This window comes from Ascidiella aspersa, chromosome 4 (assembly GCF_963924565.1).
Source record: "Ascidiella aspersa chromosome 4, kaAscAspe10.2, whole genome shotgun sequence".
Classification (NCBI taxonomy): Eukaryota; Metazoa; Chordata; class Ascidiacea; order Phlebobranchia; family Ascidiidae; genus Ascidiella; species Ascidiella aspersa.
In genome coordinates this window covers 20,086,512-20,230,690 of record NC_139450.1, presented here as the reverse complement: position 1 = coordinate 20,230,690, position 144,179 = coordinate 20,086,512, and the positions used below count along the sequence as shown (strand labels likewise).

Here is a 144,179-nt window from a genome sequence, read left to right as displayed (position 1 = left end):
TTTAATCAAAAATACACCAAAAAATTTGGAACTTTAATCAATATCTAATAGTTTATAATAACTTTATTGAAGCTTTTGGACTCGACAATTGTTTAATGCCCATATCCATAACATAACCTAAATCAGGGGTTCTTAACCTTTTTTGTATGGTTTACCCTTTTAAACGAAAGTAGCAAACTATATCAGTTGTGACGTAACAATGAAGTAACTAAGAAATAAGGATGTTGCCAATTAACTAACATAGCTATCAATTCGGCTGACCTAAATCCATGTGTTTTAAATGTTCTGGCCCATAAACCCTTTGGGGCAGTGGTTCTTAACCAGGGTTCAATCAAACACCTGGGGTTCGACGAGAACAGCCTCTGAAACATTACCACACTGTTTACTTAGCTCCGCGGGACCTTCAAACCTATTTTCTCTCTTATTTGTATATTTTAAGGAATCTATTAATGCTAATGTCATGTTTCTCCGCATGACTCATAAAAAATGTTTCATAGGCAAACATATGTCGAGTGGAAATTGGGTTTAACAATGCTTGCAGAGTAACACAGGGCTCGACAGGGTATCAAAGGTTAAGAACCTCTGCTTTAGGGTTCAACAAATGTCCTTAAAATGGAATTGTGCACAGGGAAACTGTAAACCTGCGTATGTGTTGTAATGCTATACACACTTAAATTATATTATATCCAACCTAAAATGTCCTTTGTCACTCACATTTCAGGGCTAATTTTTATAAATCTGTTGTTTTCTGAATAGTACAATATGTTTCTTTATATGGGCTGTAGCATTTCTTAAACTTTTCCAATTCTGTTAACCCCTGTGTCAGAATTCTGCATTCCATTCACTCTTATTTAAAACATAATGCAAAGCCATATATTCTACTGAAGATTGTGAACAGGTCTGTGTTTAGTGTTCCTACATATAGACTATTTTTTGCATTTTATGTAAAAATATATGGTATATTTGAGGAAAGCCCTAAATATTTGCCGACTAGGGATGCTTTTTTGTTTTGCAGTGTAGTATTTGTTACAAATGTGTAGCCTGTTGTTCGTGTATATTGTATTTTTAGAATTTTGGCCGCCGTGACTTTACATTGGTTCACATTTTTTAAGAAATTTATCTTTTTCTTTTAAGAATTAAAACAAAACTATGCCCAGTGAAAATTATTTACTAATTTGAATATTGGGTTTAGTTTATATTGCTAAATATTTGTTATGTTTGTCTTGTTTTCAACCTCTTTTAGGCCTTTTAGATGGTTATCTATTTCTTGTGACCTTTTTCTTAAACCGTGTTTTGAATATGCTTATTTCCAAAAATAACGAAACAATACAACTGTATTTGATAACTTAATCTATTTATACTGTCTTTACGAAACATTTTTTCTTGTTTAACTTGTGAATTTTCAAGTTTACAATTGATTAGTTTCTAATGAGTTTGTTTTTGCACTATAATATGTAATAAACAAAAAAAGATTTTATTGAAAGGTGGTGATAGTGTTTTTGCAATATTGTAAAAAGTTAACAAAATGCTTTACATTATAAAAATCATGTAAACAACGCAATGTTATCAATAAAAAAGTTGATAAAACACTAATGACTAAGCTAAGCCAAGTCATTTAAAGCAAAACTTTAATGCACCCATAAAGTCATTGAATTACGGTACTAAAGCACGGATGCGTTTTACGTATATTGTGTCAAATAAAGGGGGAGGGGCTGTTTAGGAAAGAAATTGTTATATGGAATGTTGCGTTCCAGTTGTCTGGACGACGTTGAGTTGTTCTAGCCAAGTTAAAAAAAAAATTTTTAAATGGCTAAACGTATTTTGTTAAATAGAATCGGGTTTATTCGCCATCCTTCCAACACTATAGTGTGAAATACAAAACAAGTTGTTGGCTGCTTATCTATTTGCTGTCCTCTGAGCATCCGTAGCTCAACTTATAGAGCGAAGTTGTGGGGACGAGGTCAAAAGTTCGAAACTCGCCGCAGGCTACATTTTTCTAATCTTGCCTTGCCTGCATAATTAATAGACTGATTTGGTTAGTCACTTGAAGGTTCCTGGTTTGCTATTAGGTTATCTCTGATCAAAAGACGGCTTCAGAAGGGATCGCAGTGGTTGTAATGTACACGTATGTCGTATGTGTGTGTTTATTGAAAATATGAAAACATTTTGACCGATGAGTGTCTTCATCATTGGACATTCTGACTACTAATTGTATATCTGCTCCTGTATTTGCCTTTTGTTTTCGATTGATACTGTCCTCACCAAACTTTCTACGTTTTACCTTAATTCATCAGCTATTAGCTTCTTTAGGATCCACATGATCGCTTTGTCTTGCGTAATGTTAAAAGTTAAACAAAAAACAATTAATATTGGAAGACGGTGTTAGTTGTTGATACATATTTTGTATCAAACCACGGTTATGCCACGTTTAAAAATAATAACTAACCTTAGGTTTGGTAAAATGTGATGTGGTGGTCCAGTGACCAGAGTAAAGACATGTAACTTGCCCTAGAAATTTGTTAATAACGACTTTGCAATTTTGAAGAATACTAGCGCCACCTTGCGGGTATGCTTCAAAGTAAAGGTATACAAAATGCTTCAATCACAATGTTAAGTCTAAGCATTATAACTAATAAACAGAAATAATCAGAAAGGTGGTACAACTAACAAGCTATTAAGTTAGCAGTCGAGATCCTTGCGAGACGAGAATTTTGAGGCCAAAATATACACTTTAGTCTTACCTCATTCACATTACATTCGACATGTTGATTTGTAATATCAATAATTACAATTTAAATCAAAATACAAATTTTTAGTTTAATTTTAATTTATTTCCCAACCGAAACGAAACATATGATTACCTTGAGACACAGATTTCAGTTCGAACAGGGTGATCTAAAGTTGACAGCATCGCGGGCAACAATATTTCATGCATATTCATTGTGGACCACAAACATAAGGTCACAGGAGCGGATCAACGATTTTGTTTGATCGGGGCAAGAAATGTTAAAAAATGACGTCACAAAGCACCGTCAAAGACTTAAAAGTTCCAGAAGTATGCTGCATTAGTCCGACTTGTGCGCAAATGAAACGGAGTATTATTGATACTGGGAAAAATGGTGCGCGAAGCGCGAAAAATTTGCGTATTTGACAAAACTTTCAATTTAGAAGACTGCTTTTTATAAGCTTGGAATGTTCGCGGAAACCGTATGAATCTTAGTAAAGTTTAAAGAGCGATGCTGCATAGGCTTCTAATCGCTAAATTACAAAGACGTTATCATTCCGCGCAAAAATGTATTAACCAGATAAATTTGGGTAAAATTGCATCTTAGAAAGGGACGCGTTAGCCCAAAGTCACATGAAAACCTTTAAAACAATGCTTTTCAGCAGCGTGATATATTTTTTAATTTTCATTAATAATAATTTATATAGGGTGATACTTTTTATTTAATCTTCATATCAAAAAAACGACAAACAAAGCGCAAATATATCTTATAAGTTTGCAAAACATCCATTTTACAAAGTTACATATTATAGGACGCACTGCGGCTTTTCCTAAACCGGTCATACAAAATGTAAGCATTCTTGCCACCCCTTGGGTCTGAATTTTGTGAGCGATGAGAAACTGGTTTATTTAACGATATGACAGAAAAATGTAATCCATACACAAACAATTGCAGTATGCTTACTGTTCGTTGCTCGACGCATAGTTTTCAGGTTCGAAGAAAGATTTCGAGATCGACTTATTACGTTCGCGATCGAGATGGATTTCAGTTAGAATTATTTACTTCATAAACTGTACGAACATTTTAGATTGACGCATAACTTTTATGTTCGAAGTAAAGATTTGAGATCGACTTATTACGTTCGCGATCGAGATATGAATTTCGAGTTCGAATTATTTACTTCATAAACTGTACGAACAATTTAGATCGACGCATAACTTTCATGTTCGAACTAAAGATTTCGAGTTGGACTTATTACGTTCGCGATTGAGATATGGATTTCGAGTTCGAATTATTTACTTCACAAACTGTACGAACAGTTTAGATCGACGCATAACTTTTATGTTCGAAGTAAAGATTTGAGATCGACTTATTACGTTCGCGATCGAGATATGGATTTCGAGTTCGAATTATTTACTTCACAAACTGTACGAACAGTTTAGATCGACGCATAACTTTCATGTTCGAAGTAAAGATTTCGAGATCGACTTATTACGTTCGCGATCGAGATATGGATTTCGAGTTCGAATTATTTACTTCACAAACTGTACGAACATTTTAGATCGACGCATAGCTTTCATGCTCGAAGTAAAGATTTCGAGATCGACTGGTTACGTTCGCGATCGAGATATGGATTTCGAGTTCGAATTATTTACTTCACAAACTGTACGAACAGTTTAGATCGACGCATAACTTTTATTTTCGAAGTAAAGATTTGAGATCGACTTATTACGTTCGCGATCGAGATATGGATTTCGAGTTCGAATTATTTACTTCACAAACTGTACGAACATTTTAGGTCGACGCATAGCTTTCATGCTCGAAGTAAAGATTTCGAGATCGACTTATTACGTTCGCGATCGAGATATGGATTTCGAGTTCGAATTATTTACTTCACAAACTGTACGAACAGGTTAGATCGACGCATAACTTTCATGTTCGAAGTAAAGATTCCGAGATCGACTTATTACGTTCGCGATTGAGATATGGATTTCGAGTTCGAATTATTTACTTCACAAACTGTACGAACAGTTTAGATCGACGCATAACTTTTATGTTCGAAGTAAAAATTTGAGATCGACTTATTACGTTCGCGATCGAGATATGGATTTCGAGTTCGAATTATTTACTTCACAAACTGTACGAACATTTTAGGTCGACGCATAGCTTTCATGCTCGAAGTAAAGATTTCGAGATCGACTTATTACGTTCGCGATCGAGATATGAATTTCGAGTTCGAATTATTTACTTCACAAACTGTACGAACAGGTTAGATCGACGCATAACTTTCATGTTCGAAGTAAAGATTTCGAGATCGACTTATTACGTTGGCGATTGAGATATGGATTTTGAGTTCGAATTATTTACTTCACATACAGACGAACATTTTAGATTGATGTGCGTAGGTCGCAGTAAATATTTAATGTCAAATTGTAAACTTTTTTCTGTTAAAACTGTTAAAAATGTAACAAAACACATCAAATATTACTTAAACACTTATTAACACATAACCTAGAGAAGAAGCTTTCGCTAAAACTTGCTTTTTAATATTTTCTTTTGTGTTAAAGGAAGTTTTTGGCATATTTAACACTAAACGTTATAACTCTTAGTTGAATACTAATCCTGGCATTAAGCGACAGTGAAGTGCGCTGTAAGCCTGTGCTGAATATATTTACGTGTTATAATCTTTAGTCACAAAAATATTTTAACTAAATTTAATTTACAGCAGAATTGTCATACCCGCTAGGTGGCGCTAGAACCTATTAATATAACAAAGTCGTTTTTAATAAATAAGAAAGGTAAATTAAACGTCTTCGCTCAGGTTATTGAACCACCATGGCAAATCAGCATGATTTGAAAACAAATATGTATTAATTACTAGTACCGTATTCCATTATTACTTGTTGTTTCGCTTAACATTACGCAAGTTAGAAAGTCTTTTGCAACCCGATACCGATAGAAAACAAATTTTACTAGAAAATACTTATTTTTCGTATTGGCAGTATCCATCGAAAACGTTTGCGTAAACACAGCAGAATGTTTAGGACGTGTCGTATATGTTAAGTGATCAGTTGGAAATGACCTACCATCTACTATACGTTCAATAATACGTGAATTGCTGCATTTAAAACAACGTTTTGTGAAAACGACCTGATTCATTAATAATTATTTACGATTTTTTTTTAATTAAGTATGTTAGTCAACGAAGTTATGAAACACGTTTTAAACTTGGCTCGAACCACTTAAGTGTCGTCCATTGTACAACTTACTCTTTACTATTTGTTAAACCTTAAAACTTTGGGTTGCCTCAAAATTGCACTTAAACTTTTGCCTAAAATGATTTCACATTAAGTATTTTGAAAAAATGATTTGTCTTAAACTTGATGTTTTAGTTGAATACATTTTTAGCAAAGGAGCATTATTCTCTTGTTTAAAGCAGTTTTCTTAACTTAAATTGGACTTGGGAAACTTTCTAAATGACTTGCTTGCCTTGACAACACTGTAAACACAACATCACCGCCTTTTAATAATAACTGATTTGTTTATTATCACTATGTCGCAAAAAATAACTCTTTTGAAACTCTTAATGTTATAAATAAAAAATACCAATCTTACAATTGATAAAGTTACCAAATATGGTTGTATTGTTTTGTTTTTTAGAGAGGAACATACTCAAACCATTGTTAACAAGAAGGTCAACTGATTACGTTTGTGGCACTATTCTAAATAGAACGACAGGAAAAAGACAAACGCGAGAAATTTTCACAAATAGACGAAAAGTATTTTCCAAAGCAACACAAAATAAATCCAATATTCAAATTTGCAAATAATAACTAGGCATAGTTTTATTTCTAATTGTAGATGCAAAATATGCACTTATTTTATAAGTGAGAAACAATTTAGTCAAAATAACAAACGTCCAAAATTCTGTTATACCAATGATAGATACCTGCTAATTTTATAACGTTATACATACAAAGTGGAAACAACGTCACCAGTGTGACAAAGCAGTAAAAATACGTTTTCATAAAAAACATATTCAATGACGGAGTAGGCCGTGACCAGCAGAAATACCCAAGCTCAAAATAAAAACAAAGAAGAATTATAAGAGCCACTGAATATGACAATTGCGCACGGAACTGTTTGTCATTTAGAACAGATCCAATGTTTTAGAAAAAACATGGGTTATGTCACTGGTTTTGAACCTTTTATGAGCTGTGGTTTCCTTCCATAAAATCACAACAACTTGTGACCTTTACGCTTACATTTCAGTGTTTCGGAAACAAATATTTTAAATATAAAATGACCGACACTTCCCAAAGACTGTTCTTACAGCCACTCTACACAACAAATAAGTCAATGCGTTTGGGCAGAAAAACGATGGAGGTTGTAGTTAGATTTATACAGAAGTAGGTAGGAAATGATGAATCTTTAAAATAATCTTTACTAATTTTTAAACATTGAAAGGAGTTGTCTTCGTGGCGTTGACAATGGAATCTGTAAAGTTGTTCAGTATATATAAAAGTTGTTAATATGTATATGAAGTGACAAACATGCCAATATTCATAGATTAACACTGAAATAGAAACAAAAGTGCTATCACGTTGTGAAAAAATCGATTATGTCTCTATTAGGGTCAAAGCTTAAGATAAAGCAGTTCGAAAATACAATTAGTTATTTTTAGACACTCTAATTTTTATCCTGAAACTATGTTTTAAGGAAATAATAAAATTTAGACCATTGTTATTTCATAATACCTGTTTTTACTGATCAATCTTTTTTAAACGATTCCATAGTCATCGACTCATCTCATTTGGTTTTTAAATTATCATGTTTATTTCTTACTTTCAGTATTTCATATAAACATTAAATATACTATTGCTATTTCTGAAAAACAAATTAGAGAAATAATCATGTGTAATTAAAAAACATTGTTAAACCTTCTTAAACTGGGGTTTTAGAGGTGATTTGCAGGATTTGTTATGTAGACAATTTTGAAAAATTATATGTTTTTAGAGAGAAGGTGGTATTTACGTCACATTTAGAAATTTGGTACACTAGAGACTAGACCGGTACACCAAAATATGCATGGGGTGCACCAGTATGAAAAGGTATACACTGGTGCATCACAAAATTTTAATGAACTATTAATACCACAATTTTTTTGATAAAACAGTCATTGAATAGCTTCTTTGCTATTTTTTCAAGTTTGTTGGAATGCTGTTTTATGACATTTAATAGTACTCGCAAGCAGCCTACAGGCAAGCTCTCACCAAGAGTGTATAGGACTTCGGCAGATTTGCTCAGTTTAATTGACATAATGTCAATTTATATTGATATGCATAATGATTTTTCATACTATTTTTTTACCTTAGTTTAACTTTTAAGTAAACAGGGTGCATGAGTTCGTCATAACAACTTTAGGGGTCACCAAATCAAAAAAGGTTGAAGAGCACTGCACTAGACCACAAAGAAGGAAAACTGGGAAAATAAATTAAATGAGATAACTTTAGGTAACTATCCTAATACATAAAATGGTCTCTGTTCGCATGTATTGGTTGATTCACACTTTTATGTGTTAATATTCACAAAAATGAAAAACTGGAATACCATATCTTACTATATTTTTTAACCTATCTTATCTTTAATTTTTTTAACCTCCCATAATATTTAACCTACCTGAACCCAACCAGAATATTGTGCATTGATATAATAAACTATTTAAACCAGGGCTGCGAAGTCGGTCAAAAATACCCCAAATCCAACCTGGTCAATTGTGCGATTTCGTTGAGCCCCAAGTCCGGCCCTAACTCTACATGGTTTGGAAAATATTCCACCTTTACAATTTCCAGTTAGGGCCATATCAGTTTCAATATTTGGTTCTGCGCATGCGCATGTCGGATTCGGGGCTCTGGTCGTTTTACGTGGTTTTACTCCTCTTGAGTCCGACTCCAGCAAAACAAACAGAGTCCTCAAATCCAGAGTCCTAGTCTGACTCTGATTTAAACACTGGAAAAATGCTCGAGTAGACATAATTGTATTCAGACATTGTTACTTAACACACTGATATTTTAGGTACAGGGGTATTAATCAAGAGAAAAATCAAATTAAGGAATATTTAGCCGGACAACATTCAAACTGAAACATCTGCAAATTAGCTCTGACTAAACTGCAATCAAAAGCAAATATTGTGAGGCATTATAAAAAACAATAAATGTTGGTTGAAGTCCATTTAATCAGTGGATGCGGTGTTTGTTTCACGGTATTTTTAATCCCATGATAAGATCTTGACAAATTATAGAAAAGAATGAATGCAAGTTATTGAAATAGAAAAATACCTGTGCTTTAGATATGGCAAAAAGTACTATACATTCAGTAGTTCCATAAACCAGGAGTCTACGAATAGTTAGATTGAAATTTAGGTCACAAGTAAGTTTGGGTTGCGCCAAAAAGTATTTGCGGACCCCTGGCGTAAACAATTGGGGTTGATTACATTGACAACATTTAAGTCACCGTTTCTCAACCGGTGCGCCGCGAGAAAATGGGGAAAAAATGTTACAAAAATTCTGTATTAGGCCTATTTGTAGAATTTGCGAATACTTTTAGAATAAACTCTAGTCACTATTTTCTGTGAATAAACACTGAGCAATATGACTGGATTCGTAGCCCTTATTGAAATCCCAATGGTTGATGTTGGCTCTTCGCTAACAAAGAAAGAGTAACTATTGCAATCTAGTGGGGCTTCCGCCTTAAGACCACAATTAAAACAACAGCAACTTCGGCATAAAAAACAGTTCGGAGTAAGACCGAAATAGGACTAATACCTAATACTCGTAATAGCGTTTAAATCAAAATAAGACCTAAATTCGTCCGAATAAGGCCTAAATGGCAAGAATAAGGCTTTTGCTACCTTTTACTTAACCCCAAACCCCACCCATAACTTCAACACAAACTCCCCTAATAATTTTTACCATAACCCAAATTCTAATTCTACCCATTACTCGCGCCTAACCCTAAACAGAGGCAAACAATCCTGTGCCAAAACACTATGGCACCCAACCGACGACACCAAAAGGCCGATGCCAAGAATATGTCCTTTAATTCTCTTTAGGCATGTCTTATTGAGCACATCGTATTTTATAGCAGGTCTGTGGAGTCGGGAGTCATATTTGAGACTCGGCGTACCGTAATCGATTTATTTTGCTGAAATCGGACTGATGGAGTCCCGAGTCTGACGTGCGCAGTACCAATTTAAAAACTAATAATCCCGCCAAATCCAAATTAAAAAGGCGAAATAGCATATGGTGGATATTTTCCAGCAATGTATTGTGGTTGGATGAGATATATGACACCCCTATGAGGGGATTGTTGAAAATCCACCTTAATTTAGATACGTAAATGGGAAAATTAAACGCTGTAGGATTGCAGACGATTCGGACTCGGGAGTTGGAGTCGGGTTATTTTTAACCGACTCCGCAAGCTGCTTAATAGATAATAGAATTGGGAGCCTGATGTAATAAAAATTGCCAGCAAAAAACAAAGTTAGCAGTCGACTCGCGCGTCAGGTGCGCCACCACGTTTTGAAAGGTTTACAGGTGCGTCCCGGGGTGAAAAAGGTCGAGAAACACTGATCTAAGTAAACTCTCCGAAATACAAGGCAGGTTAAACCATTGCTCAAACAATGGCATAGAATGTAAACTTGCAGATGACAGACTGATATTTTTGGCATGTGGCATTTTGTCCAGGTGGGTACTGATTTGTTTGCATTTACCAGACTGACAGGGCTGCGGAGTTGGTTAAAAACAACCCGAATCCGACTCCCGACTTCGACTCCAGTCAAAAGAGCGATTTTGTCAAGTACCGAGCCTGGCCCGGACTCTACAGTCTGTATTTCACCAAATTGCGTAACTCTTATAACGTGGATATTTAGCAATCCACCTATAGGGGTATCAAATAATTCATTCACTCACAATACATGGTTGGAAAATATTACACCATTACAATTTCCATTTGGCGGCCATATCAGTCTACTTGGGTAGATTTACAAGGTCTTACACGAGTCCAGAGTCCGACTCCAACCAAAACAAATCGACTCCCCGAGTCCGACTCCGCAGCCCTGCTGGCGAGTGAAAATTTAACTTCAAAATCAACCCTGGATCACTTTGTAATTTTGCAGATCCGTGGACAGTATTGCAAATTTCAAAATTTGATGCCAAGAAAACACAACTTTCAATAGTATTAAGAGCACTTATTTGTTGTATGTTATGCAATAAATTTAGGAATTTGAAAAAATGAATCTAACAGACCAAGAGCCATAACAAAATGATTGATTCTACAAAAGTACACATGCCTTTAGAAAGGCTTCTAAAAATTGGGGACTCTTTTAATTTGGTACATCAAAAAAGGCAAACAAATACAAAAAGGTACGGTCTACAAATACCCCATACTGCAACGCACATTATTTGAGTTAGCGTTTGGGTTAGTGTTAGCCAAGCATTATTATTAATAGTAAATAAAAAATGTGTGAACTTTTGAAACCCCAACCTGCAGGGTAACCCAAACAATGTGTATTGCAGTGTTTGCAGACCATTTTTCTTTGCGTTACTGTTTACTTACCAAATTGAAAAAAATTGGTGCCCCAAAATCAGTTAGCTTAATCAGGATTTGCATGCAAGCAAGGCTTGAAAATAGCTTTTCTTTGCTTGCACTAAAATCCTGATCCAACTAATTTCAGTAAGCCTTCCCGAAGGCATGATGCATGGTATATAATGTGTGGAAATATCATTGGTCAGCACTAGGGAGAATTAATTAAATGCTTGGAGCTAAAATAAAATAGTTTTAAACATCATAAGGATGAAATTGGGCACAAATATATTCGTCAGGATTTTCATTTTTCAATCCTGTTTCTCAGGAGTGAAAAAATCTGGGGAAAAGAGGAACTTTAGTCAGCACAGTTCCAGAAGGGCTTGGTCACAAATTGTAAATTGTTTTATTTGTTGTATATGGGCTGTTGATCCTCTTCAAATAAAGTTGTATTTACCAACAAAATGCAGCAGGCGTCTGTGTTAATTGTCATGTTTCAAACAGCTCCCACTGAGCCTGTGCAGGTCAGTTATAAAACGACCACAAATTTTAGACGTAGCTTTATTTTAGCACTGCAATAACCAGAGTTTCCAACTTCTAAATTGGTATACTGTACACTTAAATATTGGTAGGATTTCCAACACAAGGTGTGTAAAAACATAATTGCACACCTTAAAAGTTGTTTCTGTATGCCAGAGATCTCGACGTAAAGTGCAATGAAATTCAAACAGCAGACTGGTGCTTATGTACTGCATGGTAGCTAATGGGTAAACAAGACATTTGCTACTTCCCCTAAACGTTGCTAAGTTTGTATAGCAAGCTACCATTTTGTACGCTTAACGGCACCTTTCCATGAGAAAACATATAAAGCTACAATGTTAAAAGAGCTTCCCTGTTGTTTGTTGAGAGGGCAGCCAATTACATAAACTACAGAAACCCTGCATATGCCCTTTCTGTGCCAATTTATTACATTTCATTATAACTATAACCTATACTACAAGTACAAGAAGTTACTGGCGCTGGTCTAGAATCCTACCAAAACGCACATTATTTGGGTTAGGGTGGGTCAAGTATAATAATTAAATAATGAATATAACAACACAAAACTCACCCATACGCACGCCCAAACGCTAACACGCACGCTCAGGTTCGAAGTAAGGCCAGTTTCCCGCTCATAGCCGCGCATTCCATGTAAAATCAACGTATAATGCGGCCAGCCACTAAAAATCGCTCAAACGCGCAAAACTTTCGTCGCGATAACGGTTTTCAGTCTTGTACTCCATTATCAGTCGCGCTAAATTTACAAATAACGTTATTACAGGAATTAAAGCCGCGCAATTTCAAGCTGCAAAATCGTGGTAGGATTCTAGACCAGCGCCAAATTACTTTTCCAGGCTATTTTGCTTTTGTCTGTTTTATTAGTTTATAAAATTATGTTGCTTGAAAAAAGCGCCTTTTAGCCTAGATTCGCGTTTTCCCGCGTTTCAGTCGCAAAAAGGTAAAGGGAAGTCCCCATCCAACGGGAATCAGACATTTCTCTTTCTATGCTAACAGGCGTGATCCTGGAATCAGGAAATCATATTCATTTGGCTTATCTTTGCGACAAAAATGCAGTATGCTGTGGCATGGCTAAGCCAAACTTGCCGACGAATCGGGTGAAATATCACGATTTACCACTACAAAAATGTGTGCTCAATTTGCGTTTTGATTTACTGCGTTGTGCGGTGGATATATTGCTTGATTTTTAATCGTCAATCATAAAACAAGGAACGTCCCAGCACGCACATAATTTGAATGTAGTAATTAATAAAATTATTTATTTTAATACACTGTTCGGCCTCTTTTTTTAATACGAAGGACGAAACGCAAAATGCGTAAAAATCAGCTAACAAAAATACTGTTATTTGTGAGTGGACTTAGTTTTTGCAGTCAACCAACACTGGAACACATAACCGTTGTTTTTTATTTTATTAAACTCACATTTAAAGCACTAATAGCTAAAAACAAGGCACAAAAACATAATCAGAGTGTACTAAAGCAGGAAACTATTTATATGTTTTTCCAAAATTATAAATGTAGCACACGTAGTCCATAAAATCTTTCAATAAACTATCGCATTCCGGGTATTTTAAACGGCCTGTTAGGAACTATAACTCAATCAATGGGCCATTTTGGATATGATTTTCCAAATCTGTTTATTATACCATGTGCAGTTTTAAGCGGCGATCACGAACGATTGTGTGAAATGATGCGGGGTAAATATACAGTAACCACCGGTCTAGAATAATTACACATTTAAATGTTTGTCCTCTTCTTCATCACTGTATGATTTTTTGCAGATAGGCGCCATGAGTTCATCGCTAGTTGTTTCTCCTTGTTAGATGATTGGACTCCCTTGTCGGCACTAGACAATACTAAAAATGTTAGATATACATATATTTCTCCAGAACTACTTGCATGTTTATATTAAATAGGCCTTGCATATTGGTTACATATTAAAATAACTGTGGACTAAATTAGCCAAGCCGCTATAAAAGATTATTGAAAAAACATTTTCGAGTTTGGTACCTGAAAACCATCGGCCACGGGTTAGGAAGTGCTGGTAAACATTAATGTTTTGGAATGTACAACACATAAAATGGAAATTACCTTTTCTCTAACTTCCGTGCACAAAGGTTTGTCAGTGGGGATGGAAACTGAAGCTGTTTCTTTGTCAAATGGGTGTAGACTTGATGCAGAGAGCTTTTCCAATGATTTAAAGGTTACTTAACACTTTCAGAGACATCTTTTTACTTGCACTTTCACCTTACAAAGTCCTTAATTTTTGGGGTTGACTGAAATATTACATCTAGGAATTATATAAAATGCTATTTCGGGAAATAAAAACATTTTTAATAATGAAAAACAAAAATATAAATTACTTTGGCCAGGCATGATAATATTTAATTAAATTATGTAATATTAAACTTAAAGCAGACTATAGATAATAAACAACTTAAGTTCAAAATTTTATTTAAAATCATGACTTGTACATGACCTTAATGGAAAAAGTTAAGAATGCAAAAATGTTAAAAAGTAAGTTCAATTAAGGTAGTGAAACATGAAACATATAAGTTAAATTTATCAGGCACTATTCCCTGCAACTTCTCAACCTTATGCAGCAGCTATTTTTTTATCAACTTGAGATCACTACAACACTTTTACAACTAATAATATTTATGAGTTTTTATTAGTTTGGTTGTATGCCTTCAGACCACCATGAACAGAAGGAAGTAACATATTTTCGGACCTTAAGATTTATATGCCACAAATTTGAAATTCACACTAAAATGTGGTTCAAAGAAGGAGCGATGCACAGATATCTGACGTACATCACCAAATTTCCAGATGTGCAGACATTTTGGCATAACTGAAGTTTGAAATCCTACCACAACACAACCTTTTCTGAAGTGTGCAATTTATTTATTGAGGTGTGCACACAAATTGCTTTCAAAATATTTGTTTGGTATTCATCTGCCACAGAATGCAAACTAGATGCAATATGCACCATAACAATAGCCAATTGTTAAAGTTAAATTTAACACCAAAATATGGGCTTTAGTTTCAATTTATAATATTTTAAACATGTATACTACCTAGGACTTGCTTTACATTATAATGGTGACCAAATTTTAGAAAATAAGTTGCAAAACAAAGGTCATCTTATCTCTCCTTGGCATATATTTTGCTAACTAAGTTTATTATAATGAAGTAAATCAGCTACAACTAATATTTTCTAGCATTGTAAATGTAAATAATATTGTCTTTTAACTAATAAAACTTTGGAATGAAAGTCAATAGCCAGAAACAGCATTATTAACTTTATCAACAATAAAAGTATTGGCGCTGGTCTTTAATCCTACCACAGCGTTGAAATAATAATTACAGCAACGTACAATATTTGGGTCAGGGTGTTGGTTACTGTTTGGGTGGGGGCCACTGTGGAAAGTATGGCAAGTGCACCCAGAAAAAAATCTGAAATGCAGCCTAAACATGTAAAACGTTCGTGCACCCTATTTATATGTTTACAGTGCAATGTATGCAATACAGAGTGCATGAGAAAATCATAACGTGGAAGTCTGGAAATTTGAAAGCAGACCAGAGATGCACTTTTTTCGTGCTGGTCTAACGTCCTACCACAACGCACATTATTTTGGTTAGGGTTAAAAATGAATATAATAATACTTGACCCACCCACACCCAAACACTAACTCTCGCCGCCCCTAACCCTAATATTGTGCGTTGATTTAATAATGTGGTAGGATTCTAGACCACCGCCGCCTATTTAAGCGTAGTGTTTTAGAACAGGATACAGGCGAACGGCGAATGCGCCGACTAATCGTGCATAACGAAACGTTGCCAAGCGATGCAGACTACAGATTTTTTTTCTTGTATACGGTTTCGGATATTAGAAATGCAAAAATGTTTATAACTGTACCAAGTTAATGCGATGTTTATAATTTTACCCAGTAAATAGCAGGTTAAAAGCTTGGCGCTCGTCTAGATTCAATGATTATTAAGCAATGCATAATATGTGGGTTAGGGTGTCGGTTAGTGTTTGGGTGTGGGTAGGTCAAGTAATATTGTTTAACACTATTACTGGACTCACCCAAACCCAAACGCTAACCGGCACCCTAACCCAAATAATGTTCGTTGTGGTAGGATTCTAGACGAGCGCCAAATAGGCTTGCCATACGTCCCGGTTTGACTGATTTCCCGCAGAACCGCTCAGCTGAGCCCTCGTGATGTCACAAAATTTCAGCCAATAGGAAGCTTTCCTATATCGCTTGCGATTTGGCACCTTACAATGCAGGTTTAAGTATCTACCCCTTGTCCCGGTGTCCCGGCCGGTTAACACATTTGTCCCGGATTTTTAATTTGAGATTTACAAACAAAATTTATAAAATGTAAAAAGTTATGAGTTAGCCATTTTAGTCTCAAACTATGTAAATACTTTTTTTATCAAAACTATGTAATACTTTTTACTTTTTATTTTTGGTTGGTTAGGCTGCCAAGCTGCCTTTTTAACATAAATTAATTATTTTTCAGCGGCTGTTAAGAAATATTTTTCTGGGGGTAAGGTTGCTGGGGCTAGCTTCTTTTTTGTGTGTGGTGAGTAAATTTTTTTTCACGTATGACACATTTGGTGCCAGTATTATTTGCTTGAATATTAGGCAAGTCTAAACAAATGCTGTTACAACTTAAAGTTTAACGTTTGTCAATAATCCTGGATCGATATGTCGCGAGTTTTCAGCATTACCAATCAAATTAAAGTCATAACATACAGGCGCAGATCTAGGATTTCAGTTTGGGGGGTCCATGAATTTTTTTCAGATATGACGTCACAATTTTTTCAGATATGACGTCACAAAAGTATACCATTGCCTGACGTCATAATTCAGGTAAAAATAACATCGGCTGGCCGAATAAACTAACTGCAAAAAAACGCGAAAAACAGACCTTTTAAAAGCACGAAAAAGTAATAAGGTTAGCCTCTACAGTGGGCCGGTTTCCTAGTTTGACCCGGTATGAAGAAGCAACCGCACATGCCACCGAAAAAGCGCTGAGGCCACGTCGCAATAAAACCATAGCGTTGTCTGCTGCGGCCGGCGATTTTTTTAGTATACCGGTATTTCTTTTAATTTCTTGTTTTTGTTACATTTAAAAAAAAATGGTTAAAAAATATTTGTCGATTATGTTTGAATACGTTTTCCGTTTTTCCGCGACGCACTTGACAGCCTCCACGGCGCAACAGTAAAGAAGCGCTGATCTAGTTCAAAAAGAGCATCAAAACGTAAACACACTGGATGCATAAAGATCATTAGCGCGAAGCGCGAAAATTTTTCGCATTTACACACATAAAATAGTCAAAAAGTATTTAAAATGGACTCAAAAAAAAAAAAAAAAATGGTGTCTAAAAAAAAAAAAAAAAAAAAAAATGGTGTCTAATTTGTCAAAGAGGCGGCGGGCCGGATGAAATATATTAGCAGGCTGGTTCTGATACAGATGTGCATTAACAACAAAAAAGCTTTTAATTGTACTTGGATTTAAGTTAGATATTACATAGTCGAGGTCAGCGTACGGTCACTTAAGCCGTCGCTGCAAATCTGAAAAACGCCGCTTTGCGCGAGTGCGCGAAACGAATTTTACCATTTTTTTTAAAAATATTCATTATATGGCGCTATAAGCTCGTACACCACTACAAAGCTTAAAAATATGTCTTATTTTGGCGAAAATAGGCCATACTACCTAGGAAACCGCGAAAATAAGCTGCCTATTAAGTAAAAAAAATGTACATCTTTTTTAGTTTGGGGGGGGCCACGGCCATATCGCCCCCCCCCTAGATCCGCCCCTGATAACATACTGATTGCCTTCGTAGAAATAAGTTTTAATGTTTCCAACTTAGGACTTATATGTTTAAAAACTTCTTGATGTCTGTTACCGCGAAATTATTAGCAATTTTAGTTTGCGAAGACGAACAATTAAATGTTTCACAGTCACGCAGATAAATGCGATAATTTAACACGCCTCTTGATTAAATGCTGCTTCCACACAGGTTAAAGAATGTGACTCCATTTGAAGCCAGAATACTACGCTATTCGTAACATTACTTTCTAGTAACATGATAAATTACTTTTAAATCATCGGCAATAACACGCGGCTCAAGCAAATGATCATTAATATGTAACAGTTTTAAGAGGCCATCTTGATGGAATCTTCCATTTTGTTTAACCTATGCTTGAGAATGATTTGGTCCGGGGAATACGAATTTGTTATGGATACAGCGCCTTTGCCAACAAATTTCTTAGACAAATTACCCTTAATGAGGACCTAAAAATTACCCCCTGACAAAATATAAAACAACCACAACCCCGTTAAGTTAATTAGTTCCATTAAATTCTTTTGTATTAGGTCTACATTAAGTTTATTTGCAGATTTTAATATGCGTCCCGGATTTACGTTTCCAAAAAATGGCAAGCCTACGCTTAAAGCGTCTAATTTTTAACACATGTTCTAACACAGACGTTTCAAAGCCCCGAATTATCCTAATACGAACGCTACAAGCGTTGAAAACAAATCAAATCGGGTGAAATATTAAACAATTAAAAATTTTTTTTTTTAACTCAAAATAAAAAAAAACACACCAAACCCTGAAAATATACCCCCTGACAAAATATACAACAAACACACACGCGTCTAGTTATATGGGCCGAAAATTTATTTTTGGGACATATCTTGTTTTTGCCGCTATTTATATGGGCCGAAAATTTATTTTCGGGAAATATCTTGTTTTTGCCGTTGTTTTTTTTGGTTTCATATGGTTTGCTATGCTATGGCATGTTTTAGACATTATATTATTATACACAACTTATAATTGTGTGTTGATATGTTGAATTGAAGTAACATACGAAACAGGTGCAAATAGCAAATATTCTCGATTTTTTCAAATATTCTTCAAATCGTATTTCATCGTATTGTCGCGGTAATACAAAAAGAGGTAAGGCCGTGAATAAAGTATCACCCACCGTCCAATTAACGCAGGGAAGCATTGCGAGTAGGGATGTTCAAGGCAAAATATCGGCGACACATTTATAATGCTTGCTTTAAATGCAGCGTCAGCATTTTTTCGGGCGACCAATGGGATGGTTTCCACCACTAGGGGTCGCGCGGACCGACTCAGATGAAGTCGCGTTGTTTTACAATGGCGGTAGGTCTGAGACTGGCACTATTTTGTCGATAATTCAGTTATTAGGGCCGTTTGCGACATTTTGACCGGTTTAACTGATAAGTTTATCCCTGTAGTCACTATCAGACCATCTTTTTATTTTTATCGCAAAGACAAGTATGTGAATATTGCTTTTTCCAGTCATCAAACTGTCCTGGCAATAAGTTGTTGTACTTTTACGCCTTTTCCATTCCCCGAATCAAAGACTGGATTGTTATTTAAGTTAGTTCACGATTTTAGCTTGTTGTCACACTCAGAAAATCTTTCACGAGAAATTTGTTTGGCAAGGTGGCTGTGGTATGTTTTGGGGTAAGCTTCTAGTTATTCAGTTATTGATCCATATCAGTCAGCGACAGAAAGCCCCAATTCGATGCTATTGTAAGACCTAAAGTCTAAAACAGGGGTCGGCAACCTACGGCCCGCGGGCCGGATGCGCCCCGCCAATGTAATTCATTCGGCCCGCCGCCTCTTTGACAAACTAGATACGCGTCCATTTAAAATACTTTTTGACTATTTTAACTACGTAAGTGCGAAAAATTTCGATGTGCTTGCGCTTCGTTACCGTTAATGAAAAACGCATTAAAAAATGTTGGACATATATTTTTTAACATTTTGTATTTTCGGTAATGTAAATTGCAAGAAATTTATAAGAAATGCCGGTATACCTAAAAAAATCGCGCTCGCTTTGCTCGCCACGTGCGCCCTGACATACAAACGTTAACAAACACTAGACAACATTAACTATTAAACTTGTCGCGTTTACATAAATAAAGCACCATTAAAATTAAAACGTGTCCAATATGTTTACTATTCGTATTTGGTGGATCATCATGTTGTCAGGTTTGGTTGTGGTGGATCATGGCAGAAATCATTTGAACACCCCTGGTATAGGCTGTGTCTGTGTGTATATATACTAATTACGGTCTGTAATACTTAGTTTTTAGTTAGCTAGTTGTACCAAAGACTTATTTAGTTCAGAGTTGTCCAACTCAAACGTGCCGGCGTGCCAAATTTTATCTTATAACTTCTTCCTGTGCCAAAGTTTCGTAACTAATTCTATTTAATCTTAAAAGCGTATTTTTACAATAAATAAAAACATTCATTTACACATCAAAATCATTTGTTTATTTAATCAAGCAAATTATTCATAATTGACCAAACTGCTTTGCAAACGTTTGTTTTCAGCCAAACTCTGAAGATTGGTGAGCTGACTTTTGCTTCTTGACATCAAGCTATACAATTATGTGAATGCTAGCTTCCACTAAATGATATTGGTATAATATCAGAAGTATTTGTTAGTTGTCGTGATTTTGTATATTGTGAATAAAATATGGCAATTGGCTGTACAACAAATTTACTATTTTTCATTAGGTCGCGTGCCGCTTGTTGGACACCCCTGCTTTAGTTCATATTTATTTCAGTGGCATATACAGTGTCACTATGATAATTGTTTAGGCCCACAGTTATTTATTTACTTCAGTGCATTTAGTGTCAGAGATGTAATAACATTTTTTTAATTCTTAGTTATAGTCATGTCAGGTAGAAAAAGAAGTGGAGCTAAATGTCGCAAAAGAAAAAAGGAAGACGAAATAGCATTCAAAACAAAACATGTTGGAAACTTTCTTGCGCTGGTCAATCTCGTTGCTCAGTATGACCAGCTATTGGCAAAACACGTCCAACACAAAATCCGGGATCAGTTTCCTATTTGTCACCCGAAACTCAGAATGAATTTATTCATATACTTGTATCAACTGTAAAGAGCAAGTTGTTAAGTGATGTTAGAAAAAAACAATACTACTAAATCTTACTCGACTCAACTCCTGATTTAGGACATCGTGAACAACTTTCTCAGATCATAAGATTTGTGGATGTGGATTTTCAAACTAAAAAAGTAACTATCAAAGAATTATTTTTAGGTTATATCGAGATACATTCAAAAAATGCAGCAAGCCTAGAGAAAGTCATCGTCGAAAGACTCAAATCTGATGAGACACCTCTAGCCGACTGTCGAGTACAATGTTATGACAATGCTGCTGTGATGTCCGGGCATATATCTGGCTTTCAACAACGAATATGTGACAGAAATCACAGAGCACTGTTTGTCAACTGCGATAACCACAGCCTAAATTTAGCAGGAATACACTCAGCTAAGCAAGATCCAGTTGTCGTTACATTTTTTACGACATTTTAAAGTATATATTCATTTTCTCACATTTAACAATTCGTTGGAAATTAAAAAGAGCTCTTCCGATAACAGTAAAACGAGAGTCTGAAACACGATGGAGTGCACTATTAGAAGCTGTTAAAGCTATCCATGCAGGCCTGGATGAACTAGTAAAACTGCTAGAAAAATCATCGGAAAACTCAACTATGACACCTGAAACTAGAAGTGGTGCACAGCAGTTACAGGCCTGCGTATTAAATTTTAATTTCATAGTTTTATTACAATTCTGGAATGCCATTACTGGGAAAATCGACCGCGTACAGAAGCGCTTACAGGATTCTACAATGAATTTCAAGGAAACCGCAACTGATATTAAATCTTTGGAGCACGAATTTGTCACGCTTCGTGATGGTTGAGCCAATCTGCTGTAAAACAGGCCACAATAAAATGCTCTATCTGGGAGATTGAGGTGGACAGAAGAATCAGGCGACGTAAGGCAATGCCTTGAGGACTGGCAATAGATGGAGGTCTTTCATCAGAAGAAGGGAATCGTGCGTTATGAAAAATGTATTTCATCGGCTTTAACATGAGATGTCAACACGTTTTTCACGATTAAAAAACCTGAACAATAAATTCGGATTTTTGCTGGACGTTAAGACTCTTCTATCTGCCACACACGAGGATGCAATGCGTCGAAATTGTGCAAATTTCGCAAATTTCTGCGACACGGACATCAATGGCAACGAACTTTTCAACGAAATTGGTAATTGCCGAATGCTGCTCAGTAACCGAACTGAAGCGCTATCAAAAACTCCTTTGGAGTTTCTTGGTTTTATTGTGTTTTATGGAGATGGCGTATTTCCGAATCTGCGAATTTCACTACAAATTCTGTTAACAATAGCAGTTTCAATTGCAAGCTGTGAGCGGTCGTTCAGCAAATTGAAACTTATTTTATCGTATCTTCGTGCATCAATGGGACAGGATCGTCTCAGTGATATTGCTATTCTTAGCGTTAAAAGAGAAACATTGGAAACAACAGATTTCGATGACGTGACTAACTAGTTTGCGACAGTGAAATCAAGAAAAATAAATCTATTTGGGTCACATGCTGTAATTTGCAGCCTATCCCTCTTCTTCATTAAATACAATGTTCTATAAAAAATTGAATTGTTTTCGGTGTAAGTTATAAGGTATATTATGTTAATTTAATTAAAAATGTGATTAAACATGAAGGGGCGCCAATTTTATAGTTTGCCCCCGGGCGCAAAATACCCTGGCTACGCCTCTGAGAAGGAGTCACAGTAGTGTGGTCTGGTGATTTTCGACAAACCTTGCCAATTATTCCAAAGGAAACACCAAGGCTGACCAAATCCGCGCCTAAAATCATATTGTTTGTGGACAAATGTTGAAATCTTCAACCTTTCTACATAGTGAGAACCTTGGTTATTAATGCATTTGGTTATTTTTAACGAGACGGTAAAGCTAAAACAACTGTCCACAATTGTTTCAAATTAAAAGAAATATTCCAGTTTAGGTTTCCAAGCTCCGATTGTTACGCCCTACCGCGACTTGTGCATCGGGCCTGGCGCCTAACCCTATACAGTTGCCCGGAAGGGCGCAACGGCGAGTGAGTCTATTGGTTGGCGAAGGTTTCTGGCTAGATATGCTAACTGTCCAAACCACAACTAAAATACCCATCAAAAGTATATTGTTACAAATGTGAATTAAAAGGTTGTCAAATAGCATTAATGAAAAAAAAGTTACTGTGACAGGTAACTTTTTCAAAGTTACTGTGACAGGCCACCGCCTATCGCGGCCACTGTGGGCTCAAGACTGCGCGAAAATACAGCTGAGCACGGCATAAAAAACGAGAAAGGTACACGTCATATTTGGCTATTTGAGGCTGGCCGGAAGTTTGTAAAAATGGCTGGGCAGTCTTTTAAGATTACGGCTGGTCAAGGCCAATTTGCGGACACAGTAATTAAGGCGCCAGCTTGGAGGCTTGCTTTGCAAACCGTGATTATCGCCGCCCGCAAGACTGACATGTTTATAGATTAAGAGATTAAAGGTTAAATGACAGGTTTCAAACGAGGCGAGCGGACGCACAAAAACTCAGGAATTTTGCAATTAAATCGACAAAATTACTTAACCGGCACAACAATACGGAAAACATCACATCATGAAATATTATATTATGCAACCAATAAAACATATGATTATGCGAAAGCTAGAACGCGCTAATCTAAAACCCTATTTATCAGTTTATAATATAACTTAATGATAAAAAAGGACTATAAGATTTGGCTTATGGCAATTAATTAATTTAGGTGTTTAATGTGTTAGTGAACACGTAACGCCGATATTTCCTATGAATGTAGGTATTCGTCTGGATTAACAAAGAAGAAAACCTGAACGATTGAGAGTCCCTTTGACGCGGGGTTTACTAAGACTGCCTGGCAAAACCTACGTTTTATTGACGCAACACTGCTGAATATTTCCTGCAACCCGTTATGAACACTTCTTTATCGTACATTGTTGTTAAAGAAAATCGTTTTAAGGCTACATAGTAATGGAGGTAAAACCCAACAAAACCTGGACAATGCCGGGCATTTCATCTAGTTTCTATATAAACGAGGGGGGTTGTGTATCAGTGAGTGGGTTTGCATGCTCGCTTCTGGTGCGCTTCAGCGGGCGGCTTGCCCTGGGGTAGTAAATTGTTGCAGAACAATAGGAGCGGCGACGTCAAACTGCGCACTCGCCTCCAAAGGGCGTGCGTGCGACTTTTCGCAAAACCTTTTGATTTAAAAGGGTAAAACGTTTTTAAACATTTATAGCGCAATAACCTGCGTGACAGTAAAAATCAAGTCAAGTACATTGCCTTGGTAAAAATAAAATTTAATGTTGTACATTTAAGACTTTTATGTTTAATGGATTCTTGCAGTATGTTTACCTACGCAAAAGATAGTCTGGGGTCGCAAAATATTGCGTTTTTTCCAGCGTTTTCCTCAACATTCATTTATTAGCTATCAAGACACTCACACAGACAACGTACAACAAACCTAACCGAGAAAAATTGTTGTTATTTAGCCAAAGCCAAATGGCTTCTTTACAGTCTGTTTACCTACGCAAAATTTAGGCTGATTTTGGTGCCGCTGTTTTAACCCCGGACTGTTTGTCCCTGTTTCGGGTTAGTGGGGGGCAAGAATTTATGAGAAATTAAAATGCAAAAATGTATGCGAATTTACGGAGACAAAGAATTAGAATCTTTTCAGTCACGTAAAAAAGTGAGATAATTTACAACACGTCTTTTCATGCCGCTTTACCACAAACCACAGGCTGTAAATAAAGCATTCCTCTGATTGTGGGGAAGCATTAAGTTACGGTATTCCATTTCAGACAGAATAGGAACGACCAGCGTGTTTGCTTTTTACAGTGCCATCCTAACTAACGCCTTTCGATCACCGCGTGAAGCATAAAAACACATCACTTGATTTACAATTTTTATTTAGGGAAACGTAGTGCAAATGTTAGGCATAAGTAAAATGTTATGCTATTTGAAAAAGTATTTTCGCATTATTTATCCTTCTGACAAAGATCTTTGGTGATATAAGGTGCGCGTTAAATCATTTGGCGTGCGCTGAAAAATAATCTCGCCTCCCACTTTTGGCACGCGTACCAGGGGTTGCCGACCCCTGACCTAGTAGAAAAAAACTAGGCATGGGTGGTTAATTGCGCAAGCTCGCGTATACCATACCGTATAGCTCTAATGAAGAAAACTCAATTCAGTTAAATAATTATATTGAATATAACTCAAAACTATTTTTTTCGATAAAATTTAAACTGAACGACAATTTCAAAAATTTTACTATATTTTTTTAATTTTGTAAACGATTATTGTGCATTTTTAATCGATTTTGACCTAACGTGTAAATTTTGTCTTTTTTTTACAAGTCAAAAAATAGTCGCCCTAGTAATAACATGAGCCCATGTTGATGGACATCACAGGATTGTAAATACGAAGTAACTGCTAAGGAAATATATTTGTTTTCCTGAAAGTAGAAACAAAATATTGCATTTACTACAAAGCTGCTACGGCAACCAAGAATTGTGAACCACTGCAAATGTCTAAATTACCTAAAAGTCCATGGAAAGAATTCAGGTCAGATTTCTGCAGTTCATTTAGCACAGGGGAATATCTGTTTGTTTTAAGTCTTATAATGTTCACTCAAGATACCCAATTGTTGAAGTTATCAAAGCAACAACAGTAAATCAGTATTATAACAAACATTTCCATTCTTTGGAATACCAGACATCTTAAAGACATATAATGGATCCCCTTTCAACAGTAATGAATTCAAGAAACTTGCAAAACAACTTGGATTTCATCATCGTAAAATTACTCCGCATTCGCCGTCGAAGGCAAATTATGAAGCAGAAAGATTCATGAAAACCCTTAATAAAGCTATAAGAATCATGAATACTGAAACCAACTCATGAAAAACTAATTTAGGATAATAGGGCTACGGACATATGATATTTCCATTAGGGCAGGGATGTCCAACCCGGGGCACACCACTTATTATCACTTTCAGTACGGTAGCCGTTATTAAAAACATTTGTTTCGACTTATATTAAAACATCTAGAACGCGCAGTATTTGATGTAGGCATAATCTTATATTTTTTCTGAGATTATAATCGCGTCTAATGTCACATTTCAACATCGAAACGCTTGTGCACCCATCATTGTTAAGCAAAATGTGTGTTTTTGCGGACCGTTTTAAGGAAATATATCAACCCAAAGATGTCGTACCATGGTATGATGCGGCATGTAAACTAAATTTTTCGCGCTTCGCGCGGTGGGGCCGATAATTATATGGGCCGAAAATTTATTTTCGGGACATATTTTATTTTTGCCGTTATTATATGGGCCGAAAATTTATTTTCGGGACATAACTTGTTTTTGCCGTTATTCTTTTTTTGGTTTCCTATGGTTTCCTATGGCATGTTTCAGACCGATTTTTGTCCGAAGCTTTATAGAAAAAGTAGACATCGTAGAACCTTCAAATTTTCAGACATGGCGTAGGGTATGTAGGTGCTTTGTAGAAGTTTATGAGGCTGCACCCCCAGGGGCCTTTGCTTGGGGAGCAAAAACCTGAAATATTGCGTTTTAGCTCTTTGTAGCTAACGACTGCCATCTAGCAGCAGAAAAACTTTCATACAGAATTCGTTCATATTCGCTTGCTTTGTCCAGCTTGTGAAGTGACGAAGCTACTGACCGCCTGCTGCGCTTTATTGTCCGCGCGTGAGACTTTCATTGTGCGAAGTGGCACGTCCAAAACTGGGCTCGTGCGACTTGCATTTTAAAAAGAGGCTTCCCTTTAGGAAAATTACTTAATGCTCTTAAGAAACAACTTATTTTACCGCCGCAAATTTAAATGCGAAATCTGGTGGAAACTCTAATCCAACATATCAACACCAGGCCTACACAACTTAAAATTGTGTGTTGATATGTTGGATTGGAATCGTATTTCATCGTATTGTCACGGTAATACACAAAGAGCTAAGGCCGTGAATAAAGTTTCACCCACCGTACAATTAACGCAGGGAAGCATTTCGAGTAGGATGTTCAAGGCAGAATATCGGCGACACATTTATAATGCTTGCTTTAAATGCGGCGTCAGCATTTTTTGGGGCGACCAATTACTTTGCGATAAGTTTCGCCTAATAATGAAGTGTCAATAGGGTGTATTTACCGCCGCAAATTTAAATGCGAAATCTTAAGGCAGTGTACGCCTCTCTGTTAGCACTTGTTGTGCATGTTGCTCCAACCAACATACCAATATCAGGCCTAAACAACTAGCAAAACTTTCGATTTAATAGTTTGCGTATTAGGCACATAATAGTGTGTTTCATATTGTTTGAAACTACAGATTTAAAGTCTGTTTTAACAGTGATTGCTCTCGGACCAAGCCATGGTAAAAATTTACCGAGTGAAAGTTTGCAAAAGTATTGCAAACCATAGGCGTTAAACCATTTTAAGTCTTTAGGAGAATGATAATATTTGCTTTTCAAACACGTAAGCTGGCCAAAATGTAATAAAATGGCCATACACATTATCTACGTAAATTCTATTTATCAAATATATGTTTCGATCATTTCCCCAAATACTACGCCATAGCCTACTTTCGCATCAAAGTGGGGAAGTTTTCGGCCCATATCTGTTTTTGCTTGCAGAAACAAGTTAAGGAAAATGAAAAACAAAATATGAAATATATAATATAAAATACACAATACAAAATACAAAATATTAAAAAAAAAAGTATAAAATGAAAAAAAAAAAAATAAAAAAAAAAAATGAATATGAAAAACAAAAATTGAAAAAAAATAAAATAAAAAAATAAAATCAATTTAAAAAAAAAAATTAAAAAAAAAAAAAATAAACACTAAGCCCTGAAAATATACCCCCTGACAAAATATACAACAACCGCACCCCCGTCTAGTTACTACTATATTTGCGCACGAGTTCACACTCGAAGAGCGGGGTTTTATAAGTTAAGTTGTTTTGTGACGTAAATTATGACGTCCCCCCTTCAATTGAATAAGTTTTGCTGCCCATCAAAAAAAAGTGGCAAAGCGGCCCATTCTGCTGAAAGGTTGGTCATCCCTACATTAGAGTAAATGCAATGCAAATTGTGTGGCGTGCCAAAGCTAACTCAACAGGATCTCAGTGGGCTGTAGTATATTTTCCACTACTTGGTTGGTAAAACTAACGGTTTTAAGAATAGGCAAGTGGTAAAAATGGGCGGACGTAAGTTTTTTTGAAATTGAAAGTCGGTCAAATTTCATTTAAAAGTACGCGGTTTCAAAATTAGAGTCCGCGCCATACTCGGTCGCAATCAAATGGTGCACCAAAAATACAAAACGCGATGAATTTATTCTTTAATCTAGTTTCTGGCTTAACTTGAAAAGGACAGTTACTTTCGACGTTAGGTATGTTTATATTTGAAAGATGCATCAAAATACATTCAGAGCCTCTAAGTTAGCTAAACTTTTATTGTTGCTAGTTTTTAGGTAGTAAGTAGTGCTCTTTTCGGCCCAAAAATGTTTTCCGCAAACTATCAAAATGCGAGACGTAGCCTACGATTCGAAATGTGTGCATTTACATAGTTAAATAGCAAAAAAATATCGGGAAAGCCTTGTGCTCAGTTTGGAAAACAGACGGTAAAGGCGGCCGGATCCAATGTAATTAAGCCAATGGTTCTCAAACTTTTTTTAAAAATGACCCAACGGTCCCCTAGCAATTTTTTAAATTGCTTGCGATCCCCTTAAAAATACAAACACAAAATAACACGTTGTTTTAAATTTAATGGTATCAATGAGACGGGTGCACTTGCTTCTTTGCTATCAGCTCGGCTGTGTTTGGTTCTGTTTTGGACAATGCAACCCTCATATTGTGAATCGCATCCAACTGGTTTCTAGCTTTTGGCTTGACAGAAAGTATAGTGCTGAAAATGCACATTAACACTCATATGTTGTTGGGAATGGAATTACTACTTTCAAGGCCAGTATTAACACAGCGCAACATTATGACGCCACAATACTCATTTCAACTCGAAGCATGCAATCACGTGAATGAATAACTAATTGTAGCTTGTGATAACGAGCGCCAACACGTTGGAATTTTGTCCCATTATATTAGGCCTATGTACGGCATAGTTAGTATTTTTGTGTTTGTTAAGCATGGTTTGGAAAAGTAAGTTGCCTGAAAATGTTATTGCACAAAACAATTTCTTCTTCAGTAGCGTCGTGTTGATTTTTTGTTGGGTGCTTCGCGGTCCCAGAAATTTGTCTCGCGGAGCCCAGTTTGAAAACCACTGATAAAAGCCTATGGCCTAGCCCGCGCGCCGTATATTGCCAACCTCTGCATTAGATAACCGACCATTTTATGGCAGCTACCTGCTACCTTTTTAATTGGTTATACTTGTAGACGTATGGTTCTATGAAAAAAGTGTGCCGCGAATTTGTTTCTAACCACTGCTTTTAATGCCGTACTTATATTACAGAAGTTGAAACCCCTGCAAAAACAACATTACAATTATTAAACCATATATGCGGTGTCAATTGTCAGCGAGTAATTAAAGATACACAGTACGGTAAAGGTTAACGATATGTTAGTCATCAATCTCCACATTTGTCCTTGCAAACTACATGCAAGTATCTGGTTTTGGCAACAGTGGCGTAGCCAGCCGAAATTTTTTTGGGGGGGCCTAAAAGTTGGAATTTTTTGTTTAGCCTTTGTCATTGTATTTACTGCCGTAACGAACACAAATACCAATGCTAGCAACCAGTTTCGAGCAGCAACTGACTGAGTGTTAACGTAATACACAAAAACCACTCAGAGCAAAAACTGAATGAAGTACTAAACTACATTATTGTACAGCAAACGTTATATTAACCACATCGTTTGTGACGTAACAATGCATGACAATTGAAGGTGTGGCATGCCCTTGATCGACTTTTGTGGTACTGCTCATAAATGCTACAAAACAAATTATTAAGAATAAAATATTTGTAAATTTTGGGGGGGCCATGGCCCCTAAGCCCCCCTGGCTACGTATATTTCATGCTATCCGTTTAGATTTAGACGGCGTATATCCGGATATCGAATGAGATGTCACACGCAGCGATGCGCCTTTGTTAAAGCAACTGTTTAAAAGCCTTCAAACGATTTTTTATTACTTCAAGAAAATAACATGAAAATAAGTTTCCGCTTTATCCATCTTGCAAATTAAAAAATAACGAACATGTAACGTTTCGTTAAGTTTTAGAGGTGACAACTTGTTTTTTCTTCCATTAAGAAAAATAAATAAACTGAATTTAAAAACGTAAATAAGAAAACAAAGTAAAACAGTAAAAACAGAGTCGACCCAACTGCAACAGACTTCTTTGTAGGCGTAATCCTTTTAATATTAAAGGACGACCTTTAATTAAAATAAGCGAACATGGGCTTTTATTAGCGAAACTCACTTGGCAACATAGGCTACTTACCATGTGTGAGAAATAAAAACGAAGAGTGTTCGGCAAAAATTGTTATCCAACAAATACATTGCCCTCGAAATCAAAATCATTAGGTTTGAAAAAAACTTCTTTCGCCAATATGATATATTAAAAAAATTAAAACTATGCCAAAGCTTCTCCGTATGTAGCAATCCGAAGCTGCGGGCCAAGGTCCAATAGTTGGCAAAAATAGTAGCTTTGTCGTCATATAAACAGGTGAAAAGCTACTGCCGTTCCGCCATACAAGGTTAATTTAACTTTCACATTTCATGAGGAGCACCATCACCTCGAGGTTAAGCAAAATGTTAGATCTGGCGTGTCGTCAGATTAGGAAATTCAGTATTACAATCTTGCAGCTCGAGCGTCGCAGATGTATTCATTAAAATAAAACAGCTTTTTGAACGAGTCGAATAGTATGATAAAACTGATCACGAGCGACGAACCGTTTATTATCAACTATTTGAGTTAAAGAAAAGACGTTTGAGAACCATTGCATTTAACCACTTCTCGAAATAAACTGTCAACATCATACTAATATTTAAAGGGCAGCAAATCACTGCAAATCATGAAAAAATATTGCATCTAAACACGTCACTAAATTGCCCCCAAAGTAGGACAGATGATATAACACGAGGCACATCAAGCGAATAAAAAAAATAAAACATTCATAAAAACGATAAGCTTGGTTGAATAATAATTAATCAGAACACAAAATAGTTTAGAAGTAAAAAAATCACGAATTTTCTACACAGTTTATAAAATCACTTTCATGGACATGCTTATAAGGAGTAAGAAAATTAGATTTTAAACTAACAATTTTAAGTATTGGTAGAACCTATTTAAAGCAACAGAAAGTTTATGGGCTGATAAAGTTAAATGAATTTTGCATTAACGGAGTTTTAGGCATTCGGTAAGCGTCGTCTGTGGTTACTCCAGCACGATTAAGACATCCAGGATCAGATTGACTTCGACAAATGCGTGGTAGTGCGTGATATATTTCATCAAGTTCAGCCCATATCTATAAAATATATTTTTATAATGTTAATCTAGACAAAATACCCGGCGTTGCTCAGGTTAAATAGGATATTTATCACCTCAAAACCTGGTATAAAATTTTTGTCAACTTGACCTCCCGGTAATGTAAAATAATGACCGTTGCAATTCGCGCGATTAAAATAAAAAAGTAGGAAAGCGATCAAGAAGTGTCCTTTTAATTGCTATTAAATAATATATTGTACTAACCACGTGCAAATTTGTAAAAGCCACGTATTATAAGCCAATAATTAAAACAACACAAAGCCATCGACCCCGTGGTGTTCCTTGCTGAATCTGACTGAAGTGTCACGAATCGACTTCGCTATAAAGCCCAAAATTTTGTAAGTTCAAATGGTTACAAAATGCCCAAAAATTCGTTTACAAGATTAACACAAAACGGCAGTGTTTTTTTGAAATTATCGCTCAGTATCAATTTTATTAAAACTTAGTTTTGAAAACACCCAACAACATTTTAATTGGAATATGTCTTCTTTGGAGCAATATAAGGTATACGCGAGCCGGCAAAATTAACCACACAGGCCTGGTTTATCGCATGGGGTTCAGCTCGAACTTTCTTTTTGCTTTAATCTCTTATTTGGACAAATTTATTGAGCAATACTTGATATGTCTTTCTGTATGCCAAAACTACGTAGCATTTTCAAGAGTTGTGCACAAACCCAAAATAACTGACTTGCGTTCCACCATCAGTTGTCAGTAAAAAACAAACAAACAAGTGGCTGACGATGCCATGACACTTACTGCAGTATAAATTTGTCAAGATTTTATTTTTATAGATAAAAAAAAATCACCTTACTTAAAAAGAATAACAAGACAAAACACGATTTATGCTAAATTTATAGGTTTATAACTGAAAGAAAAAGTATGCTACAACAAACATACAAATTCATATGACTCGTCATAATTTACAAATAGGAAAGACGCGAGAGTGCGCAATCAAATTATGAATCCAACTAAACCACCGCGGTATTTCCAGGACAAAGTATTCTAAGCCGACAGACCTTAACAAGTTGGGGCCTGCTTAATCAAAACGAAAGAAAGTCATTAAGTGTAGTATTTAATATGTAATAGTCTAATTTGACGTCACTATATACATGACCGGAGTCCACTGACGCGTGACCTTGCGCCGAACTAGGTGTTTTCAGCGTTCGCAATTAATTCTATATAATACGTCTTACCGACTATAGCGGCCTGAATCCCCGCTTTACCTTATCGTGGGCACTTCTGAGGTTTGTGATTATATACTCAACGGGCAATATCTACTGAGTGAAGTGACTTTGTATAAAGTTCAAGAAGCTAAGGACAGATAATTTAGCTGCCTGCTTCTTTGGAGTCAGATACAAGGACGTGCTCGGCTCTCGTCTTAAGAGCCAGCGCCTTATTACCCGTTACTACGGCCCTCCCATTCGTTGAATCATGTTTTGGCTATAGTTATCATTACACATTATATTGTACTATTGTTGTGTAATTGAAATAAATTTTGAACTTGTCTCTTCACAGCTGTAAAGTGGATTACAGCCAATGCGAACATAAAAATTGTTACAAGCGATTTTTAAATGCTCTTTTAAATGTATCTCTAAATATTTTTGGCACATTTTGTCCGCTAAACGGACGGCATTTCGTTCGTATATCATTAGTGTAAGGAAAGCGACCAGCCTCGCAATACTCCAAATAGAAAGAAAGTTTTTTGGCCCAGACAGTAATAAGAACGGATTATGGGAATTTCCCTTGGTAGGATGTGTGCCGGGCTTAGCCAAGTGCGGCGTGGTATAGCCGCCTAATGGTCAAAGCAATTTCACTTCCAAAACGGTCATAGGTTGTATTGCGATGCAGGCCGATATAACACGCGGCTTCAGCAAACAGGGATGGTACAATACGTATTAGAAAAGAAACCTAAAAAAATAAAATGTGCACACTCGTTTCTTCCCTGTTTACATACATTATTTTTGCATTGTATCCTATTTTAATAAACCAACTTTTCAGACACAATCGGTGGACCGACAACTAGCACCTTTGCTGTTTTACGATGTACGCTAAATGTTTTACGATCAGAGCGAAATTAAATGTTACAACTAGGAAGGTCCGATACATTTTATTCCAGTACCGATATATGTTTTAAACCCAAGTATTTCGATGTGATCCGATTCGATCCAAAATCAAATGAAGTCATAACTATGCTCAAAAATGCAAATTAGGTAAATCAAAGGTGTTTTTAGGTTTTAACTAACGAGTTAAATTGTACGGAATACCGCAGATCATGGCTCAAATTCCTATATTAACTTTGGTGTCAGATCTGCACCGATACCACCCTAGTATCGGGCGTGTTCCGAACTACCGTTTTGTCACGGCTATCGGCGTGATCCGACGTTATCAGACAAACCCTAGTAACGAAGCAATATGCAAATATGATGGACAGCTAGGGATGCTCAAAGTAGCATCCCAAGATATTCTAGAATAATAGGTTTCGAATCTAGAATAACGAATCCAGAATAGCGAATCCTAGTATATTTTTATTAAATTATTTAACCTCGATTTTGTTTGGGGTAGGGATTAATCTTAATGTACCCTACAGGACCCACAATCACAGCAATAAATCGCCCAAATAATTTTCTAACATGTGTACATAATAATAAAAAAATCTCCCATATGTTCAACATTCTTAACAAAGTTCTGTCATTTGAAGCAGTTGTGTAAACTGTAATATGTCAACTGTCCAGGTTGTTGCCTAAACTTATATTTTTGCCAATAGTGAGTACAATGCAACACTGCACACAGAAGTCTTAAGCAATTCGGTCCTGTTTTTTCAAGCATTGTTGGGTCTTGGGGCTTATTTTTTACTAACGTGATCTGTTATGCAGTCAAATAATGCACTGCAAAGAATACAAAGTTACTATTGATTTAACGAATTTTTGACAATTAAACTGCGCATAACTGCACAACCTCGCTGAATATTGGCCTAAAGTTGACCTTAAGTAACCCTATAGCGCATTTTGTGGACGGCCAGCACGTTTTACACCGTAATGTTACTTTTGCAACTTAACGCATTTAGGGAAATTGCGAACTCCACACCAGACATTACTCGTTGATCGCTCGTCCAATAACGCTTGATTGACACTTAATTATTACACGAACGTTATCGCGAGACGCGGTAATTGGTCGCCCGAAAAAACGCTGACATTGCACTACCAGGTTACATTTAAAGCAAGCACTGTAAATTGGTCGCCGCAGCGAGAGGCCAAATTACCGCACGCGTTTGTGCAATTAGGCGCAACAATCCGCGGTAAAACATTAAATTATATCGGTTCCAATTACCCGAAATAAACGGCAGAATTGGATTCGAATCCCATTTGGATTCGAATCCAAAGGATTCGACATTCTACTTTGAACATCCCTATGGACAGCCAACAGCTTAATAGGAATTTAGATTTTGTTTAAGAAGGCCAAATTAATGTAGATTTCGCAAATCCTCGCGTTTAGTGCAGCGATAATCACTTAACAATGTCGGGAGACTCGGGACAATGCCAAGAGTCATTTATCAACTAGAATTAAACTGGGAAATACTGTATTTAACCTAAGCAACGCCTGGTATTCGTCAATAATTTACATAATGAATGGCAGAGCTTTTTGCGGAATGGCAACCCCTTACGATGGCGGATCAGAAGACATTTAGGCCTTCTAAATCAAATTTAGGAAATAAATCTCGATAAATTATATGTATAGTTTTATACTTGAATTGTCTTTACCAGGGTTGGGTATTTAATTTTTTCATGGGTCGCAAGTGAAATAGAAATTATAGTATAAAATAAGCTGGGACTCTTATTTTAACAAAGGTATAAATTTCTTTTTTTGACAAGCAAGTAAGAGTTCTGGGTGGATCCAGGATTTTTTATGAGAGAAAATAAAGTTTTAAGAGATGAATTCAATATCAAACCACGTAACCTTGAGAGATAAGCTATTTAGTTTAGGGAAGACGGCAAGGCGTCGGACGAAAAAAAAACTGCGGATGTTAGGTTCAAAGTAAAAATTATAATAATAGCATTTATCAGTTTTAAATTATCAAATAATTTTGGTGATCTCTTATCCAACAGCTTTATGGCCAGGGGAAGATCCATAATTTTAGTTTGGCCATGGAAAATTTCCGGGATGAAGTTAGCTCAAAAAACAATTAATTTTAAATACCTTTAGCTGAACATAAAAAAATGCAAAGATTTTTTTTTTAATCTGAAAATGTAATGTTTTTTACTCTTTAGTATGCAAAGTAATTCAAAGATATTTAGAGACCTTGTGGCAATCATAAATGATTAATTAATAAAAAAATTCACAATGACATTGAATTGATTTAATAGGTATTTTAGTGTACCAGGGGTTCTGTCATAATAAGGTTTTTAACAGTTCGTGCTGTAAATAGTTTTACCGCGCGAACAGCCTGGTATAGTTGAGGTCGCTTTAATTTTTTACCTAAGTTTTGATTTTTCTTAAGGAGTGCAACATATTTTTGGGAACGTTTATTTATCCTAAATTGTTGCATACGATTTAAACGCTATGTTTCTCGTGTTCATTTTATATTGACTATATCAAAAAATCTACATTTATTTATCCTAAACACTTAACAATAGAAGATTTCTTCTTCTGTCATTTTCACAGCATAATAGATGTCCTCAAAACATTTTATAACAAATCAAATTACTGAGCAAATACCTTGTTCAACTGTACCTAGTGATCGACTCAATTATTTAGCAGAATATTTTTGCGAGTTTAACCAGATCGTGGTAGTAGTTAGGTAGAGTTTTAAGCAATTTGCCCTTTTTAAGTTTTAGGTGGTAAACAATAGTTGTTGCAGTTTAACGAATTGAGATAACCATTTGGTCGGGTGGAGTTAATATGACACTCGCCGGGAGGTCGAGCGAGTTTCAATCAGCATTTCACGGGAGCGAATTGCACTCAAAGTGAACCCCAACTGCTGATCTTTGAATAATACCTTTGGAAAGAGTGGTCGTTCGTCTCGATTACGCTTAACACAAACGACGATGAGTCTTTTACAAGCTCGTGGTGTGTCGCATCGAATCATTTCCAGTTCGGGTCTCAAGTATCCACGACCCACTTGAAATAAAATCTTTAAAAAAAAATATATATATATAAGGTAATGTTAATTCTAGTCTATCTATACTGATTACAATGTTGAACGAGTTTTTTTTTCACAATTTGATTTCCAAATATTAATAGCTATTACATAATGACAAATGACAATCAATACTTTGGAACACAATCCAAATTATTCGCAGGGTATATTTTTATTGTTTTATATTCCCATGAGGGTTAGCAGGCTACACATATTTTTATTTTTCTGTTTCTGCGATAAATACCTAAAAAAATTCGTAAATCCATTACATTTAACATAAAAAAACTATTCCAAAGGCAAAATAAACATATACAATAAAACAACATTACCACCATACTAAGACCGGTTTATATTTTATGAATTAAAAAAAAATTAAAATAATATGTAATATTTGAATTCGCCATAACGAGTTAGATAAAAATATTCTTTCCAGTATCAAACCAGAAAATTTCAGTCGCGCAACAAGGGCAGTTTCGAATTAAAGTAAGTATTTGGGACTAAGGGTTTAAATTGGCCATATGGTCCAACAAAGAAGAAAACTAAAACAAACAAATGAAAGGTTTTTCTGTTGATTCATGACGAGAAAGGTGTCACCAACAGCCCCATAAAAGTACCCGGAAAATATAAGGTGCGACTCTCTGCGGTTAAAACTAAGTAAGAGATGTGGCTCTTTTGGTTGGCCACCCCTGAACTATCCAACTTTTTTTGAGTACGATTTTTGTACGAAATCCGTTCAGGTTTTCTCATGATAAATCAAAGTATTTAAATGATAAGACCGGTGCGTAGGCCCTAACTTATGTTCAACTTGCGTGATATATTTTGAGATGCTAACTCCGACATCTGCTAAGAAACAATTTGAACGCCACTATCAGTAACATGCATATTGTAAATTTTTCTTAACCAGTATGCATTCCCCATTAGCAATCAGACATAATTGTAATTGTGGCATCCCATTACTTTAGTAATACGGTATTAAAACACTCATTAGTTAGTGGAGCCTGTGTATGAGGTTGTACTGTATAAGTTAGCTTGGCGAGAGATTACCTCGGCTTTTGGTGAACTGTGCGCCATCAGACAGCAACGCAGATGAAGCGAGTGTATAACATACTAATCAATTAGAAAAGCCACAGTTTCGTTGTATGGCACAACATATATATATAAGGCTGCATCGCTCCCTTCAGCAATCATACTATGCCTACATCTTGTTATGTAATTATGTGTTTATAGACTAGATGCTGTTATGTTTGATGTGGTAGTTATTTAGGCAAAGAAAAAACTAACAGAAGGACCATTTCAGATCATAAACTCATGGAATATGATAATTTTTGTGACGAGGAGGAAAACTCTGCAAGTTACAGTGGTGGAAGTGTGTTTGAAACAAGCTATTCCAAAAACATTTTAACACAGTGGTTCTTAACCTTTTTTCTACCGCGCCCCCCGGTAATTGCCTTGTGCCTTATTAAAATAGAAAAGTTGATTATTAATCGAAAAATTTTGTGTTTATTCTGTTTAAATTTGGTAAACTTTAATATAGGAGGCCTGATGTATTGAGCACATAAAAAAATTCTCGTGCTTAATATATTGTTTTTCATCGAGATGATTGTGACAAACCTGTTTTGAAGACATTAACCCCACAGTGGTAACTACACGGAAACCACGTAAAAATGTCTTTCAAAGCGCAAAAATTAAACATTGTGTTAATCGTGTTTTAAAATATGTGATGACACACAATGCAATGGCCATACCGCAAATAACACAAAAATTTGCGCAAAAAAGAGAAAAATTTTGCGCCCCGGCGCTAACCTATTTTAATATACGAATAAAGGTTTGCGCCAAGCTTCGCAGTTTTGTTGTTAAAACAACTTTTGTTGTTAAAACCGACTAAAACAGTTTGTGAGTAGGGTGGCATGGTTCCGAACCCCTGTACAGAACTCAGATCTTTATTCACCATCAATCGGCCTCTATCGGCCATAATAAGTAGCAAACGTCTAAAAATAATAAGTAGCAAACGTCTAAAAATAATAAGTAGCAAATTGAATTGCTCAAGAACCACGGAAGTTTTGAAAGATAAATCGGTAAACAAAAGCGTGTGTAATTGGTAAAACACACGCTTTTGGTCAGGAGAAATGGGGTTTGTTGTGGGTTAATACCAAGGGGCTGTGGGATACGACTGACGACAGGCTTCTTTGATTCGCTCACCCAGAAGTATTCAAACAGTGCGTCGCTAAAATGTCGCTTAGGCACTTGATCACCTTTAAACAACAAACATATATTTGGCGCGCCTTTATAAATGCGTTTGCATCTCTGTATGCTTCCATGTAACTGCCTGAAACTATTAACATAGAGTAGCCCTAAAAATCTCGCAAATCGCAAAGTCATGAACAGCTTTTCTTCAGTTAATTATCAACACATGTGTCATTTTGATGTAAAGCATGGGACAGCATCCAAGCAGAATTAACAACCAACGCAACATGAAACCAATAAAATAATTATAAAAAGCTAAATATTGGAGTAGCTCGCCCCTAAGAATTGCTTGGCGTCCCCGGTTAAAAACCACTGTTCTAGCAGGAGGTTTTGAGTAATCTCATCAGGATCTCACGATATCTGAAGAAGCATTTAGAGTTTAGACATTCTGGCATCCCGAAGACAAAAAATGTCTTGGAACCAGAGATTCCATAACATTTACTGTTCGAGAGAAAAATAATTGCTTCTATATTTTGTCAACAAGATGAATTTGTTTACTACAAAGACATCGAAGAGCTTATGGCCAAAATGGGAGTGCTGTAATATAGAGCAGTGTCTTGCAACCTTTTTTTCACTTGTGGTACACGAACAGAGCTAAAACAATTCGGAGGCATACATACGAAATATATGTGACGATCGAAAAGACAACATAAGCAATTATCCTTGGCAGCCAAACAGAAAATGGGCGATTTATGATAAACGCGTCGAAAAATTGACAATTTACATTCTTTTATCGATTTTGCGGTTTTACATTCTTTCTAAAATATATTAAACCGGCCTGTTTAAATAAAACTTTTGAAAATTGCTCACCCTCGCCTTGCATTAGCGGATCAGAGAACATTGTGGGGGTAAATGGAACCTGGCAATTTTCCTTATTATTTTTTTCCTAATTTATTTTTCGGAACAGCGGTACAAAATCCCAATAATACATTTTCAATGATATTTATTGGGTTTCGACTTCGAGCGTATGGATAATATTATTTTTCACTTTGGTGTAAAGTTTAAAAACAATTGCTGTATATTTATACTTCTGGTAGTTGAGTTAGTTAAAAAAACTCCTTTGAAATTAACTTCGGCGAAAAACAAAAAAAGTTTTGAGTATTCAGTTAAGTTACCATTGGATGATCGCATAAGGTTAAAACGTATCCTTAAAAACGCAAGTAGAACACATCCGGGAAATTCGCGCCACACCGGTTGCGGAGCACTGGTATAGAGCTCAAGGGTGGCGCTTGTTCATACACAGTTGGAAAAGTTTAAAGTTTACATTGTTACACAATGGTAACAGATATGCATTCTTCCCAAATGAAGATCTAAGAAAACTTTAAGAAGAGTACAATAACATTAAGACGGTATTGCAAACACTTGGTTATGCTATTACAAAGACCTGGTTACTGGCTATTCTGAGAAGCCTGAAAATGGTAAACTTTTTGATTGGCCGGCAAAGCGGTTATAGAAATATTCGTGTTTCATATGCTTGTGCCACAGCCGAGATAGTAATGATCACTAGGTGAAAAAAATAAGGTGGCCACCTAAGGTTTCCATATGAGAGTTGAAGTCATCAGTAGACCTTAAGTTGCTGGAGAGAAAGCCACCATTCTATCACTGCACATAACTTGGTTTGATGAAGCAGTTCGTGAAAGCCTCCAATAACTGGGAACTGCTACAGTTGTATTTGCGGAGAATTTCCTGCTTTGACAATCAAAAACTAAAATCAGGTATTTTTAATGGTCCTCAGATCCTGTCATAAAAGATGTTTGTTTTGTGTAGTCTATGACAGACTAGGAGTCTGCTTTTTGGCAACCCGATGTTTTAGTCACACACACATTCCTTGAAAACAAAAAAACTGAGATCACCAAAAATTGCTGAAATATAGGCTTTCCAAGTACTAAGATTTGTGTGTGAAGATGACTATAAACGTTCACTATGTCTTCCACCACTTAAATCGTTTTCGTGCAAACCTCGGTCATATAACCAAAGAGATGAGAAAAGGTCCCACCAGGACATTAGGATCATGTGTGAGGGATACTGGGTCGGGTTGGATGCCCACATGATAGCTAAATACTGTTTGCAGTCCCCAACGTGATTGCTTGGTCACATCATTTAGTCTTCCAAAACAAAATTAGTAAACATCGACTGATCCCTTTGCTTTATATAATTGATTATTTTATGCTTTAACAAGCAACAAAAATATCAATACACAAGCCAAATGTGTACAATTGCAATTTAGCCCTTAAGAAGTCATACTGACAAACGATAACGGCACATATAATATAGTATACTTGAAGCCTTCAGAGGGGCTAACTGAAATAAGTGGATCAATTAAAAATTGGCTGCGGTAAAAAAACAACTAGCCTGCGGTGCGGTTTGAACGCATGACATCGTCCATACCGGGAATTTCGCTCTAACAACTGGTGTAGAGGGGAGCAAGTCAAGAAACAACTAGAGCACCATTGCCTTGTAACTAGAGCACCACTGCCCTCTGTATACCGTTTGAACGGTCGAGGCCGTGATTTCGTACCTCACCGCAGGCTAGTTGTTTTCTAGGCTTTCTCAGAAATCGCATTAAAAAGGAAAGAATAAGATGTGGACAAGCTTGTAAAAGACAGAAAAGGTCTCAAAGTTCTACCATAAAAAAAATATCAATGTAAAGATTTACATGCACCTTTTTAACAAAATCATGAAATATCTCAAAATTAGAACAAATTAGTAAAAACCAAGGTCATTTTCGGATACAGCGGCAAAAAATACCAATAACCGTTAAAACTTGCTTGGCGAGTGTTGGCCGGTGTAATACTAACAGTTACGACAAAGCCTAAGAGAGTAAACATATACCATATCTCTGTTTCCAATATGATTATAGGGTAAAGTTCCACTTGTTAGTTCGAACATGACAACTCCAAATGCATAGACATCAGATTGAAATGTATAAGGGTTTCCATCAGCCATTCGTATTACCTATATTAAAATTTATGACAAAGATTAAATTTTTGTTTAAAGTACATGTATATGAAATTAGCAAGTGTTTGGTTTAGTTGTAACAATATTACACATGGCTGCATACTTACTTCTGGTGCCATCCAAAGTATAGACCCTGTAGGCTGCATGACCTGTTCAGAACCAGACCACCGAGACTTGACTGTAGCCAAGCCAAAGTCGCCAATTTTTACAGTATAATCCTCAAGTAAAAATATATCTAAGAAATATGTTAAAGAGCAACATAAATGATTTACAGCACTTACAAATTTGACAAACTAGCTTTTATTAACGTTAAAAACAAAAATAGAGTTAATCTCATGGAGAAATTGATTGTTAAAATAACAATGTTTGGTGTATTACAGAAAACGTTGCTAATTAAGCAAAAAATGTTTGCAAAACCGTCACTAAATGTCTCTCATCCTAAAAACAACTAAAAAAACGTTTTGTAATGGAAGTGTAATTGGGGGGTCACATAATTTATGCGCACATTGGACTCTGGTAGTCTTACATGGTCTAACTGGAATACAGAGTCCGACTTTGCAGCCCTGATTACAAGTATTAGAACAAGAATGGCAAAATATTAAAGACAACTACAAAGTATAAAATATAAATATATAATAAAAAATATGGAAGGATACTATTTGACTTCATATCCCGGTGAATGATGTTCTTAGCATGAAGATACCTGTACAATATACAATGTTTAGGATTTTCCGACACAGACACAAACAAATTTAGAAATCTAGTTATATCAGCCAAAACAATATTTTAGCGACATATCTTGTTTTTCTTAAGATTTATTTTTTGGTTTTGTGTTAGAATGATTTTTGTTAAAAGCTTTATGGAAAAATATAAATAGTTTTGGAAGGTGGGGTGTTAGGGGTTAGTTTTTTCTAAATTGGGGGATCTACAAATATTTTTTTTCAGAGTGAAAATTTTTTTTATGAGCGTGGTCAAATTTAAAAGTTTCAAAATTTTGAATACTTACCCACAGGGTAAAAATGCAAAAAAATTGATCATACCTATTAAATGACTAGGGAAAGAAATTGTATTTTTTATGCTTTTTTGATAATTAATTATTAGGCTTGATTTTTATAAGGTAGACATTGAAATAACCATAAGATAAATATGTTTGTAAAATAAAAATAATTTTGCAGTCTATGTTAAAAATCCAATAAAGAGTTTTTCAAAACGTTCAAAATAATACCTGTTTCTGTATGGGCTTGGATATTCTTAGTAAGTATGTAAACTTTATTAGAGGATACTATTGCAGTGGTTCTCAACCATTTTAGCTTACGGACCGGTGGACCTTCATAAATCAAAATTAACCAAAAATGTAATTACGACAAAAGTATGCAACTAAAAGTCTTCTTAGCTTTCACATGTAACTGGTCTAAATGTTTAAGACTTAAACAAGTTGTAGCCTACTTTTAAACAGTTTGGCACAACCCTTGCACTGCAGCATTGTGACATAGAATAAAGTCCAAAGTAAACTCAATGTTACATCACAATGCTGTCAATTACGGAACAAGCAAAGTTCTAATAGACAAGCCTTCATCTTGCATTTGGAATGGAGATTTAAAATTGTAATCTATTTAGCGGACCAGCAGAAAAGGCATCGGCCCGCGGCCCAGCGGTTGAGAATCACTGTACTATTGTATGCACAGCTTTTGGCTAAAACAAACCACTCACAATATGCTTAAATACATTACATTGTGAAATAAGATTGTTGGTAGAGTAAGCAGACTTTTTCTAGAAAGGAAAGAATTAAGTATTATAAACATAAATTTGAAATAATCAATCTAGGCCAAGTCCAAGTCAATTCATGTCATCTCCAAAATAACTTCAAGCACAAGTCAAGTTTTAGTAATTATTAGGGGGAACTAAAAAAAAGTTTAGGGGAAATGAGACATCATGGCAAAAATATTCAGTAAAGTCATTTGCCTAATTAACTTGAGTTAACATGTTCTATTATGACAGACCTCATAATATCCTCTGGCCTGATATTTGTAATTGCACCAAATGTGGTGTATTTTGCCATTTAAGCCATGCATGTAGAATTTTTTTACCAATTTGCATTGATCTTGTGCATGCATATCTTTTTGACCCTCAAAATTTACCCTGTGGACTCCTGGGGGTTCATGGACCCTGATTGGAAACTACCGGTATAGACCAGGCTGGCAGAATCTTGCCAGCCTTCTGGTGACAAGCATTTTCGGGCTAAATTCTTCGTTTTTTTTTCATCGCGCCCTAAACTTAAATGATGTGTTCGCCTAAGGAATCTATCAACCTTGCTATGTTTAGACGATAAACAAGACTGTTAACAAGTAAATGAATTAGCAAAAAGTTGCGCCGTAGACGCCAATTTTTTTGTGACATAAAGCAATACATAAAGGGTATGCTGAAGTTCAATGGGGACTAAAGGTGCAAATGTCTGCTTTTCTAACTCTAACAATGTTAGCTGTTTTGGGGTGAACTCCCATGTGCACACATGTAGCTCAAAATCAGATCAAAAATCAGAAAAAATTGGAACAATTTTTTTTTTTTGTTGAACGATATTTATAATCCAAGTTATTAGAAATTGTTTTTTGAAATTAGAGTCACACAGTGAAGTGCAACATACCAAGGTATGGATCGAACCTTTTGGGAAAAAAAATTTCTTGAGAGGCACAACCATAGCGAAAAGGCAGGAGTTGGCGCGTAGCGCGAATTTTTTTTGCGTTTACATAATTAAAACAGCCCAAAATGTAGTTTTAAGCCTTAGGTGGAGAAGCATGGCCTGGTGTAGATCCTTGATATAGATGTACACATCCTTGACCCATGGGAATGTCATACCTGTCTATTTAACAGGAATGGCAACTATCATGTTTGCTTTTTTAACTCAATAAAAAATTAATTATTGCCAATTTTACTGCATAGTGTTCCTACATATAAAGCATTTTGAAAATAAATTTGATTTAATATGTGTAGAACAAGCACAAGTTCTTTTTGGAAAAATTGATCTTTCAAAAAAAATTAAAAACAAAAATTTTGAATTAAAAAACAAAATTTTTTTGGGCCAATTTATTCTGTTTTCTGCCTGATTCTTCGGCCGACATAGTCGCCAGCTTTCTGCCATACTGGTATAGACTATGCTGCATATCGAATGTTTGTAATAAAAATGGGTATTTAAGCAGCCAAATGTTCAAACCACATATTCAACATAAATCAATTTTATTTAAATACTTACTCCATTCCCTGGGCAGCCTGACGGGCAATGTCTATAGTCTGCAACATGTCAAATTTTGTATCAAGCACATGTAAGTGACGATATAGACTGGAACCGTCGCACCACTGAGTCACAATACAAAGCTGGTTCTTTATAGTATAACCCATAAAAAGAAGTATGTTGACATGCCGGGTTTTTCTACAAAAATCAACAAAAACAAAATTCTAACAAATACGTAGACTGCATACCTACAAAATAGGTGAACTATAGTAAAGAGCATTTCTGTCATTCACCTTAAAAAACTCTTGCGAAAGAGAAGCTGTTTAGATTTTTTATTAATACTATGCCTAGTAGCAACAGTATATATATATAAATTTGAGAAGTTGTTGTTTATAAAGTTGCAGGCATTTTTAACAAGCGTTATTTAAGAGCGTTACTGGAATAAGAGTGTTATTTAACAAAAATTAAACTGAAAGTCCCTACTGCTGTTGACAGGTAACTTATCAACAGTTGAAATGCAACAGTATAAAGGTACAAAAAACAACAGCAAAAAGTTACGATAAAAAAACAACAACAAAAAACAGTGCTGTTAAGTTCAAGGTAAAACAAACATGACTGTGTAATTGACATCAGTGTAAAAATACACAAAATACAAAAGTGTAAAAAACAAGATGATGGGTAATTACTATTTAACTGAGTACACGTTTTTAACACAAAAACCAAGTTTGATCTTACTTGAAAATTTTATTTTAAACAAGCCACATTAAACTACATCATAGCTTAACCTACGTGGGTTTAAAAACCAGGAAAATTAAGGCTTTAGCAAAGGGCGTGAAAACAGAATACCCAACATGCAAGCTATGAATTTTTTTTTCTGTGCACTGTTTTTATTATTCCAACATCTAGGGTGTATACAATCAGTTTATTCCACATTAAAAGTAACATGGACATCATGTGGGCTTTATTGCTCTGTTAGAGTTGTTGAAATAGTTGAAGAATGAATTTTAAAATATGATTTTAAGGCAGAAAAAAAGTAAGAACATTATTTTTCACTTCTATATACTATCATTGCACTGTTTCAAGTTAGATAATTATCCTGCATTGTCTTTTTTTAAATGCCTGATAAACATACCTTAAAACAGCTACTTCATTTTTGAACTCTTGAAGTTGAGAAGGTGTAGGCTCAGATACATTTAGTACTTTAACTGCAACAATACCATGCCACCGACATCTGTATACAATTCCATATGAACCAGAACCAATCTTTTCACCCCATTCAATTTCTTTGTCTGGTACCTCCCAATCTTCATTTGAATCTCGACGTGGGGAGTGCTGTGAGATAAATTGTGGCCTTGAAAAATTTATATGTCAAACACAATGAGTCTGTTTAAAGCTGAAAATTATATGTTTTTTCCATGATCATACTAGATTGCAGAAATGTGCCAATGGTGGTATGGCAAATAAAATATATCAAGCCAAATGAGACCCCTAATAACTTATATTTGTGAAACCGTATTAGAAATAGTGGTATATCACTAAAAATGCTAAAAAAGACAAAACAGCAGAAGTTGCTGACACAAACAAATTTTTTTAGTAAGATAAAACATTTTCATTAATCAGAAGAAATAGAGAAACTCATACAATTAGCAGTATGGGGTGAACATTTTAAATACCTCTTTACAGATTTTAAGCATGGTGGTAAAAGCAGAATGTATTGCTTAGGTCCTAGGAAGTGGTCAAAATTCAATAAAAGTATGCGCAGGGGTGTCAAACTATGAGGAACTAAAAACTAGACTTTTATTGATAAATACCGTCAGTGAACTTTAAATTCAATGTTGTAGTCAAATTAAATTTTTAAAATGTTAAAAAATAAAATGTTACGAAGGTGGTTTGTTTCGGAATGTATCTTTAACTTGCTGGGTTTGAGTTCTGTAAGTACTAACGCTTTTGGAGCTTTAAACACACTTGGGTTGCTCTTCCTTACCAACTTTATTACAGTAATATCAAACTGCAAATTCAAATTGTTATTCCCTAGTTTCTTTTTTTTAGGCACTCTTAAATTATACTACTATCATCAGGAATCAGATTACTATTTGAGGATAACAATTTAGTGACAAAATAATATTTAAGATTGAGTTTTTATTAAGATTGATTTTAGGCAACCTAAGAACGCCTAACAAAGAAAACAAAAAATATACTACATGGACAATAAAAAGACCTCGAATTGCACAAATGAAACAATATATTTTTAAAGAAAATTTTGAAAACCAACAGAAACATTCTCAGAACAATAGGAAATTCATAAAGGCATTGGGTTGCATGGTTTTTTAAGTTTGAATTATTTGAACGTGTTTGTGCCTACTGAGGATAATTAAAATAATAAATATTGGTGGACAACATACAGGGTAAAATGATTGAAAATCAACAAATAAACCTTGAGCAGCGTGAGTAGCGTGAGCCCCTCTATTCCTTACATTTAGAAGCATGGTTGAAAGGTTAACTGAATATGATTTTTTTCATTTATATGGCATTGAAAAGCTGTGTCACAAGATTGGATCATAAGCTAACAGAGAGCTTAAAGGTTTTCCTAAAAATAAAATGTTTAGGCAGCAAATGCCAGTTTGTTAATGTCTCTAGGAATTTATAATAGCCCACTTAAACTGACAAACTACCCATGAAAATACTTCCTGACCAAATAATTGACTTCTGAAAATCGCCTCTTTTTGCGGTCGGTGTAATACATATCATTCTACATTAGAAGTAACAGTGTAACTGTAAGCACATGGGCTTTGTGACTTTTACTCACACATTTCAATTAGAAGCAAAAAACAAAATTGGATTTAAACCCTAAGGATCCAGTATTTTACTTTAAACATCCTCGTGGGTATGAAAGATATTATTCTAAAAATGTTAATAAATTTTCGAAAAAAAATGATGTTAAAGGGTCTTTAACCACAAAGTTAAACAAGCCCTGTAAAACAGCCTAAAGCCAATGAAATTATGTACACCTTGATGTTATACACTGGACCATTGAAACCAAGTTAAATGCATATGTTTTGAGTTGTACCATACAAATGTTTGTTTGCTATGTTGGCTATAAGGGTTTTTGGCTGTTAACAAAGACATTTAAGGCCATTTAGGTATTTAGCATTATTGCATGTATAACTCGTAACTCTCTAATAAACCCTTCCAATCAAGTCATAATCCTAAAGTGTTAAGAACAGACTATCAGTCCTATATAGCAAAAAATCATGTGGACACAAGCCAACTTTTTTCTCTTATTGTTGTAAAATTTAACAATGAATCTGTTTCATAAATGCCATATCCCAAGTTCCTTGCAGTGCATATTTTCTATAACTGCTTGAAATTGTATTGCAACTGCTTGGAAGTGTGTGGCTTTAATTATTTTAGGTAATCCCAGTGAAGCGGGCGACCAACCTGTCTGGTTCCTTTTTTATATTTAATTAAGTTAAGAGCTCAGATAAACACTTTACAATATCTAATGCAATTAAACTAACTTACTCCTCTGTGAATGAGTGATGGTCTGTATGTCACACCAGATGCTGGTAAGGTGGCAACTGCATGGTTGATTTTGTCACCTGTGAATCCTGATAAAGTAATATAGTTTAAAACTAAAACAAAAAATAAAACTTTTAACTATACCAGAGTTTAACTTCACAAAAGGTTGAAATAGTACAAGCCCCTTATTTAAATCGAAATTTTATTTTATAACACAATCTGCTAAATTCATCATTATTTAGATCAGCGGTTCTTAACCTATAGGTAATTATCCACATGTGGGTAATTTCAGGATAGCAGGTGGGTAATCAGCTGAACCAGAATATTTAGAATTATGTTTGTAAAAAACAATGTCACAGCTGTAAGTGGTAAGTTGCTTTATTACTTACACTTTTTTGATTTTTTGAGTCCTTTTATTACAACCAAACAAGCACAAGGATACTTTATCATTTTTACAATTGTTTCGTCATAGTGATCATTTTTGTGGCCGGTTGTACGTACTTTGTTTTTATGTGACATATTCTTACAGTAGCTATAAGTGTGCATTTAGAGTTAGTGTTGAGACGATTTTTAGTATGGTAAAATAGCAAAATAAATAAAATTAAATTTTGGGTAATGGGACTTTGTTCTGGACAGAATTGGGTAATAAGGAAAAAAAGGTTAAGAAACCCTGATTTAGATCAACCACTACTTTTTCTTTTTGTAGAGTGCCATCTACAGCAGTTGTTTAAATTAATTGTTAGATATTTAATTTTTTAAATGCTACATATCAGGGGTGTTCAAATGATTTCTGCCATGATCCACCACAGCTTTAATTTATTATGGTGCTTTATTTATGTGAATGTACCCTACAACATATTGATAAATTTGTAAAACCCAAAAGTGAAGTGTGCTATACAGCACCAAGATTTCAGTGAGAAAAATGATACCAGGGTCGGCAACCTTTTTCTAGTTGCGGGCCAACACCAAACTCAGAAAGGTCTCTGTGGCCGCACAAAATTTTAACTGAGAAAAATTTTTTTTTTTAGGTATACCGTCATTTATTTTAAATTTCTTGCAAGTTTTTATTAAGTTGCCAAAAATAAAAATGTTAAAAAATATATGTCCACTATTTTTGAATACGTTTTTTTTTTTTTTTTAACGGTAACGAAGCGCTGATCTAGTTCAAAAGACCGCATTAAAACGTAAACAAGCCGGGCGTAGAAATATGATTCACGCAAAGCGGGAACATTTTTCGCACTTACGTAGTTAAATAGTCAAAAAGTAATTGAAATGGACTCGTATCCAGTTTGTCAAAGAAGCGGCGGACCGAATGAATTACATTGGCAGGGCGCATCCGGCCCGCGGGCCGTAGGTTGCCGACCCCTGATTTAGACTTTAGGTCTTACAATAGCATCGAATTGGGGCTTTCTGTCGCTTACTGATATCCTCAAACGCTCACAAAGATTAGCAATTGGGAGTCTCATTCTATGCTTGATTTTTTACAAAATTCATCAACACTGAGGTATTCACATGAAAAACACTATACAAAGTTTATTTTTTCAAGACTACATTAGAAGATCCGCACAAAATGCTGAAAAGATCCGGAACCGGATCGCGATCCGCCATTTGAACATGACCGCTATATATTATAGATAAGTTAGAAAAAGTTTTGGAATTAAAGGCTGTTTTGATCATTGAAAGGTAAAAATATGAAGAATATTCTACCCAAAAATAAAAGGCAAATAATTAATTAAAAGTATATTAGGATTCGTTATTCTAGATCAGTGATTCTCAACCGCGGCTCTCAACTGTACATGTTGCGGCTCTCACTGACTTAGTGAAAAATTAATTAGTTGTACCAGAATTGCAACAAAGGAAATAAAACATACTAAGAATTAGCAAATTGTCTCAGCAAGGATCCCGTGTACGAAGTACTAATCTTACCAGGTTACTACCTTGCTGTGTAAAATCATTTTGTTGTTTGCGACGCCATATTATATTTTGTCTTGATCGACAAGCTATGGCAATAAGAAATAGTCATTTTAGCAGTGTTAATTAGTTAGCCTAGCCCAGGGGTTCTTAAACTTTTTTTACCGCGGACCCCTAAAATTTTTTGGGGGCCTTGCATGGACCATGGTAGGGGAAAAAGTTTTCAACTTAAAGCAAAGAAATTACAGCATAGTAATGACACAGTAACTCTACCCGTTGAATGTAAATCTAATGACCAGCATGAACAGTTTCTTCAATACCTCAAAAGACTTTATCGATATAGAGCAACTAGCTGTTACCAGGGGAGTCATGGCAAACTGTAATATTTATGAGGAATACCTCACTTTACGTTCCATTCTAGCACAAAAAAAGGAACGGATATATTTTGTGAATTTCAAGCTGCTTTTCAAGAAGCACATTTGGATTCATCAAAGTTGTTTTCAGTGGCAACCGATGGGTGTCCTATGCTTTTTGGCGCAAATCAAGGACTTTAAGGACTCGTCAACAAATGGCGTGAAGAAGATAACCTAACTCCTGTGACATGGCATCACTCCATTTTACACGAAAGTCTAGTTGCTAAGTCTTTGAACATGCATAATGTGACAAACTTAGTAACAAGAACAGTAAATTGGATTTGAACAAATGCACTTAACCATCGTAAGTTTAAAAAGTTTCTTGCAGATATTGATGCTGATCATGGTGACGTTGTCATGTTCACTGGTGTAAGATGGTTAAGCCGAGCTAAATGCCTCAAGAGATTTTATGACGTTTTACCGGAGATTAAACTGTTTGCCGAAGGGAATAAATACATCTCATAACTCGGCAATGAAGAATGGGTAGCTGATTTGGCATTTATGGTTGATATCACTACCCACCTTTCATCACTAAATCGCACCCTGCAAGGAAATATGAAGTTTTGTCATGATTTGTATGGCACAGCATCTGCCTTCATTAAAAAGCTTTGCCTTTGGAACACGCAACTTTCAAGTGGTAACACAACGCATTTTCCGACTCTTTCAAATCATCGAGACAGCGGATCATTTGATACGTATAACAGACTCATTAGCAACTTGATTGATGAGTTTGAACGTCGCATTAACGGAATGCATTATTTTTTGCCTTTGATGAAAACATCTGCTACACCCATAGCAATAGAGGTAGCCACCGCTTCTGATAAGTTCAGTTGGAGCTACTAGACATGCAGTCCGATGTCAAGCTGAAACAAGCATTTCAAAGTGAAGGTCTACTCGACTTTTGGGGTCGAGTTCCAGAGGAAAAAATCCCAACTTGATAAGTAATGCCCTGAAGAATGCCTCTGTATTTGGTTCAGCTTACGTTTGTGAAGCACTTTTCAGCAAAATGGTCAAAATAAAAAATCAGTATCGTAACCGATTAACTGACAATCTCCTAAAGCAGCTTCTGCTTACTGCATCCTCTTCTATTACACCTCATTTTGACACACTTGTAAAAAACATCAAAAGTGTCAAATTTCACATTAAATAAATTTGCATATTTTTTTTGTTCTTGTGGGTTGTTGTTGCTTTCTTAAGTAATGTTTCCATTTAGAATTACTGGTGTTTTTCATGAGGCTGCTTGCACACCGTAGGTTTGAAATTTGGCTCTGGCCTTGAAAAAGCTAGATTCAAAACTTATGATTCTAGAATACCCTGGGATTCTACTTTGAACTTCCCTACTGTTGTTCTAAATCAAGGGTCGGCAACCTTCCAATTTTTTTTTATTTGAAATACGGACAATTTAAAGTGCCAAATTAGTTTATTTTAGCTGTGTAAGAACAAAACAATCCCAAATTAGTTTTTGTCGACCTACATACTAACAAAAAATGCACAAAATAGTTTAATTTGAGCTCTGTTTGTCAACTAGTTAGGTCAAATTAGTATTTTTGAACTAGGTTTGACTACAAAAGTGCCCAAATTTGTGTTATATGAGCTATGCACAATCAAAACACAATTACTTTATTTGAGAAACTTATAAACTAAAAATGCCATAATTATTTTATTTAAGCTACTTACGAACAAGAAAGTTCCAAATTTAATATAATCAGGCTATGTGCGAGTAGAAAAAATTGCATAATATTTTGTGGCCAAATTATATATGAGCTACTTTGAGATACTTGAGTGCTAATTTTTTTCATTTGAGCTATAAACTAACATTGCCGAAGTTTGAATATTTAAGCAACTAACATAAAAGGCATAATTTAATACATGCAAATATAAAAGTGACCTAATCAGTAATTTAGCTCTTTCGGAATAAAATAGTGCTCAAACTACTTTTATTTTTGTTACTTTCAAAAATAAAGTTAAAAATTTAAAATGCCAAAAATATTTTTAATTCAGCTTAGTGGAGTGAGACAAATACAAGTTTTATTTTCGTTATTGTCACTACGATTAAACAAAATGAGATCGAGATAGGAATAAACAAATCCCTGGGTTATATAAATTGGGGCCAGATACAATCCCCATATGAATATAAATATATATTACAAAAAATACAATAAATTTAATAACAACTGTTATTTGAAACAACATTAGAGACATCAGTATTTATTTTTGAACCAAACATAGTACTTAAATCAAATATTAGTATAAAAAGGTAATACAAAAACCTAATTAAATTAGCAGGGGATGGTAAACCTGCCATGGAGTCAGTTTGTATATGTACACTTTGACACAAAAAGCCATACAAAAATGTTCCGTGGTTATGTTGCTTTCCCTTAGCCAAGATACAAGTACTCTTGTGGGTGAGATTTGACGGTGTAAGATTTTTTGTGTCAAAATTATTATACAAATAGAAAATTTACAAGGTTCTATATATAAAAGAAAATCTAGTACATTGTTGTCAACAGAACTTCCTTGTTTGTAAGTTGCAATGGTTTTAAAAGTAAACAATTTTTACTTTTCAATTTGTTAAGGATTTTTCTTGTGTTGGACACTGTTTGATACCAAAATTTGTGTTTGCATGAACACCAATCATAGAATTGCTGCCATCACACAGGCCTTATCCTTACAAGGTTTACATTTGTTAGATACGACCCAAAACATCTCACAGGCTAGTTATGTAAATGATGTATGACATGCCTAGCCAAAGTGTAGCACGCTATATAATCAAGTATTTCGTCAATCCATTTCAGAAACAAAACACAACATTGCAATTTGGTTACATGATAAAATGCCTCTGTCAGTTCTTAAAACATCATCTAATTTGGTGGCCACAGTTTAATGGGTTTAATAAAAATTACATGATGCAAGCCAAAGTCTTGCCTGTTTGAAATGAAATAAATTCAGGTTGCTCATTTAGTTAATTTTATTTTCAGACACAACAAACAACCTCACTTATTAGGTATGTATTAATTTTGTACATTGTTTTTTTGAATCTAAAGATTTAACTTGAAACGTCCAAAATTTATAGGCTTAAAACCAGCACTGAAAATTAGAAATAATAGGTACAGTTATGCATATAATTCTGATAAATTTGTTTGAAAAAATCGAGAGATTTTTAATGTATTGCAAATCTTTATGATAATTTAAGTTTAGGAAGAATGAGAATTCAATTATATTTTTTGCATTCGTGTTGATTTTTGCTGTAAGTTATACAATGTCAGGATTAAATGCCACTTCCAAACAAGCAGTATCCTTATAAGGCAGTGGTTCTCAAAGTATGGGTCGCGCAGGGTCAAAAAATGGCTCGCTCTATGGTGAATCCTGCACAAACAAACTTTTTTATTTCATTTTCAAGTAGTTTTAATTCAATTATGACTGAACAAGCATTTCATGTGGCTTCACCTCAGTAACCTGGGTTATTGCATTATAAGTGGTTTTCTGAACGTTTAGATGGCAGCCAACTACAGTAGTTGCTAAGACTGTCACAGTTACTTTATTACTTTGTTTATTTTTTTAGAAGATTATTCTGCTAGCTAGTATCACACACATATATCAAAGAATTCTGTTAGACACTCTTAGACAAACAGAAAAACTTGGGATTAGATTTGAGAATATTGTGTAATAATAATCCCTACTTAAGGTCCATAGGAGAAACTCGTCCGGTTCAGTTCAAGCTATAGGTTAGTTTCTTACGATGTGAGCTATAGGTTTGTTCCTTTCAATTAAGTCATTAGTTGCAGGTACTGATTTTTAAAAGTTAAGTATTCGTATAAGGAAAAAAAAATTGGGATTACCTTTTATCAATGATCATGGTGCTGTAAAGTCACAGTGTGTGCTGTGTTATGCAGTATTGTCGAACGAATCTCTGAAGAAAAACAAGCTGAAGACAAAACACCCACAGCATGCGAAAAAAATACGAATTTATTTTCAGCAGCGAGAGGGAGACGAAAACAAAGCCCATTTTGTTCACCAACGAATTCAGTGCTTTTAGCGACCAAACAAGCCACGTTGGCATTGTACATAGTCAGGCTACGCATAGCTAGAGATCAAACCACACACAATCGGAGAAGAGCTTGTTAAGCCTGTAGCCATTGACATGGCCAGACTCTACGTCGATGACGTGGCCTCGAAATTGAAGCCTGTCTTGTTATAGAACAGCACAGTGAAAAGTAGAATCACAGACCTTTTACTCAATATAAAATATCACATGGTCTCCCGAACGAAGCTTTTAACTGTGAGAAGGTTTATGTGAGAAGAAGAATTTCTGTTTTACACACAACTAACAACAATGGCAAATGGTGCCAACCTTTCAATATTGTAGACAATTTCCAACAAAAAGAAGGCATTAATTGGGAAAATAGTGTCAGCTTATACACTGAGGTGCTCCCGTAATGCTTGATGCTCAACAGGGGTTTACTACACGAGTCAAACAAGTCAATACTAATGTCCAAGTCGTCAACCTTGCTGCGCAAACATTTGTCTTCGGATCGTTTGATCAAATCCAGTGCTCTCAACTCTTGTCTGTTCGAGTAGATGTGTGTCGACATCGGACACAAATCTATGCGAGCAAGGATTTTCGGCACTGATGGTTACCAAAACCAAGGCCCGCAATCGCCTCGATACTGGCGACGTTCTTTGCATTGCGCACTTTAAAAAAGAGCCGTGCATCAAAGATTTTAAGGAAAAATGTTTCATCAATTACACTAGAATAAGTCAATCGTTTGTTTGTGATAAATCATTGTTTCATAGAACTGTCTACTACATATGGCTGTCTCAGTCTTTTTCTATTTCATGCATATCCAAAAAAATACATTTTTTGATTTTGAAGATTGGGTTGTGAGATGTTCATAAACTCAGATTTGGGTAACGCTCAAAAAAGTTTGAGAACCACTGTTATAAGGTGTTAATCTTTTGTTAACTGATTTCTGACACAATCAGCAACAAACTATTAAGAGGTAAACAGTAGGGATGTTTAAAGTAGAATATTGAGTTACGGGATTCATATCCAAGTCTGCCATTTCTTTCGCGTAATTGCAGGGCCGGATTAACCAATAGGCTAATAAGCCTATAGCCTTAGGCCCTGGAAAAATTCGGCCCTCGATTTTTTTAAAGGTTAAAATTTTGTAGGGCCACACCAGGCAAATTGCGCAGTAAATTTGCCTTTTGTGCACCTTATATCATTCTCAAGTTGAAACGAAATATCTTCACTTGTTTGCAACAACAGTTTGAGCGTTTGGCGTTTTTTTTAGCGTTCACGCTAATTTTGAGCGTTTTCGCAAACATTTTTTCGTTGACCTTTGTAGTTAAAAGCAAGGGGACAAATCAAACCCGCACTGACGATTGTAAAGTAATACATGTTTTATTGTAAATTATTTTGTCTAATCGATTTAAATCGCCCATGCGGTGTAGGTTTTGTTTATTAAAAGTAGAAAAACCAAGCTCAAAGAAAAATATGAGTTTATAATAGTGCTCAACACAGCAGTGGAGTGTTTGACAATAATTTGGGACCATAAAATGTATTTTTGGAAATATATTTTCGGAGACGTTTGTTTTTAACCCAGTAACAATTTTCATGTGATTTCTATACAGATAGAGCTGTTGGGTTAATGGCCCTTACAAATTGACAAAATCAACTTGATAAATGCAAATGAGACAATAGTTCGTGATTCTTGATTGTGTGCTAAAGGCATGTCATATACCAGGGGTGGGCAAATGTATTCAATTGATGAGCCATTTGCAGAAAACAAAAGTACCAGAGAGCCTCAAAATTATTTCAATTCCAAAATGGTAAATAATGAAAGTTTTAGCAATAATAACAGAATTGTAATATAGCAAAATGGTAATCAAACTAACACAATAATAATAATGATAATAGCAAAATAACACGCACAATATTTATCAATATCAGGCTTTTGTTTGATTTGCTAATCTCTGAAACCTTAGCAATGAAATTGCGTTGACTTGCGAAATTCTACGATTTGACTAGAAGAGCCACAAATATACTATCTTGCTAAATCGGACGTTTCGTCAATTTACCCCAAAGAACTTAAACCCGATTGCAGTGGCGCATACAAGTTTCTTGAGAATATTAGTTTCAAGCTGTCACGCTTTGCTACGCCATCTTTAAAACTTTCACGACTCGCCCCATACAAAAAAACATTGATCTGCCAGGGCCCCTGCCAACTCAGGTTTTAAATATTCTAGTACCGGTACACTACAAAAGATATTTCAGCAGTAGAAAATTTTACAGAGGGTACAAGTACCCCCCGGTTGGGAACCCCTGCCCTCAGGGATAAATGCTATATTTCGAGTTTTACAAAATGTTTTTTGTTAAGTAGGGTAGCAACCCAAAGGTCTTACTTAAAGTTACTATTATGCTTAAATAAAGCAACTGATAAAAAGCATACCTACTGAATAAATTAACATTTTCCGGCCATTTTTAGCACGGCGCAAAACGGACCCCAAAGGGGCAAAACGGACCCCACTAATAAAATATAATTTAATTGCCTTGTTGCGTGGAGATACAGGATGACGGATTTTTTTTTCCATTAATGGTATACACGGCGCCTTCTAGGTTGAAGATATTTTACAAACGAGGTCAAAACACACCAGAAAACAAAAAAGAAAAAACTGCGTAAGTAGCCAAATATATAATAAGTTACATGGTTATAAATTAGGGCTACCATATTTTTGGCATCCAAAAACGAGGACATTTTTTTGCCTGCAAGTAAAACTACGTTTGAGAAAAACATGCCATATCCACAAGTAAACCATTCAGCTCCGAAATTATTACGTCCTTTTCTGAAACAAGGATACTTCTTACGTAGCTCATCAGTAAACAAAGTTTTCCTCTTCAGCATTATAATTTATAGCTTATTTCGCTTTATGGTTGTCTAAATTTAGAGAATAATAAAGAAAAATGAAAGCATCTGCTGAGAACCACCTGCATGCTATAGAACAGACCACTGTTTCTCAACCTTTTTTCAGCCGCGCCCCCCTTTGGTAATTTTCCTATGTCTTGCACTTCCCAAAAATTTGCTAATGTTTACATAAACTCCATGAAAAGCAATTCGGCATTTTCATTTAAATATCACAAAGACAACTTGAAAATAGTGAAGTCTATTGTTGGTCGCACGAAGCGCGAAAAAATTGGTTGAATTAGCGCTAAACTACAATTTTGAGGGGGCAATTTGTTTAAAAATAATAGGGCAATTTGTTGGAAAACCTGTTTTAAACCAGCAATTCAGCATGTTTTATGGCTACTGTAATTTTCAGAAATAAATACAACGTATCGCTTAAAATTCTTGTTAAAAGTATAAGCAACTAACTCGAAATGCAAAAAAGAGGACATTTGGACACTTTTGAGTGTCCTCGGAAGACCATAGTTTTCTTGAGAAAAGAGGACATATGGCAGGCCTATTATAAGTAGACCGTACATAAACAGCCTTTTATTTCCCTTATCAGGGTTGGGCTTAAGCACTCGCCCGCTCGCCAATGCGAGTACAATTCGCTCCGGGCGAGTGCTGATTGACACCCACTTGGCTTCGGCGAGAAATTTTCAACTTGTGTTAAGCAACACGACTAAGCGAAATATTACTTAGCGCCAGTTATTTCGTTAAACACTAAGGCGCAAATATATTTAACACTACACAAATAATAAGGTTAATCAAAGTCACGTTCGAAGCTCTTAATGAAGAATCTTTGTTCCGTTGTATGATCGTAATAAACACTCTTTGCAATTGCTGCAGTTTTGCACAACAATAAGTCCGAATGAAAATGTTGTATATTATTTGTAAGCAGTCTTTTTTAAGAAGGTTTTGAGGGACCAAAATGGCCCACTGAACACTATGGTATTTTAAAATATCGCCTACTTGTGTAACTGTAGCTGAGAATTAATAATGAGTCTACGTAAGTATGTTGTTGCAAACTTTTAAGCTCATAGCGGTCAACCAAGCCAAAGCTGAAAAAATAACTGTCTGAATATTTCATATCGCAATTATGTTAAGATACGAATCGAAACCATTGCGGACGCCCTTGGAAAATTGAAACAACCCACTATAGGGTGTTGTACAGCACAGAATCTCTGGCATATGGTTGTTAACTGTGAAAGAATGGTTTAGTTGTAAATTTACAATTATCTTGTGTTGCGGTTCAACCAGTAACTATAGTGTTAGGCGAAATGTGGCGTTTTGTTTCTAGCGCGAAGCAACCTGCGGTGAAACGTCCTTCAAGCACAGAAAAAACAGAATACGATAAAAAAGAGCGCGAGCATGTAAAAAAATTGGAAAACAGGCATGCCGTGGCTACTAAATTGTCAGTGTTATTTTTTCACTAAAGACTGTAAAAAATATTTCGGCTGAAATACATAGTTTTAAGCGTAAACTGCTTTACAGGGAATTAATTTCTTCATCCATGCATGGAAATAAACGACCAGACTTTTATAAACACTAATGTTTACGTATAGAAACCATAAGACAGGTTAACGATAACCCAAGAAATGACCGCGCTAGGACGGTAATTTGCAGACTGCGTGCCAACAAATTTGGCGAGTGTTATTTCGTCTGGGCGAGTGCTGATTGATAGCCGCTCGCCAGGCTGGTGAGTGTAATTTTTTTCTTAGGAACAACCCTGCTTATGCTATATCAACTTATAAGTAGGCCTATTAAAACAAATATCAATCAATCTTTTTTACAACAGATGTTGTAAAATTTATTATTGTTTGGCTTTTCCTGCAAAGTTGAGTTACACAAGTATTAAAGGACTACCTTGTGAGGGGTCCGTTTTGCCCCAACACTATGCATTGCAAAAAACCTAATTTTTTTTTAATAACTGGGAACTTAAAAAGTCCAACTGTTCCAGATTAATAAACAGGTCTACAAATTATTTAGCAAAAAATAAAATAAAAAGACTACTCAAACTTGAGTTGTAAACATAATTTTACTGTGCTATCCCTATATCAACATTATCCAAACACATTTTCTCTCCTTCCGGGATTGTGCAAAATCAAATCTGTCTAATTTTTTGCCACAAACGTTTTTTCAGACGACAATTTGTAGAGTTTAGTAAACTGACGCTCGCAATTACTGACGCTCGCAATTTTTGTTAAAAAAAACAACAAAAAAGTGAGGTGTCAATTTTCACCCGCTTTCCCCTATTACATTTAAAACATGTTTTATGTACATACGTATGTCTTTTTTTACTATTTGTACCTTGCAATTGTACAATTGTTCTTCCCGCAAAATTTTATAAAAGGGCTAACAATCTTCTTCAGGGCAATATATTGTACCTTGGTTGGCAAAATTAGGCCCTTCTTTAGTAAATAGCCTTAGGCCTACAGTACCCTTAATCCAGCTCTGGGTAATTGGAACCGATATAAGTTAATGTTTAAATGACGATGTTTGTGCCTAATTGTTCATACAAGAGTGGCAAGTTCGGATAAAAATCTGTCGCTGCAGCAACAAATTTATAACGCTTGCTATAAAATGTAGCCTTGTAGTGCAGTGTCAGCGTTTTGTTTCGAGTGACCAATTACTTTGGGTCAACCTTTGCATACCCAATAATTAAGAGTCAAACAAGCATTATTGAGCGAGCATGAATTGTGTAATGCTAAGGTGTGGAGATTGCAATTTCCTTCACTGCGTTAAGTTGCAAAGTAACATTTCCTCGTTAAACATGCTGGCCTTGGACGACCTGGTCTTGTGAGGTTCTGCACAGTGTACTCGTCAAGTAATGGTTATGGCAATAGTAACAATGTATTCTATTCACTACATTTTTTGACTGCATAACAGATCTCGTTAGTCAAAAAAAGAACTGACAGACAACAATGTTTTCAAAATCATGACCGAATAGCTGAAGAGCCAGAAATAGTTCATTGTACTCATTATATTGGCAAAATATTAAGTTTTGACAACAACCTGGACATGTATTACAGTTTACACAACTGCTTCAGATGTCAGTTGTTTAAAAATGGTAAACATTTGGGAGATTTTTTTATTAAAATATAAACATGTTAGCAAAATGTTTTGCGACTTATTGCTGTGACTGCGGTCACTGTAGGGTATATCAAGATAAATCCCTCTCTCCCAAACAAAATTGAGGTTTAATAATTGAATAAAAATATACTAGGATTCAATATTCAGGATTTGTTATTCTAGATTCGAAACGTAAAGTTCTAGAATACCCTGGGATTCTACTTTTAACATCCCTAGTGACCAGCACCTTTGCTAATTCACAAAAATGGTTTAAGATCAGCATGAACTGCAAGGAACAAATCATCATAATATAATAGTTCTATTCGGAGCGCAACAAAGTGCAACATTTAAGCAAAAATGTTATTGCATTTTAAAGAACACTTTTGCATTATTTAGCCCCATAACAAGATATTACACTATCCGAAACACAACTTTTGGTTATATGTATGTTATAGTAAATATCACATCCCTGGGTAGTGTTCCCTATAATGCGCAATGAGCCTAAAATCAAAGCACAAAGTGCCCAAAACTTGTTTTTATGGTATTCAATTTCTTTCAATGTGGTAACGTCAAATCCAGCAGAATTACCTAGAAAAATCTGCTTACTAGCCATTCGACATAACATCTGTCTTACCTTTGCCATTTTGAGAATTATTAAAATTAATGTAATTCTATAATAGTTGTTGCTGTACGCATTTGCAGGCTACTTCTGTTTATATTAACTCCCAAATATAAATTCTAAATATATATTTAGTTTTATTTGTCCAGAGGATGAATGTTGTTTAGAGAGATAGAGCAATGTGTGCAAGGGTAACACACGTCTAAAGTAAGTTTTCTCTCAAGACAAAAATTGACACTCTTTATTTGGAGTATAGTGTTGCTTGGTAGTTTGCGTGGTGGACTTCAGCAAATGTAACTGACTATAGTTTGTATTTAGTCAACCCATTTTAAAAACAACATGTAACATTGTAATTAAGTTACATTTAAAATGGTCATAATTATTTAAATCATTGGCTAAACATGCGACTCAAGCAAACTTACACAGGGATGGTACAACATGTATTAGTGATTTTTAGAGACCACAACTTGATGACTTTGATTAAAAATAGACCCCTTTTTATAACAACAAAAATTCATACTGTTTATTTAGACCAGGGGCGTGCAACCTGCGGCCCGCGGGTCAAATGCGGCCCACGGATCCAAAATATGTGGCCCGCGCGCTTTGGTTTTTGGCCTGCAACACAAAACATTTGTTCACTGTTTTAGGTAACTGTTAAAATATTAAGACTTACTGACTGTTCCTAAGTTTAGGTCACCTTTTAGCATGTATATGTTTAGATTATTAGGATACCCACAGTATAAGGACCTTAAATTACCGCCAACGGTCATTTTGAACGTAAATCAAATTCTAATTCCGCCACAATTAAATTCGCCTTAACGATAGCCTTTTGTTTTCCTATTGTTTTAAAACAACCATGGAACAATCTCTGCAGTAGCTGCTAATAGTTAGTTATTAGTTTGTTCATATTTTGAGTCAAATATTTAATCAAAATTTGATGGTTGACGGAAGCAGAAAGCGAAAGAAATTCCAAACTAATGTGACCAGTTAACAAAATAAAACTATAAAAATGTGTTTTGGATGCTGTTGCGTAAAGTTTACAAGTCGTGTGAAAGTTGACAGTGTTGATTGCACTGAGCGGTTAGCAATACAACAGCACTCAATTTTTTTCAAATGTATTGGATGGCAAAGTTACAATGCCAGACTAGGCTACAAGATTTTAGCCTTTGGTGAGGTTCGAATCACGATTTCGGCCATACCAGGACATTTGCTCAACCAACTGAGCTATGCTTTGCTTCAGTTTATAACACCCAATAATTTACTATGTTGCTAAGCAGGAATGCGGACTCGGGACTCGAGTAAGTAAACGCACAATTATTAAAGCAACGCACAATAGTTGGGTTAGGGTGTCGGTTAGCGTTTGGGTAAGGGTGGGTCAAGTATTATTGTATTTATCATTTAATAATATTGATTAAACTACCCGAATGCTAACCTTAATATTTGTTGTGGTAGGATTCTAGATCAGCGCCGAACTATTTACCAAATTTGCTTTAGAAATAAGACGTTTAGTTGTTGACCTACTATTTTTTGTTAACTTTTTTTACCTTAAAAATCGAGTGCTGTTGTATATAATTGAAAAAAAAATCGAGTGCTGTTGAACAATTTGTTCTTGAAATGCTTTTGAATAGCTAATTGTGGTCCATATAGCAAAAGCATAATAAAAATGGTCGTTTGATCTTTTTCGCTCATTTGAAATTTAATTGATTTTTCAAATATTCATGTAAGTTGTAAAAAAAATTCTCTCTGGCGCGCAGCTAAAAAGTAGTTATTTTACTGAAAACACCTCGATCTAAAAGTTTCCACAGCTAAAGAAATGTGTCACTTTAAAGATGGCATTGTTCGGTTTAATGTGCGTGTGTGAACATTTTTCCGAACTTGGTTTCATAAAATACCCTCATCGCTCAGAACTGACTAATGTACACTTTGAGAATGGACTTCGGGTTGCCAAAACTTCAATCGAAGTGAACTTGGATAGGGTGGTTGGGAAAGCAAACTAGCTTCAAAGCTCTCCTTAAAGGAATTTAAAAAAACTTTTCCGTAATTCGACTAAAAACATAACTGTTTTCTTTTCGTGGTAGTCATGAACATTGAACAGGTAGTCGACGAGATATATGTAAGTGGCCTGCGGTCTAATCTGATAAATCTGCACATATTTGACCCGGCAGTATAAAAGGTTGCACACCCCTGATTTAGACTGTCCGTTCAAGACACAAGTCAAAAGCCCTTCTTTACAAATAAAAGATAGGGCCATGCAGATAATTTCGATAATTTTGCTTGCAAAGGTTTAAGTGGTTACGCCACTAAATTTTTCATATAAATTTGCAAAATTTTACATTTTTATTACAGTTGATTCAATCATAACTGAATTATTGTATGATAAGCTTTTCAAGTGGCTTCAAATCTGTAACATGGATTATTGCATCATAAGTGGTTTTATGAACGTTTGACAGCCAGCTACAGTAGCTGATAAGACTGGTGTAAGCTTTTAGTCACCAAACAAGCCACGCTGACATTATAAAGGAAAAAGTCAGTTTCACCATTCACACTCAAATAAATAATCATTTGTTTGTAATCAATCATTGTTTCATAGAACTGTGAACTACATCTGGTTGTCGGTGTCTTTTCTATTTCATGCATATCAGAAAAAGTACATTTTTTGATCTTTGAGGCTTGGGTCGTGAGATGTTCATAAAACTCAGATTTGGGTCGCGCTCAAAAAACTTTGAGAACCACTGACATAAGGGATGACTAGCAACTGTGTGGTTTTACAACAGGCTACATGTTTTCGGACATGTTACAACTTTATAAGCAATAGTGATAAAAAGCCCACAGCATGTTGGATTCTTACTTTTGATTTACCACACAAAATTCTGTTAGATTTAAAAAAATTATCACACTTATTGTAGCCATATCTAATTTACATCAATGTGACAATGCAAATAGTCTTCTACCAGTTAGAACTAAACTGATAAATACTTGACTTGGGCAAGTCAGATTTAACCTGGGAAGAAATATACGCCAGATATTTAAAAAATATATATGAAAAAACAATGCTTGTATATTAATACTTTTTGTCATACATAGTTCAGATAAAACTTATTTTTGGCATATTTTTAGTTGTATGTAGCTTCAATAAAATTAATTTCAGCATGTTTTATTCTCATGTTGCCTGATTATCACTAATAAACACTTTTTTAGTTATAGGTAGCTCAAATAAAACTAATTTTACTCTTTAATTGTACTCTTTATTCGCAAGTAGCTCTGATAAACTCATTTGGACATTTCTTTAGTCATCATAGCACCATCTGTAAAACTAACTTAGGCATTTTTTGTCTGTACATAGCTCCAACAAAACTAATTGTGGCATTTTTTATTCGCACAAGCTAGAGTAAAACTAATTATGATACTTTTTAGTCATTTTTAGTTCCATCTGTTAACTAAAAAAAATTTTGTCACTTTTGATTCTCATGTTACTCCAGTAAAACTAACTTCAGCACTTTTTTGTAGCTTGAATAAAATTAATTTTTGCACTCCAAATCATGGCTGAAATTCTCAAATTAACTTGGTCTCAGAAAGCACATATGGCTCCCAGATATCGGACCAGCACCAATACTAGCACTTGGCATGGGAATCAGTACCGATCTGATACTATAGGACAGGGTTGGTCAACACACCGATTTCGAGATCGATTGGTCAATCGCCACATCTCAGATAAACTCAAGTAGCACACATAGTGTAGTTACTATAGGTGTTGGTCAGTAGACTACCATCTTGCAGATTCGTTATGTGGAAAAATACTATTCAATTCATAACAGTAGCTGTCACACACTTGTAAGATGGCCAAGTGTTGTGTCTGGGCAAGCCTAATGAAGTGTATTATGACGTAACAAATTGAACTTCATTGCAGGATTGGAAGTGAGGCATACAGCAGTTTCTAGTTTTACAAAATCATAAGTAAAGAAGTAACATTCTTTTTAAGTCTTCTTTTCAAAGTTCAAAAGTAAACTTCACTTACTCCCTACAATGTAAGAAATTGCCGCTCACAATTTAATGAGTTGAAATATAACTTATTTACAGTAAAATAGTCACAAAAAAGGTGAATTGTAATGTTTGGTCTTGACACTTTATTACCCCACTGGCTGAGCGTGAGCCTTAAAAATATATTTCAGTTGATCGTAATTAAAAATAAGTTAGCCACCCCTGCTATAGGACATCCCTACCAAAAACATATTTGTGATTTGAAGTAACCTCTAAGAATAAAAATGCCATCTGAACATTTAGCCTACTGTATTTTGGTTGACATTATTTGTTGATTCAACATATGTGTTTTACGTCATGAGTAAGGTGCCCGGGATAATCCCGAACACTGTACCCCAGTATCGAGTGCCTTTCGGCTGAGTTGTTTTTTGTAGATGTGGTCAGTTTTCTAAATGGTCTGCACTGTCTGACGTCTAAAATGCCAAAATTTTAGTATGAGAACGGACTTTTTACTGTATTTAATACATATTCCATTTACCATGTAGTATTAAAACATGTTGTAAAAAACGCTACATGACTACATTGTTTAAAAAGTGTTTGAACTTTCACACTTACCTAATTGTACTGATTGAGAAAATCCAACGGCATCCTGCAATGCAAAATAATAAAATAATTTGGATAAAAAACTTTTTTACAGGTTTAGTTAACTAAATATTGGTATTCATGCTGTTACTACAAATCCAGTGCAGAATACTCTGTAAAACTGCACCAGTATCATGTAAGCCAGACAGGATTATCTAGTTATGTTTTAAGTGGGTGTTAAATAGTTTGTTTTACTAGCGTATTACTTTTATCATTTTTAGAAAAGTTATGTGCTATTGGTGGTACTGGTTTGTTCTAAAGTTTTTGGTGCACATAGAAAAAGGTGGTAAACCATACAAATAATACACAAATTTGCAGCCTTTAAATAAATTCGGCAGACTTCTAAAACTTGCTGAGCTGTCAAGATCTTAAGCGAAGGGAGAATTATATTGCAAATGTTGCGCCACATTGTATAAACTTTTAGAGAGTCCTATAAAATAATATACAGCGCTTTTATCCAAGAGAAATAAGTGATTAGTGAAACTGCAATGTGTTTTGAATAACTTGGTTCATGTAAAGAAACAAACCAAACATAACTCTTTGTGGCATCTAATTTTTTCTCCTATTTAATATCACTTACTGTATTTCACAAGCATGCAAATGGTAAAAAAGCTATGTATTAATTTTAACAAATGCAAGTGGTAAAAAATGCACAAACCAATTTTTACTTTAACAAATTTTGAAAAAATCCTTTACATTCTAGCTACCTACAAACAATAAAGTGAAATTTAATTTTTTCAGCTACAGATGAATAAAAAATTGCTGGAATTAGTTTTTATTAGAGGTTTGTTCTAATAAAAGTGCCCAAACAAGTTTTATTCAAGCTCTGTGTAAATACCAAGTATATGAATTTGGCTTTAAAAACACCCTAAATAGTCCGGGAGTTGGCAAAGATTTAAATAGCATGTCAAGTGCAAAAGGTTTGACTATTTGGAGCATTTAAGGGTCCCATATGGACCCCCAGAAGGCCGGTCTTAAGTTATGAATTTGGTGCGTTTAGAATAGGGGGCTGTTGAAAAAAACCCAAAATTTCTGTTTAAATATCATGTCGAGTACATCGATCAAACCTATTTTAAATGTTGCGCCACATATCAGTGGTGAATAAATGACCTATCTTAAGTGCGGGAAATGGTGCGAAACCCATTAAGAACACCCTTTATGGGGTCACCATGTCACGTTTAAATATCATTTCGAGTACATTAATGAAACTGGGTGAAAAGAAACTTTATATCCCCTTGTAACAGGAATGGTAAGTCTTAGTTGATGTTTTGGTGCAAAATACATATAGGAACGGGTCAAATGTAGCACAGGTACCTCATCATTTACATAAAAATATATAAAGTGGATAGTCTCTTAGCCTCTCTATTTCTCTCTCTCCCTCTCATTTATCTAATAACATTGCTGGATTTATTTTATACAGGTAGTTTATTGTTTTCTCACCACACTAGAATCATAAAAAGAAACTAAAGCACATGAGATCGTTGCGAAGGATTGGTTAATTGCGAACCTTAAAAGTAAAAACGAAAGTAGAGTTATATATATACGGTACAATATATGTTCAATTGTTCATATCATGTTTCAAGTAGCCTACAACAGTATGGCTTACACATTGTTATATAACAAAGAAATAATACAGTTATTGACTGAAATATAATGACAATGCAGAAGAATGACATATCAATGAAATGTTTCAAAAATGTCCTTATTGTTTTCTAAATTCTAAACTCTAAATCTAAACCGTCTCATGCTGATCAAAGATTATGTATGCATATATGTACATATATATTATATTGACCATTATCCTGCTTCAAATTTACGAATCAACAATTTTATTTTGCAGGCAAGTGCAATAACTTGAGATGGAAAATACTGATGGTAACCTCAATAGTGGCAAGCTGCATTGTATATTATATGTTAGTGCAGTGGTTCTCAACCTGTGGTACGCGTACCACTAGTGGTACCGAAGTCATTTTGGGTGGTACGCTATACGCAGTATGTTTTAAGTAAAATTACAGTTTTATCAAAAGTTTAAGCATTTTTTTTTATTGTAATAAACTATACATTCATCGTAATGATTGTATAGTTAAATATTTTATGCTTCTTTAACGATAGGAACTATTATCTTTCCGGAACATCTATGCAAATATTTATGACATCATAGCAAAACAACAAAGAATAACAAAACTCGACTACCAGTATCTTGCAAGTTAAAAAAGAGAAACTTTTTTGAGAGTAGTGGGCCGCATTTGTTTTGAAATTTCCGGGCTAACTAATTAGCTAATACACCCCTGTTAATAATTCTATATACATTCTGAGTAAAGTTGAGTTTTTCGACAATTTGTTGGTACGCAACAAGATCATAGAAGCTCGAGGTGGTACGCAGTGAAAAAAAGGACGAGAACCACTGTGTTAGCGGAACTTTGAGAGAAAAGAAGACACGCACAGAAGTGTTGTTGTTTACAGAAGATAGCTGGAACACTGTGCAGGCTGCTGTAGCCAAACGACAAGCAAAGCCCAAGTTTAAAAAATCTTTGTATTATTTAGTAGTTGGTGCTTTTCCGGAAAGGCCATATGAAAATGAGGGTTACAATGTGTTATGTTACCGGAAGTTTACAGGGGTGACAGCATTACTAAGATATAAAGAATATTTATATCTGCTAGCAGCTAATAGGAAGACAAAAACAGAGTAACTCCGGAATTAATCAAGTCAGCAGCATTAAAAAAATATTCATGAATACATTGAAAGTTCAGTACTTACTAATAAACAGCCAGAGCTCTCTACAAATCACCAATGCTAAGAAACAACCTAAATCGAAATCTAACTGCATACTTTCGTAATAGAACAAAGATGCAAAGTCCAGTTGGTTAAAAGCTAGGATGTATTATCTATAATTCAGAAATCAAGAAAGAAGCAGTTTGTCTTGCATTCGACTATTCAAAATCTGAAAATAGAGTTTTGATAAAGGCCGCTTTGTTTCTATAAGAGCTGCTTAATGCATTAAAAAAAAAGAAATCCAACATTAAATGATGTCTAAGATGGTGATACACAGATTCCTCATCAAGATTTTTAAATTTTTCAGGGTTCTGTACACCGGGAAGATAAATGAAGATTGTGGAAAACGTATACAAAGGCGAATTGAAACAACTAGCCAGGACACGTTGTTCATTGTACAAAGAGGCAAGGCAAAGACCAAAAAACATGTTACACTTGGCCATAAAATCCATTACAGGTAGCAAGAAGCTTGTTGAAGTTTTCAACAGGCTTGGACACTGCTTGAACTATTCCTCTTTAGAAGAACTTGAAACGGCAACAGCTGAAGCAACATTGGAGAAACAGGCCTGCCCCGAGGATACAATTCAAGGATACCTAGTAGGACTTGCGTTTGACAACTTTGATGAGTTTACACAAACATTGTCATGTAGCGGAACTTTGCATGATACAATAGTAATTTTATACCAGAACATACCAAGCTCCACATCTGAAAGGATCGCCATCCAATCTTCTGTGACTCGGGGACTATTTGACAAGTCACTTAGGGGGACCCAGAACAAGAGATCGCTAACTACATCCGATATACCGCTAGTTCCATATATTGGTGCTCCTTAAGTACGACAATTCAACTACAAATAAACAAATGTGTTTGCTCTACCAAATTGTGCATCAAAGGCTAGACAGCTCGATTTGATGTGGATGATGAGCCATGTATTAGTGACATGTTTTCCACTGTGTAGTAGGAATGTAATCAAAAGTATGGCATCGTATCATTTCACCTCAATGCTGCAAACCTGCTATGCAAAAAAACAGGCATCAGAGAAGCCACGATTTGACAATGTTTTGTAATACTTCCATGTCAAAATGGCATTCTTCAAAGCACTTGGGAAGCTGGTTACTGAATCAGGCGGTGGGGACATTTTAACAGAAACAGGAGTTCTTGCCCCAGGATCCCCAATGGATTTATTTCTGGAATACACATTTCAATGGGTTTCTTGAGAAATATTAACGCAAAGAAGAATTAAACTTACTGATTACACACCGCTTTGTGATCTTGGTAAAGTTATGGAAACTGAACTTTTTCAGCATTGTATCGCCCAGTATGATGCATATACTATTTCAACAAGATCTGGAAGTCACGGTTCCATTGCACAATTCTGGATGATGCATATAGATTATATCAGAGTCTTCCACATCTTGAGAGAGCTATACACACCAATGATATAGCACTATTTGTGTCAACACTAACACCAGTTATTAATTTGTTCTTTGCAACAGCTCATATAAATTACTCACGATGGTTAACGAAATACCAGTTAGATTTGCTGAACATAGATGACACATACCCCAGGTTTAAAGATTTACTTTCAAAAGGGGCATCTACTATAAGAAGGACGGATCATGACTTTAGCAGATGTGCAGTCAATTTAACCCTTGAACAAACCATCAATGCTGATGGAGCATATAGATTAACTGGTATCACTGCTTTAACGAATGACTACTATGCCCCTTGGAGATGGATGATAACAAAGTCAACGCTACATCCTTTATAAGTTTACTTCAAGAAATGTCAGGTTTGACCAATAAAGAAGATGTCACATCTGAACTGCGAGAAAGGCGCATCAGACGTGATAACGAAGACCTCCAGAAAATCATGAAACAAATTCAAGACACAGATAACCCCTTTGCTAACAGCTTGATATCGGACGTTCTGTACAACATAAACACTGGCAAGGGGGCAAGTCCAGAAATATGCAAAAGTCTACTGAGTGTCCCTGAAAGAGGAAAGACTAGATATCAGGAGTTCATCCAGTCATGCTCTAATGATTCAAACAAATTTGATAGTACCCCAACAATGGAAAAGCTTAAAACATTTGCTGGATGTGCCAAAAATCACAGAACTAAAGACAAAAAAATTGCTGATCTTCAAGGCACCAGGGATCTGATGGGGCGTTTGGTAGTTCTAGCAATAAAACGTAAGCTTGATATGCAACACATACTTAAGATTCCCCGGACTCCCGTTCTGCTATCCTTAGCTTGCCCGGATAAGGTTATTGCAAAAACAAATAAGATTGTATTGCTAGACTTATTGGAGAAAAAAGACTAAGGAGACAAACGCCCAAGTGAAATATTTACTGTAATAATTGACAGCCAGTTTCTACTTCATGCAATGCCCTTAAATATGCCGTACACATATGGTGGCCTATCTAGGAGCATCCTCACTCAAAGTTTGGCAACACCGGCCAAGAATGTGCATATTGTTTTTGATGACTGCCCACAGGCTTCCATAAAGGACACAGAGAGGGACAGAAGAGGATCAGATGAAAGGATATATTTTATTACTGGCTCAGATCAGAGGCGAGTTTAACAGGATCTAAAACTCGTAATGAATACTATGTAATTTTGGGCGATCATAAAGTCGTCCCGGATGTTCCGGGCGAGTGTTACTACATTTAAGCTAATGATGGTGTGGTGAAATGGGATATGATGAGTGAAGAGAAAAACAACCATGAGGAAGCTGATATTTGTCTTGATGCTTTATCAGCTGACAGAGAAGAAGACAATATAGAAGTCAGAGCAACTGATACAGACATTGCTGTCATACTCCTGTATCACTGCAATAGATTCAAATCAACGATATGGATAGATTTTGGTACAAAGAACAACCCGTTGATACATTTGTATCTCTTCTATCTACGACAAACTGGGACCTAATATTTGTGCTGCAATTCCTGGCTTCCATGCATTCACTGGGTCAGACTACACATTGGCATTGTCAGAAAGGGTAAAATAAAACCCTTTCAGATGATGGAGAAGAACCAAGAGTACCAGAAGGCATTAGGTGCTCTAGCAACAGAAGAAAGTGTGTCTACATGCACGATTAAAACTCTAGAAAAGTTCACAGCTTGCATATTAGGAGCGAAAAAAATAAATTTACACTGGCCTACAAAAGTTCAGATACGAGAGGTTTGTGAAAACATTTCAGCCTGAAAAAGGAGGCGGAAATCGCTTATCGAGACTGAAAGGTTTCAATGCCAGTGGTTTACCGCCATGCAAAACAGAACTTGTGACACACATTAACCGAGTAGCATTTGTGGCACGGAATTGGGTTAGAGCCAACAATGCTACTTTACATCAGCAAACTGGTGAAAAGGATGGATTGAAGTTAGTAGATCTACGGGGAATCAGCTCCCTGATAGTCTACTGCCTGATGATCCAGAAACAGACACTCTTGATCAAGATGATGAGGTTTTGTTGAACATACTCAAAGTGACACTTCTGATGGTGATAGCACATCCGACGAAGACAATTAACTATTTGCAACTAAGGGTTATTAGAGATAACACTTAATTAAAACAAAACATCAGATCAGAACAATGAGTAACTGAAAGTGATCAGTTAACACTCTTGAAAACTCATCCACGTTGATAATATCACAGTGGAAGGTTCCAGTAAAAAATAAACGAGAACAGCAAAAAGAATACAAAAAATATCAGAACTTTTTATAGAAATAAAAGTCTTATTAATTTGGTAAAGGTTTTAACCCATTAGTAATAAGCCTTTAGAATCAGACTTGAAAGGTGTGTAGAATAAATAGTTTTCTTTTGATTTACATTTTTTATTATCGTACATTTACACAAACGTTATTTCAACGAATTAATTTACAAAGAGATAACATGGATAAAATTGACATTAGCATATATGTTTTAAACAAGTTGCCAGTCACAAGAATTTATATAATATTCAAATAAAATTATGTTACAGCATGGTATTGTGAATCGAATTTTTGTTTTTGTTGAGATTGGACCACCTTATAAATTTATGGATGTATGACTGTTCTTAAAACATTTTTCATCAAAAAAAATGGCAAAAAACAACCACATTACAGTTTTAGGGGGAATCTGAATTCATACAAAAATTAACAAGCCTCTATCGGCATTTATGAGAAGGTACCTGTTAGGGTTGTTCAGATTTTGAATTTTTTTAAAAAGTTTAGCTAATTGAAGTTTTTCCCATGGTTTGGACCTTAAAAATAGGATGGACGAAAAAAAATTTAAATTTGGGTCATGATTTTGCCCTCCTCAAAGCCCCCAAAGTGTAGCAGTTAAATCATCAAAATATGGGAATTCCCCTATTGTGACCAAACGATGGCAAATAGTATTGTAAAATATTATTTGTAATACATCAACAACAAATACACATATTCAACACAAAAAAGCATTAAAAACTAGTTAAAAAATATTTTTTTTTGCAACGATTACTATTTTAAAGTCTGGAAACTATCACTGATGTTCTTCTACGACTTGCAGGAGGCTAGCGTACTGCTGTGCATCATCAGTGATGTTTGCTGAGTAATCAGTGTTTAACTTGGCCATTCTCTCAGCAACAGGATTAACAACTTGATAGTTTTTACAAAGTTTTTTGCAACTTGGTAGTGTTTATCTTGTGGCCAGTCAGAAAATTGAAGCTTCAGCAAGTTGCAATAAACGCCCAGAGAGGAAAAAACAGGACTCCCAGCTGACAAAAATTTTAACTCTGGTGCATCCTGTTTCTTTTAAACGCATCACAGGCAACTCCAGGGGAAATTTACTTGTCTTGGGTGTATCCAAACTTTTTCTTGCCAATGCCGCTTTACTATCTTCGTCCATAGTAGGATGTGAACTGAACATAGAAAACAATACAGTTTCTTCATTTATGTACCAGTGATCAACTTCAGCAGCTTGTTGTAGGCAACCTATGCCACCTGGTTGTCATATTTTGAACACTCTTTCATGGTTTGCAAATTGTCAGGTATTTATTAAAGCATCGGAACCAATACGTGTTTTTAACCAAGCTTTAATATAAAACAAGGCAATAAACTGGTTGTTGCGCTGCCGGTGGTTTACAATTACATCAACACCAACATTGTTTGGCAAACCTGGTGCTACATGCAGTGCTCGATGGATGAGCCAGGTCCTTTACTGCTAAACAATGTTTATGTGGATGCAACATGTGGGCTACGAACAAGATATTGTAAACCACCGGCAGCGCATCAACCAGTTTATTGCCTTGTTTTATGTTTCAGCTTGGGTAAAAACAGCTATTGGTTCTAAATCTATAATAAACACCTGACGTTTTGGCAAACCATGAAAGAGTATTCAATAGGTTGCCTACAACAAGCTGCTAAAGTTGATCATTGGTACATAAATGAACAAACTGTATTGTTTTCTATGTTCAGTTCACACTTTACTATGGACGATGATAGGAAAGCGGCATTGGCAAGAAAAACTTTGGATACACCCAAGCCAAGTAAATTTCTTCTGGAGTTGCCAGTGATGAGTTTAAAAGAAACAGGATGCACCAGAATTAAAACACTTTTTTTTTTCAAAAAAAAGTCGGCTAGGGGTCCTGGTTTATTTTTTCCTCTCTTGGCGTTTATTGCAACTTGCTGAAGCTTCAATTTTGTGACTGGCCGCAAGATAAAGACTACCAAGTTGCAAAAAACTTTGTAAATACTGTCAAGTTGTTAAGGCTGTAGCTGAGAGAATGGTTAAGCTAAACACAGATTACTCAGCAAACATCACTGATGATGCACAGCAGCTTGCTAGCCTCCTGCAAGTCGTAGAAGAACACCAGCGATAGTTTCCAGACTTCAAAAACTAATCGTTGCAAAAAAAAGCTTTTTTAGCTAATTTCCAATGCTTCTTTGTGTTGAATATGTGTATTTGTTGTTGATGTATTTCAAATAACATTTTACAATACTATTTGCCATCGTTTGGTAACAATAGAGCCAATTTAACAATTTTTCACAATAGGGGAATTCCCATATTTTGATGATTTAACTGCTAAATATTGGGGGCTTTGAGGAGGGCGAAATCATGACCCAAATTTAAATTTTTTTTCGTCAATCCTATTTTTAAGGTCCAAACCATGGGAAAATCTTCGATTAGCTAAACTTTTCAAAAATTTTCAAAATCTGAACAACCCTATTACCTGTGCTACATTTGACCTGTTCGTAAATGTATTGTGCACCAAACCATTAACGTAAGACTTACCATTTCTATTACAGGGTGATATAAAACAGCCCCCTATTATAAACACATCACATTCATAACTTAAGACCGGCCTTCAGGGGGTCCATGTGGGACCCTCAAATGCTCCAAACAGTCAAACCTTTTGTACTCGACATGCTATTTAAATCTCTGCTAGCTCCCAGGTTAAAAAACTCATTAATCGTCTGACATCCTCGACAAAGAGAATTTTATTTAAATTAGCCTTTTAGGTAAATTTCCACAATTCTCCTGTCTAAGGAAAGACATATAAATGGTTATTAAATGGGATGAGCCATAGACAATGTTGTCGTTAGGGTGCCATGCACCCTTAGCATTAGCAGACTGCAAGAGAGTGACACCCCAAAAAAGGGTTTTCCGCTTCAGCTAATGTGCAAAATTTGGGGCTCCTGTGCACATTATGGATTTTTTTATAATATGCTCTTTGCATTTTCCACTATCACTAGATACCTGTAAGCCACTAATGGCCCTTGGATTAAGGTATTCACCAAAATAATATTCAAACCCCAAATTTTTGGCACAAAAAATAAAAATTATACATACAGAATGATGGTCTTGACCCAACATTGCAGGGTTGATGCTATGAATATTAAGGCTTGGTTGTGATGATGACCTTGGTCGTTGCAAGGTTGTAAATTGTTCCTGTAGTAAAACATCTATTAGAATGTGTGCAAACGGATGTTGATATATATATATATACATAATAGGGTTGTTGTCAGATTTATTTTTCGATTTATGTTGTTTCTGCCTAATTTCCCATTATGTGTGGCCTAAAAATTAACAAACTTCAGCCTAAAATTTTTAAAACAATCGGACCACATTTAGGGGCTCGGGGCTCTACATACACCTCAAAGACTTGGGTAAAATGGGATATTTCCACATAACACAAAACATTTAGCGGAATCTCTTTGGTAAGTTATTCCAAACCATCTCTAACTGCACACAAGTGGCAGGATGCTGTAGTTGACCTCAAAGAACTTTGCATTTCCACTCATGCTTCTGATCGCTCTTGAGGCACAATAAAAGGCAATGTTGTCTCGCTAAGTTACCCAGCTCGTTTTAGTGTGGGATTGCCAAGCGAGAATCTCATTTGGTAATACAAACAGTACTCGCCAACAACTCTCTACCACAAGACGCATGCAAGAGAGAATGCATCAAAATCACAAGAAACGACTTTCTGACTCAGCAAAATTGCTGCCAAACTGTTGTTTAGCGCTTTGTTTTGGAAATCATTAGCTGCTTTTGAATGTTAATTCTATTACAAAACAATTTAAGATAAACCTTATAATCTGCAGCATCACAACAACTTATGTATAATTTCACATGTAAAGGAATATTTATTGTATTGCGTAATTTTAAATGTGTTGCGGTTTTACGCTTTAGCACTGCTTATGCCACTTTGAACGCGCGACGTCTAGTGATAATTCACATCCGCTGAACTAAAAAGCCAACCTAGTGCCCTTTGCTTTTAGCTGATCCTGTCATATTGGATTTACCAAAAACATTTAATGTGTAGTTGCCAGGTCAGACATCCACACCCAGGTTTTTTTTTAAGGTTTGGTTTGGGTGACCGCTAAGTAGTTTTAAGAGACAAGTGTTTCATTTAAATACCAAAAAGTTGCAAGTCCAAAATTTGGGAAACCGCTGGAGAAATTTGGGGGACCGTTTGAGGCTCGCCCTTTATCACGTGTATGTCTACAAAAAATATTACAACAAATAGCTGTTTGATTATGTAATATGCCATGCTCTTCGAATTGCGTTTTTTATGCAGATCTCTTCTAAAACTCCTATTAAGCAAGAACTTTGAATCAATAAAATGCCTTGCTTTCTAGTAAGCCAGACAAACAAGTGTGCATCTGTTTAAGCAACAACTTCTGCCCCTATCTTGAAGAAGTTAGGTAATTCACCGAGGTAAAGTTCAAATGAGACTCATAATTAACGCCACAACACCTATGCAAAACGGTTTTGGGAAACACTGTTCATATCTATCTAAAAATGTAAAAACAATTATTTTAAAACTTTTTATTCATTTGTATCTATATTTAGATAGGTAACTTCTGTAAACATTGTGGCATAAATCGGGTGCCGCCAGTCAGCTGTGGAGATGATATAGAGCTAATGTTTTATACAAGTACACATCTAAGGTAATCGATTCCGCAACTAAAAACCAAATAGACTGATTTTTATTTGTGTTTCATGCAATCAATTTGCTTTAGGTGCATAAAACAACACCGGTTGGTTCGACAACAATAGTTCCTAAATTACTTTAACTACAACGTTATGTGAAGTCAAATGAAAGGGTTTTTACAGACTTTTATAAGTTTTATACTTAAATCTATTCAGCCCAAAAGCGATATTCTATAACTATTTTGCATGGTGTGACTTATAACTGTACAGTCCAATTCCTGAGCAATACTCAAATCTTTTTATGTACCATGTGCGTCATGTATCCTTTTAATTGAAGTTTTGATAATTTAAATTAAAACTAATCAACAAAATTTTGTTTTTTATTTATTTATTTAATACAGGCATTTAACCTGGATTTTTGCTTCAAATTTACGCAAGAGTTCATTTGAGAACATTTGTTTTGATTACGTAACTTTGTGACATTATTCTAATGCCTCAACTTAATAACAAATATTCTGAATCTGCCACTGTTTTCATAATGGTTTTACGTAGTGAGCCTTCAATAGGTCTGAAAAGAGTACTTTGGGATGCAACGAAAAAAGTTTGCCGACCACTGGTCTAACGTCTTTTTGGAAAGCACTGTTTGTATTGATAAATATAGTATATAATCGTGTATGCAAACCAAGCTTCCTGGCCTACCATAACAGTATACGAGCATACAAATATAATGCATAAATTAAGTTAAATATACTCTAATTCTAGTAGATGTATCATATAAACATACAGATGTCAATACTTACTCCATCTATTGTATCCCAGGGGTTTAATTCGGTTGGTGTGTTGGGAGAGTCGGGGGAAGGTGTCTGAGGTCTGATTTTTTCCCTTTAAACAAGTCATGCTTTTTACTAAGTTAGCATCACATGGATTATATATAAAATGAAACGTGACAACATAAGTTACAACTGTAGGCAGTACCAACCACTGTACTATGAAAAACAATAATAGAAAGTTTTTCTTTGAAAAAGAGTATCGAAGGCTTTTTTTGTGGACAAGCCTAAAATTGCTGAACATTTTTGATTGCTAAAGTAAGTGTTCTTTACAAAAATGTATCTATGAATGGTTGTATTTGCCAGAAAGTGTCAAATATGGTAGGCTGAATGTATCCCTTTAGAGCAGTGGTTCTTAACCTTTGGTAACCTTTCAAACTCCTATGTTATTCTACAAGCGTTCGTCGAACCCCAAATTTTCGCTCAGCATTCGTTTCTTCCTGCTAGCAGCTGAAACTGGGCGTAATAAAATTATAAACTTGCATTTTAAATTATAAACTTGCCCAAAAAACAGTCACTTCACTAGTCAAGAAATATGGGTCAACTGACCCTTGAATATTTAGAGGGGCGCGAAATAAAAAAATGATTGCTAACGGTCAGGAAAATTTTTAGAAAAGTTTGTGGAACCGCTGGTTCAAATAGAGTGTTTTCTTTTCAAGTTTGATCATTACCTAAAATAAATTAAACCAAATTATTTATTATACATTGGCCAGTTTGTCTGTTTCAATATTTTCAATTCTATAGTCTACCGATTATAAGTCTGAAAAATGTAAATTTAGAAAAAATAGAAACATGTATTCCCCAACTGATTTGTGTCAATTGAGGTTTACATATTAACAAAAAACAGTTTAGCTCAATTAATCACTGTTAAAACAAGCTTTAAATCTGTAGTTTCAAACAATATGAAAAACACTATTATGCGCTAATACGCAAACTATTAAATCGAAAGTTTTGCTAGATGTTTAGGCCTGATGTTGGTATTCTGGTTGGAGCAAGATGCACAACAGGTGCTAACAGAGAGGCGTACACTGCCTTAAGATTTCGCATTTAAACTTGCGGCGGGAAATACACCCTATTGACACTTGATTGTTAGGCGAAGCTTATCGCGAAGTTATTGGTCGCCCGAAAAAAAGCTAACGCCGCATTGAAAGCAAACATTATAAATGAGTCGCCGATATTCTGCTTTGAACATCTCTACTCGCAATGCTTCCCTCCGTTAATTGTACGGTGGGTGAAACTTTATTCACGGCCTTACCTCTTTGTGTATTACCGCGACAATACGATGAAATATGATTTGGAGAATATTGGAAAAAATCGTATTTGGAGAATATTTGCTATTTGCACCTGTATAGTATGTTACTCCAATCCAACATATCAACACACAATTTTAAGTTGTGTAGGCCTGGCGTTGATATGTTGGATTAGAGTTGCCACCAGATTTCGCATTTAAATTTGCGGCGGTAAAATAAGTTGTTTCTTAACAGCTTAAGTAATTTTACTAAAGAGAAGCCTCGTTTTAAAATGCAAGTCGCACGAGCCCAGTTTAGGAAGTGCCACTTCGCACAATGAAAGTCTCACGCGCGGGACAATAAAGCCCAGCAGGCGGTAAGTCGCTTCGTCACTTCACAAGCTGGACAAAGCAAGCGAATATGAACGAATTCTGTATGAAAGTTTTTCTGCTGTTAGATGGCAGTCGTTAGCTACAAAGTGCTAAAACGCAATATTTCAGGTTTTTACCCCCCAAGCAAAGGCCCCTGGGGGTGCAGCCTCATAAACTTTTACAAAGCACCTACATACCACTCTACGCCATGTCTGAAAATTTGAAGGTTCTACGATGTCTACTTTTTCTATAAAGCTTCGGACAAAAATCGGTCTGAAACATACCATAGGAAACCAAAAAAGAACTAGACGGGGGTGCGGTTGTTGTATATTTTGTCAGGGGTTATATTTTCAGGGCTTAGTGTTTATTTTCAATTTTTACTTTATATTAATTTTTTTTTTTTTTATTTTTTTTTTAATATTTTGTATTGTGTACTTTATATTATATATTTTGTTTTTCATTTTCCTTAACTTGTTTCTGCAAGCAAAAACAGATATGGGCCGAAAACTTCCCCACTTAAAATATGCCTTTGATGCGAAAGGGGTTCAAATATGGAGTAGAATTTGGGGAATGATTGAAACATATATTTGATAAATAGAATTTACTTAGATAATGCATATGGCTATTTTATTAAATTTTGACCAGCTTACGTGTTTGAAAATCAAATATTATCATTCTCTTAAAGACTAAAAATGGTTTAACGCCTATGGTTTGCTATACTTTTGCAAACTTTCACTAGGTAATTTTTTACCATAGCTTGGTCCGAGCAATCACTGTTAAAACAGGCTTTAAATCTGTCGTTTCAAACAATATGAAAAACACTATTACGTGCCTAATACGCAAACTATTAAATCGAAAGTTTTGCTAGATAAGTTTAGGCCTGATGTTGGTATGCTGGTTGGAGCAAGATGCACAACAGGTGCTAACAGAGAGGCGTAGACTGCCTTAAGATTTCGCATTTAAACTTGCGGCGGTAAATACACCCTATTGACACTTAATTATTAGGCGAAGCTTATCGCGAAGTAATTGGTCGCCCCAAAAAATGCTGACGCCGCATTTAAAGCAAGCATTATAAATGTGTCGCCGATATTCTGCCTTGAACATCCCTACTCGAAATGCTTCCCTCCGTTAATTGTACGGTGGGTGAAACTTTATTCACGGCCTTACCTCTTTGTGTATTACCGCGACAATACGATGAAATACGATTTGGAGAATATTGGAAACATCGTATTTGGAGAATATTTGCTATTTGCACCTGTTCTGTATGTTACTCCAATCCAACATATCTACACACAATTATAAGTTGTGTATAATAATATAATAACTTATGGCTTTGAAGCGAAGGGGGTTCAAATATGGCGTAGATTTTGGCAAATGATCGAAACATACATTTGATCAATAAAAATTTACGTAGATAATGCTTACGGCCATGTCATTACATTTTGGTCAGCTAGCATGTTTAAAAAGTCAATATTTTCAATCTCTCTAAATGATTTAACGTCTATGGTTTGCTATACTTTTTCCAACGTTTACTGTGTAAATTTTTACCATGCCTTGGTCTGAGCAATCACTGTTGAAACAGAGTTTAAATCTGTAGTTTTGAGCAATATGCAAACACGTTTATGTGCCTAATAAGCCACGTTTTATATTGAAAGTTTTGCCAATTTAAATCCAATAAACGCAAGATTTATTTATTTATGACGCCATGTTATGACGTAGCTTTGTAACGTCGTCGTTAAGAATGCGTTAAACTCAAGCTTTTTGTTGTTGCGGCCCTTGTATAATTATATTTGCTTAGACCTGGTGTTGATATGTTTGAATGGTGCAACAATTACAACATGTGCTAACAGTGATGTGTACACTGCCTGTAGGATTCGCATTTAAATTTGCGGTGGTAAAATATTTTGTGTTGTAAGAGCAATAGGTTTTTTTACTTAGAGAGGCCTCTTTATGAAAGGCAAGTCGCATGTGCATAGTTTTACTAGGCAAGCCACTTCCAACACAAATGTTGCACGCGCGGGACAATAGGGCGCAGCAGGGATGCCAGCAGCCGCCTCGTCGCGACGCGAGCTGGACAAAGCAAGCGAATATGAACGAATTCTGTATGAAAGTTTTTCTGCTGCTAGATGGCTGTCGTTAGCTACAAAGTGCTAAAACGCAATATTTCAGGTTTTACCCCCCAAGCAAAGGCCCCTGGGAGTGCAGCCTCATAAACTTTTACAAAGCACCTACATACCACTCTACGCCATGTCTGAAAATTTGAAGGTTCTACGATGTCTACTTTTTCTATAAAGCTTCGGACAAAACTCGGTCTGAAACATACCATAGGAAACCATAGGAAACCAAAAAAGAATAACGGCAAAAACAAGATATGTCCCGAAAATAAATTTTCGGCCCATATAATAACGGCAAAAACAAGATATGTCCCGAAAATAAATTTTCGGCCCATATAATAACGGCAAAAACAAGATATGTCCCAAAAATAAATTTTCGGCCCATATAATAACGGCAAAAACAAGATATGTCCCGAAAATAAATTTTCGGCCCATATAATAACGGCAAAAACAAGATATGTCCCGAAAATAAATTTTCGGCCCATATAATAACGGCAAAAACAAGATATGTCCCGAAAATAAATTTTCGGCCCATATAACTAGACGGGGGTGCGGTTGTTGTATATTTTGTCAGGGGGTATATTTTCAGGGTTTGGTGTTTTTTTTTTAATTTTGCAATAAAATTTTTTTTTTAATTTTTTTTAATTTTTGATTTTTTTTTCCTTAACTTGTTTCTGCAAGCAAAAACAGATATGGGCCGAAAATTCCACCACTTAACTTCTGGCTTTGATGAGAAAGGGGTTCAAATATGGCGTAGTATTTGGGGAATGATCAAAGCATATATTTGATAAATAGAATTTACGTAAATAATGCGTACAAGCATGTTATTACACTTTGGCCAGCTAACATGTTTAAAAAGCAAATATTATCATTCTCTTAAAATGGTTTAACGCTTATGGTTTGCTATACTTTTGCCAAATTTTACTGGGTAAATTTTTACCATGGTTTGTCCGAGCAATCACTGTAAAAACAGACTTTAATTCTGTAGTTTCGAGCAATATGCAAAACAATTTTATGTGCCTAATAAGCCACTTTTTAAATTGAAAGTTTTGCCAATAGAAATCCAATAAACGCAGTTTTTTTAATATTTATTTTAGTATGACGCAATTTTATGACGTAGCTTTGTAACGTCGTCCCTAATAATGCATTCAGCTTTATGTTTTGCTTGCTGCGGCCCTTGTAGAATTTTAATTTGTTTAGGCCTGGTGTTGATATGTTTGATTGGAGTGACATGCGCAACAGGTGCAAATAGAGAGGCGTACACTGCCACCAGATTTCATTTATATTTGCGGCAGTAAAATATGTTGTTTTGTTATGTGACTAAGTGAAGCCTCTTTCTTAAATGCAAGTCGCACGTGCACAGTTTAATAACACAGCCACTTCTAACAATGAACGTTGCACTCGCGGGACAATGAAGCGCAGCCACTTAGTCGCTTCGCGAGCTAAACAAAGGAAACGATATGAACAAATTCTATATTGAGTTTTTCTGCTGCTAGGTAGGAGTAGATAGCGACAAAGAGTTAAAACGATGACGTCACAATATTTTAGGTTTTTGGTCCCCCCCAGTCAGAGGCCCCTAGGGGTACAGCCTCGTAAACCTTGACATGGCACCTTCATTCCACTCTACGCCATGTCTGAAAATTTGAAAGTTCTACCATGTCAACTTTTTCTATAAAGCTTCGGACAAAAATCGGTCTGAAACATAAAAAAACGTCAAAAACAAGATATGTCCCGAAAATAAATTTTCGACCCATATAATTAGCCAAAAATACTTTTAAGTTTGATTTCTAAAGCCTGGAAACAATCGCCGGTGTATTTTAAACTTGCAGATGGCTAGCTGATGTGCATCATAAGTGATGTATGCTGAGTAAGAAGTGTTCAACTTAATCATTCTATCAGCAGCAACTTGGTAGTCTCTACCTTGCGACCAGTAACAAACTGAACCTCTGCCAGTTGCACTGAAACTTGGAACTCTTGGCCAATCAAATCTTCTATTTTGGCGCTTTCTGTTACTTGTGAACGCATAACCAGCAACCCCAGGCAAAATTTACTTGGCTTGGTTGTATCAAAAAGTTTTCTTCCCAATGCCACTTTTCCTTCTTCGTTCAAAGTAGGTTGAATTTAACACAGAAAACACTATTGTTTCTTTACGGAGGTCCCAATGATGTTTAAGTATTGCCTTACAAATACACTTTTTGTTTGTGTTTCTTAACTAAGAAGAAGTTTGTGATCACTCTTTTTTTTGCCAAAAAAAGCATATTTAGAAAAAAAAAACAATATCTTTTCAAACAAATCTAGCTTTGAATATACACTTTCTCACTTAACAAACAATCTCAATTCCCTAAATGGCTAAAACTAGAAATAACTTCAACTAGGGATGTTTAAAGAAGAATATTGAATCCTTGGATATTCAAATTGGATTTATATTAAATTCTGCCGTTTAGTTCGAGTAATTTGAACCAATAATTTGAACCAAAATTATTTCTTCGTTTACGGCAGATGGTTGCACCTAATTGTACAAACGCGAGTGGCATGTTTAGATAAAGGCCTTTGCTTACTTTAAATGCCATGTAGTGCTGCGTCGTTTTTTTTTAAGGTGACCAATTAATTAGGGTCTCGCAATAACCTTTGTCAAAATAATTAAGTGTCAATCAAGTGTTATTGGGCGAGCGACTAGCATTTAATGTGCAGAGGTCTCAATTTCCTTTTTCATAATTTTTTCTAAATGCAAAAGTTGCAAAAGTAGCATTCCATTTAAAACATGCTGGCATTGGACAAAATGCACTGTAGGATACTTTAGGTCAACTTCAGGCCAATGTTTAGCGAGGTTATCCACAGTGCTTGATTACACATTAATGGCAATTAGTAACTTTGTCATTAACTAAAGATGATACAAGCTCGTATCGGTCCTATAAGGCCTAAATAATGCCTGAAACTGTAAGGAGAGGGTATGGTACAATTGTGGGTCGCCCGTCTGGCATTGGTCATTTGGATGTACTAGTTTGACTCTTGTTTTCCCCTGTTTAGGGTTAGGGAGGGATAATTCTAGGGAAATAGGAAACTAGGTTAGGCCTAAAATTATTAGGAGAGTTAGTGATGTACTTAGGGGTGGGGTTTGGCGTTAGATAAAAAAAGTTTGGGACTTATTTTGATTTAGGCGTTATTACTATTATTAGGTATTAGTACTATTTTGGTCTTATGCTGAACTGTTTTCTATTCCAACGATTATGTTGTTTTTATTTTAGTCTTACCGCTGGAGTCCAATTAATTTGGGTAACTTTGGTGAGTTTCAGTTCTGCGTGTTTTAATGACATACCATCAGTACCCAATAAACACATATCTCAAATTTTAAGTGTCCAAATGGCCTTCCCGGCCCTAAGCATGTTTACATTTGATAATTTGGGCACTTGTTCAGCAGTAAATTAGAGGAAATACTGACTTATTAAATTAGAGGAAATACTACACACCACTTTTATTGGCTGCTCATGAAGGACATTTGTTACACTTTACTAAATAAGACCGTATTCAAAGCAAGCACTAGCAATGTTTCATAAAAGCTACAGGCACTAATCCAAATTTGCAACTAAGGTATATAAAATAAGTTACCTACAGCAAAGTTATTTCAGTGTTTCCAATTACCCGAAACAAACAGTAAATGTGATGGATTTGAATACCATTGGTCTACTTTGAATATTGATGAAAAAATAATAGAAATGTCCTCACTTAGCGAAGTAGCCCAGTTGCCATGCAATTTCGAAGGAGCATGGGTCTTGATTACCCAATATTATTTTGTATTACAAAATGTCAAAGCGATTAATAAAATTGTAGCCAATTTTGAAACACTATATGCTTGAATAATCATAGAAGGATGCTACAATTATTCATGCTAAATCATGCAGCTCTTTTATCAGTCTGGCGAAAAAGCATGCAAACGTCCCTGTAGCTAATAACTTGCTTCGTTCATCCACATGGATTTTCACCCATTATTTGACACAAGAAGTCTATCTTTTTCATATTCTTTTGGATGCAAAAAACCTATAACCTTTTCTCTTCAACCAGTTTCTGTTCTTATTAAATTTAACCAATGCCATTATTAAACAATCTCATTTTTGACTAAGGTTAGTTAGGCTGTTTCATTTTATATGTTGTACATGGAACATAAATGTCCTGGGCAACACTGTGTGTTTTACATTTTCTAAAATTAGGCAATATGAATTTTTAAGTTGCAATCAGCTAAAGCATGCAATAATTTTCAAATAACAAATAGATTTATGCTTTTATATAAACATTTAATTTTAAATTAAAAAATGTGTTGATTTCTTTCAAAAAAACTTTATTTCCTGAATCTAAATCCTCTCCTACCGTAAATCATAAGCTTGATTTTCAATTGTTTTGCTTTGTAAAACAGTATAAAATAATTGAGTGTAAACCCCGAAACAATTTACAACTTTAGTTTGCAAAATATGCAGTTCTTGTTTACTTTTTTTTTACTTATTGAAAATCACAAATAAATTTCTTATTTTAAGTTAGCAATTGTAAACTTACTCAAGTTTTAACATTTGGCCTCTTGTAATGCAGAAATCAGGGACATCGCTGATACACCTTTGGTGCAACTTAAATCCACACATCTTGCATGTAACTCCTTGAAAAAGTATTCTGCAGCAGCGATCACAATAAGTCAAGGTGAAAAATGTCTTTCGTACCTAAATTCAACAAAAGAGATTTGTTAATCCAGCAGAAATTAAACTACCCTGTGCATTAACCCAAGCTAACCTGGATAATAAAATGAGTGGCAAAAAGCAAACAAGATGTGTGATTTATTTAAAAGAGAGACGGTTTCACATCCAATGTATCTACTATCCTTCTAAATTAAGATTTCATAATCGGTTGGGCTTCAGACGTTTTTAGATTGCGGCTACTCAAGTCGCTATCTATTCAAGACTGCAGCCCCGAACTGAACGTTGACACCTTATCAACACCCTATACCTGTTAAACACCTGAAGGTGCTAAATAATGGCCCAACTTTCGAAACTCAGACTGATAACTATTGCGTCCCATCTCTTATAAGGGATGCTTAATGTGCTTCTCAGTCACATCAACTGAAGATGATACAAGCTCGTATCGAAACGTCTTAATCAAGATGATGTCGATCTACTCAACCTTTTTGGAATTGCAATTTATTATCAAGATTTCATAACCTAATTAAAATAACCAAAATATTTTTTGTGGGAAAATTTGACCTCTTGAAATGTATTTAAAATGGATTTAGGTTGCGCTCAAGTTTACGGATAGAAGCAAACATGTTAGGGTCTTGGTAAATGATGTCTGATGTAGTCTGGTCTGGTCCCTTTCCTACAAACAGAGAACATAGATCCACCCCATGTTTTCATATAAATATATATATTGTGATTTTACGGCAGATGTATAACTGTCAAATGTACCTAACTTGCAATACTTAACCGACGGAAAAATAGTAAAAGCTAGTAGAGATGTTTAAAGTAGAGTCAAAAGGTATTCTAGAATAATAGGTTTTGAATCTAGAATAACAAATCAACTTTTATTTTGTTACTTGACTTTTATTTTTGTAGGGATTATTCAAAATATAAATTTGAGTGAGAAAACAGCAATTATTTGCAAGCCCAATTACCAACTAATTGTAATCAAAAAATTAAATTGCAAATAATTTACATTCTTAAACAACTGCATTTATAGTATTTATTGAAATTGTACCGCATAACTACACAAAAAATCAAAACTAAAACATAATATAGCAAGACCAGGTTGTTGCTGAAACCTAAGTTTCACCCTTGTTGTGAGTGTAATTCCTTATTGTAAGACATGTTTGTGATTTAATTTTACTACTGCTTGAACCTTGATTGACACTTTCGCACCTTGCTGAACATTGGCCTAAAGTTGACCTTGAGTAACAATAATACATACAACGCCTTTAAAGAAAATTGCAAAATCCCTGCACCTGGCATTTACACATTAGCCGCTCGTCCAATAACCTTTGAATGACCATTAAAAATACGGCGATGGTTATCGGCAAGTAATTGGCTATTGAAAAAACGCTAACGTCACACCATTTGGCAACACAAAGCGGGACAGTAATTGTTTAGACACAGCAATAGACGGCGTTCATCCAAACTTGCCACTTGCCTATGTACGATTAGACATAACATTCTGTGATACAACGAAGGACACCGCACTGGCTAACATTTAAAACATGGCTAACATTTAAAACAAGCGCAATAGTTGTTTTGTTTTTTTGTTTACCCCTGCAGAGTTTAATCTAAAATGTGTCAATCGCGTATATACACTTGGGAACTACTTTTCCCGATAAAAAAAGAATAAATTATATCGGTGTCAATTACCCCAGATAAATGGCAAAAATGGATTTAAATTCAATTTGGATTCAAATCTAAGGATCCGATATTCTAGTTTGAACATCCCTACTTGCTAGGAAACAAATCAATATGTATATTTAGCAGTAAATTATGAGCACTCTGTGAAAACAAGTTGATATCAGAGCTTTCAATTTAAATTAAAACAAATTAAAAGATTTCAAACTGATAAAAATACTTTTAGTGTAACTTACAAAGTTGTGGCTAGCTTTTAGAATGCGTGTCGATTTGTTAAAGTTTTTATTTTCGGTTCTGAGTGCAAGCTCCATTCCTGCCAGAAGACCAGAATCAATGCTCCACTCAATATGTTCACTTAAAACAAGAAAAAAATATCTGTACTATCACAATATTTTTTTTAGATTTATAAATTTAACAGTTAATTATTGTTGTAGGAGGGCAATATAAAGAAACATACATTAGCTTACAACAATAACAAAATGGAATGAAAAAATTAGCTAAATCAGGAATAAAAACAAATTAAACCAAAAATTGTAATTTGTTTAAAAAAAGATAGGTATACAATTTAAACACTGTGATTAAAAAGTCCTCTAATGCAGTAACATAAGGAGGGTAATTAATACCGCCTAGAATAAAATTTTAAAATTATTAAATCCAAATATACAAATTTGGGAGTAATTATAATGCATATCTTCAGATAATACATATAGGCAGGTCACAAAATCAATTTTGTGATATGACCCTACCTCATATAGCTTTTAAACGATAGACATGTAACAGTTTCAGTTCGTTTGAACTGTTGTTTGGGGTAATATAATCAAGTTTAATTTTTACCTAATTTCACAAAATTGGGTAAAAAATTAATTTTATATTATGTTCAATATATATTTTTCAATTAAAATTTATTTATGCTTATTTTTAAGACAGTTATGAAAATGATGGTAGCTGCAAAGACACATATTTTTTATTTACTGCAGTAGTATTGACTGGGGAAGTTCAGAGTAGAATCTCAAGTTATTCTATAATAATAGGTTTTGAATCTAGAATAACTAATCAAGAATATTAAATCCTAATAAACCTCTAGTACCTGGCAATTGCGCTGTGGCATATTACTTCATATGTACAATTAGGCATATCTTTCCACGATAAAACAAACAAATTTTAACTGTTACTCTTACCTTGTATAAACAATATAATTAAATTCAAATATAATTTGGATTCAAATTTTAGGATCCGATATTGAGTAAAAATGATCAAGCGACATGTCAGAAAAGTTCAGTATAAAACTGTAGCATAGTTTCCAACATCTTTTAATGTTAAATTGTAAAATAAAAATATGTTAAAATGAAGTCTATTCTTGTGCAAAATGTTTAGACGTCGTAAAGCATGGTGAAACAGTGTTAACACCTCTAATTCCGCCAGCCACGCACTTTCTATACTAATGCGCGACTTCAGTTTTATATTATGTTATAAATTAGACAGAACTTTAGCTGAGCAGCACATTAACGTCAGAACTCATGCTATTCTAAATAAATATTAATAACATTAAAAGTAATAATATATAAAACAGTATAAATACATTACAAGAAAGGATTACAGTCATAATAAACAACACTAATTTAAGTTGATAGACAAATTTTGAAAAAAGACACTTAGTTGGGTTTTGCAATAATACAACCTAGCTAGAGAGTGACCGCTTCATAACCCTGAGAGGCGCGAAGTGTATTTGTGTGTTTTACGATAGAATCAGGGGCATATCCAGAAAATCAAAAAAGGAGGGGTCCAGAATTTTCAACTTAGGGAATTACCCTATTTTCAGTCTGATGAATACAAACGTCATAAAATAGTGATGAGTGTGACGTCATAACATAGTATATAATTGTAATGACTCCAACAATAGAAAAAACTAATTAGAAACCACCAATAAACATCCAACGAAACATGCACGTCGACAATACTGCAATGTCACACCTGCGGAACCACTTAGTGTACAATCGTTATTTTCAGGCGAAAAACTAAACATAGACTGTGAATAATGTTGAATTGGTTTTGCTAGAAACGTGTTTCGACTATCAGCTTGCAGTTTTTTTAAGTTCTATGTACGGCTATAACTATCAAAATAATGCTTTATGTTGTGTTTCAAGGAGGCGCTCGTATTTTAGTGCTCTGCAATCCAGAAATTTCGTTGAAAATGTCTTCATAAACATTTGCATCTGTTGATGCCACCAACCAAACTGAGAGCAGTGGAGCTTGAAATGCAAAATAAATTAGATTGGCCAACTACCCGATATAAACGGCAAATTTGGAGTTCAATCCAATTTGGATTTGAATCTAAGGACCTGATATCTTACTTTCAAAATACCTAGTATTGAAATTAAATTTTGGCGAAAATCTACTGCTTAAAGATTATTATAAAGCATCGCTGATCCTTATTTTTTGGATTGATTATTAACATCTAACTGCACATGGAATAATAGTTACAAAATTATATAAATGGAAATGCTGAGAATAAAGAATAACGAAGTACAAGATGTAAATTTCCAAAATTTCATATTGTCAAACCATCTAAGCTACTTCTAGTTGATGAACTGCCTACACTTGTGTTTCTATTATCGTAAGCCTCAGCCTTTCAACACAGAAATGTGTTGGGATTTTATTAAATTAAAGGAAGCTAAAAATATCATCCAACATAACTCTCATGAATCAATCCTAATAATTTGGTTTGTCGCAATAACGAATAAATAAGTTAAGAGTCTAACCGCAAAGAGAATTTTTTTAGGGACTGATTGGTAAGAATTGTAGATATCAAAAAAATTAAATTGACCAACTTGGCTTTGTACTAATTATGCTAAGCAGACCTTTATTTTTTTATGGAACAAAGACTAGGACAAACTGAGACTTGGCTGTTATCAGACATAGAATATATCTACCATGCTAACACATGACATTTAATCAAAAAATTATAAAGCTGTGGAAGGATCACATAAATGAACGAGGCTACATAATGGCAAGGCTATTAATATTTATATTGACTCATCAAGTTGAGATTTGTTGTTGGCTGGCATTAAAACATGTAAAAGACTATTGCAATTGAATCGCGCCACAGCTGCATTCTGTACTGTGCACCTTGTTGATTAGGGCATGGTGTGAAAGATTACACACAATTAATAGATGATCACAATAAAATTTGAAGAAATAAAAAAGCAAAAAGAAACTGTAGACAGCAGTGCTTATTTATAATGGAAGAAAATATTAAACAATAGAGGAACGGCATTAAACTGATGGATACAGGGGCGTAGCGTGGGGGTATCTAGGAGATTTGACACCCCCCTTTGGAATTTCAGTAAACAATTATCACAAAACTAAAACCGTGATTGCTGCAATGTTACATCGCAAACATTGCACCTGGCGTTGAAAACACGTCGGTGATTATCGACGCCAACGCCTAATCACCGCTCGTTATCGTTGTTTCATTTAGCATTTCGTCTGTCAACAACTCAAGTACTGTAGTCTTAATCAAGCTTAATAACGAAAATATATTTCGTTGTTGGGACAAACATTTTTAACAACGTAGAAAACAAGCTTGTGAGGACCAGCAAACGTCTTCACCGCAGGTCGCTCTATTGAATGTTTTTTATTAGCCTCAATCTCGAAAAAGAGCGCTTGGCCGTCGCATTTTAAAACATAGATTAAAACGTCGGCGAACTATAGCTTTCCGCTAAACCAGTGGTTCCCAAACTGTGGTACGCGTACCACCGGTGGTACGCGAGAGTCTTTTAGGTGGTACGCGACAACGTATAAATTTTGCGAAAACTTTTCAAGGCATACGTATAAATTTGCGAAAACTTTCAGATTGGGTAATTTGCAATGTTGCGTTTCAGTTACCTTTAATTTGAGGTTTCGCACGTTTATAACGTAACACTTAACTAGTTCCACATAATAAACGTTAATTGTTAGCTGGTTTGTAGTAATGAACTAATAGCAGCAGTGTAGTATGCCGTATGTATAATGATATTTCAAACATATTGAACTGCTGTAATTTCTTTTAAAATAGAGGGTCATTGCGAGAACTAAAGGAACATGTTTAAAACGAAAGTACAGTCAACTACATCGATCGCATTAAAACTATTAGTTGGGTTTTGCTTAATTTATGGCTTTTATGTCTTCTTGGAATGACACTTGCTAAACTTTAATACAGCTACATGCTCATTTTCCTATATATATGCTAAAATAGTTATAGTTTGGTTCCAGTCAGATGTAACTTGGCTAGGTGGTACTTGAACACTGTACACAAGCTTAAAATGGTACGCGAGAAAAAAAGTTTGGGAATCACTGCGCTAAACTGATAATAAATGGCCGTCTTACCGTAACTTCAGTAATAAGCCATGTTTGTGTGGTTTTCTTGCTCAGTTTCAGCTGAATTTTGCCAAATTTAAAAAAGATTCTAAAAAGGCAATTTTGAAGCCACGCTTCATACCATCAGCGAAGTTAATCTACAAATATCACCAAATTTGTTTGATAAACATCGTTAAGTTTGCTGACAACGAAGTGCAACAGTTTGTGATTGTTACATCACAGAGGCTGTTCTAACACCGCAATTCCATATCGTTTCACGCGCAATTGAAATCAATTGACAATCGGACGTCAATAAGTCAACGCGGTGTTGCAATTTTTCTAACGTCAAATAGACGAAAAATAATCCTAATAATCGCCGTAATACACAAAACGTAACATTTTTCGGGCTTTGCCCGTACTCGCTGGAGTTTCTTCACACCATACCCCAGGCTCCCTCGTTGGTTTGGGTTACTGATCATGTGACACAGTGGCGTATCCAGGGAGCTGGGGTTTAAAAAAAACTATTGCAATCAAAATCTAACGCAAAACTCCGTTTTTGTCTTTTTGGTCGACCGTAAACGCAATATATATTTTATCTCTTTCGATAATTGTTGAGGTTGGTCTTTCTTTTTTTTACGCTACAAGGTCGAAGTTAGGCGCAGCTAATGCTCCTTGCTGTTCGCTGTCTGCTCTAATATTAGATATTTGTTAACAACGGATTTTATTGAACTGAATTAGATTCTTAAAACGTGGTATAATGATGACTATCGTGCGCGTTTTAAAGTCGTTTTTTATGTAATGATAGTTAATGCAAAATTGTTCTCTATAAGCATATTCTAAGACCACGTGTTTAGTGTGCAGTTGACACAACTTATTTCCCCTTAACTGCAGCTTGTATTTTAGCTGACTTGGCACACAGCTAGCACAGATGTTGCGCTAATCGTCGCATAATAACACCAGCGAAAAACGATCTTCCTTTAGTATTGGCAAAAAGCAGGTGGCCAAAAGCGTGCCGGTAATTTACAGCTAGTCCCGTACATGGAACTTAAGAATCTGCGCTGCTCAAAGTAAAAAAATTCGACTATCACACATAGTTTACGGTCTTGGATTAGTTTTTCGCCTGGCAGGAGTGTCGACGACACACGTTTTCTTTTGCTGGACGTTAGTTGTTTTGTTTAGAATGTTTTTATGACGTCATTACAATCACTATTTTATGATGTCACATCCGCCACTGTTTAATGACGTCATTATTCATTAACGTCAGATGGAAAATAGGGGAATTCCCTAAGTTGAAAATTCGGGACAACCCCCTTTGAAACGGTCACGCTACGTGCCTGGATGGATAACATTTCATGAGAAAAGAATGAATATAATAGTAAAACACCCTGGTGGAAAGTTTTTAACACATATTGCTCCAGAGAGGGATATAGCTAAATGCATATCTTATGTGATCAAAAATAAAAATATGACATGATGTATGCATCTTATTGGTTGTGATTTAACTTATAAGAACACAAACAAAATAAGTAAAGTAATTGCTCTTGTTGTAAAATATTTAGGTCAAACATTAGTATACAATCAACACTTAAATATTGGCTAAAGAGTCACACCACTTGAAATGTATCATTTAAAGAACATATTGGTTGTATTGAAAAATATATTAAAGATTAGTCTTTGAGTAATAACTGCTGGGCTACCACTTTCAGAATTACCTGGCAATGTTATTAAAAATATTTATCATGCAAACAAAAATAGGGTCAATAAATTAGGCACGCTGACTTACGCTTACATGCTTGTTTTTGTTTTGAAATATGTTAACATAATTAAAATAAAAAAATCAAGTGAGAATCTTTTACACTTGGTTAACTTCATTGCAACAAATTATACTGCATTGTGTTTTAGGATCAAATGTCAACCACTCTACAAAGATGCCTCACAAAATAATGTTCACTACAAAGGGCTGAACTACTTTGTAAGAAAATCCAAAATATTGTGAAACCTAAAAAAGCATACAGTGCCAATAAAAACGAAGCCTTGGATCACATCAGTTGGCAAAAAAATCAGAAAGGTTAAATTACTGCTAGGTAAAATCGTGAAGCACACACATCAGTCAAATGAAATGGCTATTGAAATTGTTACGCAAGCGAAAAAAGAATAAATTCTTTCCAAATTGAATTTCCGACACCTCCATGCATGATCTGATTTAAAGAAGGATTGTCATTGATAATGAGAGACAACACTTGACCCGTTGAAGGTAATTCAAAATTTCACATTTTATTCAAATTTTTATTGTTTTTCATTTTACCTAATTTTGCAAAAAACATTATTATTAGAATGTGCCCCAAAGTCACCCCTAATCACAGCAATAAAATTACCGAACTAATAACAAATGTAATTGTTGGAGATTTACCACCAATTAGTAGCAGGGTAGCTTTTTTAAATTGTAGCAGGGGAGTATTTTAAAATTTTAATAAGAGATGGCTCCTGGTTATGAGTTCCTGGTAGAGCCACCTTTCCCAGAAGGATAAGTGATATGTTTTTGTTTTTTCCTTTATTTTTCTTTTTCAATAAGATTCAATTATTTCAAATTAAATGCTGTGCTTTAGATTGTAATGGTGTCATACAGAAGCTATATATTTATTAATAGTTAAATTTCCTCAACATATTACAAGGAATCGGTATTCTGCATTCATTATTCTAGATTCGAAACATACTATTCTAGAATACCTTGGGATTCTACTGGAACATCCCTACGTGTACCTCAAACAAATTTTTCAAAGACTTGCACATCGAATGGAGCAAGACCATTCCCAGACAAAGTTTTTACAATCCGTCGCTTTCCTAAACCAACAACACTTAGAGCACTACAAGAATTTGCAGGTATGTTCAATTTCTACCACAGATTTATTCCAGCTGTCGCACAAATAATGTCCCGATATACAAAGCATTGTCTTCCAAAAGCAAGACACTAGTTTGGACTGATGAACTACATAGTGCATTCGATCAAGCAGCACTGGAACATGCAACTACGCTTGTTCACCCACAGTATCAGGCCCAAACCGCTTTGACAGTTGATGCATTTAAAACAGCAGTCGGGGCAGTGCTTGAACAATGCATGGATACCGCTTGCATTTTTTAGCAGGCTTTTGCGACAAGGCGAAACTAGATTCAGTGCATTCGGTCGCGAACTTCCTGCGTTGCACCTATCCATCAGACATTTTCGCTACTTTCTTGAAGGTAGAGCATTCACAGCGTTCACCGATCACAAGCCACTCACCTTTGTTTTCAAAAAAGTTGCTGATCCTTGGTCTGCGAGACAACAATGCCACCTTACGGCGATCTCTTAATATACGAAACACATTGGACATGTAGAAGGTAAGCAAAATGTGGTTGCAGATGCAAAATACAGTTCAGCAGGACCTAATTGACATTGATTAATTACTTTCAGTTAGCAACAGCACAGCAGGATCTGGAAGTACAAGCCTACCGTACTGCAATTTTAAAATTAAAGTTCAAAGATAATTATATTGGACCGTCCAGTGTAAATATTTTTGTGTGACATTTCCACAGGTAATCCACAGCCTATTATTCAGAAAACTTGGCGAAGAAAACTTTGATGTGGTTCATGGTCTAGCCCATTCGTCCATTCGTACAACTCAAAAGCTCATATCATCAAGTTTGTTTGGCATGGTTTAAACTTTAAACAAACAAATACAGGAATGGAGCTGACAATGTATAAAGTGATAAAGAGCAAAAAAAAAGTGCAGCGAAATGTTCATTTCACCATTGGAGACCTATCCCATTCCAACAGATCGATTTCAACATGTCAACGTAGATATCGTTGTCCCTCTACCAACATTTAAAGGCAACATTTTTGAGGTGGCCGAGGCAGTCCCAATGCCAGACGCTACAACAGAAACGTGCGCATGTCATTGGTGTTTCATTGGATTGCCTGCTTTGACGTTCCTTCGGAAATGTCCTCCGATAGAGGACCAGAATATACGTCGCAGCTGTGGGCTAATGTCACTCAGCTTACTGGAATTAGACATAGATGCAATACATCCTACCATCCCCAAGACAACGGTCTCGTTGAACACTTTCACAGGAATTTAAAAAGCGTTATAATGGCTTGAATGTAGACAGCAAACTGGATAGAGGAATTGCCCTGGCTACACCAAAAGAGTATTTAAAAGCATTGAGCACGGAGATGTTTCTATTGAACAACTATTTCCCTGGGATTTTATTTCTCACGCAACTAACTTGGTTGAGCCAACAGAGTTTCTTTAAACACTTTGAAACTCAATTAGCAACCTTCTTCTGTCAAATGTCAAAGCATCAAAATGTTACTGCTGATGCTCCGTGTGTCTTGTTAAGTTGTAAATATGTTTTCATTCCCAAAGATGGTTACCACACCCTCTAAATCCTCCTTATGCGGACCCATTTAAGGTTTAGGAACGTCACGCTAAGTATTTCGTTGTAGACATTGCAGGACAGCGACGGACTATATGTGTTAATCACCTTAAACCTGCATAAGTAGACCCAACTCCACGTTCCAAAAAGACGAGGTTGGCCACGTACAAATGTTAACCAAGCTTCTGGGGGTAGTAATGTAGCCCCTGCAGCATGTTAATCGAAGTGTGTCTTGTGCCTTTTTACGTATTTGTTTCCAACTGCCTTTTTAGTGTGCTTTTGTGTTTACGTGTCGCACTAAACGAATACAAACTTGCCACTACAATACAAGCATTCCAAAATTGGAGTAGAGTTCGTAAAATGTTGTGTAAACATGTTACAATGGTGATTAGTATTACTTTGCCATTACCTGGACAACAGCCAAGTTTTAATTTTTTATACCAACTTATGGCTACAGTGGAAAACAGGTAAAAATCTTATTTTAACTGGGCAAAGCTGGTTATTTTGTCCAGCAATAATAAGGCAAATAAAGGTCATTTAAAGCAACAGGTTGGTTGCCCTGCTAAGTAAACTCAAGGACCCATGGTAATAAGGCGAGCAAAAGTCTGACATTGAATCAATAACTTGCTAACAACAATTAAAAGATTTCTGCAATTCATAGCCAAATAGAATCTAAAAAGTTTAGAAATAATTCTTGAAAATAAAAATATATAAATTTCACTCTTGATTCAATAAAAACCTGTATGTACTAACTTTGTTCCAAATTTGTAAACACAGCATTGATCCAGTTTGTCACTTAAGTATTTTAGGCGGGATGACTTTAGAACAACCTGTTCAAGACGTCTTCCAGGAATAGCACCAACCTGTTGCATAACATATTTAATTGATAATTACATTAGTATCAAGGACATCAGGTACAGGCTAAATGGGGAGGTGATAGGAACACAATACAGTATCAAATAAAAAGTTAGCAGGAACCAGTGTTTTCACTCATTTTTTAACGCATAAAATTTTGAACATGAGCCAAAATCAGTGTGCAAAGAACCATCAAACGTAAAAGTGCCTTGGTCGTCACTTTTTTCAGTCTGCTAACATCAAAAGTTGCGAAAAATCTAGTGGCACCACTGCTAACTGATTAGATATGACATCTTTATTTTCTTTGATGTCAAGAAAGTTATGAGGATTTTTCCAACTGGCGAATTCAAGTATTCTAACTAAAATAATATACTTTATAAAAACAAACACCCAAACATAAGCTTTGTACGTAAGCTCGAAAATACTAATTTTTGGCATTTTATATTCGCATGTAACTTAAATAAGACTAATTTAGGCACTTTTTTGTTGTTCTGTATCTCAAATAAAATTATTTGACACTTTTTTGTTTGTGCGTAATTTAAAGGATTTCAGAAACTTTGATAAAGTAAAAATTGGGTACTGAAGGAATTATATGTTAACACTCATCTGTAAGAAAATCATCTTTATGACCAGAAACTCTTCTTACACACACCTGTTAAAGTTATTCATTGTCAACATGCAAAATACTATTATTTGTTTTATAAGTATCAAACCATCAGCAATGATTAAATTGCAGACAAGGTTACCGACCACTTAAATAGACTATTTTATATTTTAGCACCTTAGCAGGCGCCCTGTGGTATGTGCAATAATTCAACTAAACCATAGCCACAAATATCGAACAGTATATTTTTACAGCCAAAAAGATGTGACCTGTTTCCAAGATCACAACAAAGATTTTCACTTTGCATAGTTGATATAGAATGGTGTAAAGCTTTCTTCTATATTTTAACTATTTATTCATCATCAAAATATTGAATTGATTTTTGTGGAAAAAAAATTAATGTAGTAGAAAATATCTGAGATCGTTTGTAGAATCAGCATCTAACTCATAATTAGAATAACGAGTATTGTGACCTGTTTCCAAGATCACAACAAAGATTTTCACATTGCATAGTTGATATAGAATGGTGTAAAGCTTTCTTACATATTTTAACTATTTATTCATCATCAAAATATTGAATTGATTTTTGTGGAAAAAAATTAATGTAGTAGAAAATATCTGAGATCGTTTGTAGAATCAGCATCTCACTCCTAATTAGAATAAGTTGTCTATTTGTAAACAGAATGTTGAGTTTCGGTAACAATGTGATGTATTATAGACTGGCTGTTGGTAAAAATGAAAGTCTTGTACTGCATCTTGCAACACTAATGAACAATTTTCTGCAGAATCACCAATAAGATTGTACAATCAAGGCTAAATGTTTTTTTCAATGTTGGATCTTAACCACTAACAAGTTTCTTACTGCTACATGTGTCAGTCTATATATTGAAAAAATTAAGCAGATACATACCAAAATGTAAATAAATAGTAATGCAAAACAATAAACACTTTAAAATATACATGATAGAAACACTAGGCTGTTGACAAAACCTTGAAAGCTGACTACAGTTTTTGTAAATTTTATAAACAATTTTTGTGCATTTTGTAAAGATTTTGACTTAAAATAATTTTGACAAACCAACATGTAAATTTTACAAAATTTTAATATTTTTGGCCAAGTCACAAAATAATCGCCCTAATAATCAGTAATAAAAATAGTAACTGATCTAGGTTTTTAAACAAGTGTACCATACAGACAATTATTTGACGTTTACATTTACTTTAGCACTTACAGTAGTTTTCCCATTTGGTAAGTATATGCGTATCACTCCAATTGGCTTGTCCCCACCGCCTGTTACAGGTTGAGACTGAACAGCAGACTGGTGAGGTGACTGGGAATTTTCAGATGAACCTATAGAAAATAGGTTATAGGTTATCCTGGACTATAGCCATAAAACCGAAATATAAACAACATTAACAGCTGAATACACAGTCCGAATAAGACCAAAATAGGACTAATATCTAATAATAGTCATAGAACTGTCTTAATCGGAACCTGACAAAATAATACCTAAGTGGCCAGAATTAGTATAAAACACTATACCTTACCCAAAACCCCACCCCTAAGTACATCACTAGCTTCCCTAATAACTTCAACCCTAACACAATTTCTAACAATTTAATACTACAGTTTTATAGATTTTCAGCTTAAGGTATTGTTGCTTTTATTCCATATCCAATCATCAAATGAGTTTGACAATTAAATTTAGAAAAATCCCAATCAAGAAAGTTACAGAAATTTGAAAATTGATCACCAGAGGGGATTTTCTAACACTGCTAAACTGAAAATGAACATATCAAATAAAAATGTATACAATTTATTTTCGGAAAATATCTTGTTTTTGCAGTTAATATTTAGGCTGAAAATTTGTTTGAGGTACATATCTTGATTTTTTGCCTCTATTTTTGTTTGGTTTGTTTCGGTATGTTTTAGACCGATTTTTTTCCAGAGCTTAAATAGAAATAGTATACATCATAGAACATTTAAACATCATAGAACATTACCTTTAGCATGGATACATATTTGCTAGGCATATTTAGTTCACTTTATAAACCTAAAGATGACAAAATAAAATTATGGGGTAAAAAATACATTGGGTTATAAAAACATTGTTTTTTTAACCACATTCCTATAGAATTGATGGGGTAAAAAAAACACAAAAAAATTCTGAAAGCATAAAACAGCTAGAAAAGTAAGGTATTTTTTGTTTAATAGATCAAAGGTATGACTAGGGATGTATAAAGTAGAATCCCAAGGTATTCTAGAATGATAGGTATCGAATCTTGAATAACGAATCCACAATATCGAGTCCTAGCATATTTTTAATTAACTATTTACATTCTCTTTTTTGGTGAAATATTTATAATATGACCTTTAGTGACAAAACATCACTAAAGGGTACATATAAAAGTATGATTAAATACCAAAGGATTAACATTAAAAGGACTGCAGTTTAAAGTTGTTTAAATATTTGTGCACAACCACACAAAAATCACATAATTATAAAAAACAGGTTGTTCCCCCAACTTAATATTTTGCCCATATAATAGTAAGTGAAATGCAATACAATAAACTGTTCATAAATTCAGTTCGTTTTATAAGACATTGTTTGGTTTTCGTTTCACTTTACAACAAACGTTATCTGTCAATAAGCCGGTAAAATAATACTCTGCAAAGATTACGAAGTTACTACTGCCAATATTTCATTACTATAACTTAACAATTAGGCTGCTAGTAACCGTGTAAAATCGGCCCAAGTTGACCTTGAGTAACCCCGTAGCGTATTTTGTTCAAGGCCAGCACGTGTTACGGTGGAACTGAACTTTATCTTTCTCAGAATTGGCCAGTATTTTTATTTGGGGAAATTAAAGTGTGGCCATTGTTTTGGCTTAAAGTTTTCATCAATTTAGGAAAAAATGGAATATACTTTAGAATCAAAATTAGGGATGCTCAAAGTAGAATATTGAATCCAATTCTGCCATTTATTTCGGGTAATTGGAACCGATATAATTTAATGTTTTACCGCGGATTGTTGCGCCTAATTGCACAAATGCGTGTGGTAAGTTGGCCTGTCGCCGCGGCGACCAATTTATAGTGCTTGCTTTAAATGTAACCTCGTAGTGCAGTGTCAGCGTTTTTTCGGGCGACCAATTACCGCGTCCGCGATAACGTTCGTCTAATAATAAGAGTCAATCAAGCGTTATTGGGCGAGCGGCTAACGTGTAATGTCAGGTGTGGAGTTCGCAATTTCCCTAAATGCGTTAAGTTGCAAAAGTAACATAGCGTTGCAAAACGTGCTGGCCGTCCACAAAATGCGCTATGGGGTTACTTCAGGTCAACTTTAGGCCAATATTCAGGGAAGTTATGCAGTTATGCACAACGTAATTGTCAAGAATTCGTTATGTCAATAATAACTTTGAATTCTTTGCAGTACATCATTTGACTGCATAACAGATCATGTTAGTCAAAAAAGAAGCAATAAGACTTAACAATGCTTTCAAAATCAGGACCGAATTGCTTAAGACTTCTGTGTGGAGTGTTGCATTTTCTCACTATTAGCAAAAATATAAGTTTTGGACACAACCTGGACAGTTGACATAGTACAGTTTACAGAACGGCTTCAGATGACAGTTGTTAAGAATGTTAAACATATGAGAGAGTTTTTTAATTATAATGTACATATGTTAGAAAATTGTTTGGGCGATTTATTGCTGTGATTGTGGGCCCTGTAGGGTAGATTAAGATTAATCCCTTCCCCAAACAAAATCGAGGTTAAATAATTCAATAAAAATATACTAGGATTCGCTATTCTGGATTCGTTATTCTAGATTCGAAACCTATTATTCTAGAATACCTTGGGATTCTACTTTGAACATCCCTAATCAAAATACAATATATAGGTTGGCTGAATAGCAAAATTACAACATTCACCCAGGGGTGTAGCGTTGGGGAGGGGGATGTTTAGGAGGCTTGACACACCCCTTGAAATATTAGTAAACAATGATCAAAAAACTAAAACCTCGATTGTTGCGATGCTACATCCGAAACATTGCACCTGGCATTAAAAACAAGTCGCTGCTTATCGCTGCCGCCACCGCCTAATCACCTCTTGTTATCGTTGATTCATTTAGCAGTTCACCTGTCACCGACTCAAGTAATATCAAAAAGCCTGATAACTAATATATATTTTATTGGTAAAACGAACAGACTCCTCAACGGTCAAGTGCTCTTTGCCGCAGGTCACTCTATTTAAACGTTTATATTAGCCTCAATCCCGAAAAGGAGCCCTCGGCTGTAGCGGTTGTAACAGTGAGAGTCATTGCACGCTTTATTGTGCAATCGGAAAAATCTAACTACAAAACAAAAATTTTGTGATAGATACGTCACAGAGACTGTTCTGACACCACAATTCCATAGTTATTCGCATACAATTGAAATCATGTGACATTCGGACAGGAATGAGTCAATGACGTGTTGCGTTTTTCTAGCGTGGAACAGACCATGTCCGTACCCCCCTTTTCGTTAGTGATATTATCGTTTTTTGTTTGTTTTTGTCAGGGTTTCACTCACCGTCCTAAGCGGCAATGTTTTTAATGTAATTAGGTCACGTGACTTAAGCTAATGCGAAACCAAAATCAAACGCAAAACAAAGTTTTTTGTTTCTTGTCTGGTCGACTGTAAACACAGGATTTTTTACCTATCGTTATTAGTTCGGGTTGGTTGATCAGCAAGTGTTTTTGGCAATTAAACATAATAAATCAAGAGGTTTTCATTTATTCTCGCTAAAAACATTGAATTAGGAGAAGCTGATGTTCCTTGCTGTTCGCTGTCTGTGCTAATATCCGATGTTGGTGTAAGTCTGAAAGACGTGCTTGCAATTTAGCGAACTCCATACAGGGATCTACCAAAATCAATCACAAATATTTCACGGTCTTGTTTTAGTTTCCCTCCTAAAGTTAACGATTGCATGCTAAGCATTTTGCAGCTGGCGCCTGGCAGGATTGTTTACTTTGCGTCTAAAGTTACGCTTTTGCTGGACGTTAATGGACAGTTTTGATTATATTTTTATTTATTTATGACGTCATTAAAACCACTATTATGACGTCTTACCCTTCACTATTTTATGACGTCACTAAAACGTCAGACGGAAAAACAGGGAATTCCCTAAGTTGAAAATTCGGTAACGCCCCTTTTTGGATTTCTGGATATGCCCTGGACGGTAATTGTTCCTGGTTAGTTTTTTATGACGTCATTAAAATCACTATTTTATGAGGTCATTATTCATTATCATCTGACAGAATATAGGGGAATTCCCTAAGTTGAAATTTTGGGACACCCCCCCTTAAAAATGGTAACACTATAAGCCTGCATTCACCCTAAAATAATTACCCAGGGAGACAATTTTCTTTTTTCAAAAGCAAAAAACTCAATTACACTTGATTTTTGCAATCTTTTGACAATGAAGGAAACTAATTTATTTACTCACTTGTTTCATCAAATTGACCATTTGGAGGAAAAAATATTTGAGTGTGAACACTGGATTCTGGTGAAAAATTCAGGTTGCATTTGCTATGAGGAAGTGCATCCTGCTCCAATATGTCAGTAAGTCGTTCTAAGCGCTTTTGATGTTCATCCAATCTATCCGTCAAATCCCTGTATTCCTGTATTTTTAAAACAAATATTAAATTTATGTTCTGGTTCAAATGGCTAACTGAATATCATGAAAACTAAAGTCTAGTCAATCTTCATATACATAAAGGAATAATGTTACATGAAAACTTTTTTTTTTTCACTGGAAAGTGAAACTAGGTTACAGTGCCTTTGTGAAAAAGGTGGATTTAACAACAGCTTTTAGTTCCCTGAAGTGTGGTAACAACATTTTTAGTTGTTTTTGTTTTGAACTATGAGTATTCACTCTCTGTTCACTTGTTTAAACATTTTAGTATGCCATTTTTTAACTTTATGTGGAAAAACATTAGAAACACGCATTTCTCCATTGATTCTATTATTTAAGGTTGACATATCAAACAAAAAGTTGTGGTTCATCTGGCCAGAAAAAGGCCACCATTTTGGATTTTTAAAACTGCCGCTAAGGTCATTCCATGTCAATTTGACAGACCATATTTCACTTCTTATTACATTTTGAAAACACTTTCTTAAAAAACGATGTGTTTCTTTTATTGAAATACTCTCCATATCCAAAAATATAGCCTTTTCCGAAAAATAAGTAAGGCAGCTTTTTGGGCTATTGGAAGTAACAATGACATATTTGAGGTTACGTCTGATGATGTTTTAGGTAGAATATCAGATCTTTACATTTAAATCCAAATTGAACTAAAAAAAGAAACTTGCAGGAACCATTTTGTTAAAGACAAAGCAGGTAAATTTAAATTTCACATTACAATGGATTTTGTAGCTTCACTGAATGTTTTGGAGTCCATTCTTCTAATAACTTTAAATCCTTTTAAAAGCATTTAATAAGATTCATGTGATTTGGTGTCGTCTGTACAAATTACCACCGACACAATAGCAATATTTAAAATGGCAGTTTGTAGGAAAACAGAAGATTTCTGATGACCATGCAATCAGCATGACTTTTCCCACATGTTGAAGTAGGAAAGACGCTGCTCAATGTGAATTGAAATACATAATTGCCAGAAGAGTTAGGACCCTTACAATAACCGTGTGTGTTTACAGCTTAAAAATAGATATTGAACAAGGCCTCTTTGATTAGGCACCTGATACCATGTCAAACACAGTAAACTCTTAAATTTGTTAGCACACACTTGTCAAAAGTAGTGTATTGTTTAAGATGGATCGCTAGGCGGCAAGACAGTCGCCAACTACATAAGCTCACAGAATTCTCTGTAGATGATGTTGATAGCATGACAATCGCTTTGGCTGGGGCCTAAATGAGGTACAAAATGTGACAAAGAGTACCGCCAGCCACAAGATCTAAATCATGTATTTCCAAAGTGAAAAATGCTAATACCATTCTTTTTCCAAACCTTCGAACAATTTTGCAGATAAGAAATTCCCACTTTTACCTGACAATGACCTATTAAGCATATGCTAAGCATTTCTATGTATTATCAAAGATACCGCTTATCAGTATTACATGTTCATTAACACGTTAAACACCTAATATCTATCATTTGCCATAAGCCAAATCTCAGAGTTTTATGATGATTAGGTTATATAACAAGTAGACAAATAGGTTCTCAGTAAAGCGCATTCTAGCCTTTCCATATCAAAGCTTTACTTCTGTTACATAATGTAATATTTAATGATTTTGTTTTGCATTTTGCATTTTCGTTCCAGTTAGTGCTCCTCGATTTATTTGCAAAATTCCGGTAACTTCACTTGAGGCTGTGAACAAAGGTTTAAGTTATCTGAATATGTTACCTTCAGTTCGCGTGCCAGTATGCATACTCCTGACATATTACAATTAACCTCTGAATCAGGGGTCGGCAACCTACGGTCTGTGGACCGAAACCGGCCCACCAATGTAATTCATCTGGCCCGCTGGCTTTTTGACAAGACACCAGTCCATTTCAGACTATTTTAACTATGTAAGTGCAAAAAATTTTTCGTGCTTTGCACAAATGATCTTTTTACGCCTGGTATGTTCACCTTTTTATTCTGTCTTTTGTGTCGCGGACAAACGGAAAACATATTTAAAAATGTAGGACGTATATTTTTTTACATTGTTTTTATTTTCTATTTTCGGCAATGTAATATAAAAACTTGCAAGAAATTCAAAAGAAATGACGGCATACCAAAACAAATGGCGATCGCTTTGCTCGCTCACTATTAAGGTTATCTTGTTTCCTCAAAGTAGTTATAATACACTCTTCATTAGTAGAATGGATGAGGATGTGTGGACTCGAATTTTAAACCAAACAAACGCTATTTTTTCGCGATTGCGCCAACACTTTACTGCCTCCTTAAATGAAATTAAACACGTTTTTAAGTGCAAAAAAAGATCCGAGGCCAGCCTGATTCACAGATGTTCTAACATTTTAATAACACAACTCTTAGTTGACATTTTGTGCGGCACGCAGAAACCTTGTTAAGTTTGGTTTGGCCCACGACAAGAAAAAGGTTGCCGACCCCTGCTCTAAATAGTCATTCTAATGAGCGCTGGCAATTTTACTGAGCAGCGATTAGCTGCTTACTGACATCTGGCAATATGCCAAATAAGCCATTTATCTCTGAGATTGTATTTACCAGTAAGTTCTCAGGCCTCCAGGCATATTGCAGTCAGTGAATCCCTTTACAATTCGTACAAGAGCCTTGTTTTTCGATGGCTATTTCAAATCAATTTTTATATGGCGTCTAATTTTGAAACCATGTTGTTTAAACAAATTTTCTGGAAGTCATATAATGTCTCCTAGAAAGCCATATTCTGTTAATACAAAAAATCATACAAAAATACAAAGAAGGTAAAAGCTTTCATAAGTAAAACAGCACAAACAATGAATACATTTATCAGGGGAATTGTAACCAAAATAGTAGGCGTTTCATTGTGGATATAGAACTTTTTTCCAACAAGTCTAAAGATTCATGCTTATTTGACAGATCTTGCTATATAGAATAACTTAATAAAAAATTGGGTTTCTAAATATTTGCAGACTTTCACCATTTAGCCTGGATATACAGACATATTTTTTCTTTTCAAGTGCCGCTTGAGGCCTCTAAAACTTCCCAAATGCAATTTTGACTTGGATTATTTGACAAAATAGAATCTTTGACCCCCAAAATGGTAAGAAACATACTTGTACTTTTATTTTGGCTTAAATTACAGCGTTTAAATGTACATTTCCATTTTTAGATTGTCCGAAAAACTTCTCTAGCGGTCAAATTGCAGGATGCCTAAACTTTTTAACAGATTGGAATTTTTGCATTTTTTTTTTGACTCATTTGTTTAGTCCATATTTAAATATCATGAAAACCTGAGACGGGTGGTTACAAAATTTTAATTTTTGATGATTTTATATGGAATATCCCTTATGGCAGTGGTGGCCAACCAATGATAGACCAAATTCCACATTTCTTACTTGGTTAACGACAAAAAGTCACACCTTACACATGAGCAGAAATGAATATCATACTTCTTATTTCTTATTTACACACACACCTTGCTCAAAGAGATTTGCATAAATGTTGCTCACTAATATAACAATCCGTAGGCTACATTTGAGGTGAAAACTGCAGTACTTCTCCGACATTTAAATACTATAGTGCTGTTAATTTTTCTAAAAATAGGTTGACTTGACTCTATAAAAAATGAAATATGAGTACGAAAGAATATTATTTCAAGCCATGTAATAAAGTTTGCAGGGCATGGTAAAAACTGACAGTGTAGGTCGTGTAGGGCGACAAAAGCTTTCATCCTTCAGACACATGGTATGCTTATGCTGACAAACTTCTCAAAAGGGGGCTAAGCCAAATCAAACAAGTTTTGTGCACAGAGTTTTCATTCATGTAATTAAAATGGCAATAAAAGCAAAGAAACTAGACAGGTTTGCAGTTGCTGTATATTTGTCAGAGAGTATATTTTTAGGGGTTAGTTTTTAGGGGTAAGTGTCAGTGGGCTAAATAGCATTATTTACACAGGTTACTTTTAAATATTATCAAGCAGTATGAAAAGTCAACCATGATACTTGCCAATACCATGACAGCTCAAGAAAAAGCCACTGAATGCTCATTGAGAATAGCTTGGATTTTAGAAAAACATAAAAAGACTTTCACTGATGCAGAAGTCGTCAAACAATGCATGATACAGACTGCTGAGGTTTTGTTGGATGGTAAGCAGAGAGACAAGATTATTGATAAATTAAAGCAGATTCCATTGTCCAATTCTACATCAAAGGAGAACTGAATTATTGGCTGAAGATCTTGTACTGCAACGTGATGAAGGACTGAAAAGCGCACCTTGCATTTCTTTAGCTATTGACGAGTCAACAGACATAACTGACAATGCTCAACTTATGGTATTTGCGAGATATTATGATGAAAGTAAGAAAAAAATTATTCAGGACTTGTTTCGTGTGGCTGTTCTTAAAGGAAAAACAAAAGGAGAAGATATCTATGAAGCCTTGAAAAGCATGATAGAATAGAGAAATATTGAAATGAAGTCGATTATTTCAATGACCACAGACGGATCTGCTCCAACAAAGCTTTGTAAAGGAAGGGGGCTGATTGGGCGATTACTAAAATATAATTCTAGTTTGATATCTTTCCACTGTATTATCCAAACAGTACTGTGTGCCAGTCTGGGAGAAGAATATCCTGAAGTCATGGAACCTATTATGAAACTAGTAAACTTTCTTTGATCAACGTGTGCATTACAGCACCGCCTTCTTTATTTTCCCGAAAACAATGCTTTTTATTCAGATTTGCTGGTACACAACAATATCAGATGGCTAAGTAAGGGAAGAGTGTTGGAGAGATTTTGGTTAATAGAGGGGGTGGGAATGTTTTTTTTGGAAGGTCAAAACAATGTGAAGGCAAAAGCATTTTTGGCATTTTAAAGAGATGATACAAAAAAATGAACAATTTTCAAACATGATATTCAGAATCAACTTCACCATTCTCAGAGGCTTTTGGAGCAGTCTAAATGGAAAAGAGATGTCAGATACATCGCATTTATTGAAAAGTTGATTGACAACTTTGCAGTAAAATTTGGTGACTTTTTCTCTTGGAAAACATTTGTTACTGTTCATTGAAAACCCGCTTCTAATTACAAATATTGTTAACTTCTCAGCTGAAGTAGAAACATTTAAATGGGTAGATGTGGCCAAAATTCAACTTGAGCTAATCGAATTTCAGGAGAATGTAGCAGTGAAAGAAATATTTTGAAATTGTACGCCAGAAACGTTTTGGTCAAAGGAAGGGTTCTTTAGTAATGTTCCTCTTCTGCGCCAATTGGCAGTGCAAGTTCTCACCTTTTGTGGATTACCATACTGCTGCGAGTCTCCATTTTCAATCATGAACTTCATAAAGAATAAATTTTGCATCTGTATGACAAATGAAAACCTTCATCACTGTATCCGATTCGCTATCACTACATTAGAACCCAAATTTAAGCAATTAGCAAGAAACAAGAAATGCCATTTCTCCCATTAGCTGGCTAGTCGAGCAATAAATAACTTTGTAGGATAACTACGTGTTTTGTTCGCGTAACATGCGTTATATTTGTTACCATATGTTATGCATTGTGTTGTAATCTTTCTCCGGAGTGAACGGACCGCGGCAAGATTGGAATTTTTGTAAATGGACCTTTGTTAAAAGTAATTGAGTAGCCCTGGTATATATGTTGTTATATAGTTTCCTTTACTTGTTTCCACAAACAAAAACAGATATGGGACAAAAATTTTTCAAACCAACTTATGGCTTAGATGCAAAAGGGGGTAGTTTGGAAAGGGATACATTTTCATTGATATTGGTTTGGTATAGACCTTGGCAGTCAAAATATTCACTTTAAATTTATTTAGACTTTTGCCGTACCAAAACACAAACCCAATTTCCAGAGACAGTGACAAAATGGCATTTGGTGTCTAAAAGCTTTACGTTCAAGGAAACTTTTGAGCTCTCTTTTGCTTATGGTCTAATCTGGCGACACCGTTCTTGAATGCCATAGTACATTTTTACTGTGTTGTATTACATAAATGTATAGTATTTTATTTATTGTATTTTTTACGCTTCTATCAAACTGTCTATTGATTTCTGCTAAAAAGCTATACAAAGTACTATGTGCATATGGCCGAATCGTGGCAATAACAATTGGTATGTCAGCAACAGTAAGGCTTTCACAGGGCCCTAGGTTTACCACATTTAGTTGAAATGTTAAGAACTACATGAGAAACAGCTACTGAGACACAGGTCTAAACTGCTACCATTTTTCGCATTTCAATTTGCAGCGGTTTGTAAGAGCAAACAGTTATTGTATTTCTAAAAGGCAAGTCGCATATACATCTCTCCAGTAAGAATAAAGCGCACATTATAATGCCAGTCACTTCATTGCTTCGCGACCACAACAAACAAGAAAATATAAAAAAATGTTGCGTTGGAGATAATGCTACTGCTAGATAGGAATAGATAGCTAAAGAACTAAATGACGTCATACTGTTGTAGGTTTTTTGTCCCCCCCCCCCCGCCTGCCCACAAAAAAAATCCAAACTAGAACATGCATCTAGAACAACAAAAACGCAGTGAAATACAAAATAATGAAAAATTAATACTTATAAATAGTTGCATTTATACAGTCCATCAACAGCGACAACAAACAAGCCATCCTTAGAAAATTACATCCTAATGATATATAATCCTTGTTAATATATAAGCATTCACCCTGTCTAGCTTCAAGTTGAAATGATTTATGGATACCTTTAACAGCTTTTAAAAATCCCTTGTGACAGACAGGTCAACATTTAGTTAAATACACCATTTAGTTAAATACACTTAATCTTGTGATGCTACAGATTGTTTATAGTTGACACACACACACCAAGCCAATTTATGTGCTATTTAAATACATAGTGACATAAATTGTATGTGTATTTCTAGAACAAAGCATTGTCACTACATTATACTACACCTCAAAATGTCAAAAAAATGTCACCAAAACTAAATAAAAATGTCACCAAAACTAAATTTGTGAAAACCTTTTTTACCTCAATATATATTGCAGGTGGGTTTTTCTTGCCGCCGAATTCTTGATTTAACTTTGTTATAGACTGCTTGGTTAGATTGATGACATGTCGAAGATTCAGAATCTATTTTCAAAAAAGAGCGAATCATTTTCTGCAGTATGGACACTAATATTTATGCTTGTATATTTTTTAATAAGGAACTTGCAGTCGATTAAAAATGTTAACAAAAAATGAAAAATAGTATTCCTTGGCTTATTTTACTGCTAGACATGTTAATTGTACAACAGCTAATAATTCTTACATACAGTGACGTATTCAGGTGGTGGGTTTGGGGTTTTGTTGGGTTAAAGTCACTGTGTAAAATGACAATGTTTTTTAATGCAATTGGGTCAAGCATCCTAAGCTAAAGCGAAACCAAAATGAAATGCAAAATGCTGTCTTTGTTCTCTTGTTCGTATCTGGGCTGGTTGACTGAAAACGCTCAATTTTTTTCTCGTTGGAGCGCCTATCATTATTCGTTCAGGTTGGCTGATCTGCAAGTGTTTATTTGTCACATCAGTGAATAGAAAGGTGTATTTCGTATGCAGAAAATGTTTTCAACGAAACTGGAGTCCATGTAAACAGATTAAAAATTCTAAACACTTTTTAACACTTCCTCTGATAGATGTTTACTGTCTGTCTTTATGGGTCTTCGCACATTTAGGAGCCTTGATTTTATAAAATGATAGTTACAGGCTTACAGCAATATATCACATGTTTTGTGTGCAAGATTAAACTAAGTACACAACTTAACTGTACAGTTGGTCTAAGTTTTTATAAGGGTACTTCTTGACTTATATGGTGTTATGTTTTTGAGATACTGATGATGCTTTTTGTAGCGAAATATATTTATCATATTTTAACATCTAATCAAACTAATTTTGGGTTTAAGTTCTGTACTTAGTTTAATTTTTATTTTTGATGTGCAACCACAATCGTTTGTTTTCACCATTTGGATTCCGGCAGATCCTGCTATTCGAAAGAAAATTCTGGTTTTGTGTGCAATTAACAAAAAAGTTTTCCTCAACCAAGCTCTAGGAAAAATAATCTTTATTTTGTATTGCAGATGGCTAAATGCAGGCTCGTAATTCAGTGTAGTCACACGCAAAGAACTCAGAAAACTGCTTTGCTAATAGTAAAATTGACATCGTGCTTGCCATTGCAGAAAGAAATGCAGGCTGGCAGAACCTTGACAGCCTTTCTGGTGAATTCTATAGTTTTTTGGTCTCCTTCCTAAAGTTAAATGCTGTGTTCACCTAACGAATGTATCAACCTTGCCATGTTGAGACGATAAACAAGACAATTAGCAAGGAAAAAAGTGATCTAATAGTTGCGCCGAAAGCGCAAAAATTTTTAGTTAACACATTAAACAAATATGTAAGGGGGATGCAAAAGAACAACCTAGGGGACACATGTCTTCTTTTCTTACTCTAACACTGGTACATCTAGATAAGCTGTATTTTGGATTGTGTGCAATGCAGCTCAACACTAAATTGAAAAAGCATGAATTTGTTTTTTCTTTGATTAATTTGGGAGAAATTTTCAATTTTATTGCTCAAAATAACAATATTTATAATCCATGTAATAGAATTTGTTTGCCGAGTGAATGAGCCATATAGTATGCATAGTACATTGTGGCTTAAAAGATTTGCTAGAAACAGAGACAGAAACATAGCAAAAGTAGGCCAAAGTTTGCGCATAGCGTTAATGTTTTGAATTTATGTAAATAATACAGCCAAAAAGATAGTTTGGTACCAATTTTGCTGTTTTGTCACTAAAGGGTATGTATGCTATAAATCTTCTACAAAAAATAGAAGGTAAATAATTAAATAAAAATATACTAGGATTTGATATTCTAACTTCTTTATCCTAGATTTGAAACCAATTATCCTAGAATACCTTGGGATTCTACTTCCAGAACTGGATTTGAATCCCAATTTGCCGTTTATATCAGGTAATTGGAACAGATAAAATCTATTTATTTCACCGCAGAAGGTTGCGCCTAATTTTACATACATCAGTGGCAAGTTTGGATTAGGGCATGTAGTGGTTACAGTGCTTCCTTTAAATTAGGCATGTAGTGTGGTGTCAGTGTATTTTTCGGGTGGCCAAATACTTGGCGATAACCTTCACCTAATAATTAAATGTCAATGAAGTGTTGCATTGCCGGTGCAGAGATTTCACAATTTCATTAAAGACTTTAAGTTGCAAAAGCAACATTTTCTTACAAAAACTGTAAAAAATGTGCTATGGAGTTACTCAAGGTCAACTTTAGGCCAATGTTTGGCGAGTTTACGGCACAGCGTAGAGCTACCCACAGTGTACATACAGGAGTGAAAATTTTAGATTAGGGCTTTTCGTCGGACAAAATATACTACAGGGTTACTCAAGGTCACTTATAGGCCGATATTCAGGTTTTACACACAAACGCATTTCTGGCAGTAGTAACTTTCTATTCGGTGTGGCATATTATATGGAAAAAATATGTTGGGTAAATTATGCTTATGTTTTTTTCGTAGTTGTTCACAATTATTTACACAGCTGCTTTAAATGATAGTTACATAGAATGTTATATATACTGTATACTGTTTAGTCACCCAATTCGTTATTAGTGCATTGCTCAGCAAATAGGTCTACGACAGTCGTTCTCAACCTTTTTAATCTGATGGAACGGTAAAATTTCAAAACAAATTTTGCGAATCGTTGGACCTTCAAAAATCAAAATCAGCCCAAAATGACAATAGTATGCAACTTAAAAGCAAAGAATTGAAATTGAAATTCAATGAGCAACTTTATGCTGTCTCTTTGATATCATACGTGTCATACGTGTTATACGTGGTTCTATTAAAGTTTTTCACATACAACTGGTCTTAAATTTAAGACTTAAACGATCTGTAGACTACTTTTAATCAGTTGGGTACAACACTTGCATTGAGTCGTACAATAAAGTCCAAAGTAGACCATTACCTCTATGTTACGTCACAATGTTGCAAATTACCAAGCTGACGAAGTTCTAAATTTGATGGACAAGCCTTCAGCATCTTGCATTTTGTAGTTGAGATTTAAGATTGTAATATATTTGGTGGACCGGCAGGAAAGTTTACCATTGGTCTACGACAATTAGGTCATGCAAGGGCGGAAAAGTCTGACTTTTAGACCTTGAGGTCGAGCAATGCACTAATAGTACCTTTTGGTAAACTCCCGGCGCAAAAAATTAAAAATATTCACTAAAAATTCACACAAGATAACAAAAATTGTGAGATAGAATTAATAACACTTGACCCAAACACTAATCTGAACCCTAACCAAAATAATGTGCGTTAAGCACAAGTTAATGTAATAATACTGGGGAAAAAAACAAACTTGGGTGGGCATAAGATAATTTCCCGTTCAGGGTATATAGGATTGTTATGTCACAAATTAATGTATTACGACCTAAAAGGTTTATGTAATTATTAAACAAGGCACATTATTCGGGTTAGGATGCTGGTTAGCGTTTGGGTTAGGGTGGGTCAGGTAATATTAAACTTAATCTTCTTATGCAGATTTGTTAAGTCAAATTAGTGCATTGTCCAAGACATCAAAGTCTAAAAGTCAGACTTTTTGATCCTTCATAATTTAAATGCACTAATTGTTGTAGACATTTTTGCTTAGAACTGCACTAATTCCGGATGGATCAGGTGCTTTAGTGCTGTTTTGCCACTTAAGGGTATATATATATATATTTATAAATAAAAAAAAAGCTCCTCTGGGACCAACGTTTCGGAAACCTTTGCAAGCCGTCTTCATGTGGGTGAATGACACTAAACACTCGTACAATAAACGGAAAACACACTAAGAAAAAATGCAGAAAAAAACATGTACAACGAAACGATAAGAAAATAATTAGCGACAACATTTTGCCACTAGACCTTCAGCAGGTGCTTGTAGCATGCCAAGAGCATAACATCTGTTTTGATGACGTTGGAAACGTTGGTCAAGAATACCAGAGGAGCTGTTTTTTTATTTATGTTACTATGCCTGGTAGGGTAACAGCAGTTGGTATATATATTATGAATATTCCACCAAAAAAAATCAAAGCTAAATAATTAATAGCAGGATTCGATAATCTGGATTCGTTATTGTTGGCTTCATAGGCGCCGAACGTGGGTGTGCAGAGCGTTTTTAGACGCCCTTGATTTCTCGTAGAGCGTCAAAATTGATGATTTATGCAAAAGAAGCAAAGAAGCATCAGTCCCATTAATGTTGTCAGTTTGTAAATAAATAAAAATCAGTTTTATTTATCATTTGTTTTGTATTTCAGTCCGCGAAAGAACAGATTCACAAATAATGGTCCGTAGTCCAAAAAAGTTTGGGAAACTCTGTTCTAGTCTATCTTGGGATTCTATTTAGAAAATCCCTAATATTTATCAAATTACCTGATATAAACATCAGAATTAAATATGAATTTAAATTCATGAATATGAATATTATTTACATCATCCCTACTCTCTACATGAGGTAACCAAAAAGCTAGCCAAACCAGACGGATCCACATAAACTGCATAAAAGGCAAACACCCAGTGAAGTTAATTCACTCCCCATATAATCAGGACAAGAAACTGCAAGTTCAACTATGTCATTGTTCATTTTATTGACATCATAATGACAGTTTACCAATCTATAATGGGGACTGATATGTCACATATTGCAACAGTACATTTGCATAGCATAAATATGCTACATACTTCAAAAAGCATCTCCCTTACTGCTGATCTTTGGTCTAATATTAAAATGCAGTCATTTCTCGGAATAACAGCCCACTAGATAAATGATAAATTTGAATTGGTCAATTCGGTTATTACTACAACAGAAGTTAATGCTGTACATACTGCTCAAAATATTACTTCGTGGTTTGAAGAAGTGTTAGCAGAATATGAAAATGCCAAAATCTAAAACAAATTGCTAAAATATATCTTGCAATACCTGCCTCCTCTGCGTCATCAGAACAGTCATTTTCAAGTGCTGGCCTAACCTCCAGTAAGCTACGTTCAAGGCTTACTAGAAATCATTTAGAAGAACTTAATGTTTTAAATTGCAACAATTTTTTTTTGTAGACTGCATTCTTTTTCCTCTATGCATTTTAAACTTTTTTATTTTTGTATTATGTTTATTCTATTTTGTTGGTATTTTTTTTCTTTCTTTTTCTTTTTCAATAATATCCATTTATTTCAAATAAAATGTGTCATTTAAATTGTTGTGTTGTCATATACAGATGCCAAATATTCATAAATAGTAAAAATTATACAACATATTACATAAGGATTCAATATTCTGGATTCGTTATTCTAGATTTGAAACCTACTATTCTTGAATACCTTGGGATTCTACTTTGAACGTCCCTACTAATGGAAATAGTATCATTAGATACCTAATGGTATTGTTCATGTCTAAATCGGCATAAGTCCTAAATCCGTTGGAATAAGACCTAAATGGAAATCAGGCTTAAATAACACTTTAAATAAATAACACCAAACCCTACCCCTAAGTACATCACTAACTCCCCTAATAATTTCAACACTAACCCATTTTCTAACCCCACCAATAACCCCAAACAGGGTCAAAAATCCGGTGCCAAAACAGTGGCGCCCTAACGGCGCCGGTCAGACTTGGGCATCCAAACATAGTCCCAAATAGGCCGAGGCCAGAACAATGGCCCCCGATTGTCCCATACGCTATTTTGGCCATATAATTCCAATGAATTTAGGACCTATTACGATAAATTTAGGACTAATTCCAATGAATTTAGGCCTTATTCTGATGAATTTTTGCCTTATTCTGATGAATTTTGGTCTTATTCTGATGAATTTTGGCCTTAGTCCAATGAATTTAGGCCTTATTCAGATGACTATGATTGTGTGCTTTACTGGATAATACTACATATTTTGCTGTATTATGTTGTTTGTCTTACTACTATGGTTTTATAAATTTTTCTGCTGTAGGTATTGTTGCTTTTGAGGTCTTATTGTGTGTTCCCAAAGAAATTTACTGGGGTCAGAAACTTTTCACAGCCTAATAATGCTCTTTAAGTGCAATCCAACCATTTTAAGCAAGTGAAATATAAATACGAACCAATATGTTATAATTTGTAATTAACTAATAAAATGTTTTGTTTACAAGTAATTGCAGTTCTTAAAGAATTTTAGACACATGGCTGTTAGCTTGACTGTAGTGTGAATGTGTAGTCTACCCCAGGGTGTACTATAATTTTTAAGGGTGTACCACTTTTATGGGGTGTACCAGATACCACATGGTTATATAGCTATCTGATAGCAGTTGCATACTTGCGTTACTTTGCTATCTGTCACTGACCAGTTGTGACGTAATTTTCCTATTGGGATATATTATTGTGCGATCAGTTGACCTGTAGTAACTTGTAGTTTTGATTTGACTTTGTTGCTATTCGACATAAACGATGTTAAAGTAAGCATCTGTATTTTGGGCTGTATCACTGTAAGGTTTGCCAACATAAACTACTAACTATAGGTTGTCTGTCTTAAAAGTTTGTGACACACTTGTTAGAACAAAAATTGAGTTGCAATGATGCACTGAAGCAATTTTAAAAACTAAATGTTTTGTAGTGTGGGCCGAAGACCAAACCACATCACGGGCCACATATTTTGGTTCCGCGTTAAACGCCCCTGTGTCACAATAAACAAACAGGTTTATGCAAGAGATCAGGTTAACGAGATGTAAAATAATATTGTACAACATTTTTGTTGAGTGTACAAAGCTAAGTTATTACATTCCATTTGTGATGCCATAACCAAATATATTTTTTTTGATAATTTAACCGTTGGTGATGGTTCCTTTTGCAGTAGAACAGGGTGCAGTTACCACAACTGGCTGAAGAAATTCAACAACAATACAAATAAATGATTGATAAAGTTTTGTATTTGTATAAATACAATCTACGCATTTCCTGTACCTTTGCAGCCTAGCTCATCCTTATTCCATTTAGGATTACTACAGATTCTGTGTTATGCATGGACTGGGGTGTATAAGTTTTGAGTAAATCTTAAAAGGTGTACCATTCTGAAAAAGGTTGACAAGCACTGGTCTATGCCATGCCGAAAGGAATCACTTTATTGTAATTCTACATGTATTTCTAATGTAATTAAAATATTTAGGAGAGTAATGGTAATTGAACTGAATTAATGTAATAGATCCAACTGTGCTTCACCCCACCCCCAGAACCACTGGGTGGTTTTGGTTGGTGATCCTTTTACACCCCTAACACCATTGAAAATGTCGCACTATGTGCCAACCACAAAGCTTGAATTTGGCACTACATTTAAAAAATAACTAATGTGTGAACCACAATGGGTCGAACTGCGTGATGCAGTCATGCTGTTTGAGGAGATTTTTACAGCAGTAGTAGATGCTCTCAATGAAAACAGATGATACAACTTTGTGATATACACGGCAGCTTTGCTAGAAAGAGAGCAATGCAGTTTTTGTGGCTCTATCTGTTGCATGCATTGCCAGCAGGCTCATGCTGGCTTTTTCAAAGGCTCCTCAATGCAATGCTACTGACAGTTTGTTGCAGTGAAGTCAAAAACTGCTATTGCCTAAATTCTCGAAAACAAAAATAAAATAAATAAAGTCAGTAAAGATAGCCAAAAGCATATGAAATGCATATTCAAGCAAGACAGGCTGAAAAGCTATCCTCGAAAAATCGTAAACTGTGCAAGATTACTACCAAACTTAGTATATGTACGGTTATGGCCAGCTACACTTTCTTTCCTTGCCTCACGCTGGAGGGATGTTTTTTGTGCTTCACACCACTTTTAATTCCAATAATAAATGCCACTTTGTGCAACAATGTGCCATGTGTCTCCTTCTAAACTAAAAGTCTTTCCAATTAAATTTCAAGAAAAGCGTTTTTTGCTTTGTAGGCTTCTTTGAATTTTCTTCAATTGTATAAATATCCTGAGTTTTGGCCTGGTTAAGCTTAATGTAAGCCTTAAAGCAGCGATTCCCAAACTTTATTTCTCGTGGAATATTTTAAACTTTTGTACAGTGTTCATGTACCACCTAAGTTACATCTGACTAAAATATCGCAAACTAAAAGTGTTTTAGTATATAGATAAGAAAATAAGCATGTAGCTGTATTAAAGTTCAAGAAGACATAAAAGCCATAAATTAAACAAAACACAGCAAATAGTTTTAATGCGGTGTAGTTGTTTTTTCTCAACCAGCTGGTCATTGGAGGAATGGCTCACCTGACAGCATATCGAAAGTTTTGTTCTGGCGTTTCAAGACCATTTTCGGCTTTTTGATTTGACGGATCACAGCGTGACATGCTAGGTTCGGATACGATGATGCCATGCTCAACCAGAAACTGATAGGACAGCAGTCCTTAAGTTATATATTTGCTGTCTCATCAGTTTAAATGTCTATTACTTCTTCTTCTTCCCCGGTCACCAGTGGCGTAACCAGGGGGGAGGTTGGGGGTTTGGACCTCCCCCCCCCCCCTTTTCGTAAGTGACAATATCATTTTTTGTTCGTTTTTGTCAGCGTTTAAACTCACCATCTGAAGCTGCGTGTTTTTTAATGTAATTTGGTCGCGCGTCTTAAGCTAATGCGAAACCAAAATCAAGCGCAAAAAAACGTTTTTTGTTTCTTGTTTGGTCGACCGTAAACGCAGGATATTTTTTCTCTCGCATTTCCTTATTTGTTCAGGCTAGCTGATTAGCAAGTGTGTGTTCGACAATTAACAACAATAAATCAAGCGTTCTCCGCCTTTTTCTCGCTTATAACGAGTTATGCGGTGCTGATGTTTCTCGCAGTTTGCCATTTCATATACTTTTCGACTATTTTAACGACACAAGTGAAAAAAATTTTTGTCTTTTGAACAGCGATGCTTTACCGTTGCGCCGTGGAGGGCTGCCAAGTGCATCGCGGACAAATGAAAAACGTATTCAAAAATATTGGACATTTTTTTTTTATTTTTAGTTTCGGCAATGTAATAAAACTTGCAAGAAATTTAAAATAAATGTTGTTATACCAAAAAAAATCGCGCCAGTTTCGCTCGCCATGGGGGCCCTTACTTAAAAAGGTTAAAAACACTGATTTAATAACTATTGAAGTGGTGTTTTCATGTTGTGCTAGTCGAATAACACCCGGAAAAACGATCTTCATTTAGTATTGCAGGTGGCGAAAGACGTGCTTGTAATTTAGCTAGTCCCCTACATGGATCTACCAAAATCAATCACATATATTTCACAGTCTTGTTTTTGATTTACTCCTGAAGTAAACGATTTTACTCCTTGATTTACTCCTGAAGTCACTATTTTATGACCTCATAACGTCAGACGAAAAAGCGGGGAATTCCCCAAGTTGAAAATTCGGGACCCCCCCCCTTTTTCAAATTTCTGGATACGCCCCTGCCGGTCACTACAGGCAGATCAAATGGATCAATAAAAAATTGGTTCATGCAATAAGCACAGAGTGCAACATTTAAAAAAATAATTTCTTTAGAAATGCCACCATCAGGATTTTCAATGTAAGTGAGGCATTTGGAGATTTGGAAGCTTTTATTGCAAACATTCTCTATCCAATGGTCCAGCATACAAATGAGCGCTCTCAGCTTTGAAACAAACATTGTTACCATTTTATTGAATCCTTGAAACGACAGGTTGAAGTTATTCAGAACGTCAAAAATGTCTGATAGATATGTCAATCTAGTAAGAAAATCTTTACTCTCAAGGTCATTTTGAAAATTGTGATTCTTCTTAAAAAAATGCAGAAGCTAATCTCATAGTTCAAACATGCGCCTTGTTGCATTTCCACGGGAGAGCCAGCACACCTCTGTGTAATATAAATGACAGGTGTACTTGGAACTGAGATCCTCACAAAGACGTTTAAACAACCGAGTATTAAGGACAGATGTTTTCATGAAATTTACTATTTTGACCAATCGCTTCAAGTATTATAACATATTTTGTGATAGCACTTTCATGCTAAGGGCTAGCATTGATGGAGCTCCATCTGTTATACAGCCCCAATCAACTTTCCCAGTCTAGTTTATTTAGTTTAAAAAAATTGTTTAAAGCTTCGAACATATCCTTCCTTTTTGTTGAACCAAAAAGTTCCTTGCTCATTAGTAATTCAGTTTTTACAGAAATGTCTTGTGTATAAAGAACATACACAAGTACCTGGGCGTTATTTGTTACGTCTGTTGACTCATCCAATTGAATAGAAACCCATACTTTAAATCTTTTACTCCTGAAATCACTTGGTCAGCAATATCGACTGACATCTCCTCTATTTGATTCTTAACCGATTGTTGGACAGGAAAACACTTTTTAGTTTTAAAGACGCATCTTACCCAAGTACATGTTTTACTAACACCTTTGCCACTGGCATTACAAGGACCCTCCTATGGTACTTCACATTGGGAAGAGCTTCTCCATTGTGTTTAATAACTATGAACCCGTACTTAATGTAAGCCTGGCTGTACTTTTGTTTAGACATGTTCCTGATAGTGAAATTAAACAAAATTTGGTTCTCGCACTATTCCTCTGTTTTAAAATAAATTACAGTAGTTTAATATTAAAATATCATTACATATATGACAATACTACACTGCTGCTATCAGTTCATTACTACATACATATTAAACCAGTTAACAATTAGCGTTTTATTATCTTGAACAAGGTAAATAAGTGTTACCTCATAATAAGGCGAAATCTCAATTGAAGGTAACTAAAACGCACCATTGCAAAATCATACCACAGTTTGGGAACCACTGCCTTAAAGATTTGGGCATCTTATTACAGGTGTAGTTATTTGTAGTCAAAAATAAAATTAAAATTTGTTTACTGTCAAATGTTTGGCATAAGTCCAAGTTTTGCAGAGTAACACATAGACCCTAAGGAAATCCACTGAAACTGGTCAGACATACGACAAACTGGTCAGACATTGGACAATGTTATTCTATTTGAACTATTGGCACTATGCATGTTGCTCGATTGCCTCTTACTTGATGCTTACTTGGGCCACTTCCTCATTTTTGTTACACCAAACAAAACAACACCTGGCTGTCAGAAGACCAAAAAGGTTTTGGTTACTGTTGTCTTGTTATACTAATGACAGAAATCCTTGTATTATTCTTTTAGGTGTTGAACTATAGTATTTCTGAAATAAACTTAATTATGCCACTTTTGACAAAACATAGGTTTATGAGTAAAAACACCTTTTTGAATTCTGTTTTTACCTATGATGTTTTCAGTTTGACTTCTTATTACACTAATTATAATAAGTTTATAATGAGATAATATCCCAAAAGTTAAAATTAGGAAAATAGTTACATGTATTGGGTTTTAAATATAAAAATGTCTTACATCTTCCTCTATTTTCTTCATATCATTGTGATGAATCATATGAGAATCCACATTTACTGAGACATCAGCCATAATTAACCAAGTTGAATTTAAACATTTGCCTGAAATATGATAAGAAATACTGGGTGTCATTAAAATCAATATTTATAGCAGCACTCCTCAACCTTTTTTGAAGGTTTTTAGGTGCGCTGCTGGCAAAAAGAAAAAATATTGTAATTCATAAAACTTATTTCTTTTACTTTCTTATTTAGCTTAGCTTTAATGATCCCAATGTTCTTTAAAGATAATGCAACTATAAAGCCTTTGTAATAAAAATGGCAAGCTATCAAGAGAAAATACAAATATACCAAAAATTTCACATGTGCTGCGGTCATCAGGCCGCTATATTTTAAGAGACATTGATCTATAGCAGCGATTCCCAAACTGTGTTCCGTACAGGAGTTAGGGTGTGTAATAAGAATAGGCTTCAAGTTTTTACCATTAGGCTTTAGTGAATTTTTTTTAACATTAGACTACATTTTAAACAATATCTGTCATCATTATTAGTCAACGTCTGTCATCAGTATCGAATCATTTGCATTAGTTAGAAAGTTGTTTCATTAGAAAGAATCGTGTCTGCTTTAGTCTAACACAAGAACGTGAGTCAACTGACCTTGAATTTTTATAGGGCCACGAAATATTAAAATAATTGCAAAGGATCCACCAGGCAAAAATGTTTACAAAAGTTTTGGAACCGCTGATCCATAGTCTAAAGTTAACTAGTTTATTTCTAGGTAAAATCTTCTTTTTACTAAAAGGGATACTACAGTTATTTACATATTGTTTCCACTGGTCTATCAATGACAATTGAAAACATATTTGTCACTTCCGCTACTGTCAGCTTCAATAATTGCAAGTTTGGTTGAAATCTATGACTGTGATACAAGGTATTGCTCTTGCATTAAATTTGTTTAAAGCTTATACAAATTGCTTCGGATGCTATGGAATATTGGCGAGCTGAAACTTGGCTGGTTTCTGCTTACATTGACAGAATTCCATTTGTTAATATTGCGCATTCCAACAGATTAGTCACAACAATAAAAAAATATGAACTACATAAATGTTCTACAATTATTCAACGTTAGTTGGATTGTTCTCTTGTCTCTGAATTCTGAATGCATATAAATTATTGAATTTGATTGGTTCAATTACTGTTTGTGTCATTTATATTAGCAACAACTGATAAGTTTCAATTAGGTCTGTTTTTCAAATGGGTTCTTTGCTCTCATGTAAACAAAAGGATCCACAACGCTAAAAAGGATGGGAGCTGCTAATTAGTCCAATAAAAAACGTTTAAAAATCAAACAGTCAGCGTTTGAAATAGTTTAGTTGTAACAAAATGTACCTGACTGAAGGTGACTATGCTGGCTGTCAAAACTTTAAGTCTTTAAGCTAATCATGTGAGCTAGTTTTTTTTCTGTATTTTATTAAATAAACACAGATACATTTAATCTATTGTGGTGAAAAAATTAATAAAATTACAGTTAACATACAATCATCAAAGTCCCAACTTAGCACTACTAAACATCTTCTGCAAGTGGCGCAAAATCAGGTTTTGCCTAAAGTGACACTTTATTTGTTGGAATGTATTGCTGCTAATTTCGTTATCTGGTGATTCATTGTAATAAAAAAAAAAATCAATTACATCTGCTTATAAATAACAATCTTTCCAAAATTCAAAACAATGACAGTGGGGGCCCATTTTATATTTTACTCAACTCAAGATCCCATTCCTTACTTCACTAACAATTATTAATTATAATTCTCATCCCAAACAAGTAGTAACCCCGCCAATTACCAGCCACTTTGTGCAAGGACAAACAGTCTGGTTCCAAAACAGGGATGACCAACACTGGCCGCTGTATCACTGGATGACTGTTAATCTAATTCTAAATGGCCTATACCCACTTGCTGGAATTGCTCCACCTGTCATCAAGATCCCATCAAACATGCTGTAGATTGACTTTGCGTAAAAAACTCACTTCTGATAATGCCTGATTTTGTGCTTAAAACTCTATCTCTAATTCAAATTCTTCTAGGTTATCGACATCTGCTGCATGTTGACCCCATTTTTGATTGTTTTTTTGCTGAAATTTAATAGAAATGTTGTTTTCATTCTCTATAAACTGAGAAAATTTCAGAAATGGGTCGAAATGAAAAAAAAATGTCCACTTAATAACTAAAATATTACCAGAGTACCACAGTGGCGTATTCAAGTGGGGGTGGGGTTTCGGACCCCCCCCCCCCCCCCCCCTTTTTTTTTGTAAGTGATATTATCGTTTTTTATTCGTATTTGTCACGGTTTAACTCCCCGTCCGAAGCTGCGTGTTTTTTTATGTAATTGGGTCACGCGTCTTAAGCTAATGTGAACCCAAAACCAAACGCAAAACGACCCATTTTGTTTCTTGTTTGGTCGACCGTAAACGCAGGATATTTATTCTTTTCCGCATTTCGTTATTTGTTCGGGTTGGCTGATCAGCAAGTGTGTGTTCGACAATCAACAACAATAAATCAAGCAGTCTCCACCTTAGGTGGTAGTGATGTTTGTCACTGTTTGCACACCGCGTTATTATGAGATGTCGGTGTACGACAGAGGTCAGCAATGCCAGGTCGGCCGCCCGCCGCCTCTTTGACAAACTATACACGAGCCCATTTCAAATACATTTTGGCCATTTAACTAAATAAGTGCAAAAATTTTTCGTGCTTCGCGCGATGATCTTTTTACGTCTGGTTTTGATGCTGTTGTTTCAACTAGATATGCTCTTCTTTACCGTTGCGCCATGGAAGGCTGCCAAGTGCGTCGCGCACAAACGGAAAATGTATTCAAAAATATTGGACATATTTTGTTCAACATTTTTTTTTTTGGCAATTTAATAAAAACTTTAAAGAAATTTAAACAAAATGCTGTTTGCTTCGCTCGCCACTTTGCCTGGGCTTAAAAAGGTTAACAAACAGTGAACTAGATTAACATTTACACCAACACTTTTCCTGCCTTTTAAATACGTTTTTAAGTGCAAAAAGATCAGAGGCCTGCCCAATTCACAGTTGTTCAAACATTTCAATACCACAATTTTTAACACTTTGTGAGGCCCGCAAATACCTTTATACCTTTTTGGTTTTGGCACTTGACTAGAAAAAGGTTGCCGACCCCTGGTGTAGACGTGCTTGTATTTTAGGTGACTTGGCACACAACTCAGCACAGATGTCGCGCTAATCGAATAACACCCTGGAAAAACGGTCTTCGTTTAGTATTGTAGGTGGCAAAAGACGTGGTTGTAATTTAGCATAGTCGCGTACATGGATCTACCTTCGAAGCTGGTGCCTGGCAGGAGTGTCAACGACGCACGTGTTCGCTTTGCATCTAAAGGTTCGCTTTTGGTGGACGCTAATTCGATGTTTCTGATGATTTTTTTATTACTTATGACGTCATAACAATCGCTATTTTATGACGTCATATCCGTTATTATCCTATGAAGTCATTAACGTCAGACGGAAAAACGGGGAATTCCCTTAGTTGAAAATTTGGGCCTTTTAGTATCATAAACTGAACTTTAAAGTCTTGTTTTTCATAATTTTTTTTACAAATAATGCCAATGTACCAATCAGAATCATATCTGCAAGCCAAATATTGGCCATCATTTGCATCATTTTCTGGGAGTTGTGTTTGACCTCGTGCCACATCCACAACGGTAAATAAAATATCATCGGACAGTCAAGGCATTTTTAAAGACTGATATGATTATGGTATAAAGGTTGTAATCTTGTGCCTGAATTGTTTTATACCATATGCCACGATTAGCACAACATCTGCACCAGTGTGTCAAGTCAGCTAAAATACAAGCTGCGGTTGAGAGAAAATAAGCACATGGTCTTGGGATATGCTTATAGACAATAACTTTGCGTTAACTATCATTACATAGAAATTTAGACGACTTTAAACAGTCACGGTTGACTTCCTTTTAAGAGAATCTGATTCTGTTACAAAGCTTAAGAGGCGTGACCCAATTACATTAAAACCATTGACACTTTTGGATGGTGAGTTAAACCCTAAAAAACAATAATATCAGTTACACAAAGGTGGGTCCGAACCCACAAACAAAAGCCACATATTGGCCATCATTTGCATCATTTTCTGGGAGTTGTGTTTGACCTCGTGCCACATCCACAACGGTAAATAAAATATCATCGGACAGTCAAGGCATTTTTAAAGACTGATATGATTATGGTATAAAGGTTGTAATCTTGTGCCTGAATTGTTTTATACCATATGCCACGATTAGCACAACATCTGCACCAGTGTGCCAAGTCAGCTAAAATACAAGCTGCGGTTGAGAGAAAATAAGTTAAACACATGGTCTTGGGATATGCTTATAGACAATAACTTTGCGTTAACTATCATTACATAGAAATTTAGACGACTTTAAACAGTCACGGTTGACTTCCTTTTAAGAGAATCTGATTCTGTTACAAAGCTTAAGAGGCGTGACCCAATTACATTAAAACCATTGACACTTTTGGATGGTGAGTTAAACCCTAAAAAACAATAATATCAGTTACACAAAGGTGGGTCCGAACCCACAAACAAAAGCCACATATTGGCCAACATTTGCATCATCTTCCGGGAGTTGTGTTTGACCTCGTGCCACATCCACAAGGGTAAATAAAACATCGTCGGACAAGGCATTTTTAAAGACTGGTATGATTGTGGTATAAAATAGCAAAGTTAAGTCCCAGTCCAAGACAACGGTTGCCCAAGTCCAGTCGCTATGAGAGCAAATCAATTTCAAGTCATGTAATTGACAGAAAAGTAAACTGTTAAACTATTAAAATTGGTGAACCCATAAGAAAAAAACACAATATACATACAGCACTTAAATGTTTAATGTGCAAAACTTAAGATAAATTTTAATGAAAAACACTTTATTTAATCCAGAGTAATTTGGCAAAATGAACAAGTCATTTGTCCAACAGAGTTAAGTCAAGTCAAGTCATTTTGGTCAAAAGATTTAATTCAAGTCAAGTAATTTAAAAACAGTGACTAAATGACTTAAGTCATTACAACACTAGTGACTCCAAATTAAATCGAGCATGGAGTTCTTTTAAATTTGCTAGAAGTAGATGCTTTGGTTTTGTCCCATCCTTAGTCTAAACACGGTCTCTTTTACCTGGACATATCCTTAAAATGTTCTCATTTGACATTTTGACTCATAAAAATTCACCACTGCATTAATGACTTCTTGCTATAACGGCTTCCCTTTGTACTTCTCCTTTTTCGTTTTCAGCTTCAAAGCTCACCTTATCATCCATTTAGTCACTCCGCACTTATTGGATTTTGTTGCAATTTGATTGATACTCCAGCTTGCAGGAACCAAAGTTAACATTTTAATTTTTGCATTTCTTGTTGATTGTTTGACTTGTTGTTTTATTAAGCCAACAGACAGATTAAGATCTTACATTTTCCTCATTCAGTTTCATGTTCAGAATCTACTTTAATGGCTAATGACAACAACTTTTGATTGGTGGTTCTGGTAAATTGGCTGCTATTTTATTTGACTTACTTTTGTTTCTTTGTGTACTACCAGCAATCTTTTTGATTAGAAAAATTCCTAACATTGATGCACTAAATTACTAAGATCGATGTACTTTGTTTAAAAGTGTCAGAAGCAGGGCTGCGAAGTCGGTTAAAAATAACCAGAGCCCGACTCCCGTGTCCAACTCCGAACAAAAAAATAACTTTGAGCCCCACTCCTGAAGATTCGCCCAAATGTGCGAATCTGTAGAGTCAGACTCTACAGCATGTATTTTAACCATTTACGTAACTTAGTTCAGGTGGATTATATAATTCATCCAGCCACAATACATTGTTGAAAAATATTGAACTGTATAGTGTATATTCTACTTCACCTTTACAATTTACAGATTGTGGACGATCAGTTTCAAAATTTCGTACTGTGCATGCATACATCGGACTTGGAACTCAGGTAGTCTTACATGATCTTACTCGAGTCCCGAGTCCGACTCCGCAGCCCTGGTCAGCAGTCTAAAAATTTTTTAATTGTAATTTTTCTTTAAATTTTGTGACATATACTTCCAATAAGAAATCATTGTGAACCATGGAACAATTTTGGACGGTAGAATTTCTAATCTTAGTAAATATGTGGACAAAATAATGTAGTGCAAATTTTCACTGGGGTCATGGGTAACCGGGGTGTTAAAAGCACCCCACTTTCTGCTTTTTTCATTTCTACTCATGTTGCACATTAAATACCTCCCAACCCCTTTAATATTTTGTACTGAAATTTTTCATATAGAATCTCATAAACAATATTTCCACCAAATTTCAGCCAAAGTCAATCAAAAATAGGGTCTTAATTTGGAAATATAGACGATAGCTGGAAAGTGTTGTGACAAATGTGTTCTGACAAATAGTGACAATGTAAACAATATTGTTTTTTCAATATTTGGCATAATTACTATCACCTGTAAAAAATAAATTTTGGGTGTTTACATAATCTAGTTTAGCAGTAAAATTGTAAACCCTCGGAAGACCCCCACAAACTAAATGCTTCATGACTTTTGTGTTTCTCAATAAATTTCACTCAAATTTGGCAGTTGTACGTTTTTCTTTAAAATCACAGAAACCATTTTTATGTTAAACAATGGCAATAAAGCATTACTAATCGATTTTTCAATTTAATGTAACTCAAAATGTATTCCTAAAGCCCTACTCTACCCCAGCTTTAGAGCTGTCACTTAATTTATCAGTATCATAATGACATGTATATATAAAAATCAGTGGCGTATCCAGGGGGGGGGGGGGTGTTTGGGTGTTCGGAAGTTTTTCTCTTTCGCATTTTGTTATTCGCTCAGGTTGGCTGATTAGCAAGTGTGTGTTCTACAATTAACAACAATAAATCAAGCGGTCTTCGCCTTTTTCTCGCTTATAACGTCGAGTTAGTTGGTACTGATGTTTCTCACAGTTTGCCATTTCATATACTTTTCCGACTATTTTAACTACGTAAGTACGAAAAATTTTCTAAAAATGAATGACTTTTATAAGGCCGTTTTGTTTACATTTTAATGCTATTTTGAACTAGATCAACGCTGCTTTACCGGTGTGCCGTGGAGGGCTGCCAAGGGCGTCGAGAACAAATAGAAAACGTATTCAAAAATATTGGACATATTTTTTATTTTTTAGCTTAGGCAATGTAATAAAACTTGCAAAAAAAATGCCGCTATACCAAAAAAAATCGCGCCCGCTTCGCTCGCCAGGTGTGCCCTTACTTAAAAAGGTTAAAAACACTGATTTAATAACTATTGAAGTGGTGTTTTTATGTTGTGCTAGTCGAATAACACCCAAAAAAACGATCTTCATTTAGTACTGCAGGTGGCGAAAGACGTGCTTGTAATTTAGCTAGTCCCGTACATGGATCTACCAAAATCAATCACATATATTTCACAGTCTTGTTTTTGATTTACTCCTGAAGTTAACGATTGCACACTAAGCGGTATTATTTATGACGTCGTCACAATCGCTATTTTATGACGTCATATCCGTTACTATTTTATGACGTTATTAACGTCAGACGAAAAAACAGGGCGGGGAATTCCCCAAGTTGAATATTCGGTTAACTTCAGGAGTAAATCGAAAACAAGAGCGTGAAATATATGTGATTGATTTTGGTAGATCCATGTACGGGACTACGCTAAATTACAAGCACGTCTTTCGCCACCTGCAATGCTAAACGAAGATCGTTTTCCCGGGTGGTATTCGACTAGCACAACATAAAAACGGCACTTAAATAGTTCTAAAATCAGTGTTGTTAACCTTTTTAAGAGAGGGCACACCTGGCTAGCGAACCTTTTTTTTGGTATAAAGGCATTTCTTTTAAATTTATTGCAAGTTTTATTACATTGCCGAAACTAAAAAATAAAAAAATATGTCCAATATTTGTTAATTTGTTTTCCATTTGTTCTCGATGCACTTGGCAGCCCTCCATGGCGCAATGGTAAAGCAGCGCTGTTCAAAAGACAGCATTAAAATGTAAACAAAACGGACGTATAAAAGTTTTTTTCGCACTTACGTCGTTAAAATAGTTGAAAAGTTTATGAAATGGCAAACTGCGAGAAACATCAGCACCGCCTAACTCGACGTTATAAGCGAGAAAAGGTGGAGACCGCTTGATTTATTGTTGTTAATTGTCGAACACACACTTGCTAATCAGCCAGCCTGAACGAATAAGGAAATGCGAGAGAAAAAATATCCTGCGTTTACGGTCGACCAACCAAGAAACGAAAAACAGCGTTTTGCATTTGATTTTGGTTTCGCATTAGCTTAAGACGCGTATCCCAATTACATTAAAAAACACGCAGCTTCAGATGGTGAGTTTACGCTGACAAAAACAAACAAAAAACGATATTGTCACTTAAAGAAAAGGGTGGGGGGTCCGAAGATAAACAAAATATAAAGTTGTGAATCCAGGTTTTTGTAAAAAAAACAGAAGCTACTCGCGTACCACCCGAAAAACGCGTACCACAGGTTGGAACCCCTGCTTTTAGCCAAAATGTGTTGAAACTTTGAAGTTTTGCTAGAAAAATAGCATCATAACCCAATATGGGTACAACAAATTAAATTTGTTTATACGTAGCCTAATGTTTAAGTTGCAAATGTTTGTAAACTTTAGTCTATGTTTTAAACATTATCTGTCATCATTATTAACTTTGGTTATGCTTTATTAGTCGATCATATGGCGTGTTTTATAGTGTCACTACATGCTTAGAAAAGAATCGTTACTGCATTAGTGTACTAGAAGAAACATGGGTCAACTTACTCTTGAATTTTGTAGGGCTGCGAAATATCCAAATAATTGCATCGGGTCCACCAGGCAAAATATTTAGAAAAGTTTGGGAACCGCTGATGTAAACAGTTTTATAGAAACTTTAAACAATAGATGGCGGTGGTTTAGAATCCTACCACTTTTTTGGGACCGGCAATGATGTGTCACAATGGAATTGCAAGGAATGGGAGAATATATATAATAATAATACCTAAACCACCCAAACGCCTACCGTGACTGTGGAAAGTATGGCAAGTGCACCGACGAGTTTTTTTACAGCCTTTTAAAAGAAAACTCCCAAAAAAGTATTTATTTGTACCCAAATATGTAAAACGCTTGTGAACCCTTATTTATCGCATTGGCATACGTTTACAGCATAATGTATGCAATACAGAGTGCATCGGAAAATCATAAAGTGCACCCTAGGTGCTGAATTGCATATCTCTACACCTAAAATTAGTTGCACACATGAGGCGAAAAGTATCATGAAATGCAGAGTTTTTCTGTGTGAAATGGACAGCTCTTGGTGCTGGTCTAAAATCCACAGCGTTAAACATTTAATAAAGCAACGCACAATATTTTGGTTAGGGTCTTGATTAGCACTTAGGTTCGAGTGGATCAAGTATTATGATATTTATTATTTAATAATAATGCTTACCCACCCAAAACCCAAACAATAACCCTAACCCAAATACAATGTGTTGTGGTAGTATACTAGACCAGCACCAAGATCTTTTACCAAAAAATGCATTTATTAGCAATTTTTAATAAGCCTAATTATTGCTAGAATTATGGTACCATGAAAGAACTACCAATTTATTGGGAATATTGAGTCAAATTCGCCATAAAACAACTAACCTTTTCCATTTTAAAGGGTTTTAGAGTGTTTTCCTGAATATATCAGCATATACCAAAGCTCAATTGAAACAGATTTTGTTTTCATTCATGTGGGGTCAAATGACAATCTGTATACTTACTTTCCTTTTATCTGAACTGCATTAAAGATTGTACAAAACAATTTGAAGGCCTTTCTTGATTAGCCAGTCTTTAAAGTATAGCAGATCTCGCCCGGTGCACTGCCGTGCAACACGCACCTCAGGTGCACTTCATGATTTTCCGATGCACTCTGTATTGCATCTATTGGACAGTAAACATATAAATAGGGGTGCACAAACGTTTTACATGTTTGGGGTGCAGTTCGGATTTTTTTTCAGGGTTGAAAAAACTTGCGTGTGCACTTGCCATACTTTCCACAGTGACTGATTGGAAACTTGGATTTTGGCGAGGAGACGATTTTGCAGCTATTATAGTTGAGCGGCTGTAGTAACATATACGGCAGAATACTATCACATTTTCGTCCTTGGGTTTGTATTGCTAACATTTGCATATGAGCGAGAGTCTGTGTGTTTGGGTGGGTTAAGGGGGTAATACTAATTTACGGAATGATGGATGGTCGGAACGCTCACTAATTTCAGTGTTACCCCGTTAAAACAATTATTAAACCAACACACAATATTTGGGTTAGGGTGGGGGTTAGCGTTTGGGTGAAGGTGGGTCAAGTGTTATTATATTTAATAATAATTCTGCGAGCGTTCCGACCATTCATCATTCCGTAACCTAGTGTTACCCGGGTCAAGTACTGATAAAATATTATTAAACTCCCATATGCAATTTTATTTTTAACAATTCGTTTCGTTATTGTGTAAAAAGGTGGTAGGATTCTAGACCAGAACCATATATACCAACATGTCTGCCTAAATTTGCGGGGCGGTAATAACGAGTTTGAAAAATTTGCACGGCTGAAAATGAACTACTACACTGAAAACCGTTAGCGCGACGAAAGTTTTGGCGACTGATCGTTTTTCACGACAATTTTACACGAAATGCGCGACTATGGCCGCGGCTGAACCATACTTTTCAACCTGGCCATATTGACCATTGTCATTTCGGTGAAATTGGAAGCAATTTGCCTAAGCGTATACGCTGATTTCTATGAGACCTACACAGTGCAACAAATGACACGCGTGAGTGATTTTCGAATCTAAATTAAGGTCACGGCTGCCACCTCGAGGAAGAATAAAAGTCACCGCCTGAATCAACTAGGCTGGCCGGATTGAATTTACTTGGCGCCAAATTCTAATGATTATCTTTTTTTAATATATTTAGCGTCAGAAAAATACCTTTTCGCATGTTCCTGGCATCACTGTCAGGGGTGAATCCAGGGCCGGATTGAATTTTTTTTTCATTTTAACCAAAGAGATTATAACCATGATGACAAACTGTGACATAAACCCATTGTTCTACTTTTTAGAGCGCTCCGCTAGGCTTGCCATACGTCCCGGTTTAGCCGGGACAGTCCCGGTTTTAAGGCCTTGTCTCGCGGGTAGATACTTAAACGTCCATTGTGAGGTTCTAAATCCAAGAATTATTGGAACGCTTTCTATTGGCTGAAATTTCATGACGTCACACACAACATGTTGAAATGCAACAGATAGGGCCTGGCCACCTTTGCCTCCGAAAAAGCCACTTTTCCGCCAAAAAGGTGGCTTTTCGCTGGCCCTACTCCAGAGTAGGTCCAGGCCACTGTAGCTTTTGCGAAAGGTGGCTTTTGGGTGTGCGTATCGTAAGGTTTTCGGTTTGCCCAGTTCACCTTCTACCTAATTTCGATTTATGTGTTGTTAAGTGACGATTTTTACGCAGCCATGTGTTCCATAGCGAAGGCAAGGTACATTTTAGTGACGAAAGGTGTGTTGTAATTAAAATTTATTGTGTAGTTAACGGTTTTAGAATACTGTGTGCTAGGTTCACCTTATTTTGTACTTTGCAACACACGTTGCTGTGATTTAAACGATCAGTTTTTTTGCGCGACAAAGCTATTTGCAGCTGCCACAACGTGTTTGGAGAGGTCAGCAGCACATGCCTTGTTATGGAAAAAATAATTTTGCTGAAGACCTGCAGTGGCTTTAGAGTTAAATTGCAGTATGTTTATCTGTTTTTGGGGGGGTATTGTATATTTTCTAAATCACTTCGGTAGGTGTGTGATGCTATATTTTGCTAACAACTTACCAACAATATTTTTGGGTTGTTTTAGCAACTGTTCTGTATTTTAATTATCTTGTTATAAAACAAAAGTGTTTTATTTCCTAACTTTAATTCTCTTTATTAGCTTGCCATGAATTCTAGGGCAAAATGGTCAGAACAAGCAACCTGTAATCTTATAATTGTATTCAATAGAATAATTTGTTGGAAAAATGAATTTGAAAAATGTCCGATTTTTTGTTTGACGCAATTACAAAGGATATTCCTCCTCAAAGTAAGTGCATGAAGATTTTTCAATTTGTTTGCTTATTTCTAATGACAGTTCATCAAACAGGTTACGAACAAAATAACAAATGGAAACAAAATCAAGAAACTTGCAATGACCTTTGTGGTGGTTTAAATAACTTTGTCCTCATCAACCAAAGCAATGTCTCGACCATATTTCCAACTATTAAACAGAATATTAGCATCCTGTCCTAGCAGTATGGTACGTTTTATTGCAATTTTAATTATCAGGTAATATATTGCTAAATTATTTTCATCCTGCTGTTTTTTTGATAACTTTTGGATATTTAAATATGTTCTATTATGTGAAAAGTTTAGCAGTGTCTTGCTGTCTTTAGGCATCCGCCAGTGAGGGTGTTAAATTGATACCAATTCAAACTCAGGAACATCAATTCTCATCTCAAGCTGTTGACAACTGATGAACCAGCACACCACAGCAGTCGCTGAGTCAGTTGGGGTAACAGGTAAAATTTGAGTTTTATTTTATAGAAAAAAATATAGAAAAAATAGAAATAGAAAAAATTGTATAGAAAAAAATGAATCAGAAAAAAGTCTTTGGACGAAATGATAAAATTAATTGCTGATGAGGGTGAAAGGGATAGAGCAAAGATTTCACAAGAAAATGGAAAGATGATCAATGCAATGGGAGAACAAAAACATTATTGATGCCCTCCCTTAAAGTAAATAACTTCCCATACTTTGGTAGCTTTAACTCAATTTGTTAATACCTTTCTTTTTAAATGGTTTTTAAAATCAATGTATGTCAACATATTAAAGAAATGTTTTTTCTTGTTCGTTTTTGTCATTCTGTTTTTAAATGCACTGTACACGTTTTTTTTGTTATTTATTATCTTGCTATATCATTTTTGTTATTAACATTTGCTATACATTCTTGAGTTTTTATTTCAATAAACATTTAAAAATATCAAAATTGATAACTTGTTATCATTGCACAATTGTCAGCAATATATTGACAGATGATGTTCCTCACTAAACTGTTCTCTGTTGAGCCTGTACCTTGTGGTATAATGGCAGGCTTAGATATATCTCTATAAAATATGGAAGGTCTGGGGTTCTTTTATGTTCACAAATATTATGCAAAATACAACAAATTGTGAAAATCCTTGGTGCATCTGAAACTTTGACAGCAATCCGCTTTTGCAAAATCATCTTTAATAGGAAAAAATGAGGATATAACAATTTGTAGTCAGCAACCGCCGTCTCTTTCTTACTTTTGGTTTCCAAATAAACTTGTCTCTTTTAGCTACTATTTCATATATCTCCAAAATACTACATCTTGGCAATAATTTTTCGGTCTGTTATCGCTTGTATACTCGAAGACAACCGTACGAATGATAGAAAACTCTGGCACAAACAGCGTTCACTTTATCTAAACGGCCATGTGAATTGACCGCTAAAAGTGGCCAAAAAAGCCACCTTTTTCAGCCGGCCACCTTTGAAAAAGCCACCTTATGAAATAAAAAAAACAATGAATAAAAACATTTTTTATTGAGGCCTTTTTAATTAGTTTAAATTAGACTTTGGAATAAAATCAACAGATTTTGATATTAAACAGTAAAAAATTAAATGTACTGAGTACCTAATTATATTTCACCAATATTAAACAAGTTTAAAACATGATATCTCAGTCTAGATAACATTCTTTTACATTACCTTTTATATATGTTCTAAATACAACTCTTTTTACAAAAATGCTTAAAATGTGAACATAACTGACATACAAACTGATCATACTTTCTTTATTGAACCAAGTATTAATAAAGATAAATAATGAGACATAGATTAAAAAGAGACAGAAATAATTCACAGAAAACTTCACAGAATAAATAGTCTTGAAAATGATTTTTAACGTTGCATGCACATTCTCCACCTTTTGGAAATTTGCAATTGATATATTTGAAATAATTCATGTAACGGGATGTTAGGCTAGCAATTGACATAGGCTCCATAACAGGCTTTCACCCAAGATCTTGGCTTAACAGGAACCGTCACTTTACCAAATACCAACTGAGCTACATCGGCTCGATGGAAACGAGTTGAGATACAACCATACCAAATTGCCTGCTGCATTCTGTTGTATGTACAACTTCATTGAAGATCTAAAAGGCCATTCATAGGCATGTAGAACTTAACATCAGAAATGTCTCAAATAAACACAAAAATAGAACGTTGCAGTGTTGTGAACAATTCATTCAAGTCCCAGTCATGTCATTTGTAATAATAACCTGAGTTCAAGTCAAGTCTTTTAAAAAATAACAAGTCAAGTCAACACTGGAAAGTTGAAATTAAATGCATAAGATTACAAAAGAAATAATATACAAGAACGTCTTAGTTAAGTTTGAAAAAAATACTAAAATCTAGGTTGAACTTTTTTAGCAAGTTATTCATTTTTACAATTACTAACATGTCAATGAAAATTAAACATTACAGTACTATATTTCACGATTTGTTATTTGTGACTTAAACCCTTCAGTTTGCATGACATTATATGAATATAAGCTTTTATAAAAAATATATACTTGTATAGCTTTAGGTAATGCGTCCACAGTTCTGTCTTGATTAGTTAAATTATCCCTAATGATCAGCGTCTTGAGTTTGCCTGATTCAGGCATTTTTTATGTAAAAAATATGCATTTTATGTAAATAATGCTGTACTTATAATAGAGAATCAAGTTCGCAGACTCCTCTGGTTTAAGTTGAACTGGAATATTACTGTATATAAATAAATTAATCATAAATTCCACAGCAACATGTAAATATACTTAACATTTTTATTCATAAGAGAATGAGAATGTCCATTGTGCACACAACACATTTGGCCAACTTTATTATTTTGTGCATAACCTGTCACAACACAATGTCAGTTATGCAGATTTAATTACTTGTACAATTTATATACACATTCTTTATTCAATTTTATATTTACATTTCCTTTTCCTAAAATGTCACTCACTATGGACCAACAATTACATCAAGTTTAATCAATAAAATCTACTAAATTGATATTCTGAATTCGAAACTTCCATTTTACAATAAGAGGTCTTCTACTTTAAACATCGCATCTTTTTAATCAGGCACTTTTATACAGGCATAGAGTAACTTACCATTTAGGATAGTGGTACCAACACTCTTAAACACAAAATTCAAAAATAGATTGTAGCATGTTTACTAGCATTTCGGCTCAGTGGTTTGCTGTGGTGTAACTAACAATTAACAAAATTGAAACAGCACATGCAGAAAATCCTTTTTACTTTGTTACACTTTAATCATACTTAAAAAATGCTATTAAAAACTTTATAATGGAACAAAAATTGGTGTTGTAGATATGGCGTGCCTAGGTGCTTACAGCACTGCGATAGGAAACACTGGTTTAGAAAGTTAAAATTCAATTAAACTTCATCATTCAATCTTGTAAGGATAATTGTTTACTTTTATATGGTTGAAGCTACTTAGCCTAAATATTTAACAATTGCCGAAAATTGACCTTTTACACTAATATAGTTCCGACTCGGGTTTGTGTGCCCCATTTACTTGTCTACTACAATAGATTGTACCTTCTGTGTTTATTAAATAACAACACAACAAAGTTATAAAGTTTAGTACAAATACCCAACATAGTTGCATACGGTCTGTTAAGCAGCCTGTTAGTAAGTGTACATTTTGTTTGTAATGGTATGTTTTGGCTTTGCACACCAGCATTCACACACAAATCACACCTGGGTTTATCTAGGAATATTATTACTTATGTTTAAACGAACAAGTTTTTGAGACCTATACTGCTAATGCTTGTTTATTTAATTTAAGCAAAACAGTGGTGTGGGGGTAATACTAATTTACGGACTGATGAATGGTCGGAACGCTCACTAATTTAAGTGTTACCCCGTTAAAACAATTATTAAACCTACGCACCATATTTGGGTTAGGGTGGGGGTTAGCGTTTGGGTGAAGGTGGGTCAAGTGTTATTATATTTAATAATACTATGAGCGTTCCGACCATTCATCATTCCGTAAATTAGTGTTACCCGTGGTGTGGTTGTTTTGCCCTTCTTTTACGGCGTAAGATGCAAAAGAGTGTCAAGAAGTCTTTGGCGCTGGTCAAGAATCTTACCACAACGAACATTATTTGGGTTAGCGTTTTAGTTTGGGGAGGTTAAGCAATATTATCAAATGATAATACTTGACCCACCCTAACCCAAACACCAACCGACACCCTAACCCAAATTTAGTGCGCTGCTTTAATAATTGTTTCAACGCTGTGGTAGGATTCTAGACCAGCGGCAAGTCTGTACTCATAAGCCAATTAATTTTCTCTCATTTACCGACGCGACAATAAACGATTTTTTTAAGGAACGCCTTATGATTTTGCGTTGTAGAGCCAATAACGATTGGATTACAGAAACTTCTTACAAATTTTCTTAAACTACTACAGCTGCGCTCAACAACAATGTATGACGTCATGAAATTTCAGCCAATAGGAAGCGTTCCAATAATTCTTGGATTTGGAACCTCACAATGGACGTTTAAATAGCTACCCAAACCCTTGTCGCGGTGTCCCGCCCGGTTAGCCAATTTGTCCCGGATTTTTCAATTTGAGATTTACAAAAAAAATTAGACTAAAAAATGTAAAAACTCTTGAGTTAGCCATTTTAGCAATTCTTTCTCAAAACTAAGTAATACTTTTTACTTTTCATTTTTGATTGGTAAGGCTGTCAAGCAAAGTTTTTTAACATAAATTGATTATTTTTCCAGCGGTTGTCAAGAAATATTTTTCTGGGTTGAAGTTGCTGGGTCTAGTCTCTTTTTTGTGTGTGGTGAGTAAAAAAAATTAAATGGATATTATCCGGCGAGTGCTGGGATATATCTTTTTAAGGAAGGTAAGCGAGCGCCGTCGCAAACCAGTCACCCTTAAGCAATTTTTATTTTCAAGGATTTATTTTTAACGTATGACTCATTTTGGTTCGGTATTACGGTATTTACTTGAATATTACGCAAGTCTAAACAATTGCTGTTACAACCTAAAGTTTAACGTTTGTTAGTAATTCTGGATCGATAAATGTCGCGGGTTTTCAGCATTACAAATCAAATCAAAGTCATAACATACCGATTGCCTTAATAGAAATGAGTTTTAATGTTTCCAACTTAAGACTTATATGTTTAAAAACTTCTTGGTGTCTGTTATCGCGCACAATTTAGATAGAGTTCGCAAAATTTGCGTTAATTTATAACACGCCATCCGATTAAATGCTGCTTCCACACAGGCTAAATAATGTGACTCCATTTGTAGGAAAGCATGTAGTTAACCCATTTCAGGCACAATAATAAGCAAAAAAAATAGTCAAGGGACGACCAACATATATGCTGTATAACAATTAACGATTAGAGAAATTGAAATGTTTTATTTAGAAAAAATTAAAATGTTTACCACTTAACACACTATTTAGCACTCAAGCAAGGATATTACGCTATCAGTAGCATTACTTTTTAGTAACACGTTAAATTTCCTTTTTAAATCATCGGCAATAACACGCGGCTCAAGTAAATGACGCATAGTACAACATAATATGTTATAGTTGTTAGAGGCCAGCTTAATAAAATTTTACATTTTGTTTAACCGATCCTTAAGAATGATTTGGTCCGGGGAATACGCATTTGTTTGGACACAGCGCCTTTGCCAACATGTACGGCCTATATTGTTGCTGCTTTCACGAGGGACGCATCCTACTTTAATTGTACAAAGTATTTACCCGACTCATTTTTTTCATAATACAGAAAATGACTTTCGGTTACAATTTAAATTACTTAGCCTAGAGTATTGGACAAACCACCCTTAAAATAGGGCCCTGAAAAATACCCTCTGACAAAATATAAAACAACTGCAACCCCCTTTAAGGTAATTAGTTGCATTAAATTCTTTTGTATTAGGTCTACATTAAATTTATTTGCAGTTTTTAATATGCGTCCCGGATTTACGTTTCTAAAAAATGGCAAGCCTAGCTATAGTGCATAATAATAAAATAAAAACAACTGACCTTGACTTGTGTAGAGGACCCAGTGTCTGTATTTATTATTTACTGTTTTCGTTGTGCGTGTGATAAAAGTCTGCTAAAGTCGTTCAGGCATATTTCCTTATCCTTGCATCCTGCTCATTAACTTAATCCCTAACGCATTCGCTTTTACTGCAACGTTAGTCGAATCCCAATTCTACTGCAAACCAGTCAACGATGCACTCCTTAATGGCAACACTTGTTTTAAGCAGTGGTGGGATTTAAATTTTTTGTTAGCCGGTTCTATCACAAAAGTGGTATATTTCAGCCGGTTCTGTTAAAAAAAGTCATATTTTCCGGCAAATAATTAAAGTATTTTCAAGAACAGGATGCAACCCCAGGTTTCAGCGAATGTTGAAAACTGCGAACCGGCTGAATCCCATCACTGCCAAACAGCCTACAGCCCAGGGGTCGCGCCGGTAACCTTTCGTATGCAATGTGCCAGTTTATAAATATTTTCAAAATATCAACAACTCGCGTGCCAAACATTTTTCTATGTTTGGTTTTGCACATGCAACCAGGGCTCCGTAGTCGGTTAAAAACAACCCGAGTCCGACTCCGGCCAAGTGTGCAACACAGTCCACTCATAGAGATTATGCAAAATATGTCATCATACGCTGTTCCACCTTAACCATTTACAGTTTGCTGCCTTATGAGTTGCGAAATTTGGTAGTGCACGCGCACACGTCGAACTCTGGTAGTTTTACCTAGTCTTACCCGAGTCCGACTCCGCAGCCCTGCTGTGATTTGACATCTAACTTATAAATCATCTGACATCTAATTTACGTATCTTGGGAGACGCCATTCAACCTTATTTAATAAGTTAAATTCTATAAAGATACCCTAACCCCGCTTGAAAAAAACAACTGTCGCGAAAACAATGCTGAGCCCGCTATTTTTAAACAAAGTTCGACGCTTTTCAGCTGATACCTAGAAGTGTTAATTATTAGTTTCGCTTTTAGCTTGGTTTCTCAGTCGCACAAAAACACCAGATACCAACGGTTAGTCGTTAACAACCAGTTTAACGCCCACACAAAATAATGTTATACAACAGTTGACACTAATTTGTGACAAGAACCGGAAATGTGTGCAACCGTTAATTGTAATAATAATGTTAATGATGTGATAGTGATGTAATGGTTGCATTTAAGGTGATATAACATGTGCGTTGAATCATTTGGTGTGCCCTGAAAAATCTTCTTGCTTGCCACTTGCGGCGCGCGTGCCAGGGGTTGCCGACCCCTGCTACAGTAACACTAAAAAGCAGCAGTCGTCTCTTGTACTTAAGGCGCAACAATTACATTTTCAGACAAACAACCACAAAAGGAAAATTACCACAATTATAAAAATTAACACAATGTATGATTGTTAAGTGCGACCTTGACCATTGCACATTTTGAAAAAAACAAACACGTGATCGAGCTACTTGAATGTCAAAAATCAATGTATGAGATAAGATGAAAAATATTATTGACAGTAACCAGTAATGCTAACCGGTTCGCTCATCTCGTAAAAGTTCGCGAGACGGTTCTATAGAACCGGTGCGAACTGGCTGAATCCCACCACTGGCTGTAAGCTATTTTATTGAAAGCGAACTATGCTGAATTATGTGAATGTACAATAAATATATAAGCGACCTGACAGTATGCACTTTGAAATGCAACGGCAGTTTGTTTAAGTAAAGTTTAGATACTTAAACAAAGTACGGTGGCCATGCAGGGCGGATCTAGGGGGGGGGGGGGGGCGATATGGCCATGTCCCCCCCAAAAAAAACTAAAAAAGATGTACATTTTTTTTACTTAATAGGCAGCTTATTTTCGCGGTTCCCTAGGTAGTATGGCCTATTTTCGCCAAAATAAGACATATTTGAAAGCTTTGTAGTGGTGTACGAGCTTATGGCGCCATATAATGAATATTTCCAAAAAAATTTAAAATTCGTTTCGCGCACTCGCGCAAAGCGGCGTTTTTCAGATTTGCAGAGACGGCTCAAGTGACCGTATGCTGACCTCGACTATATAATAACTAACTTAAATCCAAGTACAATTAAAAGCTTTTTTGTTGTTAATGCAAATCTGTATCAGAACCAGCCTGCCAATATATTTCATCCGGCCGCCGCCTCTTTGACTAATTAAACACGAGTCCATTTAAAATACTTTTTGACTATTTTAAGTGTATATGCGAAAAATTTTCGCGCTTCGCGCCAATGATCTTTATCCTTCCAGTATGCTTACGTTTTGATGCTCTTTTTGAACTATAAGATCAGCGCTTCTTTACTGTTGCACCGTGGAAAGCTGCCAAGTGCGTCGCGAACAAACGGAAAACCTATTCAAACATAGGCTAATCGACAAATATTTTTAACCATTTTTTTTCAAATGTAACAAAAACAAGAAGTTTAAAAGAAATACCAGTATACAAAAAAAATTGCGCTCGCTTCGCTCGCCAGATGTGCCCCAAATGGTTAACAAACACTAAAATAGATTAACTTTAAAGATCTATGGTGTTTTCTCAAAGTAGTTTTATTACACTTTTTTAATAGTAGTAGGGGGATGACGACGTGTGGACTACAATTTTAAACCAAGTATACGCTTTTTTTAGCGAATTTGCGCCAAGACTTAACTGCCTCCTTAAAAGTTATTATTATAAACACTTTTTTAAAGTGCAAAAAAATCCGAGGCCCACCTGATTCACAATTGTTATAAAGTTGTAATAACACAAAATCTCATTTAACATATGTTGTGCGGCCCGCAGAGACCTTTATGAGTTTGGTTTTGGCCCGCGACTACTACACAAAGGTTGCCGACCCTTGTGTAAGGATTTGAATAACCTATCTAATGTTAGGATTAACTCTGCATAGAGTTTTGCTCATTTCAGCAACCTTATTTGGCAAAAACCAACTGCAGTAACTTAAAAATTGAGAGAAGTGTCATGAAAGAACCACAGCTGACCGCAGCAGACAACGCTATGGTTTTATTGCGACGTGGCCTCGGCGCTTTTTCGGTGGCATGTGCGGTTGCTCTCGCCTTTTCGGGAAAAAGCAAGATGTGTAGATAATAGACATGGTGGCGTCTTTCAGCGATAGTCTTCATACCGGGTCAAACTAGGAGACCGGCCCACTGTAGAGGCTAACCGTATTACTTTTTCGTGCTTTCAAAAGGTCTGTTTTTCGCGTTATTTTGCAGGAGTTAGTTTATTCGGCCAGCCAATGTTATTTTTACCTGAATTATGACGTCACGCAATGGTATACTTTTATGACGTCATAGCTGAAAAAAATGTGACGTCATATCTGACAAAAATTCATGGCCCTCCCCAAACTGAAATCCTAGATCCGCGCCTGGCCATGTCTCCCTGTTGAAATATACATTGGTTATCCCGACGTGATATGAACATAATTATGCCAGCGTTATTGCTTGTTAAATTGATATTTGATTAGATGTAGCCTAATGCAAAGAAAAAGCGTTTGACGCTTTAAATTATTAGGTACGCAAGACTGTTTTAGTTATTGTTGCAAAACTATAGCCCTTTTTGGTAAAGTTTTTACAGGTAATTACGATCGAGGTTAAA

At 35.3% G+C, this 144,179-nt stretch overlaps 1 protein-coding gene and 1 long non-coding RNA gene across 4 annotated transcripts; one reads left to right on the top strand and one right to left on the bottom strand.

The window, feature by feature from the left end:
• Positions 1-29,954: 29,954 nt before the first annotated feature.
• On the bottom strand, positions 29,955-131,519 carry LOC146148602 (serine/threonine-protein kinase B-raf-like). 2 transcript variants are annotated; one of them, XM_083388416.1, is made up of 19 exons: positions 131,224-131,518; positions 122,354-122,454; positions 110,949-111,050; positions 103,757-103,931; positions 99,503-99,621; positions 97,565-97,674; positions 88,303-88,420; positions 86,250-86,407; positions 77,964-78,045; positions 75,580-75,678; positions 65,968-66,001; positions 48,419-48,504; positions 46,029-46,228; positions 44,918-45,094; positions 42,327-42,373; positions 41,778-41,905; positions 41,545-41,667; positions 36,328-36,462; positions 29,955-31,314 (listed from the first exon to the last, which is right to left on the bottom strand). In XM_083388416.1, exons 2-19 carry the CDS (start codon positions 122,423-122,425, stop codon positions 31,153-31,155), a joined length of 2,127 nt encoding a protein of 708 aa, XP_083244542.1. In that variant the 5' UTR covers positions 122,426-122,454; positions 131,224-131,518; the 3' UTR covers positions 29,955-31,152. The 2 variants fall into 2 exon arrangements, with proteins under 2 accessions (XP_083244542.1, XP_083244543.1); XM_083388417.1 differs by lacking the exon at positions 122,354-122,454 and having other exon boundaries at positions 131,224-131,519.
• Positions 131,520-134,401: 2,882 nt separating this feature from the next.
• LOC146148601 (uncharacterized) lies at positions 134,402-135,017 on the top strand. Of its 2 annotated transcripts, none has more exons than XR_014494834.1 (3): positions 134,402-134,542; positions 134,603-134,755; positions 134,892-135,017. It is a non-coding gene; the product is annotated as an uncharacterized LOC146148601 (long non-coding RNA). The 2 variants fall into 2 exon arrangements; XR_014494835.1 differs by having other exon boundaries at positions 134,591-134,755.
• Positions 135,018-144,179: the final 9,162 nt, after the last annotated feature.

What these genes read in the sequence shown, in the direction of transcription:
- LOC146148602 (XM_083388416.1), bottom strand. Translation starts at nt 122,425, where the DNA reads ATGGCTGATGTCTCAGTAAATGTGGATTCTCATATGATTCATCACAAT. An exon ending in GTTTACAAATTTGGAACAAA is followed by an intron (nt 88,421 to 97,564) that starts GTTAGTACATAC and finishes TCTTGTTTTAAG; the next exon opens with TGAACATATTGAGTGGAGCA. An exon ending in CAGGCTGCCCAGGGAATGGA is followed by an intron (nt 42,374 to 44,917) that starts GTAAGTATTTAA and finishes TATATTGTACAG; the next exon opens with GTATCTTCATGCTAAGAACA.